This window comes from Sorghum bicolor, chromosome 3, assembly GCF_000003195.3.
Source record: "Sorghum bicolor cultivar BTx623 chromosome 3, Sorghum_bicolor_NCBIv3, whole genome shotgun sequence".
Taxonomy (NCBI): Eukaryota; Viridiplantae; Streptophyta; class Magnoliopsida; order Poales; family Poaceae; genus Sorghum; species Sorghum bicolor.
Window position 1 is genome coordinate 54,684,437 of NC_012872.2, and position 133,889 is coordinate 54,818,325.

General features: G+C 44.1%; 16 protein-coding genes across 21 annotated transcripts; 9 read left to right on the forward strand and 7 right to left on the reverse strand.

Moving 5' to 3' along the window:
* Positions 23,573 to 25,441, forward strand: LOC8082216 (AAA-ATPase At3g50940). Its single transcript, XM_002455869.2, has 2 exons — positions 23,573 to 24,768; positions 24,872 to 25,441. The coding sequence occupies exons 1-2, from the start codon at positions 23,746 to 23,748 to the stop codon at positions 25,340 to 25,342; spliced, it is 1,494 nt and encodes a 497-aa protein (XP_002455914.1). The 5' UTR covers positions 23,573 to 23,745; the 3' UTR covers positions 25,343 to 25,441.
* On the reverse strand, positions 25,388 to 27,232 carry LOC8082217 (uncharacterized protein C24H6.02c). The gene is made up of 4 exons (XM_002458076.2): positions 27,032 to 27,232; positions 26,872 to 26,959; positions 25,938 to 26,066; positions 25,388 to 25,771 (listed from the first exon to the last, which is right to left on the reverse strand). Exons 1-4 carry the CDS (start codon positions 27,181 to 27,183, stop codon positions 25,649 to 25,651), a joined length of 492 nt encoding a protein of 163 aa, XP_002458121.1. The 5' UTR covers positions 27,184 to 27,232; the 3' UTR covers positions 25,388 to 25,648.
* Positions 27,446 to 30,705, reverse strand: LOC8082512 (iron-sulfur cluster co-chaperone protein HscB, mitochondrial). Its single transcript, XM_002458077.2, has 6 exons — positions 30,325 to 30,705; positions 28,871 to 28,967; positions 28,690 to 28,779; positions 28,329 to 28,394; positions 28,010 to 28,078; positions 27,446 to 27,915 (listed from the first exon to the last, which is right to left on the reverse strand). The coding sequence occupies exons 1-6, from the start codon at positions 30,657 to 30,659 to the stop codon at positions 27,778 to 27,780; spliced, it is 795 nt and encodes a 264-aa protein (XP_002458122.1). The 5' UTR covers positions 30,660 to 30,705; the 3' UTR covers positions 27,446 to 27,777.
* LOC8082513 (probable ubiquitin-conjugating enzyme E2 37) lies at positions 32,970 to 36,243 on the forward strand. Of its 3 annotated transcripts, none has more exons than XM_021455576.1 (7): positions 32,970 to 33,170; positions 33,399 to 33,554; positions 33,650 to 33,719; positions 33,841 to 33,946; positions 34,080 to 34,178; positions 34,278 to 34,400; positions 34,749 to 36,243. In XM_021455576.1, exons 2-7 carry the CDS (start codon positions 33,419 to 33,421, stop codon positions 35,922 to 35,924), a joined length of 1,710 nt encoding a protein of 569 aa, XP_021311251.1. In that variant the 5' UTR covers positions 32,970 to 33,170; positions 33,399 to 33,418; the 3' UTR covers positions 35,925 to 36,243. The 3 variants fall into 3 exon arrangements, with proteins under 3 accessions (XP_021311251.1, XP_021311252.1, XP_002455915.1); XM_002455870.2 differs by having other exon boundaries at positions 32,971 to 33,170; positions 33,394 to 33,554; XM_021455577.1 differs by lacking the exons at positions 34,080 to 34,178; positions 34,278 to 34,400 and having other exon boundaries at positions 33,394 to 33,554.
* Positions 36,852 to 40,373, forward strand: LOC8082218 (protein GAMETE EXPRESSED 3). The gene is made up of 11 exons (XM_021456244.1): positions 36,852 to 37,187; positions 37,252 to 37,321; positions 37,393 to 37,574; positions 37,777 to 38,106; positions 38,198 to 38,444; positions 38,681 to 38,965; positions 39,073 to 39,159; positions 39,267 to 39,305; positions 39,374 to 39,433; positions 39,511 to 39,650; positions 39,746 to 40,373. Exons 1-11 carry the CDS (start codon positions 36,852 to 36,854, stop codon positions 40,211 to 40,213), a joined length of 2,244 nt encoding a protein of 747 aa, XP_021311919.1. The 3' UTR covers positions 40,214 to 40,373.
* Positions 40,922 to 45,189, reverse strand: LOC8082219 (kinesin-like protein KIN-8A). The gene is made up of 7 exons (XM_021455459.1): positions 43,988 to 45,189; positions 43,200 to 43,464; positions 42,836 to 42,886; positions 42,646 to 42,738; positions 42,208 to 42,567; positions 41,256 to 41,939; positions 40,922 to 41,145 (listed from the first exon to the last, which is right to left on the reverse strand). Exons 1-7 carry the CDS (start codon positions 44,830 to 44,832, stop codon positions 41,104 to 41,106), a joined length of 2,340 nt encoding a protein of 779 aa, XP_021311134.1. The 5' UTR covers positions 44,833 to 45,189; the 3' UTR covers positions 40,922 to 41,103.
* On the forward strand, positions 49,330 to 54,257 carry LOC8082514. Of its 4 annotated transcripts, none has more exons than XM_021457299.1 (7): positions 49,330 to 49,563; positions 49,670 to 49,865; positions 50,360 to 50,483; positions 50,741 to 51,093; positions 51,746 to 52,757; positions 53,455 to 53,648; positions 53,721 to 54,257. In XM_021457299.1, exons 1-7 carry the CDS (start codon positions 49,415 to 49,417, stop codon positions 53,805 to 53,807), a joined length of 2,115 nt encoding a protein of 704 aa, XP_021312974.1. In that variant the 5' UTR covers positions 49,330 to 49,414; the 3' UTR covers positions 53,808 to 54,257. The 4 variants fall into 4 exon arrangements, with proteins under 4 accessions (XP_021312974.1, XP_021312975.1, XP_021312976.1 ...); XM_021457300.1 differs by having other exon boundaries at positions 51,746 to 52,739; XM_021457301.1 differs by having other exon boundaries at positions 51,749 to 52,739.
* LOC8082221 (bidirectional sugar transporter SWEET6a) lies at positions 56,330 to 59,599 on the forward strand. Its single transcript, XM_002455874.2, has 6 exons — positions 56,330 to 56,625; positions 56,752 to 56,788; positions 56,934 to 57,150; positions 57,252 to 57,413; positions 58,943 to 59,062; positions 59,187 to 59,599. The coding sequence occupies exons 1-6, from the start codon at positions 56,583 to 56,585 to the stop codon at positions 59,340 to 59,342; spliced, it is 735 nt and encodes a 244-aa protein (XP_002455919.1). The 5' UTR covers positions 56,330 to 56,582; the 3' UTR covers positions 59,343 to 59,599.
* Positions 62,032 to 67,987, reverse strand: LOC8082222 (peroxisomal biogenesis factor 6). Its single transcript, XM_021456003.1, is given in 15 exon segments — positions 62,032 to 62,306; positions 62,434 to 62,628; positions 62,844 to 62,912; positions 62,984 to 63,119; positions 63,212 to 63,777; positions 63,914 to 63,989; positions 64,074 to 64,570; positions 64,654 to 64,712; positions 66,144 to 66,265; positions 66,346 to 66,388; positions 66,561 to 66,654; positions 67,037 to 67,072; positions 67,157 to 67,245; positions 67,317 to 67,438; positions 67,648 to 67,987. Coding segments are annotated over 15 exon segments (2,355 nt in total). The 5' UTR covers positions 67,785 to 67,987; the 3' UTR covers positions 62,032 to 62,192.
* On the forward strand, positions 81,220 to 82,459 carry LOC110433724. Its single transcript, XM_021456245.1, has 2 exons — positions 81,220 to 81,232; positions 82,119 to 82,459. Exons 1-2 carry the CDS (start codon positions 81,220 to 81,222, stop codon positions 82,457 to 82,459), a joined length of 354 nt encoding a protein of 117 aa, XP_021311920.1.
* Positions 88,481 to 89,231, reverse strand: LOC8082516. The gene has a single exon (XM_002458081.2). It carries the CDS (start codon positions 89,153 to 89,155, stop codon positions 88,697 to 88,699), a length of 459 nt encoding a protein of 152 aa, XP_002458126.1. The 5' UTR covers positions 89,156 to 89,231; the 3' UTR covers positions 88,481 to 88,696.
* On the forward strand, positions 91,953 to 94,240 carry LOC8082517. The gene is made up of 6 exons (XM_021455591.1): positions 91,953 to 92,072; positions 92,131 to 92,258; positions 93,148 to 93,276; positions 93,390 to 93,471; positions 93,604 to 93,720; positions 93,891 to 94,240. The coding sequence occupies exons 3-6, from the start codon at positions 93,158 to 93,160 to the stop codon at positions 93,939 to 93,941; spliced, it is 369 nt and encodes a 122-aa protein (XP_021311266.1). The 5' UTR covers positions 91,953 to 92,072; positions 92,131 to 92,258; positions 93,148 to 93,157; the 3' UTR covers positions 93,942 to 94,240.
* On the forward strand, positions 102,374 to 103,292 carry LOC110433311. Its single transcript, XM_021455146.1, has one exon. It carries the CDS (start codon positions 102,571 to 102,573, stop codon positions 103,012 to 103,014), a length of 444 nt encoding a protein of 147 aa, XP_021310821.1. The 5' UTR covers positions 102,374 to 102,570; the 3' UTR covers positions 103,015 to 103,292.
* Positions 103,989 to 105,614, reverse strand: LOC8082223 (pre-mRNA-splicing factor CWC21). The gene is made up of 2 exons (XM_021455147.1): positions 105,198 to 105,614; positions 103,989 to 104,805 (listed from the first exon to the last, which is right to left on the reverse strand). Exons 1-2 carry the CDS (start codon positions 105,506 to 105,508, stop codon positions 104,691 to 104,693), a joined length of 426 nt encoding a protein of 141 aa, XP_021310822.1. The 5' UTR covers positions 105,509 to 105,614; the 3' UTR covers positions 103,989 to 104,690.
* Positions 105,737 to 109,367, forward strand: LOC8082518 (1,4-alpha-glucan-branching enzyme 3, chloroplastic/amyloplastic). Its single transcript, XM_021457403.1, has 2 exons — positions 105,737 to 108,717; positions 108,812 to 109,367. Exon 1 carries the CDS (start codon positions 105,878 to 105,880, stop codon positions 108,596 to 108,598), a length of 2,721 nt encoding a protein of 906 aa, XP_021313078.1. The 5' UTR covers positions 105,737 to 105,877; the 3' UTR covers positions 108,599 to 108,717; positions 108,812 to 109,367.
* Positions 110,237 to 111,658, reverse strand: LOC8082224. The gene has a single exon (XM_002458083.2). The coding sequence runs from the start codon at positions 111,497 to 111,499 to the stop codon at positions 110,510 to 110,512; it is 990 nt and encodes a 329-aa protein (XP_002458128.1). The 5' UTR covers positions 111,500 to 111,658; the 3' UTR covers positions 110,237 to 110,509.

Here is a 133,889-nt window from a genome sequence, read left to right on the forward strand (position 1 = left end):
GGAAGCTCCGCCTCATCGTCAAAAAAGGCGGCCAAGGCGTCTCCAGGGACAGTCGCGGCGTCGTCGAGCCTCTGCACCTCCTCCTGGGCTTCTGTTTCGTCGTCAGGGAGAACGTAGCCCTCACAAACCGCCGGCAAATCAATGCCGGCATAGTGAGAGCTCACCACCGCCAGGGCCTTCTTCACCCCGGTGTGGAGCGCCTCCCTCATCCTCTCCCCGGCCCGGGAGTAAAGGGCCTCGACCCGACTGCGCAGCGACGACCCCGACACCGATACCCCGAGCCCCTCACACGCCGAGGTGACCACGGCTTCAAGAGCCGAGCGGTCCGAAGCCTCAGCGTCGAGGGACTTTTGTAGGGCCTCGGCAGTAGAGGCCGTCTCGACCACCTTCACCTCCAATTCTGATTAAAAAATACGACAAGAAAAAAGGAATCAGGAAAGACCAATTCAAAAGTACAAAGGCGTCTGAGGTAAAGGGCGCAAGTCCTACCCTTGGCGCGCTTCTCGTACTCCGCCGAGCTCTGATGCCAGCGGGCCACCTGGCTCAGAGCCCCGGCCAGGTCGGTCTGAGCTTGGTTCAAGGCAAGGTCTTTCTCGACGAGCAAAGCTTCAAGCCGAGCGACCTCACCCTTGTACCCCTCAGCCGCCGCCTTCTGCGCCTCAGACTCTTGGGTGAGGACCCCAATCCTCTCCTCCAGGGGGGCAACCTTATCCCGGGCCTCCCGAGCCTCGGTGGCCAGTGCCGAGCACTTCTGCCGAAGCTCGGCAGAAATCTCGCACTCCTTCGCGAGCTCCCCCTCGGCCGCCTCCCTGGCAGCCCTCTCGTTCTCAAAGGACGCCCAAGCATCCCTCTCCCGACGGAGAAATACCGACTTCTCCTGGGAGGTGGCCTTGAGCGCCTGCAAGATCAGAGGTCACACAGGGAGTTAATACCGCAAAAGCAAGAACAAAACTACTTTACAACATGGGTAAAAATCTTACCTGAGCCAAATTAAACATGTCACGACCCACGAGCTGGGTAGCTCGATTGAGGGCCTCGACACCGGCGCGCCCACACGCATCCAGACCCTGCCAGAGGTAATTCTCTGACGGGTCATCCAGGACAAATCTGGCTCCCCCCTCGGCATCGCCGAGGTTGGGCCAGATTACGGGACTCTTGCCCCATCCGGCTTCCTCCTCCCTTCTCGCCGCGGGGGCCTCGGGCGCCGCGCTGGACGCCACGATGGCTCGGCCTTCCTCAGCGCGCGCAGGCCGGGCCGCACCTCCGAGGTCAGCGTCCTCCGGTCCTTGGGGCTTCGGCGCCCCCGTGTCTTGCCCCTGGTGGCGCCCTGCCTCCTCGTAGCCTGGAGGCGGCGGCGACGCGGGCCTAGCCGACCCGGGAGTCGACTGAGCCCCCCTCTTCACAGCCTTCAGGGGGGCCAGCGCCACCGAAGGCGCTTTTTGCTTACGGCTGGGGGAACAACATCATGTCAGAAGAAAGAGAAAAACAAAAAATCGGCAGAAGGATCAGGAATCCTATCTTTACCTCGCCCGGGGAGCAGATTTCTTATGGGAGCCCGGGGCTCCTTGGGGGTCTCCCGCGGCGCCAAGGGCCGACGGTCGGACACCCGCCTCGCCTGCCGACGGCGCAGGGGGCACCATGATGGCCTCGGCCTGCGACACCTCCACGGGGGCACCAGCTCCAGTCCCGGACGCTGGGGTAGGCTCGGCCGGACCCTCCGGCGCTACCGATTGAGGGGCCTCCTCGGGCTCGGCCTCCGACGCCTTCTCCCCCTCTTGGAGGCCCACGGGGGCTGAATCTTCACGAGGGGCGCTGTCCTCGTCGTCCACAACGATGTGGGGGACGGGCTGCCCGCCCCCCGGCGCCTGGGTCCCCTCGGGGGTCTCCGACCCACCTTGGGCCTTTGACCTCTCCGGGGCCTCGATCCCCCCGGTAGGAGGGACTGCGTCGTCCTCCTCCATCAGCTCGTCGAGCCAGTCGACGTCGCCGCCCCCGCCCCCGCCCTCTGTCTCCGAGACTGAAGTCTCAGGAGACGGAGGCGGGGCGACCCCCGCCTTCTCGGCTTCACGGCGGTTCTTGGAGGCGATCTCCCGCCTCTCCGCCCTTCGCGCCGCCTTGGCTTTCTTGCCTTCCTTGACCTTCTTTTGCTCCTCGTTCCGGGCCCGATTCTTGGCCCGGATCCCTTTGTCCTCCGGGACAGGGGGTGGGGAGTCCTTGACGGCCCCGATCCCCTGAGCAAACGGATCAACAGGGAATCAGGCGAAAGAAAGAATGAGGGCAAGAAATCGAAATAAAGGACACCTTCTTACCAGGGAAATGTAGCCCTTTTCAGGGCGCATCGGCACCACCCGAGAATTCTTCATCTCCGGGGTCGTTGTCTTCTCGACCCGGGCGGTGATGTCCGAGGCCGATATCGACTCAGCTAACATCTTTGTCCCTGCCCAAGGGACGTCCCGGGTCATCTCGAACATGGGCACCCGGCGCTGCGCCAGCGGAAGCAGGCTCCTCTTATGGAACGCTATCGCCACCGTGGCCGCAGTGACTCGGGCCTCTCGCAGCTTCTGAAGCCCCGCAAGAAGCGGGGCGAGCCTCTTCTGCTCCTCGGCCGGAGCACCCCACACCCACTTCTGGGGGGCCTCTGTCACCATCTTCCCGGTATACTTCGGCAGAAGACCACCGTCATTCCAGAGGTAGAACCACGCGCTCTGCCACCCCCGGTTTGACGACGGCATCGTGCTCCAGATGTACAATCCGGACCGTTGCTGGCGAAGCTGCAGCGTACAGCCGCCGGCGCGCAGGGGGATCTTCTCCTTCCCCACGTAACGGGCCGACATGTCCGCCTTGAAGAGGTGAAGCCAGAGGTTCCAGTTGACAGGAACCCCCAGGAACCCCTCGCAGACCGTGGCGAAGACGGCGGCCTGCATCACCGAATTGGGATTCAGGTTGTGCAGCTCCACCTCGTAGTAGTGGAGGATCGCCCGGATGAGACGACCAGCTGGGACCCCGAACCCCCGGTCTAAGAACGACAGGAAGCAAACCACATAGCCCGGCGGCGGGTTTGGCTCCCTCTCGTTCGCCGAAGGAACGATCCATTCCGGGAAACCGACGTCCTTGAGAGGGCGGAGAATACCGGCCCCCACGCGCGCCTCCAGCGCGGACTTGGTTACATTGCTGGGCGGCCACGCCTCAACGCCGGCTATGGCTTTGCGAGGAAGAGGTGTGTCTGCGCGGCGGAAGTGGAGGAGATGGAGGCAGAAGAAAGAGCAGGAGGCAAGGGCTTTGTGGCGCAGAGGAAAGAAACCAAGCCACCGGCGGCCGCTTTTATAGGAGAGTCAAGCCACGACCACGCCCCTGCGAGGAAGGCCAAACGGGAGAGAGTGCAACCGTCGCCCACTCAGGTGAAAAACTCGAAGCGCCAACTTCCTCCGATTCCCGCGCCCGCCGCACGCGCGCATTAATTTTGTAGGCGAAACGTCCCATCCAACCGGGGCGAAACGGCACGGCCGTTTCGAGTCCCCACGCGCCGCGCCTCAAAAGGAGTGCCCTAAAAAGTTATGTCAGGGCAGTTCCTTCCAGGGGACGCGGCGCCCGACCCCCCGCGGACCAAGCGTCGCGGGGAGGTCTCCGTCGAGCGCAAGATTCTGTCTCGCCCGACCCCATCAAGACCCCGAGCTAAAGTTGCGAGGCGGTTTCCCGTCGGGCGCAGATCCCGTCTCGCCCGACCCCGACACTAAAGAACGAGTCTGAAAAAAGCCTTTCGAGGCCCAAAAATCCCCAGGCCGTGGCCACCTACGTTCCAGAGGTTGCAAGACTGACCTGCGACACAGGTTCGAACAGTCGCCTCAGGATAACTGAGCGAGGGATGACTGGAGATGAGCACAATAGAGGCCAAGGTCCGAACCCTACAGGGAGTCGGCGCATCTTTACAAGTCATATCCGAGACCCATGCGGGTGTCACGAGAGTGGGATCCCATCGAGGGAGGCATCGAGCCCTCGGGACCTAACGAACGGTTCCGACATCCACCGTGACTGCCCTCGGGTACTTTTTGAGATGTGCCCATAAGGCCACTAGCCGACCCCTATCGAACGGGACTCGGACATCCACTTGGATCTACCTGCCTGCAGCTCCCGGGAAGCGTCGTCACTCGCCCACCGAGGGTAGTACGGCACAACCCACCCCTCCTCCGAGCGAAAGGAAGACTGAGGGATGAAATCACAAGACGAGAAAGAACCTGATCGACCCTTACGGGGAAAGGGCTCGGGGGCTTCCTCGCAACATGGGAACACACACTACGTGTAAGGAACACGCAACCTATCCCTGAAAACACTCCAGAATATAGCTGTCAAAAGGTGAAAGCCTTTGAAGGAATAACACCATTCCTCCAAAAGGCTCGGGGGCTACACCCGGCGGGTGCGCTCGCGCGCACCCCCCGGAGAAAGGTAAAAGCTCCTAGTCAACTACAGTCCCTGGGGAAAGAACCTCTAAAGAGGTGACTTCACCCCTTCAGAGGCTCGGGGGCTACTGTTGGGTACCATAATAAGGGATACCCAAATCAGAGCAATAAAAAACGCAAAGAAACACACTAACCACAATCATCAGGGCCTCGGACGCGAGTTCCGACTCGCCCGACCCCTCAGGGCCTCGGACGCAAGTTCCGACTTGCCCGACCCCTCAGGGCATCGGACGCGAGTTCCGACTCGCCCGACCCCTCAGGGCATCGGACGCAAGTTCCGACTCGCCCGACCCCGTCCAGGCTCGGGCGCCGGACCCCACTCCGCCTGGGCAGCAAGACTTCTACCGCACGGCGCCCGTACCCACGACATGACAGACGCGACGGCTTCCATACCGCGGCAGGGCAAGGCGATAACTATTCCAACCACCCTGGTCACTGTGCCCTTACCTCTTTCACTGTAACGTACTGCCTCACAGTAGGAAGGGAATGGGGGAGGTTAATCAGCACCACTATTTGAGGTCACTTCCCACTATTGACAGCATGTGCAGCAGTGCCGGCGACCCGACCCCCGCGACTCCTACAAGGCTCGGTAACACTCTACAGGAACAGCCATACTGCCGACCATCCCCCAAGGACGAGATGGACCAGCTTCAACAGGGTCGGGACTGAGGTTTCACCATTCAACAGAAGAAATCTACTCTTGTAAAAACCTGTCTTCCCCTTGAGACTATAAAAGGGGAGCCAGGGTTCACAACTAAGGATAGGTCCAGAAGGCCAAGTTCACACACACAACACTCTTTCTCAGAGCAGCAACCCGCACTCTGTCCACTACCAAGCCGAGACCTGGGACTTAGCCCTCTCTCGCAACCTGCTTGTACCCCCTACAACAAGCACCTTTGGGTGCAAGGTTATACAGAAATTCCGACCACACTGGACGTAGTGCATTCTTGGCCCGAACCAGTATAAACCCTCTGTGTCCCACTTGCATCACCATCCAAGCTTGGTTAGTCGCGCAGACTTATACTTGTTAGTGCCTAGACCGCGAGTCTAGACGCCGACACTACCACTAAAAATTAGATTTTTTAATAACGGTTTCTTAAGAAAATAGTCTTAAAATAGTTTGAATTGATTTTTTTGAGTTTTTAGCAAAATTTTTCTGGAATCAAACGAAGAGCTTATCTGGTGTCAAAATTCCGCCTTTGCACCCACTTACCTGGGCTCGGGATTTGATTGATCCAGGATGTGTTTCTCCAAAAGATGCAGCGGTGATCTTATGTGGAATGTGGGCATTGTGGATGGCGCGAAATAGCAGGCGTCATGGTGAGGAGCCGCGACCAGTGAAAGTAGCAGCAGAATGGGCTATTGACACCGCCTTTGATCTCTGGCAGACTATCTGCATGTAAGCTGAAGTCCTGGGAACAGCCGGCTGCTGGCTGGGTAAAGTGCAATTTTGATGCAGCCTTCTATGACGGCACCCGGTCAGCGGCTTCTGGCGCGGTTCTTCGTGACCAAGATGGAAGGACGTGTGGTGGCACAGCTAAATGGTATGAATATTGTCTGAATGTGTTGACTGCTGAGGCCTTAGCGTGTTGTGACGGAATGACTCTGGCTCGGGACAGAGGTGTGCGACGCCTGATTCTTGAGACTGATTGTCAGGTGCTTGTTAGCTTATGGGAGAACCGTTCGCACCAGCGCTCTGAGATTTCAGCCCTCCTCACACAGATGGAGGATTTTAGTCAGAGCTTTGAAGAATTTAGTTTTAGTTCTATTAGCAGCTGCAATATGTTAGCACATGCCTGTACTCGGTTGGTATCCCGTGACTATCAAGTGGCGGAGTGGCCGTTAACCTCATCTGGTCTCATGGATATCATAAACCGTGAATGTAATCCTGTCATTGATTAATGAAGCTCCGGTTTCTCTCAAAAAAAATGACTTCAAATGAAAAAAAAAACACCAAAATATATACTCAGAATTCTATGTATAATATTTTATGGAAGATAGATTATTACTACTTTTAATCATATCTTTTTTCAATATATTTTTATATTACTTTATAGATGACCCACCGTGATATTTTAAATCCAACTTTTGTTCACGACGATTAGCACCCACAACGTAGTGAAAAATGATGTTTTTTTTTTCTCCCCACTAACGAAGCTATCGATTTTACCACCATGACTGTTGATGCTCGGTTGAAGATTCTAGCATCGAGCTTATATAGCCATCGTTGCTCCAAGCAAAAATATTATATTTGGCGGAGACGTGCCTGAATTTATGGATCAATGATACTTCACTGAGAACAATAAATTTATGAATAACATAACTTATATATCTATATACATATTTGTTGTTCTACATCTTTCGAGAAAAGTCTATACAATTTATTCCGAACAACTTTTTTTGCATAATTTATTTTAAATGAACCTTTAGACTTAAAAAATATTTATGTATTTAGGAAAAATATGTAAAGCAGCTTATATGTATCTATCATAACCTTTTTACATGTTTTGTTTCGGATAAGCTTCTTAACATGTTTACATATTTTGTTTCGGATAAGCTTCTTAACATGTTTTGGTACCTATTACACAATCCGAAACATCAAGCCAAGTCTCATCTTGATCTTCGCCAAAGCCTCTCCAAAATTTTTTGCCATGACTATAGGTGTAGGTTTCATCCTGATTGACCAAGGTGGAGAAGATCAAGATGAGGCTTGGCTTGATGGACCGGTTGCAAGAGTGAAGGGCAAGTCGGAGGCTTTGAAGCGAGGGACCACGTGTGACGGTGAAGCTTGAGCAAGACTTGGCGCCGATGGACCGAGGCAACGGTAAAGAGCAAGTGAGGTCAAGATCGATGAACCAATACGGTCACGTGATGATATGAAGTGGATCATATCATTTGGTGATTGGTTGGTGCATGTGTTGCATCAACATTGAAGGAGATGGAATGGAAAGTGCAAGGCAAAGGTATAACCTAGGGCCTTTCCATTTCACCGGTCATAGGTGTGTAGAGAAGTTTATGACCGGATTTAGGATAGATGGCCGTACTATCAAGAGGGGCAAACTTGTTTGCATATCGGTCATCTAGTGCCACTTGAGTGATTTAACTTTACATACGTGTTAGGATCGAGTGGCGTGGCAAGTTTGAGAGGCTAACTCCTTTGAAAAAATATTTGTGAAAATGCTAACACACATGCACATGGTGGTGTACACTTGGTGGTGTTGGCACATTTGCAAAGGAGAAGGTGTTGGAGTTGATTTTGATCAACTTGGAGAAGAGAGAGAAGTCTTTCGGTGTTCTCCGGACATTAGGATGGCTTTTAGATTGGAATACTGCTTTAATCCATTTTGATTTGGATTGAGTATTCATATAGATTGGATAGCACTCTAAGTAAGCTTTCCAAAATATCCAAGATCATCGAATTCGAAGTTCGGAGCTAGAAGTTAGCAACCTAACAAGTTGAACTGCAGGCATAGGACGCTGTGAGTCCGGTGCGCACAGGACGAGTCCGGTGTGCACAGGACACTGAGAGTCCGGTGCTGCTGCAAGTTTGTGTTGCTCTCTCCGTACGGGTCCAGTGCGCACAGGACGAGTCCGGTGTGCACAGGACGCTGAGAGTCCGGTGTGCACAGGACGCTGAGAGTCCGGTGCTGCTGCAAGTTTGTGTTGCTCTCTGCGTATGCGTCCGGTGCGCACAGGACGCGTCCGGTGTGAAGCAGCAGAGTGTCCGGTGATACTGTTCCAGACGCGCGTGTGTGTGCTAGCCGTTGGCGGCAATGGTCGAGTTCAAACGGCTAGTGACACGTGGCTGTTTCTAGAGCACCGGACGCACTGTTCCAGCGTCCGGTCCTACCTGCAGTGAGTCCGGTGCCCTCGTGTTTTGCCCAGTGAAGGGGCAACGGCTAGTTTAGCCCTTGGGGCTATAAATAGAAGTGGTGGCCGGCCTTGGCTGGTGCTGAGCACCCTTGGGACTTAGTGTCCATGCTTGGAAAGTGCTAGAAAAGCCTCTAACTCACTTGTGCTTGCAAGAGTGCGAATCAATAGCGAGTGAGTGATTCTAGTGCGTTGCATTGAGAGATTGCATCGAGTGGCACTAGGTGTTTGTGTTGCAAGCCGGTGGTGCTTGTTACTCTAGGAGGTTGCCACCTCCTAGACGGCTTGGTGGCTTGTGACTCCGTCGAAGCACGCAAGGAGATTGTGCGGTGCTCCGGAGAAGAGATTGTGAGGGGTACGGTGCTCACCTCGCGGGGATCGCAAAGAGCAACTCTAGTTGAGCGAGACGTGAAGAGCGACAAGTGGTCCGGCCGGGTCAAGTGCTAGAGCTTGTGGTAAGCACTCCACGTGGGAGAGTGTGACTTGCGGGTCACCACTAGCAAGAGGACCGGTGGCAATCTTGGAGCTTGTCTCAACGGGGACGTAGCTTGGTGGCAACCAAGTGAACCTCGGGAGAAAATCATCGTGTCAACATTGTTCTTTCCATTGGTTTGCAAGTCCCTAACACAAGTTTATTCTTACATTCTTATACTTGTGCTTGTGTAGTTGCTCTTGAAATTAGTTAGCTTGTGTAGCTTGCTAGTTACCTTCTTGCTTGTGTAGCTAGAAGTAGTTTCCTTGCGTGACTAATTTGGTTTGTGTAACCTTGTTAGTCACATTGCTTAGTTTGTGTAGCTAAGTAAGTTGCGCTCTCTAATTTGGCATTAGTTGCCTTGTTATTGAGCTTGCTAGTGAGCTTAGGCTTTGCGCGCTTTGCCTCACTAGTTTGTGTAGGAGCTCCCCCGGTTTGCAAAGTACTAGTTGCATAGGTTTGTGTGACCTTGCTTCTAGATTTGGTTAGGTGAGCTCTTGCTAAGGTAGCACATTGCTTGCTTGTTTAGGATCTTTTCAAGGTGCTAGAGAACTTAAATAGTGGGGTGTAGTCTTGGCTAGACCGATAGTTTTAATTCCGCACTTGTTTCGGTTAGCTGGCGTGTTAAAGTTTTAGAAAGGACTATTCACCCCCTCTCTAGTCCGCCATCTCGACCCTTCAACTTGCTCTAAGGGGCTCCATAGGATCTGTGGTAGTAAAGGAGGCTTGAGACCCCCCCCCTCCTCGCCCCACTGCTAGATCTACCCTTGGGTTATAGATCATGTCATGGCTTGGGCCTTGTTTAGTTCCTGAGATGTTTTGCAAAAACATTTAGAGTCAAATCGAATCTTATGGCACATGCATAGAGCATTAAATATATATTAAAAATAACTAATTATACATTTTGCATGTAATTTGTGAGATGAATCTTTTGAGTCTGGTTAGTCTATGATTAGACAATATTTGTCAAATACAAATGAAATTGCTACCATATCCATTTTGCAAAAATAATTGCAACTAAATAAGGCCTTGATTTCACAAAACACCACCAATCCTTGTACCTACCACATATGGATAAAGAGTTTTGAATATCCAAATTAACTTTGCTTAAATAAAGGTCTAATTGCAGATTTGTATCAACCAGATATATAGCGCTGACAAGGTGAGAGCAGCATTTTTTAATTTAATAAAAAAAAGGGCAAGGCAGAAAAACTGCCAACTACTGTATATATACTGTAGAAAAAACAAAAACTACCCAGAGTCCCAGACTATCCTTCTTCTAAAGTACTCATCTGTCATTATTGACTTTTAGAGTTTTGATCGTTCGTTTATTCGATTTTTTATACAAATAGTAAAATAAATAAATCATTATAAAGTATTTTTATTGCCAAAACAAGTCATAAAAAATAAATAATATTTATATAAAAATTTAAATAAGACGAACAGTCAAATAAGAAGTCTGAAAATAAAAAAAACAACATTTTTAATGAGATGGAGAGAATACTGCAAGGTGAAGCATATACATTCAGAGACCCTTCTTCTTTATGTATCAGCAGCTTTTGAATTTTCCTGAAGAAACAGCTTTGAAATTATTCTTATCACCGCAATGCAAGAAGTCACTCAGAGCAACCCCACCGAGGCGTATATAGCAGCACCTAGTGGTGTCAAACAAAAGCATCGCCTTATTTGTTCGGCTCATAAGCCATGACAGAAAATACTGTTGGCTAATTTATTATAAGAAAAAAATACTACTGAATAAAACTGGTAAATTCTGAATGACTGGTAAATTCGATTGATAAACTCAAGCAAACAAAAAAAATTATATTGGTGAGGCTATCCTAGACAATTGATTATTCCAACGCAAGCACAATGCCTATCCTTTCATGGTCCCATTGTTTATGCTTTTGGGAGGAAGCTTTTGTCGAGTTTTTATGTGCTTGCACGGTCCTCTCTCACAACATGCTCCAAATCATGGTAAAGTAAAATTTACCTTTAAGGTCACATACCTTTGCAATGTAGACCACAGAATTTGCTATGAGATTCGTACCCGCCAGGAGAGAGATAATAAAAAATTGTCTCTCTCTTGCTAGCCACGAATCTTAGAGCAAATCCTGTAGTTCACAATACAAGATCATATGCCCTTAAGGACAAAGAAACTGTGTTCATCATGTGCTCCGGGCTTTTGTTAAACGAAGCTATCGTGGCCTCTGCAGGATCCTTTGACCCGTCTACGAAGCCTACCCCAGTTATGATTTAGGCTGTCTCCAACAGAAGACTCACTTAGGAACCCAAACCTAAAATGGTTCTCTAACACAATACCTATAGCCTCTAATAGAGTACCCATACAGAAGACCCATTTTGGGTATCAGGAGAGACATAACCTAAATTTGGGTATCCTCTCTCCTCGAGACCCATTTGCAGAGAGTGTTGTCTTTTAGGTCTTGTTGTTGGAGAAGACTAAAAATAGGTATGAAATCTTTTACCTGTAGCGCTACCCAAAGGACAAATAGGTCTTATATTTTAGGTGACGATTGTTGGAGATACTCTATAGCATTGGCGGATCCAGGCCTAAGGCCACTAGGGCCTTGGCCCTAGTCATGATCTATGTAATCTGGGTACACTTTAATAATAGTTATCATTTGTTTTCCAAAAAATAGTTATCATTTTATCAGAGTTTATTCTAACAACTTTTAAAATAGCAACTAGCCCACATAGATAAGGAAATGACGCCTCTCTTATTGTTTCGTTCTAGTCTTAATCTCAACCCTCTCACTCTGATGCTCGCTCACTCACGTCGCCGCTCGTAGCAGGTGCCCGTTGCCTGCTAGTGCCTTATTGTGTCGTTGTCCTATGAGTAGGCGACCACCAATGCCTATCAGCTGATGAACCCATTCCTATGCCATGGCCACAAGATGTTTGCCTCATCTGATGGTGTATTGTCATCGTTAGACAAAGAAATGAGCGTGAAATACTAGGATTCATCTATGCGCAGGCCGTAAGACCACACATATATTATGATTACGGTATACTCCCTCTAACCCATTGAAAGTATCGTTTTTTTATTTTGAGACTTCTTATTTGACCGTTCGTCTTATTTAAAATTTTTATATAATATTATTTATTTTATTATGAATTGTTTTGTCAATAAAAATATTTTAACAATATTTATTTATTTTACTATTTGTATAAAAAAATTAAATAAGAGGAGCGGCCAAATAAGAATTCTAGAGAATCCTGGGTCCGCCAATAGATAGCAGATTTGCAGATAGCGTTTGGGTTGGCCTCGTGATCGAGCCCATGACTCAAGTCCTATGACGTGTCATGAGCTCTATGGACTCATATACGGGGCCGCACGGCCACGGACGAACAAGTGCAAAGTCGCCTGTGTGTGCCTGTGTCCTTTTGTCACCACAACTTTCACAGAATGGAGAATATGATATGTGCGACAACAACTTTTCACATCAGCCGACCAAACCAGCTTTTTGAATTTTGATACATGCATGCATATGGATGCACTCCATATCTCCTTTTTCGTCGATCAGAAACTCGAAAAGTGTTTACCGGATAGGCGTCGCCGCATTACATGATCATCGAAGACATGGACGACCATATATAGATGGCCCTAATCATGGTGGTCCTCCAATTTTTATGTCCCCATCCAACTAATAAATCACAGATCAGTAGTGTTGGTTACTCAAATAGGAGCAGTTGTTAGTTTAATTTGCCATCCTCAATCTCTAATGAAAAAGGCAGCATAATAAAATTAAGTACCGATTGAGCGACGTTAATTGCCAGCCGCGCGCCCACGAGACACCATGCATGCATCATCATCAGATTCTCTCCACTACTCTTTGCCACAACACATCATGGTCCTGGCCTTCCATATATGAGTAAACGATGCGATTAGTTGAGCACCATTTATAATATTGTAGTGTGCATGTTAGCTATCTTTTTCTTTTATCTTTTTGCGATAGGCCGGCACAATCTCATGTCCGAGTTCCAGTATATATTCTAGCATACTCCCTCCATTCTATATTGTAAGTCATTACAAGAATCTTGAAAGAGTCAAACTATTCTAAATTTAACTAAATTTATATAATAAAAATAATTATTATTATGATATTAACTAAGTATCATTAGATTTTTTTTCTTAATTATATTTTCATAGTATAATCACTTTATGTTATAAATCTTAGTGTTTCTCTTTATAATTTTGGTCAAACTTAAAAATGTTTTGACACTCTAATATTTTTGGAATGATTTATAATTTGGAATTGAAAAAATATATACTACGGGCATGTTTTTTATGTGAATTGAGGTAGACACGTGAGCATCCAAACAAGATGTACCTAATAATTTGTTAAAACCAGCGGTGTGCATGTTACTGTAGTTTACAAACACACCAGCACACGGAAAGGTTGGAGTTGCTTTTGGTAGGCTGCAACTGCAACTCGATCGCAGGCGAGCGAGCCGGAGGCGGCGGAAAGAACTCGATCAGCAGATGGAAATGTTACGAGTAGAATGCGAGAGTACGAGAACAGAGAGGAATAGAATGAACTCGGGTGTTTGTTTATTCATTGATCACGGGTATTTATACAGTCGGGGGGGAGAGGAAACTCTCGCCCCAAGTAAACTCGTGCCCACGATGAGTCGTGGGTGATATCACGGAGGTGGAACCGGTCTCCACGGATACGTGCGTAGTCGTGGGTGATATCCCGTAGGCCGTCGTGGGGGAAGTCGTAGTTAGGATAGATCTCCCGTAAAGGGAATCCGAGGAGATGAGATCACCCCGGAAAATATCCGTAACACTCCCCCTTGATCGAATCACTTGTTGAGATCAATGAATTGTATTGCTCCTCCAAAAATTCCTGTAGGATAAAAACGAGGAAAAATACTTGTGTATATGTGCTATGGTAAAACTCCTTAAAACCGCTTGGGAAAAGAAGGAGAAAGTTATAGCACTTAATGATTGCCTCATTGTAAACTAATATGAGAAAACCTTTGCAGGAGAAAACTCATATTGTAGTTTAGAGGACAATATGTGTCTTTGATACTCCTTTAAAAACCCCTGTGGGGAAAACAAGGAATATGACACTCTTGTGTTAATATTATCTCATTAAAAACTCCTTATGAGAAACCTTGTGAGGAAAAACTCATAGAGAGAAAAGAGTATAATATGATGGTGTAGACAGGCCAATGTCTAGGAGATTTCTCCCCCTGAACTTTGTAAATCCCTAAGTCGTCGCATACCAATTCCTTTGACACATTTTTCAAATGAGGAAGCTGGTAGGGACTTAGTGAATAGATCAGCGAGATTGTCGCATGATTTGGTTTTCAAGATATCAATCTCTCCTTTTTGTTGTAATTCATGACGATAGAACAACTTTGGAGAGATGTGTTTGTTGATATTGCTCTTGATATAGCCTGTCTCCATCTGTGTAACACAAGCAGCATTATCTTCATAGATAATGGTTGGAGCTATGATAGCTTTAAGACCACACGACTGCTGTATGTGGTTGATCATTCTGCGAAGCCAAACGCATTCACGTGAGGCCTCATATAATGCGACTATTTCAGAATGATTCGTGGACGTTGTTGCCAAGGTTTGCTTGGATGATGTCCATGATATGGCGGTTCCGTTTTGTAAGAATACGAAACCGGTTTGTGATCTGCCATTATGGGGGTCTGATTGATATCCAGCATCGGTATATCCTATCATCTCGGAATTTGTTCCTATTTGGAAGAATAATCCGAGATCCCTTGTGCCATTAACATATCTGAGGATCTGTTTTACTCCTGTCCAATGTCTCTTGGTAGGAGCGGCACTGTGCCTTGCTAGCAAATTCACTGCGAAAGCGATGTCAGGCCTGGTGCTATTGGCAAGGTACATCAGTGCTCCGACGGCACTAAGGTATGGGACATGAGGTCCTAGGATTTCCTCCCCCTCATCTTGTGGTCTGAATGGATCAGTGTTTAGTCCCAAAGACCGAACAACCATAGGGGTTTTGGAAGGATATGCTTTGTCCATATTGAATCTCTCCAATACTTTCTGGACATATGCAGATTGATGCACAAAGATTCCAGTTGAAAGATGCTCAAGCTGTAGGCTTAAGCAGAATTTGGTTTTACCCAAATCCTTCAACTCGAACTCCGTCTTAAGATGTTTGCATGCCTCATCAATATCTTGTTTGTGGCCGATGATATTTAAATCATCAACATACACCGATATGATGCAGAATCCCGTTTGGGATTTCTTGATGAAGACACATGGGCAATCATCACTGTTGGAGTAGCCCTTCTGCAGAAGGTACTCGCTGAGTCGGTTATACCACATTCTTCCCGACTGTTTTAAGCCATAGAGTGATTTCTATAGCTTTACACAATACATGTTGCGATTTGCGTTTTGATTCAGTATTGGGATTCCGTCGGGAACCTTCATGTATATATCCGAATCGAGTGACCCATAGAGATATGCAGTCACTACGTCCATCAACTGCATAGATAGACGATTTTGTACAGCCAGAGAGATTAAGTATCGGAATGTTATTCCACCCATGACTGGAGAGTATGTTTCATTGAAGTCAATGTCGGGTCTCTGCGTGAACCCTTGTGCTACAAGCCTCGCTTTGTGTCTCACCACCTCATTGTTCTCGTTCCGCTTTCGGACGAAAACCCACTTGAATCCCACAGGGAATACTTGTGGAGGTGTAGGTATTACTTGTGAGAATACCTGTCTTTTTGTGAGCGAGGATATTTCTGCTTGGATTGCATCCTTCCATTGGTTCCAGTCCGAGCGCGTTTTGCACTCTGCCATGGTCTTAGGATCTGGATCATTTTCAAGGATTTCGGCAATCATTGCGGAGAAATATGAGTCGACAATTGTAGTCTTTCTATCAAATGACTCTCCAGTTTCTGCATAGTTGATGGAAATTTCGTGGACCCTTTCCGATGCATCATCATTTCCCAAGATGGTCGCATCAGGGTATTCCGATGTCCCAGCATCAGTAATTGAGTGCACTGTTGATGTGGGATGTGAAGGTTGAACCTCCACTGGGTGTTTCTCAACATGAGGTTGAGCTACATTTACTGGATCAGAAGATTTTGTCTTCCGTTTCCTTTGCTTGCTAGAAGCTGTATCCGTGGAGATAGCCGTACTTCTCCCCCTCTTACTAGGGAGTTGAGTAGTTTTGTTTGGTACCTCTACTCTTTCCGGTACATCTCTCGCTGGATTATAGGATTTTGTAACACCCTTATAATCAGTAAATGCGTCTGGCACGTTGTTTGCAATGTGTTGCAAATTTATGATTTTCTGAACTTGGAGTTCAGATTCTGAAGTACGTGGATCTGAGTTGGGTATGCATGGGGCATCCCAATTGATTTCCTGGCATTGTTTGTGATGTGGTAAGTCTCCCCCTAATGCCGGAAAATGATCTTCATTGAAGATACAATCAGCGTACCGGGCCGTAAAGAGGTCCCCTGTGGTGGGCTCCAGATACTTTATAATCGACGGAGATTTGTATCCCACATAGATCCCCAATTTTCTATGGGGGCCCATTGTTGTACGCTTCGGTGGTGAGATCGGTACGTATGTAGCGCAACCGAACTTTCGCAGATGGGAAATGCTTGGGGGGTTTCCATGTACTAGTTGCAACGGAGACGTCGCATGGTATGCAGTTGGTCGCAATTGAATCAGTTCAGCAGCGTGTAAGACTGCATGACCCCAACATGAGGTTGGTAGATTGCAATTCTGCAATAGCGGTCTAGCAATGAGCTTGATTCTCTTGATGAGAGACTCGGCTAACCCATTTTGTGTGTGGACATATGGGACAGAATGCTGTACTTGTATTCCTAAGGCCATGCAATAGTCATTGAAGGCTCGAGAGGAAAATTCAGCAGCGTTATCCATCCTAATGGATTTTATTTGATGTTCAGGATGTTGCGCTTTGAGTTTGATAACTTGCGCAATTATTTTGGCAAAAGCATGGTTTCGTGTCGATAGAAGAGACACATGAGACCATCGTGTGGATGCGTCTATTAGAACCATGAAGTACCTGAACGGTCCCGATAAAGGATTTATCGGGCCACATATGTCCCCTTGAATGCGTTCAAGGAAGTTGAGTGGTTCAACTTTGATTTTGAGGGAAGAGGGCCTCAAAATTAATTTCCCTGTTGCACATGCAGTGCAAGTATAATCTGAGGATTGGGGAAACTTTGCATTGGTTAGCGAGTGACCAACAGAATTGCTAGTAATTTTTCTCATCATCCCTATGCCAGGGTGACCAAGGCGATCATGCCAAGTTTGGAATGCATTGACATTCTGAAAAATTACTTTGTACGCAACATGTTGTACGGGTTTTATGTATGAATAGTACAATCCAGACGAAGTTGAGGGAATTCTTTCGAGAGTATCTCTGCCATATCCGTTATCCTTTGTAATGAGGAGGAACTCCTCATTATTTTGGTGATGGGTTTCAATATGATACCCATTTTTGCGGATATCTCTATAACTCAATAAGGTACGAGTTGAATCAGGATACAGCAGTGCATCCTCGATTGTAATCGTTGTACCCATAGGGAGCGTAATAATGGCTCTACCAGAGCCTGCTATTACTGCATCGCGTCCAGCGGTGGTGGCGGTGGTGGTGGTGCAGCGAGCGCCTGATCGACGATGTAAGCCGGCAGACGAGTCGGTGCCGACATCCGCGCTGCGATGGTCGGTGGAGACGGACGGCGCGGAGGCGGGCTATGCGCAGCCTGCTCGGAAGACGGCGTCGGCGTCGGGTACCGAATTGGCGACTGCGGCTCTATGCCCAGTGACAGCCATTGGCTGGCCACCATGGATGGTGGCGGTGGTGGGCACGGGCCGTCGCCGTGGAGCGGGCACCGAGGCCGGGGTGGAGCCGGCAAGGCGAGGACCGGCGCTGGAGGCACCGGTGGAGTTGGTGCCCTCGATGGTGGCGCCGCGGGCGGAGCCGCGGATGGCGCCGCGGGCGAAGCCGTGGACGACACCACCGAACGCCGTGACGGAGGGCCGACGTTTGCATGTCGGTTTCCCCCGAAACGACGTCGTACAGGAAAACGCCCGGGGTTCCTGTTGAGATCACGGCGTTCGCCACGATAGCGATAGCCGCGAGCCTCGCCAAGGAGTTCCCGGATGTCCTCCAGTAGTTCCGCCTGAAGGCGGTTGTTGCCGAAGTGTGTGCCCAATGTCCGGGCACGGTTCATCGCCATCCAGACGATTTGGAGGATGAGGGAAGCCATTGAGGCAGGATTATGGCGAGGGAAAGGCATGATTCTACCTTGGGGTGATGCCCTAGGCGAAGGTCGATCCCTCGACGATGTTCTATCCAACCGAGCTATTCCCCTCTGGGGCAGGGGAGAGCATCGTGCTGATAACGTGTTACGAGTAGAATGCGAGAGTACGAGAACAGAGAGGAATAGAATGAACTCGGGTGTTTGTTTATTCATTGATCACGGGTATTTATACAGTCGGGGGGGAGAGGAAACTCTCGCCCCAAGTAAACTCGTGCCCACGATGAGTCGTGGGTGATATCACGGAGGTGGAACCGGTCTCCACGGATACGTGCGTAGTCGTGGGTGATATCCCGTAGGCCGTCGTGGGGGAAGTCGTAGTTAGGATAGATCTCCCGTAAAGGGAATCCGAGGAGATGAGATCACCCCGGAAAATATCCGTAACAGGAAAGAAGGTTTGCAGGGCGGCGGGCCATGCGCGCGGTGACACACCCAACCGAGAACCCACCGGTGGCGCGCTGATTCGCTTCGGGAAAATTAATAAAGCCGCGACCGCGAGCAACTGGAGGCCACCGCGGACGGACCGATAGCATATGGCCCGGCCAGCTCGCGCGTGCGCATGCAGTGCATGTGCAATTGTGCGTTGCATCCTCGTCGTCGTGTAACGTCTCCCGTGCCTGCTGCTGGGCAAAAGATTTCGTTCTCTCACCAACCGGCCAGCAGGAGGCACAGGGAGCTTTGCACGATGGACAGCAAGGCAAGTGGACAAGTGGTCAAAGCACATCAGTGTCGTCGCAGCTATAGCTAGGTATATATACGATCGACTCCATTCTCGTCCAACTGCACGCGCGGGTCCTCCCGGCCCGTGGCTCACTTTTTTTTCTCCCCACCAATGCAAACTACTACCGATGACTCCTCGTCGTCGAGTCGTGAGTCATCGCTCTATTATATTATTATAGCCTAAGTATAGGCCAATGCCTCTTTATACAGGCCGACAGCCCGACACGGCTCACTGTGCTAGCTAAAAGAAGACAACGTGTGCATATTATTGTAAACAACAACGGACCATCTGTATGTCTTCTTTTTTTTTATCGAAAAGCATATAATATATGGTAGCTGCTATTTTACATGCGCTCGAAAATAGGCATTCTTTCAAGCGACGAATCTCGGCCATCCGAACCAAATCAAAATGCTCTCTTCTTTCATTTTACTTAGGTCATTCTTCCTTCTCTCTTTCTTTCTTCTACGTCATGTTGCTCGCTCGCCTGATCTCGCCACCACCACCACCCACCACTTGGCCGGTCTTCCTCCCCCCGGAAACCCTCATTTTTCTAAGGTCCCCAGAGTTGGGGAAGCAAAGACGAAAATAGAGAAAAGATTGTCTAAGTTGGAAAAGATGCTAGGCAGACGCAGTGGACGCGGGGCACGGGCTGACGTCGTGCAAATATATTAATCTTCAATCTCTTATTTTTTTTATTATAACCAACAACGTACCATCCTTTTCGCCCATTTCACGCACGAACGTAATTATATAAGGTTAGGGCATGTTTGGTTTTATAGGTCCAAAGTCTAGTTCTCCTATGTTAGTCTCTTTTATAGTCCATAAATTGCCAAACAAGGTGAGTAAAATAGGAACTAAATGTTTTAGTCCTTTAGTCCCTTATATAGGATGACTAAAATGGACTGAAGGCCCAAAAGGACAACCCATGCCCCTCACTATTGCCCTGTTCCCCACCTCTGCTCAAGATTTTGTGCATTGATTAGAGGTGTTTTAGCCTTTGTTTATCTGCTTTAATGACCTTTAGTCCCTGGACTCAACTTTAGTTCAGAGACTAAAAGAACCAAACTGAAGAAAATAGAGAGGAAATGAGCACACGTGCCTCTATACCATAAACCCTCCACCTAGTGATGATGCTAATTGATTGAATCTATAGAGTGTATGTCCTACTCGTTGACGAAAAATCGACGAGCACCACTTTAACCAAGTGGAGTGGTACAAAAAAATCTAGCATCATACTCTCCTCATCCTAAAATCGTTTAGTAAACTTGTTAACTAACTAAAGAAGAAATATATGCAAGTCGTATCTTCGTAGAGAGATACATTGGGCGGAAGAACCAATTTCGAAACCCACATAATTATCATTGAACAAATCATAAAACTCCTTTACTCCCTCCCGTCAACTTCTAGAATTATTAATTAATTAACTCAAACAATTCTAAATTTTATCACGTTTATAGAAGAAACAATATATTCAAGACATCAAATTATGAAAAGAATATCTAATGCTACATCTTATTGTATTAATTTAGTGTCATATATAGTGATACCTTTTCTATAAATTTGGTTAAACTAAAGGGAATTTAGACAAGTTTGAAAGTTGTTGTTTTTTTTTAAAGACTGAGACAGTACTATCTATAAAAACACCATCACGTACTATTCATCATAGAATTGTTGCGTCATCTGTCTTCGTGCTGTAAGCCTATAAGAGCATGATGAGGAAATGGGTTAGTAATAGCCAGAAATGGATTAGTAATAGCCTAATCGATCATAGTGATTCAAAGGTGGGTCCTCTAGGCCCCTTTTTTTCTAACCCCGGCGACAATCCAGCTCGGATGTCAACCATTCAGTTGTCACCAATGACCAACCGAACGTTATACAGATACAAGCGTGTGGAATCAGACCAACACGCAGACCGTGGAAATGCGACACCGATCAACGGCTGGGCTGTCACTGTGCCGCTCTAGTGCTGCCACCATGCAAGCAGAGCCACAGATTTTTCCCATGGAAACTTGCAGGCAACTGCAGAGTCATAGGCGCGCGGCAGCTCTGCTGAAAGTGAAAACAGCCCAGGGAGACTAACCATTCAGCGGAACCTTGTTTGTTTGAGCTTATCAGCCGAATCTGCCGGTCATTTAGCAGCATTTTTCTCTCACAACAAATCAGTCAACCCACTATAGGTACCAAGCATTGAAGAGAAAATATATGAAATATTACTACTGCCTTTTCAATAACCAGAAGGGGACGTTTCTGAAATTTATAATAATTCTGAAAATACTCACATGCATTTTTGCTGGTGTGAGTTACTGTTTCTTTTAGAAAAAAGAGTCTTTACATATAGAACTAAGTGATTCAAGTAGTCTAGTCACTCCTGCAATGTGGTGGTCTCTAAAATCACATAAATTTACAAGTGAGAACAAATCATGTGATTTGTATGTTTGTTAAAATCACATGGTTTAGATGATTGGAGTAAAACATGTGACTTCAAAGGACTCCATCACATGAATAGACATAGGCCAATTAATCTTTAGTTATACGAATTCTACCTAGGAATTACACCAAAATAATCAACATGACTTTAATGCAAGTATAGTGTAAATTCAGTATAAATTGATAGTAACTAAAATTGAAGGTGTGGGAGGGTAGAATTCCACCTGAATCTTAGTTCCTTTCATGCATGCAATTTAGGAAGAAGAAAGACGAGAAAGAAAATGAAAGAAAAAAATAACATCAACCGAGATTGATGCATATATAGCAAAAATAAATAGATTTTATATACTGAGACAATGCAAAACATATGTAGATGACAAATAATCAAAGTAACAAAAATATAGAATTATTTTATGGATTGCAAAATATCAGAATTACTTAGCCCTTCAATTAGCCAAACATATCAACATAGAAAAACAATCTCCTTAACAGCGGATAATGGTCATGTTGTTAGCAATAGCATATGTAACATTGATACTCGCCAAGTGTGGTGGTCCTGGAGCTCCACACGACATTGACTTAGGCTTTGTTTAGTTCACCCCAAAACCTAAAAACTTTTCAAAATTCTTCGTCACATCAATATATTGGGGCACATGCATCGAGCATTATATATATTACAGTTTGCTCGTAATTCGCGAGATGAATCTTTTGGACCTAGTTAGTTCATGGTTGGTCAATAATTGTCATGGAAAAAATAGCCCGCTATTTTTGCCGCTATAGCCCGAAATAGCTTGAAAAAATTGTGCCGCTATTTGCGTTCATGCACAATTTTGCCGCTAAAGTGCGCTAATTACGGTTTATAAAACGCTAAACACCTTGGCCTTAGCTCGCTATATATTTAAATCATGGATAATTGTCAAATAAAAACGAAAGTGCTACAATACCAAAAAAAACTTTTCACCTTCTCATCAACTAAACAAGGCCTTAATTTGCTTGTTGATCTAAGTTGGAGCTTGTTTGTTTACTGACCTAAAATATGTCTGGCCCAAGCAGCATTCTCAGGCATTGAACCAATGCCTAGGGGATGGATCGAGCTACCTGGCCAGCAGCCCCAGGCTAGGGCAGCAACCAAATACCCCCTTGGTGCTGAGCCGCCGGCGAGCAAAGGAACAAAAAATCGTGTGGCCGAAACAAATAAATTACTCAAGAAAATGTATAGCTTTAGTGTAAAAGGATTGTTCCCTATATGAGCGAAAATCTGCAGGTTTTCAAGGTCAATTCATATAACTTCTTGGGTTTGCTCCGTGTATTCTTTTTTTTTTTTAAAAAAAGAAACAAACATGCATGTTTGGTAGCTTATAAAGCTACTTATATGACCAAAACAAGCTTAAACCAACAGCCAAACAAACACGGTTTTTTGTATGCTTATTTCAGCCATGCTTATTTCCGTTGCTCTTATTTGCACTAAAAAGCAAAAGCTAGATGAGAGTAACTTACTTTAACTATGCTTTTATCTTATTTATGTAGCTTATCTGGAAACACTACTTCAGCAGTGTTTTTCAACGAAAAAATAGCGTTTTTCTCTCATAATATTTTAACATCAGCATCAACATAAGCCATGTTTCAACCAAACGGCAGACAATGCATCCACGAAAAGCTGCAGACTAAAATTATACTAACCGAGCACCATCAATTCCATAACCATAAGTGGATTCCTTAGCCCTGGCACTCTCAGCAGGTCAACATCTGTGGGAGTCTAAAGTGACGACAGTATACAAACATCCGAAAGTGAGTTGGCCAGCGAGGCCTCGCCAGTTCGGTTTCTGTTTTCTACTCGGGCCCTGTTTAGTTCTAAAAAAATTATAAAATACACACTCTAGCACTTTTATTTATATTTAACAAATATTTATCCAATCATAGATTAACTAGGCTCAAAAAATTTATATTTAATGCTCTATACATTTGGCGTAAGATTTTGTGACGAGAAATTTGAAAAAAAAATTGTAATTTTTTTTGAAAACTAAATAAGGTCTAATAATAATGCACTTTGGCTACCCAACACGCTTTGTCTTTAGCCTGTTCATTCTGCCCTTCCCCGCTGGCCGCCACCCAAAAGAAACCATGTCCGTACGCAGGGAAATTGCTTGAAAACTCCGGGAGACTATTCGCCAAGCCAAGGCGGGCCTCCCTCCCCTTTTGTGGACAACGCATAGGCTAACCACAATTTTTTAGTACTAATTTGACTGACTCATCAATCACTTCACAACCAACCAACCAACCCAACTAGTCCTGGCAACTCGCGTCCATAAAAACCCCAGCCCCGCACCGAGCACAAGATCCTCCCGGCGGCATTTCCAGCAAGACAACTGTTTGTGTGGAACTTGAGCGAGAGAGAAAGAGAGGGTGATCTGAGCAGCCATCGACGAGCGAGCGAGAGCTACACGGTTGTGTTGTGCGCGGTCACCGGCCGGGCAGCCAGCCAGCCAGCCATGGCGACCTACGACAAGGCGATGGAGTCGTACAAGAAGGCGGTGACGACGGTGGCGTCGCTGGCGGCGTCGGCGATGCTGGTGCGCGGCGTGGTGAACGAGCTGGTCCCCTACGAGGTGCGGGAGTTCCTCTTCTCCGGCCTGGGCTACCTCCGGTCGCGCATGTCGTCGCAGCACACGGTGGTGATCGAGGAGACGGAAGGGTGGGCGAGCAACCAGCTGTACGACGCGGCGCGCACGTACCTGGCGACGCGGATCAACACCGACATGCAGCGCCTCCGCGTGAGCCGCGTCGACGAGGGCAAGAGCCTCATGTTCAGCATGGAGGAAGGCGAGGAGATGGCCGACGTCCACGCCGGCGCCGAGTTCAGGTGGCGCCTCGTCTGCCGCGACGGCGGCGGCGCCGGCGCCGGCAACGGCGGCCACGCCCACGCCCACGCCCGCGGCGGCGGCGGCGGCGGCAGCTACCGCTTCGAGGTCCGCTCCTTCGAGATGAGCTTCCACAGGCGGCACAAGGACAAGGCCATCGCCTCCTACCTCCCGCACATCCTCGCCGAGGCCAAGAAGATCAAGGACCAGGACAGGACGCTCAAGATCTACATGAACGAAGGCGAGTCCTGGTTCGCCATCGACCTCCACCACCCTTCCACCTTCACCACGCTCGCCATGGACCGCGACATGAAGCGCTCCGTCATGGACGACCTCGAGAGGTTCGTCAGGAGGAAAGAGTACTACAAGAGGATCGGCAAGGCCTGGAAGCGAGGGTACCTGCTCCACGGCCCGCCTGGGACCGGCAAGTCCAGCCTCATTGCCGCCATGGCCAACTACCTCAAGTTCGACGTCTACGATCTCGAGCTCACAGAGGTGAACTGGAATTCCACGCTGAGGAGGCTGCTCATCGGGATGACCAACAGGTCCATCCTCGTCATCGAGGACATCGACTGCTCCGTCGATCTGCAGCAGCGTGCAGAGGAAGGTCAGGATGGTGGTACAAAATCCAGTCCTCCTCCTTCAGAGGACAAGGTAATTAACCAACACATGTAACCCTGCTGCCTGGCCTGTCTGTCTTTTTTGGCGTGCTCATGTACTCATGTGGCTTTTAATTTTGGGCAATTTGCCAAAACAGGTGACATTATCTGGGCTACTCAACTTCGTGGATGGTCTGTGGTCAACAAGTGGGGAGGAGAGGATCATCATCTTCACGACGAACTACAAGGAGCGGCTCGACCCGGCGCTGCTTCGGCCAGGCAGGATGGACATGCACATCCACATGGGTTACTGCTGCCCGGAGTCATTCAGAATCCTGGCCTCCAACTACCACTCCATCACTGACCACGACACATACCCTGAGATAGAAGCACTGATCAAGGAGGCGATGGTGACTCCAGCAGAGGTCGCGGAGGTGCTCATGAGGAACGACGACACCGACATCGCGCTCCAGGGCCTTATTCGGTTCCTCAAGGGAAAGAAGGGTGATGCCAAGAACAGCCAAGGCGAAAACGTGGAGCACGTGACCAAAGAGGAGGAGAAAGAGATGATGCCGACAAAAAAAGATGACCCAGTCGATCAAAATCTCAATGATGCAGGCAAGCAATGATGCCAAAGTAGTGTGCATATCAAATGTTGTAGTGCCAGAATAACCTGCTGAAAATGTATCGTTTTGGTATTAATAAGAGGTCTTTTTTTTCGAGCTGCAGAGTACTCTGGTATTATGATCCTTTGTCTCCTTCATATAAAATCATATGTATCACACTGTATGTAAAGTACATATAGGCCCTGTTGCATTCAGATGAGTATATGCAGCAGCTTTAACGTGCCATTCTACACATAATAAACAATCAATGTTGTCAAAACCTACAGACTACAGGGCGTTTTGCATACCGACACTGCTTCCCACAACAGATCAATCTTCAGAATTGGTGCTCACCACATTTTCTCCTTGTAGCTCATTTTCTTCTCGTAGATCATACTCAACAACTAGACCAAGATTATCAACAAACTTGTGGTACACCTGGCACCCTGCACACTGTTTGTGCAGTGTATGTTAGTAGAACATAAATTTACAGCATGCGCAAGAAAACATCAATCATACCAATGTGGGGAGTATGTCTCATACAGTGATCCAAAATGAGCAAAGCAGTAGGTCTGGAGTTTGCAGTTGCATATAAACAAAGGCACAGAACAAAGTCTACCTGAAGAAAAACTGTCCCTCTTTCATAGGCTACTCTGTTTATCAAGCGCTTGGTCCTTTCACCACATGCATTGCATGTAAATTGAACAAGCAAGCTTCTTCTAGGAAGCTTTATATCAATAGTGGCTTCCTGAAATATCACACAAATATTTTATATCAATAGTGGCTTCCTGAAGAAACAAAAGTTACATTTACGGCATTCTGGTCTACAAACTAGTCTTCTGCTGTTTGCCACTTCACTATTCAATCTGCCATTGAATTGAACAGCACTTACACTCATTTTCTGAACCTAGTTTGTTCCTCAATCAGAAAGCAATATGTTACGTTGTTTGCCATGCAATAAACCGATGAATTATATATAAACTGCAGGACCTTATCATTATTTCTTTTTCATATTTTCACACATCACATATGTGCTATCAAGCTATCAAATTTACAATTTACAAAATGTGTTGTCTTTTGAATGCCAAAGTATGCAAGAAACCCAAGCAATGAAAAGGCCTACAAGAAATGTACACAAAGCACAATCTCAGTAAACAATCAGCAATTTCAAATGAACAACATCATGGGCGTGTTCATATATACAGTTTACTAAAGCCAATCAGCCAATGGACAAAGAAGACATGGTGCTAGAAACCCACAATTATTCTGACAATATGAATCATTAAAGTTGATATAGAATAGCTAGCACCCTACATCAACAGTATCAGGCTGAATCTCATCAGCTATCCAATTTCAATAAAGAGTGGTCTGTGGTCCAAATGCCCAAGCAATTACTGTTTCCCCATTGCTGGTGGCTACCCGATCCAATCCACTCCCTAATCGCCTCCACTAAATAATTCCAAGTAACATGGAGCATTCATAACCCAAACCAATTTTCACCCTCACAATCTGAAACATCGTAGAGAGGAAGGGGAGAGAGAGAGAGCGCTAACCGTTGGCGACGGCACCGCGTCCGAATTGGCCTCGCCGGAGGAGGAAGCAGAGACAACGAACCTCCTTGGACGGTACGAAACTCTCAACCTGCGCAAAGAGAGACGAGCTTAGACACCCGCGAGCCGATGCGACACGAGAAGAACGAGGAACGGAGCGCACCGCGGTGCCGACGCCCTGAGCTTCGAGGAGGAGGCGGCAAGGGACACCCGAGGAGGAGGAGGTTCCAGGCGGGTCGAGAGGATCCCCGACCACAACGCGAAGGGCCGCAGCCCCGCCGAGCAGCAGCCGTACCCCGCGGCCGTCGTCGCCATAGCCGCCTACTCGGCTACTCCTGTCAGCGAGGACCGAGGGGAAAGGAAGAGAGGAGAAAGAGGGTGAACCAGTAACTGGGCCGCCCACCGTAGCCCAGGAAAGGCCCGTTTGACACACTTCCCCCGCACCTGTTGGCTACTCGGCTGTTGCCGCAGCCCACGGCGGCCCGAGATCAACTTTCGAATTGTTTCTGCGTAATATAATATGCATCTGATTCACGTAACCAGCAGTGCTGCATTTCTAGTCCAACAAACCACAACAGAAAAACCAAGTTTTGTTGTACTCTATAAAATTATGGCATCAAAGCCTTATTCTGAATCACTGTTTACTATTTTACTCTTTTAGTTTATATGGACAGCCCTGGATGAATTTGGAATTGTGGGAAGTACCGAGTCAAAAAAAAAAAAAACCCCTACTCTGTACCAGGCTACCAGCCATGGATACATTTGGAATTTAGCATTACAACGTATGCTCTTCTGTAGTCCTCACTAACAAACACTGTTGCAATGTAGCAGCGTGAGCACAGGGGGAGCGGCAAGGAACGTACGAAAAAATTCCCAAGCCTCACCACCTTTGACAGCTGTAACTGAAAATCAGAGCTTCTTCACGGTTTCTTCTACTGCACGTTCATAGTACCTCATTCTCTGTGTAGCTTCCACTGCACGGTCAAAATCCTTCTTGTCAAATGCCTCCTGGAAGGAACCGGACCAGGTTTCAAGCTTTTCCTTAATCTGGAAAAAGGAATTAAAAAAACTATGAACCCAGAAATCATTTGAAACACTATCATGCTCCCTGGTTATGGTGACTTTAGTCAGAGATCAGAACCTGAGATTGGATCTTCTCCAGAGTTTGAGAATCACTGGCATCGCTGACAGCTTCCCGTATCTCCATCATCTGCAAATGATTTGTTATTGATTTATAGAGAACATTCTCATCTTCATTTCGTGCAAGTTAATGGGAAAAGATGTATAAAAAGAAACCATTTGTGTTGTTGTATTCATCTCAATTCAGAGTTCATTCGTTTTTGTACTTCTGTAGGGATGTTTAACACATCGAGGGTGTGTTCCAACTTGTGATGATGTTCACAGTTATCGAAAGATACTCTTTTCTTCATCGACATGTATTCCACGATGAATGAAATTACCTCCATAAGAAGTTCTGGATCATTGATAGTCTTTTCTTCATCGACATGTATCCCTTCGAGTTTCAACTGCCAAAAAATTAGTACAGATGAGATGCTTCCAAAGATGAGTATAATACTTGTGTTTATTCATAGTGGAGAAACTTCCGACAGAGAAAATCAAAGGGTGTAATTACCACATCACTACAAGCAACACATCCAGCACAAAGTTGTGATTATTTATTACTCCGTATTTCTTTTCATGTACATATAGGTGAAGGGTCAACCAGACAACTTCAAAATACATTAAAACGAGATGAATCTAAGCATATGTGTTTCATCATTACACATCACTGAAACTTTAAGCATTGCTGGATAAACTCACCAAGTACAGTGCCCTTGGTAAAGGTTTGCTGAGTGTGCGGTATGCATCAATCACAAGTGCTGACTGCTCCGCAGCATAGCCCCTCTCTTTCTAAATAAAAAAAATATAAGCCATTCAGAAGTGATTTAGAGAGGTTAACATTAAATATGGGCATTTCTATGAATGCCAGATGGACAGAAACCTCAGATTTCGAGTGAACTAGGTCAGGATGTAACTTCTTCTGCCAGTCCTTGTACTTCCCTTCCAAGTTATTATCCTTTATATTATATTCTCTTTTTCTGAAGAAACCAACAAGAAAAAACATCAGCATCATATGTTCAGTGGCACAGAAACATTACAAGAAGGCAAAAATGGCAGAATCTTAAAACATGTTGAAGTTTCATTAGCTTTTAATAAGCGTATGGGACTATTCTACATCATAAACAAACATAATTTTATGAACAAATCTCCAGATAAGTTAATCAATAACTAACTAACTATGGTAGGAGTATGGAAAAGATCATATTAATACTTAGTAGCATGGAACTGACAAGGATAGAAACAATTGTGTCTAATTGCAACAATGTTTTCTCCAGATAAGTTAATCAATAACTAACTAACTACGGTAGGAATATGGAAAAGATCATATTAATACTTAGTAGCATGGAACTGACAAGGATAGAAACAATTGTGTCTAATTGCAAAAATGTTTGGCAAACCGATATTAATTGTGTCACAAAAGTACACATTAGAGGCAAAAGTGCATACTCTGTGTTTAACTCAGTAAAAGTAGACATGGATTGTCGAGTATATACGTCCAGATAATGGCCCAATTCCACACTTACAACACCCTTTTGTTTTGGAAACAAACAGAATGCACATAAACTAAAAAGAATTGTCTTATCAAGGTCCTATAACTTAATAACATCACTTTCCAGATGATTCACAAGAGCTACATCACAAATCACCCTGCCAAGAATGCCATATGGAGTATACAGAAACAGACAGAGGTGTCATATTCGTAAGTAGACCCTATGGTAACTGATACTCCCCTCTGATTGAAAAAAAAAAATATCCTTGACAGTTGAACGTTTACGCAATCAATAAATAAGAAATCGCGTGGATTGATGGCATAAGGTTAATGCTATTAAATTTATCATGGAAAATAACTGCATAGCTTTATTTAAAATGACATGCTCAGGGATGTTATCAAAGTATCGTCTTCTTATAGAGCATGTTAATATCATATACAACTTATATTTGGATTAGAGCGAGTAGTTGATCAATCCTAGCCACACATGAGTACAAGTTCTAAGCATCCATGTAATGAAACACTAATAAGACGCGTCTTTATCCTTCTTGTTTTTGGGTGTGAGCGGGTGTGTGTTTTATGCGGGTTTTTTAAGAGGTGTTTATGGGGTTCTGGCCTTCTGGATCCTTTCTTCAACAGGGCACACAAAAAAAAACATAGAACAATAAGCTACAATTCTGCAGGGCAAACACTACAGCAAGTTCTCATTAATCAGCAAACAGAGACTCAAATTGCGAAGGCATCGCATCATTCAGCATCAAACCCAGAATTCGGAGTAAACCTATGAGCACCGAATCCGCCGCCGCAACGTAATTCAAAGGCTCGAGATTCCCGGAGCTACTCACAGGCCAAATATTTGGAAGTAGTCGACGGCGGGGTCGACGGGCTGCACGCTCCCGCAGGACCCGCAGGAGAGGAACGCGCCTGTCGCACCGCAGCTCCAGCACGCGCCGCCGCCGCCGCTTGACTGGTTCGACAGGCTCCGGAAGGGAGCCCCGACAGAAGAGGAACCCCACAAGATTCCAAGATTGTGCTGGGACAGGGTAGAGCAAGAGGCGGGGGAGGATGCGGCGGTGGTTATAGGAGGCAGCGGGCGTCGATTAACTCGGCGGCCGGCGGCGGCGGCGGCGGCTGCAGCGAGGTGGTGGCGGAGCGGCCCGGCTCCAGCGCGCCGCCACATGGTCTCTGACGGTGCGGGTGCGGCGCAGCTGATGCCCACGTGTCTTTTCTAAAATGGTACTCCCTCCATCCAAATCGTAAATCATTCCAAAAATCTTAAACAGTCAAACTTTTTAAAGTTTGACTAAATTTATATGATAAAATAATAATTATTATGATACCAATTAAATATCATTAGATTCTTCCTTAATTATATTTTCATAGTACACTCACTTTACGTTACAAATCTTAGTATTTCACTTTATAATTTTGGTCAAACGTGAAAATGCTTTGACTCTCTATTCTTAGAATGACTTACAATTTAGGATGGAGGGAGTAACTATAATATTTTAGAAGGGCAAATGCTCTCAAATTGTTAAGGCCTTGTTTAGATCAATTTTTTTAGATTTTAATATAGTAAAATTTTTATTTTTATTTAACAATTATTATCTAAACATAGACTAAATAGACTTAAAATATTTATCTCACAAATTACAGGTGAAGTGTACAATTAGTTATTTTTAATCTATATTTAATGCTTTATGCATGTCATGAGGAATCTTGAAAGGTTTTTTGATTTTAAATGGAACTAAATAAAGCCTGAAATATTATCCAATTACGGAGTAACTAGCCTTAAAAGATCCGTCTCGCGATTTACAGACAAATTCCGCAATTAGTTTTTGTTTTCATCTATATTTATTGCATGCAGGGGTGGACCCACAGGGTATGTCAGGTGGGCCACGGTATACCCTGTGGGGCATGCCTTGTACTTAAAATTGTATTATCATCTGTTATATAGATAATTAGCAACATGATAACTAATGTGTCTTGTTGGTCTGGAGGTCCCTGGTTCAAACCCTTCCTGCCTCATTTTTGTATTTATTTTCTATTTTTGTGCCTCTTTTAAAAAATAACTATAAATAATATGATTTTTTCTTTAAGTCTTATTATTTTTCATCCCATCTTCTTGTGTCTCGTGAAACCTTAGTTTCAAGCTATGTATAATATTGTTTTAAAATTTAATTTCTATTTAATTTCGTCTCCTTTAAAAATAACTATATATAATGTATTTCATCCTTTAGTTTTCTATTTTCATCTCCTCTTGATTTGTCCCACAAGACCTTACATGTTTCTTTGTTTTTGTTTTTTTTTTATCCCCTATAGATATTATAACTATAAATAATTTGTTTTGTCATTTATTTTGAATGTTTTCATCATATCTTTGTTGTGTCATGTGAGATACTCCATGAAATGGGATGGAAATCTATAGCTATACATAGAGCATGTTTGCTTCCCCTTGCTAAATTTTAGCTAACTAAAACTTATTTTAGCTACTCTTGGGTGACTAATAGAACTAAACTATTTTAGCTTTTTTTAGTCAATATATTTGGAACTTTAGCTACTACAATGACTAAAGTTTAGCTAACTAAAATTTAGCAAGCGGAAACAAACAGAGCCATAATGTCTTGTTCCCTTTACAAAGTATGAACTCCAACATTAGTTGTCTAGTCACATTTATTAAGCATGATATTTTTGTTCTAAGTAGATGAAGATGATTTAATCAACACATTCATGTCATCGGAAAGCGATGGGTAAATAAGTCATATATGAATATTATAATTCTATTTTATTGGATATATTTTTATATTCCTTTTTTACTATTTATATCATCATAATATGTCATAGTTTCTAGCTTAATGTATGTGGTTTTTACTGAATTAGAATATGGTTTTAAAATTAGAAATGATATTATTAAATTGCATAAGAAAAATTTTATATGGCATACCCTAAGTTAAAATCCTAGGTCCGCCACTAATTGCATGTGCTGCAAGATTTGATGTGATGGGGAATCTTGAAAAAAATTTTGTTTTTGGAGTGAACGAAACAAAGCTTACATTTAATACTTCATGCATATGCCGCAAGATTTGATGTGACCGAGAATCTTGAAAAGTTTTTAGATTTTGAAGTGAACTAAGGCCTTGTTTACTTGCAAAAAATTTTACAAAATATGAATAGTAACACTTTCGTTTGTATTTGACAAATATTGTCTAATCATAGGTTAACTAGACTCAAAATATTCGTCTCTCAAATTACATGTAAACTATGTAAGTAGTTACTTTTTTACCCATATTTAATGTTTCATACATGTGTCGCAAAATTTGATGTGACGAAAAATTTAGAATATTTTGATGTGACGGAGAATCGAATATTTTGTAAAATATTCGGGGAAGTAAACAAGGCGCCTATACCTTTGATTTGATGATTGATGATACTCTGGCACTCTGCCGCTCTGCGTTCACCGCGGGCTTTTCACTTTTGATCTCCCATTCAACGCGCGCGCTCCCTTCCCCTTTTCGAAGAACCCGCGCTCTCTCTCTCTCTCTCCCAGCCTCTTTCCCGTCATCCCGTGGCCTTTCTTCCGGCCTCCCAGTCCCAGCCGCTGGGACTAAGGACTGGCCGAGCGCCGACGCCGTCCTACGCCAGGTGCCCAGGTCTTCGTCGGGCCCTTCGCCAGGGACGAGCACCCAACCAGGTATGGTCACCCCTTCCATTCTCTTCCTGCTGTGGGAAACCGAGCACCCCAAACCCTAATTTAACTTATTTCTGTTCGGATCTGATCTAATTTACAAGTGTATACATGTAATGTACTGGAAGAGAAAACCCTGAATTTTTATCTTGTATGAGTATGACGCTGTTGCGCTAGCCACCCAAAAGTCATTCTTACACTGAAAAGTAATCCGTATGTTTTGGTCCAGGGTAGAATTTTCTGTAAACCACGAAATGGCTCAGGCCAAAAGGCTGAATCTGAGAATGCAGAAAGAGATTAAGCTTCTACTGGATGATCCACCCCATGGGGTTTCTCTTAATCTCTCTGAAGATGAAAATGTCTTATCATCATTATCAAGTATTGAAGCCAGTATGTCCTTTATATTCTACTTTTTTTGATGTACTTTTAATCATCTCTAAATTTTCACTGCAACTTTGTATGCTGATCCCTACTCTTTAAATAAGGAATTGAGGGTCCTGAGGGGACGGTTTATGCTAATGGAGTTTTCATTCTGAAGATACAAATTCCTGAAAGGTGCATCCTCTTTAGACATCAAAACCAAACTCCTATGCCTCACTGAAAAACGAGAAGAGAACCTCATCTGTATCCCCCTATAAATATCATTTCTGATATTCAAACTTTTGTTGAGACGCAGGTATCCTTTTCAACCACCCAATATGACTTTTGTTACTCCCATTTATCATCCCAATATTGATAATGGAGGACGCATTTGCCTTGATATTCTGAATTTACCGCCCAAGGTAATCAATAGGAATTTCACACATGCTCAATGGTAGCTTAGAAATCTCAGAAATTCATATTCAGTTAAAATTTCAGAAACTCTTATTCATAACCACAGCAGTCTTTGTCATTGATGATGATGTTGTTGCACAGGGAGCCTGGCAACCATCACTCAATATTTCTACTGTTTTGACAAGTATTGGCTTGCTGCTAAGTGATCCAAACCCGGATGATGGGTTGATGGCTGAAATAGTAAGAAATTTCAGTGACAGTTGCAGTATGATAGTGGTATACTGATACATAATGCACTTTAAGCTCATCATCCAATTATGTTTTTTTTTTCTGAGACAGAGTCGAGAATACAAATACAACAAACAAGTTTTTGACATAAATGCTCGGTTATGGACAGAGAAGTATGCTAGTCCTGCTGCTGTTGGTGCTAGCGGTTGGGGTTCTGTAGATGCTGGTGTCCTGGTAAACAAGCATTGAAGTTTCATTTTGCAGGCTTTGTTTAGTTCCCAAAAAATTTTACAAAATTTTTCAGATTCCCCGTCACATCAAATCTTTAGACGTATGCATGAAGTATTAAATGTAGACGAAAATAAAAACTAATTGCACAATTTAGTCGGAATTGATGAGACAAATCTTTTGAGTCTAGTTAGTACATGATTGGATAATATTTGTCAAATACAAACGAAAGTGGTACTATTCCTATTTTGCAAAAAATTTTGGAACTAAACAAGGCCTAACTTTGTGTTCCAACATTATAATATGACTCTTGATATTTTATTGAGGGTTTGTTTTTTCTTTCTGAAATTTTAGGCACAGAATACTCAAATGGAGGGCACAGATAGCCTGGGATCATTGCCAAATACTTCTCAAAAAGTTTGTGAAGGGAGTCAAAGGAAGATGCGGTTACTGGGACAAAAGTTATCACTAAAGCCTGAAAGATCTGAAGAGAGTATGAAAACTGTCAAGCAAGATCCAGTTGCTAGCCACTTACCATCCATGGCAGGATCCACCTATCCTAATGTTTGTTTTTCTGATGCTTCAGGCAGACAGAATGATACATCAGAGAACATGTCTGTCAGTACTGCTAGTGTAGTGGTTTCAAAGAAAGGTCACCAAGGCAATAAAAAGGATTTGCAGTTACCTGGCCAGAGTCTTTCTGTTACCTCAGAAGGCCCTTGCAAAAGCAGTGATGGCAGTGATATGTTACCTAATCATCTTCCAACATATGCATCTGGTGCTAAAGATCACGCCATGCAATCTTCTGATGGCATTTTAGAGAATAGTTTGGCAAGGAGAATTGGTGGATCAGCAGCTAGTGCGTATAAAGTGCCAGAAGGAAACCGAAGGAATATCAGAGCACTGAAGTTGTCACTGAAATCAGTAAATCCTGAAAAGAAAAGTGACAATCAAAATGAAAATATGGCTCCAAACCATCTGTCTTCACAGTCAGGATTCAGCAATTTGCAGAAAAGACCCTTAGATGCTGTTTCAAGGAAAAAGTTCAGCGGAGGTCCTGCACTGGCTCAACAGAATCCTAACACTGAACAGCAACCGTCAAACACTAACATAGTATCAAATGAAGACTGCAATCAAGGTCTAAAGATGCAACGTAGGAGGCTGTCACTGAAATCTGAGCTGCCTAGAGTGGACAATGCCTGTGAAAAGGATTCTAAGCCACCCAATCATCCCCTAAGCGATAAGAAACTCAATGAGCTGCCATCATCAGCAGCAATCCCCAAAGGTGAGCTCATGGCACCCAATGAACTCCCATTGTCGGCACCAGCAGTCCTTAAAAGTCAATCCAAGGCTCTTGGCTTCGCTGGTGGACAGAAAGACTCCAGCTCAGACAATTGCTCCACCAAAGAAACCACGGTTGCCATCGAGAAGGTCATCGTTTCAGACAGTGAAGACAGCGCAGACGAACGTGAAAGGCCCCCAAGATCAAGGCTGTCATTGATGCGGAGACGATTGGCTGGAAAGTTTTGAACTTAGTGTCACCGCAGAACTATTTCTATACTGCGTTGTAAATTTTTGGAAGACGAGTATTCAAATTTGCTCAAGTAAATTGTGCCTGTGTTTGTGGTAGATCATGCCCTATATATGTTATATATGTGTTAGAGAACTCTGTCGCCCTAGGTGGGGGATGATGCTCTGTTGTGGTGTCATTCCTTGTGTTGTTAAAAAAATTTGAAGACTAGATTTTTGCCTATGCGGTTCAGTTTTAGCAGCTGTGCATGTAATCTATAATGCATTCGACCAGTGTTGGTGGTTCTATTTTTTTTTAATCAGATGTCTCCGAAGGGCATGCACGGTATAATGGTTTGGCTTGCATTATAAATATAATAGATTCAACTAGATTTACCTAGTGTTTGTCCGAAAGGCATGCACGGTATAATGGTTTGGCTTGCATTATAAATATAATAGATTCAACTAGATTTACCTAGTGTTTGTCTAAACGCCCGTTTAAATAGCCGTTTAGTCTGTTTAATATCGTTTATAACCATTCCGTTTAAACCATTTAGACCTTTTTCTTGTTTTTTGACCATTTAAACGGTCAACTATTTAATTTTCCATTCACCGTTTACCGTTTAATGGCCATTTAATTGGCTGTTTAGACCGTTTAGGCGAACATTGTCATGTATGGAGTAGCTAACTTTTTACGCTAATATAATCTCGGCCTTGTTTAGTTTCCAAAAATTTTTAAGATTCTCCGTCACATCGAATCTTGTGGAACATGCATAAAACATTAAATATAAATAAAAAAACTAATTATACAATTTACCTATAATTTACGAGATAAATCTTTTAATCCTAATTAGTTTATAATTGAATAATAATTACCAAATAAAACCGAAAGTGCTACATTTCGCTGTGAGTTTGGCGCAGAAAAAAGCGCTCGGCTAGTAGTACTACATGACCGAAGAGCGCAACTTTACCCGGGCACCAGTTACCGAAGAGACGGCGGTTCTGTATGTCCGTAAACTGCCGCACGGCGCCGCTCGTGGGTCTATTCCCTGCCTGCGCAACCACCTCCACCGGCGCCGTGCTCTCCGTCCCGCCACTGCCAGCCGCCCCCGGTCGACCGCCACCCTCTCGGCCTCCGCCCCTGGCCGCCGCCCCCCTCACTTGCGCATTTGCATCGTGCGTGCGCCTCTCTCCGGCCCTCCGCCGTCCAGGACTCACCGCTCCGGCCCGTCACAGCAGCAGACCAAAGCAACTGCCCCGTCCGTTCTTCCATCTCCGGGCGCAGTACGCTCTCTAAGCCATGGCCACCGGAGTGATGTGGTCCTTGTGCCTGCTTGCGTGCTTCCAGTTCGGTGCGGCACGCTCGGAGTCGCGGGCGCTTCAGAAGCTCGACACCGGCAGCGGCGGCGCCGAGAACGGTAAGGCGGCCTCATGGCTTGAATGATTCTGCGTTCCTACCGTGCCCGTACGCTGACAGTTTCCCTTGCAGCTCGCGCGCCGCCGGGGCCTGCCCGTGCCCTCTCGGCCCCTTCCATCGCCCACGACGGCCGCCTCGTCGCTTGCTCCGGGAAGGACCTCCTCGGGTTCGAACCCAACGGGTCCTTCGCCTGGATCGTTCCCCTCGGCCACATGTGCAACGACAGCATCAGCCCTGTATTCGAGGGAGAGCAGGTAACCCATCATTCAAAATCAGAAACTCTGCATGATCTGATGAGTATATATGATAACACATTTTGTTACTTTGTTAGCATATATATGAAATGCTAAGCCTGGTATATATCTTCTCCTTCATTTTAATGAGGAAACATGTGATGCCTGATGGATGGTAAATTGTGTTTGTTGGCTGTTCAAATTATTTCTGTGGGTTGTGCAGGTGTATCTGGTGGCAGAGGACAAGGTCATAAAGGTCACGCCACGGAAAGTGCGCACTGCCGAGCCAGCATTGGAGGTTTTCTTCAGCCACAACACGACGTCAGGGAGGTCCGAGGAGATCATTGGCCTGGCCATCAGTGGCAGATACTCGTCTCTCTTCCTCACCATCAGAAACCGGGGACTCTTCGCCTTCTCGCTCCGAGGCGAGCTCCAATGGAGCATTGGGCCTGCACTTAATTTGTTCGATTACCGTCTTGGCTGCAAGAGAAACGTCTCCGGCTGCTATTTCGATTCAGCTCCTGTTCTTGATCAGTGCGAGGGGGCACTTTATGTAAGGCCCATACCATTATGGTTGTTTACACTTGCCATAGTTTTTTCCACTGTCTGTACTAGCTCATTGTGCAACAACCATGTTCTTACAGATATCGAACACTGAAGGCCAGCTCTATTCCCTGTACATTGACAACCGTGGGATCAGATGGATCCAAGACTTGAGTTCACATGGCAAAGTGATGACAGTTGCACCGGGAAACAGTGGGCGCCTATACATTGTCTTTCCACGGAAGTCTATCATGGTGGGGATTGATGTTTCGACAGGAAACATTTCTTGGACGCAGAATATTGGTCCAATCAGTAATGAGAAAAACTTTCCAACTGTCGATTCCAATGGTAAAGAAATATCTTATATCATTATAAACGGGGCCATATTCATGTTCTAATCATTTTCAATGATTTTCACTGCATCAATTGTATTTTCCTATTCCACTATTCTCTTAGAAGAATTAGTTTAGTCGGTTATCCATTCTTCTTGTTTGCTATGAAGTCATCAATTTTCTATCACAAACAGTTTTGACCACACCTATGTACTACTTCAGTAATGGTAATATTTTCAATTTATGTAATAGGTTGGATGTCAATTGGTTCGCTAGATGGGACCCTCTACTCGATTTCTCCTGATGGTGACATGAGAAAGTTTCTTGCAAAAACAGCAAATGATTCAGTGATCCATGTAGGTCCAGTCCTTGACTGCTCAGGATTTTCCATGTATGTCGCTAAGACCATAGTGGAAGGAAAATTAATCCAGACGACTGGTGATTATACCTATGTATCGGCAAAGAAGCCATCATTCATTTCGTTCACATTGTTGGCTCCGGCAACTGGAACTATTTACTGGACTGGGGAGTATCCTGGTTTGTTCCTTTTTATGCTTATATAAGTCATTTTGAAATGGCAATGCCATTCTTTCTTTTTTTTTGAAAGTTATATTGAATATCACGAGATATTGATTGTCTTCCAGGGGAATTATCAAATTTGCTGTCCAGTAGTGATATGAATGACTTTACCATAGATGAGACTGTTGTTCTGACTCTTCTATCTGCAACAAGTAAGTCCTTGTATATATAGTTCTGGAATTACACATCTCAAGTTAATTAACAGTACAATATTCCAAATCAACTAATCTGCAATGACTTGCTCTCCTGAAATTTCTAGAGACAGGGATCAGCAACACCACGCAGTGCTATACAAGAAGTATGTTTATCTTAAGCATCACATTTGTTTGTCGTCATAATGTGGTCCTGACATCCTTGTGTGGCTAGGGCAAAAGATTGCTTGGACTTGCGGGCAAGCCAAAGCCAAGTTTGTTCAGGCCGATCCAGGTGAAGTTCAACTGCTTCCTCTTCTGCTTTTGTGTCAAAATTACGCCATTACTGACTGGATATTTTCTGTCGATTAGGAGAACCTAGCTATGTTCTATTGTTGATCTTCCTACTTGTAGTAATCGTACTACAAGCTGTAGCCATTTTGTTTTGCTGCATCTTTTGGAGGAAGAAAAGGCTCCAAAACAATGGATTGCAGAAGTTCCTGGAGAAGAGGGTATGCAAACTGCAACCTGTGCTTATCTTCCAATTTCATATTGTTCAGACTTCATAGCTTCTCCTACGCCTCACCTCCATCTCCTGAAAATGCAGCGCTCACTTCACAGCAAGAGGAGAATCTTAGGAAAGAAGATATTGGAGCTCGAGCAGAAGGCATCTGAAGATGCCTCGTCAAATGAAGCTTTGGGACAGCTGGGTGAAATGGTGAAAGCCAAGGAAGGCGTGGAGAGAAAGCTGTACGGATCATACAGCCTTGGCAGGGATGAGCCCAGCTTGGAGCCGCAAGGCTCCTCCTCCTTGCCACTGTACCATGGCAAATACAGGAGTTATTCGTTCCACAGCTCACAGAAAGAGAGCATTACGATTTTCCACAGTTCAGAGGATAGTACTACCAGTAGCTGCTCTGATGATAGCGAGAGTTGCAGTGGTACGAGTTCTGGAGAAATGGAACTGGATGAGTCTAAGTTAGCAGAAGAAGCTGGGCCCTCCAACACTGCAAATGTTGAGGAGGGAGTTCAACATGAACTAGAAAAACAGCACCAGCATTGCAGCGCCCCATAACCCTTGGTTGCTGGAAGGATCAGAGCTAGAATTGATTGCAATTCGTAGCATGTCTGGAAGGACAATATACTGTTTGTTGAAGACATTGGGAGTTGCTTGTAGTTTCAAATATTGGTGCAGCATTAGTTAATGATATGAAGCATATGGTTATCACAAAGAAGCAACATGCAAACCCCTAAAAGTTCATAATATAAACTTTTTAACATATAAGCTATGAGGTCTGCTACTACCCCCAACATAAAATTAAACTTGTCCATGGAGAAAAAAGAAATTGTATATGGAACAATTGAAATAATCTTATTTTTAACTTTTGCTTCATTTTATTATCTTGGTCACTTGAGTGTACAGGTTGATACAGAAAATATTATGATCTCCACTTGGACAACCTTCAGAAATGATAAGAATGGGCACTGCACACATAGAAAACACCAATTCCCTAAGCTGCACAAATTATTGCTGCCTCTCTGATTTCACTAGCAGTGAGATGGAAAACAATATAAGCTTAAGCAGGAGAGAATGCCTGAAGTTAATTTAAAAATCAGTTCATGTATCTCCCGTGAGCAAATGTTTACGGTTCCAATAACTTAATATGGATAAAAAAAACTAAGAAAAAACATTAGGATGGATTTCGACTAAACTCCGATTAATATATGAGATCTGTCCGTTGTAGGTAGTATTAAGATGGGGGAAAAAAGCTTAAGCAAGACAGAAGAAAGGAGAACTGTGTCTCGATTTAAAAATCAGCTCATGTACCTCCCGTGACCAAATGTTTACCGCTCCAATAATTCAATATGAATAAAGAATGAAAATAAAAATTAGGATGGATTTCGATTAAACTGCAATTAATATGAGCATCTCTATCCACTGTAGGCAGTCCTCTCCTGTGCATCTTAAATGTTTCGATGGCTCGATATTTGCCGTGCAAATCCTGGCTGCAGGGAATTGAAATGCAACGAGAGGCGTCAATAAAAACTAATACAAGCACTCAAAAGCCTCCATTAATCTTGTGTGAAGCAAGAACTAAAGAGTTGTATGCATATACCTGAAGCAGCTTGGAAGAACCTTTCTTCGGTGTCTCTGTTGCTACATGGCTTCGAGTCTTTCTTCCATTGGCAGCAAGAACTGAAGGGCTGTTGCCTCCGATGTCCCAGAAAGTACGCTTCTTTGCCGTTGGTGCTGGTGATGTAAACCGGTGGCTGGGGCTTTTCAGCTCGCCTGTAGCTGATGCATCTCTCTGTGCCTTTCGCAGGCTCGCCCTCGTGACAACTCTTCTATCAACTGTTGCCTCTTCACAGTTGTTAGGAGCCTTCCTGTTGATCAAGCCACGGATGAACTCGTCCTTCTGCTTTAGCTGCAATATGTGCTCCTTTTTCATCTTATCCATCTCAGACTCCAATGTCTTCACTTTCCTCTGTAACTCCCTGACCTGTGCGTTGTCGGTTGTAGGCCTCTTGGAGTCTGTAGTGTTGAAGTAGTTCCCAGCCACGATAGATCGTCTGGTCTTTCTTTGAGTTGAGCCTGGAGTTGAAACATGAGAAGAGCGAGCAGGAGATTGTTGTGGCAAGGTTTTTGAAGCAAGTAACTGAGCCTCGGCAATCAGTAATTTCTGTTGTTGCTTCGCCAGCTGCTCCCTCAGCACACAGTTTTCCCTCTGAAGCTCCAGTACAAGCACAGCAGTTTCAGAATCTGGTTGATCCAGAACCTCCTCGTTTGCAGTAGTTTGGGTCTGCAAAACAATAAGATGATTCCACTTTGTCATGAGTTGTACTTAGGCCCCGTTTGGTTCTCCTTGCTAAATTTTAGCTAGCTAAAATTATTTTAGCTACTCTTGGGTGACTAATGGAACTAAACTATTTTAGCTCTTTTAGTCAATGTGTTTGGAACTTTAGCTACTAAAGTGACTAAAGTTTAGCTAGCTAAAATTTAGCAAGGAGAACCAAACAGGGCCTTAGTAAAATGTACAATGTTTTATTCACAAATTAACAGTCACAAACCTTTGTTTTTATTTCCTTGGCACGATCAGCCCAATGAAGCGTGTTCTGTGTCTCGCCAAAGGAAAGATGAGAGGGGCTAATGTTGGCAATCATGACGGTGTTGCAGGATCCTCCAAGTGAGTCCTTAAGGAGTTGGGTTAGCTTGGAATTGCGATATGGTATGTGCTTCTTACCCTCCACAAGGGCATTGATGCAACTGCTGAGTGCAAGAAGAGAGCGGTTAATGTTTGCTCCTTCAATCGACCTCAGTGTGCGTTGATCTGTTGCCAGGGCTCTTTCAGATCCAGCAAGATCAATGAGAGATAGTTTTCCGACTCGTTTTAGGTTAGTTCCATCCAAGGATCTGTATTCTACAACAACCTGTAAATTTCCAAAGGTGGTGAGAGGTTTTACTATAGAAATTATTCTCCATAGGTCAAGTATGTGTATGGATTTTACCTGCAGTACCGCATGAGAACGTGATGAGGTCTCGTTTACTCGAGTTGGTTCAGTTGTTCGATTCTTGTTGCCTTTCTGAAGTAATTCCATAACCTGGAAAACAAGCATATATAATCAACTATAAGAAGGTACCTCTCATTTTTGCTTGAAAGCCATTGCAAGCTAATCATGCCCAAGAAACAACTCATACCTCGTCTGTGGAGTATACACTTCTTTGGGTAAGACCAGCTGCAACAGTTCCCTGAAAGGCCGCAAACAATTTTTTTTGTTAGAATAGCATTATTAAGGAGACTTATCAAAACATGTGGAGAAAATGCACAAAAAGGGCATGTGTTCAGAACTGATGCATTTGACTACTCAATCCACTGCTAATAATTAAATTTTAGTACATGCATATCATTATCTGAACTGAGGATATTATACAATGGTTAACCTTTTACCATATCTAGTACCTACATCTAGCTACTATCTAGGAATCACAATAGTAATTAAATTCACTGAACACAACTTGCTTTCAATAGTTACAACATGGTCAAGCATCTCAGTTCATGTACCTGCTGCTTATCTTCTCTCAGGTTAAGGGGGCTACCAGGAGACAGCAAATCCCTCACTGTCTCATTGTATATTTCGAGGTATGACAACTTAATTGAATAGTTCCGCTGCGTCACCTTGGAGAACAGATCATTTATTGCAAGCACCATTACGCCAGGGTTTTCCATTGTCCCAAGCATGGTGTAGGTCTTACCAGCCCCTGTAGCTCCATAGCAGAACACTGTCCCATTCCTACCTTGCAGAACACCCTCCACAAGGTCTGCTGTTCTGCAGGACCAGAAATAGAGAAATGAATTATAGGCATATATTATCTAGTGTATGATCTCATAAACTTGTACACTTTCATCAGTAAATTTCATTGTCCATCATAAGATAACTAAGGAAAAAATAATATGAAAATTGGATGGTACATTTGAATGAAATTTGTTTCCTGAGTTTTTTTACATCAAATAAGCAAACAATAGTATAAATCTGTCATGAAGTAGGACATGATTTTTTTTCATGGAGTTTTCTTCATCAGGTACGCAAAGCACTACTAGTGTACTATAGTTGCCATGACATGAAAATCCAACATAATCTTATCAACTTGTGTTCATCTAGTCTGAATTTTGCTTGTTATCTTCCATAGCAGATTGTTATCTTCACATATAAGAAAAATAGTAGTAGTCTGAATTTTTTGTCTTATCTGTATCGAGATGAGTAGGCAATATAATATGGAATGTGTGCATCTAGTCGAAAATTGGGCGCTCCCTTTGCATGTAATGTAAGCGTAGGATTTTTGTGCTCTTACGATGTGCTGTAGACTTCTGCCTGCGTCGTCGAATCAGGGAAAACCGAATCGAAGCAGAATTGGGAATCGCGCACACGCTTCAACCGGAGATAGTCGTTCTCTGAGGCGAACTCCGTGAGGGACACCTCCTTCCTGTTGACGATCTTGACGCAACTCCTCGACCCGGCCTCCTTCTCCTTCCTCGACATCGGACGCAGCCTCACGAACACGAGGATCCGGCTCTCCACGGTCTCGGCAGTGCCGGCCCCGACCTCCCCGGCGGCCTTCAGCTTGCCGCCCACAGCCCCTCCCAGAGAGAGTTTCCTCGCCGTTGGCACCGGAAGCACCGGGAGCGCCGGCACCGTCTTCTTGGTGGGGCAGGACATGGCGTTGGCGCCGCGGCCCACCACGTTGTCCTTCGCCTGCCGCGCGAGCACGACAGCGTGGCTGTCGTTGGACGGCGCTCGCGCCTGCGGAGGCGCCACGTTCTCCCTCAGCACCGCGGCCTCGGGGACCAGACCGAAGGCGTCGTAGCGGCGCTTGGCCACCCTGCCGCCGTCCTCCTCGTCTTCCTCCTCGGCGTTCTCGTCGTTGGCCACCTGGGCCGCGTTGAGGCACCGGATGCTTTGGCGGAGCTGCCGCGCGGCGGCCCCTCCGCCCTGCGACGCGGCGAGCAGCTGCTTCTGCTTCTGCTGCTCGTAGTCCTGGGTGAGCGCGCGCAGCTTCTCCTTGAGCCCGTGGTGGTTGTGGTGGCTCTGGCTCGCGACGTGCCTCGGAGCCGGCGCCGCCGACGCCGAGCCCCACGGCAGCGCGCCCGCGCCGTCGCCGCGGGCAGCGGAAACCCGCGACCGTGTCACGACCGGCATCTGATATCCCCTCCTCACACTAGATCTGAGTGTCACAAGCCGCTGCTCCGCCTCAGCATCGAAACCGCGCACCCTTCCTCGAGACAGGAGATCCAAGAAACGAACTTTCTCGGAAAATCCTCCTCGAATCACAGACAAGATGCTCGAAAGAGCGCCCCGAATCGACGATTGAGTTCCTCGACGCTGAGGAGCGGAATAGACCCTCGAATTTCGCCAAATCTTCGGGCTCGATGGGGTTTCTGGGGTTCTTGATCTGGGAGGGAATCCGGGAGAGGCTTTCGTCTCTTCGCAGATGGAGTGGTGATAATCGTGGAGCTGGGGATCTAGAAGGAAGGCTCCAGGACCGTCGGATCAGTACTCGTGCTGGGACGGACGGCCGGTTTGAAATCCCAGGGAGGGATCGGGCTCCAACGGTCGGGTCCGTGGTCCGTGGACCTGGTCCTGCCCAGGCTGGAACGGTCGACAAGCGCTCGCTGGCAAGCGGGGCCCGCAGGGCAGTGGGCCATGGTGTGCTCATGTACGTTTGACTAGGAATGGCGGTCTTAATAATTTCATGATGGTGCGGCGGATTAGCAGCCGGTGACTATCGACGTGTGATTTAGCAATGCAGCATCGAAATGTACTTCTACTCCCTTTCAGATTTGATGTCAACGAAATGACTCGCTGACTTTAGTACCTATTTTCGTCCAAAATCTAAATTTTTTTTAAGATTTCTCGTCATATCGATTTTTATGACATATGTATAAGGCATTAAATATAAATAAAAAATAATTAGTTACATAATTTATCTGTGATTTGCATGACAAATTTTTTGAGCCTAGTTAGTTCATAGTTGAACAATAATTACTAAATATAAACGAAAATGTCACAATATCCCAAAAAAATTTCAGGAGAGAACTAAATAAGGTCTCGGATTTAGTAAGGACTTGTTTAGTTTGCAAATTTTTTTGGTTCGGACACTGTAGTATTTTCGTTTATTTGTGGCAAATATTGTCCAATTGTGAATTAATTAGGCTTAAAAGATTCATCCCGCGATTTACAGACAAACTGTGTAATTAGTTTTTGTTTTTTACTATATTTAATGTTTCATGCATGTGCCGCAATATTCGATGTGACGGAGAATCTTGAAAAATTTTGAGTTTTGGATGAACTAAACAAGGCGAATTTTGCTTCAGCAAATCACGTTGTAACTTTCCCATCATCTCGTCCGTAGTGATGGCTGTCCATTCTTTCCTCCCTCGTTTACTTCCACGCTGGACAACCTGCTCGCCATGCCGCGGCTGAGCAGTGAGCACGCCAGGCGCCACCTCCTCTGCTCTATGAGCCCGACGCCTGCTCGTACATTGGAGATTGAGCGAAAGTTACGTCGTGACTCCTAAGTAAGGAGTGAAGTTTCCGGTTGCTCTGCTAACAGGGATATACTATTACCTTTGTCTCAAAATATAATTTTAGATCTTATTAGAATCAAAGTATTTTAAATTTGTAGAAATATTATCAACGTACATGACTCCAAATCATAAGAGTAATATTTTATAGCGAATCAAATGTCACTTGTTTTAGCTAAAGACGTCAGTATATATTTTATATAAATTTATTTATATTTTAATATTTGACTGAACATTATTTTTAAAAATTATATATTTTTTGGATGGAGGAATATGGGGCATTATACCTGGGCAACGGGCCAGCCCGGCCCGGCCCGGCCCGGCACGTTGCCTAACGGGCCGAGGGGGCACGTCATGCCCTGCGGGCCGTGCCTTACCGGCCTGACCTCAGGCCCAGGCACGGGCCCGTGGGCCTTTTTGCGTACCGGGCGGACCCGTCAGGCTGGGCCAGCCCATAGCCCGTTGAACAATAAAATATCAATAAACACAGATTTAAAAGCATATTTCAAACACATTCATCAATTCATCACTTCATCAATATAAAGAACACATTCAAATACATATGACACATGTAGAGAATAGATTTAGATATCAAAATGAGTTATTTTATACAATGTTGTTATTTAGCGGGCCGGGCCGGGCCGGCCCACGGGCCTGAAGTGCGGCCCAAGCACAGCCTACAGCCCCGTGCTGTGACAGTCCGGGCCCAATGACCTTCGGGCTGGACCGGGCCAAAATGACGGGCTTCGGGCTGCATGCCCAGGTATATGGGGCATCAAGTCATGCCATTGTACAGATCGATGTTCACTTGAAAAGGGAAGCTTATTTGCGAGTCATGTACAAAAATCAGTGGTGCTGGCCAAATTAAATATTTAATTGTCTCACAGCCCCTGCTGAATATGTTGTGTCCTAATGCACTATTTGAAACAAAGCGTATGCAAGTGCCCTCATCGTTGGGCAACGCTTCGTCGTCCAAATGTGAAAGGCGCGCGTTGTGGCCGGCATGGATGGTGCTGTGTGTGGCTGGCATGCGCTTCGGCCTGCATGCATGGCGTTGTTTGTGTCTCGCTAATCTCACGCGGATGTCATGCGTGCGTGTGGTTTCCTTGGGCGAGGTAGATGGCAGGAGCCTGAAGAGGACCATACACGTGATCTGAACGTCGGATTTGAGTGAGTAAGGATAGAAGATTGTGAAGTAATTTGGATCGTTAATTTGTATGGAGTTATTTTTCTGGGTATATTTTTTAGGGCACATGAAGGGAGGCTATCTCAGCGGAGGAGGTTATATGGGGTAGACCAAGCAATGAATAGGACGGTGCATTAGTAGAGTAGATGAATAGGACGGTGCATTAGTAGAGTAGAGTAGATTTTTGGATACATGAAGGGAGGCTATCTCAGCGGAGGAGGTTATATGAGGTAGACTAAGCAATGAATAGGATGGTGCATTAGTAGAGTAGTATAGATAGATAGAAGATAGATAAATAGATTAGTAGAGTAGACTAAGAACTCTGACATAGGCCCTATCATGATGTCCAAGCTATCAGCCTCACCATGAAATTGATATATGCTTAAACTATGTTTGGATCCGAGGCTAGGTTCCTAAAATGTTGCGCTCCATGTTTTTTACAGACGGAATAATCATGGATGAGCCAATTTTTTTGTTTGTTTAGATGGATGAGAATACCCTAAGAAAAGATGGATCAGAACAAATGAGACGACAATTGTCAACTACTTATATCCATTAACTTCAAATAATGACAAGTAATGAAAATCAATGGGCAACAAATGTTGGCCTTATCATGTTAATTATCATTAATATTACACTAGTAAGCACTAATTAACAACAAAATAGGCTAATTATCCATAATCAACACTAATATTGATATGGTGATTGCTAATTAACAATAAAATAAATTGTCGTCTCATGAATAAGTTACTAATCAATAAAAATAGACTAAATCATGTCATTGATAAGTTACTAACTAATAACAAATAGACTGAATATCTTCATATGATCTCATTCAAATGTGCTAGTCCCTTAATGGCAGTTGTCATTAAATCCATCAAAACTCACTTAAGGCCTAGATGAGTGAGGATGTGTCTTGATGAACAATTTGCCTAGAAAAATTAATACATGGTTGATTGCACTATTGCATTTCACCAACATAAAGATTTTTATGCTATTGTATATTGATGCCTATAGCATCCTCCATGTACATCATATGGCTTCCCCCTCCTCTTTGCACATGTCATCTTCCTCATCGTACTAACATATCTATGAAGCTATGTCAAGGACCTCATCATGACACCCCCACCTTCTCTCTGCCCTCTAGCATTCCTACACTACCCATGCGCTGGTGCTTATCATCCTAAACTACCCATAACTCGTTTCCATGGTTGATGACAACCGCCCAATCTCGAGCCTAGCTCCCTCGCTAGAGGAAAGGTTCATGCAACAATTTTGAACCTTACTGGTGAGGTGTGGAAGAAGAGTGAGAATGAAAAAGGGCCCACTTGTTAAAAGATTGCTAGAGCCAAAGAGCAATGCTAATTTTATGTTTTTTTCGCTTTTATGCGTGCAAGTTTTCCTTTGGTTCCTGCAACGATATAGTTTAAAAAGTCTCATCCTTTGTATTGTTGGCATTTCTAATTGATCAACAACATCAATGGCAAAGGACATGTTTACGAGGGCATAAAGAATACATCTTCTTCTGGTGGGATTCAATTAAAATATTGTTGACATGTTTAAACAGTAACATTCGTAGACCTGTGGTAGAAAAACACTTGGTTTGGTGTGTAAATGTGGCTTAGTTTGTGTAGTGAACGGGGAAAAGGGGAAGTGTGGAACCAACCAACCTAAAACATGTGCGTCGACTCTCATTTATCAAACTAGTTTTTTTTTTTTTTTTGCAAAATTTCTCAAACTAGTTTTTATTTTGAGAAAATTTTGTGGGAACACAAAGCCCAACTAAAACTACGACGCGAAAACGGCCCAACAACTTCAAAGCCCAAGAGCAGGTGGTACGTCACCGTTCGTCTGGCCCGGATGCGGCCCTCTTCCCGTGTACCCCCTCCTGCGTGTAATGGCAGGCACCAGGCAGCATTCAGCTGCAGCAGCAGCTTGGAAGCACGCATCGCCACCCCACCCCCATCGCCGTCTCCCCTCCCCCGCCGATCCCCCGCCCCGCGCCACCTCTATGGCCGCCGGCGGAGGCGGAGGTGGGGACATCAGCGCCGACTCGGAGCGGCGCCTCAAGAAGGCCATGGACAAGCTCTACCACTTCCCCAAGCCCAAGTCGAGTAGCACCGGCGGCTCCAAGCCCTCTTCGTCGGCCTCGGCTGCAAGGTTCTGCCCTAATCTTTTTTTGCTCGCGCCCTCTTGTGTGCTTCTCCCTCTCGTATTTATTATGCGCTTTGATTTGACGTGCGTTTGATCTGATCTGACGCGGCAGCTCCGGGAGAGCGGTGGGGAAAGCAGCGGCCGAGGCGGCGAGAAGGCTCGGGGTGGTGCGCGGGTCGCGGCTCCCGCCTCAGGTGTCGGCCATGTCAGCGATCTCGCCGCCACCGCCGTGCCGCCCCTGGGACCGCGCCGACCTCATGCGTCGGCTCGGGTCATTCAAGGCCATGACCTGGTTCGCCAAGCCCAAGGTACATTTTAGGCATGCCTACATTTTACTTACACATTTTTACCCTTATATAATGTTGCTTGTTGGATTGGTGGCATTCATGTGGGCACTGGCCATTGATTTTGAGAAACTTTTTAAGCCCTCTCTGGAGAATGTTTGGGGCACTTAATGTTGTTTTTGGTTAAAGCACGTGAAAATGCAATTTAAAGTCTGGTAGCAGGGCGGAACTAGAGCGTATTTGAGGGGTGTGTGCTTGCCTTGTGAGTGCATAGATTTTTACCATGGGTGTATATGGTGAAATTTTGATGATAATCACTTTTTTGTTTTCGTGTGGGTGCGCCTGCACCTGCTGCTATCTATAATTCCACCTCTGTCTGGTAGTTCTGGAATTTTGTTGATGGTCGAGTTTGTGATGATGTATTATGCGTACGGGTTTAGTTGAGAACTGGTGATTGTGTGTTCAGGTGAAGTATCTGTGGTCTGAATTGGTGGTTGATAACTACTTGCTTTCTTCAGGTTATTAGTCCTGTTAACTGCGCAAGAAGAGGATGGACTAACATTGAGCCAGATGTTATAACATGTGAAGCTTGTGGGGCACGACTCCTGTTCTCCACTCCTTCCTCATGGACAACACAGCAAGGTGTGCATTTTATACTGTGTTAACCTGTGCATTTCATCTCAAATGATGACTTGATGAGTCTATGATTGAAGAAAATGTTCTTGTGTGCTCTTGTTGTTAGTACACATTACACATAACTTCTGTGCAGTGATGGTTTATGAACGATTATAAAACATCCCATTTTTATCTGTAAGAGCATATAGGCTTCATTTACCTGCTTGATGTGATATTCCTGTTCATAGTTTATTTTTATTTATTGAGAACTGTGTTTTGTGCAGTTGAAAAGGCTGCTGCTGTTTTCAGCCTGAAGCTGGACACTGGGCACAAACTACTGTGCCCGTGGATTGATAATATATGTGATGAATCACTTGCTTTATTTCCACCAACGCCACCTCCTGTTTTAGTTGGGAACTACTATGAACTTTTAGCCTCTCTGATGCGACTTTTAGCACTCCCAAGAATTTCCTGCTCTTCTCTTGAGACCATGAAAAAGCGGAGTCCACAGCTAGAGCAGTTTCTATCAGAACCATTCTCTTCATCAGTTGTTCTCAAAGGGAGATTTATGCTTACTGAGGACTCTACAATTAAGGATTTGGATGATGCTTTTCAAGATGCTGACACATATTATCAGGTAATTCTCTTCATCTATTGTGGAGTTGTTGACTTGCTGTGAGATTTTTCTTGATATGTTCACAGGAACCACATGCTGAATCATATGACTTTTAGCCTTTTAGGTGATATAAGTATCTGATATTAACCACAGACAATGTTCATATGCAACTTTCTATTGTGGAGTTGTGGTATTACACTAACTGAATAAATTGTGCTTAGTTAAAACATATTAATGGCTGTTACTCTATCATGTTAAAACCTTGTGTGTCATATGCAATGAAATATGTTTCATAGTTCTTTTCTCATTTGTTGGCTGTATGTCTGATTTGAAATAATATTGTGCAGTTGTGCTATTAGGGAAATTTTACAATACTCTCATGAAGCAAGTTTCGACCTATAAATATCTGGTGTTGCTTCAAAATAGTAATGGCAATATGCTATTTGTTAAGTTCTAAATGAAATAGTCAAAGATATTGAGTCCAACTGTATCTTTAAGAACTTGATTCTGTCTGTAGAAAGCTTCTTTGCTGTGTTCATTGGAATTAGATCTTTGTATCTGGATTGACATTCCATATTAGTACATGAAGATATGCTTGCAATATATTCCCTTTCCTTTTTGTAATTTCACTGTGCATTTCTCCATCTTTCCAATTTAACACTTTACTCTGTAGCAGGCACTTAAGATAATAAGTTTGTGTGGATGGGAACCCCGCCTACTTCCTTATGCTATTGACTGTGGAACTGAGTTTCATTCAGATGCAAACTCTACCTCTAAATTGGCTCAACCAGAGCAAACAAGTAAGACGATGGAGGATCGGGTCATACTTTACTCACCTGATGATGCTAATGGTGCTCGACCATCTGCTGATGTTAATCAAGAAGATCAGCATTATGATCCATTATCAGTTGTTTTAGATTGCCAATTTTGTGGTGCATGTGTTGCCTTGTGGCCTTTTTCTCTTGTACAACGACCTCTTCAACTCTTTAAGCTGATTTCAGATTCTAATAGACAAGATGATCAGGATAATGGACATGACAACGTAATCGGTGGAGTAGGACATTCAAAGGATGCTAACATTGGTTTTAATTTCACCATTGCTGGGGGTCCACCGCCAACCAGACAAAGTTTCCGACCAAAAGTTTCATTTCCTGTTGTTAGTCGACATTTGAAAGCTGACTTGAATTCCCGTGTGAATTTGCTTTCCTCCGGAAGTGACAGCCACATGGTTCCTGTTGCTTCGCATGCTTCAGGTTCCATGAAACGCAAAAGAAGCACAGATCAGCCTCATTTGTTGGAAGGTGATACCGATGATGCTAATACACCCACCATAGGGGCAAAGCATGACCAGCCAGGAGAAAATTCTGAAAAGAGTATACCAAACTCGGTAGTGAGCACTGAACAGAAACAAGGTGGTTCACATTCCAGTACAGATAAGGATACCAAATTGGATGAAGCTTCCAATAAAGAACAATCAGAAACAGGTTCTCCTTCAAGAAAAAGTATAACAAGCACAGATGCAGCTGTTGATCAACATGGATTGGAATCTAGATTTTGCTCAGTTCAAGAACTTTCTAATGGAGTGAACCTGACAGAGATGCACACAAACAATTCCAGGCCAACTGAGGTCAGCACAATGACAAAATCATTAGTCAACAGGGAAAAAGGTGTGTACAGACCTCCAGGTAAAGAACTCATTTCTGTGTAGTTGTTACACTTGAAAGGATTGAAGTCACTATACAAGTACTCCCTCCATTCCAAATTATAAGTCATCCCAAGAATCTTGGAGAGTCAAAGTATTTTCAAGTTTGACCAAAATTATAGAGAGAAATACTAAGATTTGTAACATGAAATGGATATACTATGAAAATATAATTAAGGAAGAATCCAATGTACTTAGTTGACATCATAATTGTTATTATCTTATCACATAAATTTGGTCAAACTTGAGATATTGACTCTCCAAGATTCTTAGAATGACTTATAATTTGGGATGGAGGGAGTATTTCTGTGTAGCTTGTTATCTATCTGTCTGTCTAAGTTTCTTGTCGCTGTAATAAGGCTGTAACAGGTTGGAAACTTCTTCTGACTATAATTAGCTCATCAAAGTAATAGCTGTTTAGCACAAATTGTTCTGCTACAACAGTGCTGAGTTTTCTTTCTATCTTGTGGCAGCAAAAAGTTATTTATCTCACTACTGTAGACTGAAGACTATATGCATGCATACTATGTTTCCCATTCTTTTTTGCGTTTCTTATTTGTTAGTCTAGTTGAGTAATGTGCTTTAAATTCTTCATCGTGTCCTCAGTTCTAGGGTCATCAGTGTCCATCACAGTTAGCTCTCCTTAAACCCTAACTGTGAGTTTATGCTTTCTGTGACAGAAAAACAAGGTCTGTATGACAGAATGAATGAGTTTGATCCTATCAAGCAGCACCGGACATTCTGCCCTTGGATTTCCCCTGATTACGGCGAACCCTTGCCTGGATGGAGGCTAACTCTTTCAGCATTACTTGCTCGGGACAAAAGATCTGATGGGGACTTGCAAGTGGAGGTTCAGACCAGCCTTCTCGATGAGGTAGGTGCTTTCATTTAACCATGCCTTGTATCTCTAGAATGCAGCCTCACCAGTTGGTTTTCTATGATTCAGGAGGATGACCCTCTTACCTCTGTTAGAAAGCTTTTCATGACACCACCTCCAAAAAGGCGGAGGATACATCAATCCGAAGAGAGCTGAGAAGTGAACTGTATCCACTTGTTGGGAAAGCTGGGGTCAAACTCATACGGTTAGAATAGAAATATCAAGGGGCAGAACCAGAATGGCATATGAATTGAATATTGGAATTGGAAATGTTTTGCTTGGGGCCAGCAGCAGGGAAAATGATTTATGACTTGGCTTATTGTTCCAGGACGAGACCTCCATCGTAGAAACCATTGTTGTGGTTGTAGAAGTTGCTTACCCTTTCCCCGTTTGAAACCACCTGGGCATATATACACCATGGTTTCGTAGCTTAGTAATGTTGTTACTAACTTGTTATATTGCGTTCTTTATATTGCTGTACGAGCAGCTGTTATTAACTGTTATAAACCCTCTGGGGAATTTTGATTGGCGAAAGCGAAATTGTTTGACGCCTTTGCTGGTTGATTGACCTGGAACTGCTTAATGATCTTATCGGCTTGAACGAGAGATTATGCCATTCAATAGCCTACAACGAATCGGTTTGTAACGGTTTGGAAACAGCTCTGCCGTGCATGTGTCTTTCAGAAAAATAAAAAAAACAAATGCATGTGCCGTGCTGCATCACTGCATGCCTTCTTCACGCCACTAGCGTGCAGCTGCAGAAACGATACTCGGCGACATGCAAATCGCATTGGGGTGATTGGTGTCCGCCTCGTGTTTTGCTTGTATTCTCTCGTAACCAATGACGGCTGAGACAGTTCGAGGACGACCAGCTTCTTGTTCGATTCGACCATGCTGAAACGATCGACGCCAAGTTTTAAGCCGGTTTCAGCGACAGAAATTGTCATACAAGACCAGATCTAGGTTGGCTCTGAATGTTGGGCCAGCAGGCTGCCGGGCTGAGCGAAACAGGCTGTCTGGACCGGTCTTGCTAGAACTAGCCCAACCTCGCCAAAAACGAGCAAGCTTTTTCGTTATGTTGCCGATAACGATGGATTGGTTACCGCAGATTTGTTCTGAATTGAAATAACACACACACACAAAAAAAGATTTGTTTTGAATTGCGATATACAAGAGGAGAACAGAAAGGATCGTCGTTCCGGGAGTAAGAGTGGCAGGAAAACTGGAAATCGGATGGGATGTGTAGCCTATTTTGGTAGTCTCGCAGACAGATATATATATCAAAAAGATAACGTACGTTAGATAATGAGATTGCTGATCAAGAATAATCCCAACGGCTGCATGCATGCTCACACGTACGTGGTCACAACTCAAAAGACCTCGGCGTGTGAATAGCTCTATCTAGATCCAGGGGTTCAAATTAGGATTGAATCCTCGCACAAGACACAAAATTATTACCGTGACAAGAAAGATACAACATGGCGGATGGATTAGTACACAAAGCCAGCTAAAAAAGAAATATTTACTGGGCTCACAGTCTTGGATGGAGAAAGATAAGATAAAAATGATTTATTATTATTGGTTAGTGTGTTTACCCTAAAATAAAACTACTGCCCACTATACCGTGGATAGGAATAGGGATAGGATGTAGTAGGGGACATCGGCAGGGTAGACGATCACGGCCGGGGGATAACCACATTTATGCACCAATGCAAATGTAACGTAACTGTAACCATATACGCCAATCCTAGATTGAGCATCTCGAACAGTTATGCAATTGGACTATGCATTCTAGAAATTTACCAAAAACCTTAAAAATTGCTATTTGACTTATGCATTTTGGCAAACTTGGCATTTGATGGACCAAACTTGGCATTTTTGCACAAGCACAATGGCTTGGCAATTTTGATATCCCGAGTTTCCTAGACTCCTTGTCGTGCGCGATCTCCCCACGCGCTGCGGTAGTTTCCCGCGAGGACTCCTCCTCCCCGTGCGAACTCTTCTTTCACCGTGCCGCCGCCTTCTTTCTTTCCCCGCGCACAACTAGGAGATACGATCCATCGCTGCGCAACTAGGCCGCGATTCACAGAAATGGTGGTGACTTGCGACTTCGTGGACTGGCGGCGACGGGCGACGGAAATTCCCGTGCAGAGGAAAAATCTCGCGCGAAGCGTGCCAAACAAAAAAAAGATCTCTGACAAAAATAGTTGGGTCCACTATTTTGGGAAATGCCAAGTCAAAAATGCCAAACACTTGGAGATGAACTTATTTTTTCTTTGGCAAAACGTTTAGAGACTTGGCAAATTCTAACAAATGGCAAATTTCAATTGCATAACTGTTGGAGATGCTTCTTTTCTTGCTGATCAAGTCGTAGCAGCTTGTAACGGTTTTTACTCGCAGAAAACCCTTCCCGACGTCTGAATAGTTCTCTGGATATCTATCCTCAAAGGCTCCAGCGCATTCACCCGGCCACGCACACCAAAACGGCTCCCTGGACCTCCCGTTCAGAGCCACTGCCGCATGGGCCCCCCCACACATCCGGTCCCACGCGCCAGCTTCTATCCCACGCCGTATGATACGATCAGACGGGTAAGACGGGAGAATAACCGCACCACACGGGGGGTGGGGTATCCGGATGGATAAGCACACACGCGCCGCCGCCAGCGCGAGCGCCGCGACCAGGGACTCGCGGTCCGGTGCGGCGCGGCGGCCCTGGCCAGCCCCGCCTCGCCACGCCCCGGGCTCCTCACGCCTATAAAGTGCGGGCGTACCCGCTTGGCCCGAGAGCCGCAACCACCTTCCCAAATCCCAGTGCTCGCCTCTCGTCGTCGTCTACTAGCCGCCCCGGCCCCGTTTCCGAAAGCCCCGCCCGCAGCTCGCGCATCTCATCAGCGCGGCGCGCGCCGCCACCACCACCTCAGGCGACCGAAGATGATCTCCCCGGACGCAGCCCGCAACGTCGTCGGCATCATCGGTACGTTGTTTGTCCACTCGATCGGCGCCGCCTGGAACGAACTCACTCTCTGAAGTCTGGATCGGTCGATTTCGCTGGGTCTCGGGTGCTCACGCGTGGTTAATTTCGTTCTCGCTTTGGTTGCAGGCAATGTCATCTCCTTCGGCCTCTTCCTCTCCCCAGCGTAAGCACACCCATCGATCTCTCTCTTTCTCTGTCCGCGTTCAGAGCTTGGTGTTGGTGGTGGTTTTTAATTTGGTTAGGGTTTAGTTTGTGTTTGTACTGACGGAGAGGCCGCCGCCTGCATTTGTGTTCGGGTGCCTGTACAGGCCGACGTTCTGGCGGATCTACAAGGCCAGGGACGTGGAGGAGTTCAAGCCGGACCCTTACCTGGCGACGCTGCTCAACTGTGCGCTCTGGGTGTTCTATGGCATCCCCGTCGTCCACCCAAACAGCATCCTCGTCGTCACCATCAACGGCATCGGGCTCGTCATCGAGGGCATCTACCTCACCATCTTCTTCATCTACGCCGACGCCAAGAAGCGCGTGAGTGCCACGGCCCTGCTGTTTTGGTTCCCCCCCGCGGCCGCGCCTCCATCTGATCTGGTGGTTGGTGGTTTTGAGCTTGATCCCTTTCTGCTTTGCAGAAGAAGGCGTTCGCAATCCTGTTCGTGGAGATTCTGTTCATGGTCGCCGTGGTGCTCGGCGTGATCCTGGGCGCGCACACCCACGAGAAGCGCTCCATGATCGTCGGCATCCTCTGCGTCATCTTCGGCTCGGTGATGTACGCCTCCCCACTCACCATCATGGTACGTGATCCATCATCTATCCGGTCTTTCTCAGCTCCCTTTCGTTGCGCGGCGCAGTGGTACGTGTTTGAATCCGACGCGCCTGCCTGATTTTTACTGTTAATTGCGTGGATAATGTTTGCTGTCGTGGAGGAGATCAGGTTGCCATAATTAGGCAAGCGTTTATCTGCATGGGTTTAATTTTGGGACCCACGTATCGGTTGGTGGTTGTGCTAATTTTTTAATCGTTACTAATCTAGTATGGATATACAGTTCCGAGTTCTGGCACAGTGTGGGGGAGAGACCGAGGCATGCGCGCCTAATTTGGTTGGCGGTCGCGGCGGCGTCGATGATGGTGTTGTGGAGTAATGGGTGTATGATGCGTTCCTGACAGGTTAATCTAGTACTATACCATATGCGGTGGGCTGGGAAAAGATTTAATCTGGTATACCATAGGGGAAATATTGCTGTGGGCTGGGGAAAGATTTAATCTGGTAATACCATATCCGGTGGGTTTGGGAAAGATTCGGTGGATGATCACTGATTGGGGCTGGGGAGGATTTGTTTCTGGTTCTGTTTGCATGCTCAGGTGTTTCACTGTTTATATTTTGAACTTCTGGAACATGCGAGAGGATTAGACATCTTCTGCAGGTCATGTGTACAATGCTAACTTATTAGCTTTAATTTATTGCTAACTGGTCAAGAGTTCCAATCACCTTTTAGAACTTGTTGCATGATCTAGACACACGAGTGGATCTGTTACGGATTTTGCAGTGTTCACAGGGCATCCACCCTAGTGTGACTCATCAGTTTTATTTCTATTGGATGACAACAGATAGGAAAGCCAATTTCGTTACTACTAGTCTCTAAAAGTTGCATTGAATGTCCACGTTTAGAGTCTGTATAAATCATCTGTCAAATATTTGCTCCGGTACAAAACAACGTGCCCCTGCTTAGCCAAATTGTCTTTGTATAATTCCTGTCCCTGCTGGACACCTCTTGATCTTTGAGTACATGTTTTACATGTTTTCCTCCTTTATTTCTGTTAAAAGGCTTACTGTATTATTTACTTTTCTTGGATTACCAAATCCAAACCAAACTTGTCCAGTTGCGCTCACCAAACTCTGCTGGAACGCAAGGGAATCTGTTGGCGTTTACATTTCTTGCAAACGTGTGCTGTTAATGGTTCTATGGCGGGTTAATCTTGTGCCAATTTTCGGTGTGATAGATTTGGAACTGGGAAGGAGAGTACAGGTGTCCCATGTACGTGTCTGTGCTATATTCCCTCCCATGTACGAGTCTGTGCTATTCCCTTTTTCGTTGTCCTTCTTCAGTGAATGCCGTCACATTGAAGATGAAAGGGGAAGGTACAGTGAAGTCCACTAATGCTGTTGTGGTGGTACCTTGTCCTCTACTCTGGTCGTGGTTTAGAGTTGTGCTATTTGTTTCGCACTCCAATATGACTCATAGTGAAATGTTTCTATTGTTGAATGCATCCATCTATTTGGCGGTCAGATGTGAACTGTGATCTTTTCTTTGTTTTTTTTCAGGGTAAAGTGATCAAGACGAAGAGCGTTGAGTACATGCCCTTCCTCCTGTCGCTGGTGAACTTCCTCAATGGCTGCTGCTGGACGGCCTACGCGCTCATCCGCTTCGACCTCTACGTCACGGTCAGTATCAATCGCCCATAAGTTGCATGCTTCCCTCTCTCCTCAAAAAGTGAACAAAAGCGTTACAACAGCCTCCAAGTTAAGTAAATCTCAGTTATTAAAATACCTGTACCCTGCAATGCAGATCCCCAACGCCCTGGGCGCCTTCTTCGGCCTCATCCAGCTGATCCTCTACTTTTGGTACTACAAGTCGACACCTAAGAAGGAGAAGAACGTGGAGCTGCCCACCGTCTCCAGGAACGTTGGTGGTGGCAACGTCACTGTCAGCGTCGAGAGATAGACGACGTAGCTGCAGCGGCACTGCCGCCGCCCGTCGAGAAAGAGCTCGACGAGACGTACTTTTACCCACAGTAGTTTTGCCATCGCTCTTATCGGATGATTGTCTTAAGTGAGTGCGTGCTAGCTAGTTTTGCCCGGTGTGTCATGTTAGTTTTGCCCGGTGTGTCATGTCAAGAGAACAATTAATCTATCCATTCATGTGGCTGTTTGCTACCTCTCATGGAGATATAATCAATCATGTCTGATTGCTACCTCTCATCCCTTCCTGCATTGTTATCCTAGAGTGATAATGGATTTAGATATTGCATTGCTAATTTTTGGATCGCCCATCTTTGGTGTGGAGACTTGCCAGAGCTAGCTGACGGAAAGGAACAACCACCTGTATATTGAATGAGTAGCGCTTGGAGTGGCGCTTAATAGCACTTAGCAATTTTTGTCACTGTGTACATATGTCAGGCGCTTGGCACAGACCGTTGCTGCTCACATAAGCAGCCGGCGCTAGAAGGCTCTATAGTTCAAAAAGGGTCACGGTTTCAAAGATAGATAAGTAGATTAGCAGTTAAAATTAGTGTTTCCCATTGTAGTTTAGGGCTCTTATATATTTGTTTGATTATTCTCTTTCCTTAAGAGTATATGGGGGTTGTACGACTGATTATTCTCTTTCCTTAAGAGTATATGGGGGTTGTACGACTCGTTTATCTTATAAACCGTATTTTTTTACTAGCTAGCCAGCAGTGTTTTTCTTCATAATAAAATAGTGAATAGTATTTTTAGACAAGCAAACAGGCTCTATATACCCTTACCTTTCCAAGAAGATGGTCAATTACTTATCTCGCAAAGAAGTGAATCATCTCAATATGACAGACACGTTGTTGGAAAAAGAAAAAGAAACAAGTCAATCTGGTGCAATGGCGGGCGAGGAAGACATGTCGCTACTGAAAGAGAGATATGAGGCAATATGGGACGTTGGGCCTCGATAGAAAATGACTGGTGCAGAGGAGCCAATGTGCTTGGCTCCCCACTTACGTGCACTACTGCAATCGTGCAAGTGTCACCTTCTTATATCTGCCATACGCATTACCGATGCCTATACTTACTTAGAATGGTTTTCTAGTTGATACTTGAATGCATTTAACTTTTCCCATAGTGCAGAAAGTTTCTTGAAAAAGGATCAGACGACGAAAAAATCAGACTGAACTTTTCGATGAATATATGAGAGTAACAGCGCTGCAGCTTCGAACTAAATACACCGATCGACATGGTGTGTACTCATTCTCAAAAGCATTGTCTGATCTAGTTACACAAGGCACACACATGGTGTGCAGCTGCTTCATACTGATTTTATACAAAATCATTGTCTCTTGATAACGTACACAAGTTCCTGAACAAAAGCAAAGCAAAGCTCACATGCAGCATGATACTGGTAGGTATAACACACCAATCTAATGTTGGAACGCAAAATTGGCTCAACCTTGCACGGACATTGCCAAAGAAAAGGAAACGGACTTGTTCAGTCTTGCACGGCTCATACAGAATCTGGCTACTAATAAAATTGTTTAGTTGTACTCCTACAGTCCTACTCGATCCTACATCGAACGCACTACTTCAGTAGCACCTGATGGGCAATCATGCGTCCTTTGCACACTTTCGGGACACACGTTCAGCCCACAGGTTTCATGATTTCCTTGTCACTGGTCAATTTTTTCTCTCAATGCCATTCCTTTTTTTTTTTCTTGTCTTCTTGTTTCCCTCCAAAGTTCAGAATATATCAAACCATGAGTGTCCGTATCTACAAGCCTGCTAAAATATCCAAAGAAACTACAACGTCGTACCACAGAGGATCATGCTTGAGAAGTGCTTGATTGCGCAATCAGTTACCAACTGATGTTCATCCATACCTTTTCGATCCTACATTGTTCTTCTCAAGATCCAGTCACCATTTTTGGGTGCGATGAATTTTGTTTTCGCCTGATTTTTGCATTAACTGATTTTTTTTTCATGCGGGGTCTAAGTTTTAAAATAAGAGGTATGTAGAAAATTAAATGCTACTTCAACACTACTATTGCTATACTAGATTACTAGTCTGACAAAATGTGGGAACGTCTTTTGTGCCTCATTCGATATTTTTACCCAAAAAACCAACAAACAACGACAGCCGAAGGCACAAAAATGGCCCATATACTAAGCATACCTTAATTCATATCGACATGGGCCTGGGCCTGGTCCAACTTCTTCCCACCTTGCTAAATCTTTGACACTTCTTGTTCTTTCCTGACAGTATTGCCTCTTTGAGATTATTATAGGACAAGGGTTGGGATTTCAAGAGCTGACCATTATTACTGACTGACACTGATTGTTTGTGTCACGTCAAAGCTTGAAGAGCCATGGAGACCTAGGAAGGTTTTTGTAGAATAGAATGTGATGTGCAATGGCCCCATCATCATCATCAACTAGAAATATTGTACCGACGACAACTATCCCCATAAAGCTTATTGGTGTTTCCAAGAAATAAGTGGCTTGACGAGCTATAAGAATTCAGCTATATGCTGATATGTTGAAGCTTGAGCACTTCATAGTAGAAGACCCATCGACTGCACAACTTTAGGCTAACCTAAGTGCCTAAAATCAATACAGTTCCAACAACAAAGTGAAAACAAACCTTTTTTATGGGAACACTAGCATACATAACATTTAGATTTTAGTTGGCAATAAAACAGTTACACATAATATCTTCACTTGTAGAAAAAAAACAATCTACATATGCCAACTTGAATGGCAACCACAAACATTGTGTTATTTCCATACAAATCAAAGGCATAACAAGGGTGACAACATAACTCATAACCATTTACTACATGAAGTATGTTAGCTTTTGCCTATTCCTTGACCCACCTCTACCATATAGCTCATTCCATTGCTTGATCTCATTCATGACTGCACCATCAATAGCAAAGCTTGCAGAGACCTGTGTAGTGTTAGATGCACAATAGTTTAGCAGTTAGTCCCCTTGGTAATACAGTCTACCCAATAATAATAATATAAAATCATAAGTTGTAGGCTATAAAACAGGCAAATTGGTTTATAACACTTACTTCATCTTTGGCCTGCTTCAAGTCCTCCATGATTAATGGCCTGAGGGTGATTACCTCATCGATTTCATCCTCATCGTCCTCCTCTGAAATAGCTTTCATGTCTTTGTTGATTTTTGACTTTTCCATCTTGCTTTTTTCTTTTTGTGAGTTCTCAACATGCACATTCTTCCCTTGTACTTCCTTTTCCTTCTTGTCCTAAGAAATAAACATAATCATATCATGTAACATGATGTGACTCTAGCATCAAATGTATATCTATATTGATATCTTGATTACCCTATTTTAGTGACATGTTATATTTCTACATGTTTCAATCAACAAATTGTGTGCCTCCTTAACTATGAAAAATAATAATCCTAGGTACAATTCATTAAAATTTAACAAGGGGTTTTGTTTGTCCTTTGCCTTACCTTCTTCATTTGTTTTTCTTTCTGAAGTAGCTCTCGAACAGGACGATAAGCGGCCGCCACACAAAGACTCTAGAGAAATAGAGCTTTAGTAAAACAAAGAATGACCATAGACTAGTGAAAATTAAGATTAAGATGCGAACCTTTAGATCACTACCACTGTATCCCTCAGTCATTTTGCCAAGTTCCTTGAAGTCTATATTTTCAATGTTCTCTTTGGATAACAACTTATGGAAAATTAGCTCTCTACTCTCAAGAGTAGGGAGACCAACCATTATCCTATTTGACGCCACGTGACACATCAGTGAATAGTAGATGATGTAATTTCATCTAAATCATAATGTTTAGAAAGAATAGAGTTTTAAACACACCTGTGCTCGTACCGCCTTATGATTGCGTCGTCAAGGTCAAAAGGCCGGTTTGTCGCACCAAGGACAAGAATCTTTTCACTTGGTTTGGACAAGATTCCATCCCAATGTGTCATGAATTCACTCTTGATCCTCCTTGACACCTCATTTTCATTTGAACGTTCACGTGTCCCTAGCATGCTATCTACCTCGTCCATGAAAATGATGGATGGTGCAATTTTGGTAGCTAGACTGAACAATGCTTGGATGCTCTTCTCGGCCTCTCCAAACCATTTTGACATGATAGTAGACATTGATATGTTCATGAAGCTAGCACCAACTTCATTGGCTATAGCTTTGGCAAGCATAGTTTTACCTGTTCCAGGTGGTCCAAACAATAGAATTCCCCTACATGGTTTTAATAGACCACCATTGAAGAGATCAGGTCGTTGAAGTGGAAGCATAACAAGCTCTCGAATTGATTCTTTGATATCAGCTAGTGCTCCAATGTCATCAAATGTCACTCCGGTTTCACTAGCAGGGATCACTAATTCTCTTATCCGCTTTTCATATTCATTGTATTTAGTGACCTATAAGGTGATAGGAAAATATGTTGGTAAATACATCATCTTCTACTATTTCTATGAATAGAAGGTTATATTGTTTTCTTTACATTAGAAAATGAGTAAAGCAAAAAATTATTGCTTAATGAAAAATATGGGATACCTTTGAGTCATCTTTTGTTTCAACTGAATCTTTCTCAAGGTTACTTTCTTGAAAAATTCTTAATCCATAACATAAGCTGCTCAAGAATGATGTTATTAGCAAAAGTATGTTAAAAGAACTAAACAGATGGTCCATTATGAATCAGGATCAATTAACTAACCTCGTTGAAGATAGAATAAGCCTTCCATTTCTGTACTTAGGGTCCTGGTTATTCATGAAATGATATGCGACAGCTGGGGCTAAAATATCTTCTAGGTAACTTGCAATTTCTACATAATCATCTAGGGAGATAGAACTCAAATCATCACACTCCAAATTGTATCATGACAAACCACTTGCAACGTGATGTGCAAGGATTTCATCCCGAGCTTTTATCATATCAATTCGCATTTGTCTTGTCCATCTCTGGAGATGAGCCTCTTCGTTGGGAGGCCTAGTCTCCAAGATGTATGGGAATAGATCAGTTAGATCCTTATTAATGTCGTCAATATCTTGATTAGCATCAAGAAAGTGCGAACCGATTATCAAAACTTTTCCAAATTGTTTGTTCAACATCTTTTGGAACATACAAAGTACTCTCGGTGAACTACGAAGGATAATATCAACGTCCCTGATATAAAGAACAACTGGGCTACATGCAGAAGCCGAAACAATGATCTGCAAATTTTTTAATATACCAATTCATAATACAAGTACTACATTCAATCATCAATTATGCATGCATGTGAATCTTGATTTACCTTGTAAAGGGACTGCAGGAGAGTTTTCACATCCAAGTTCCAGAATGGAACACCAAAACCTGCATTACAAAAAGGAATCTAAGTAACTCATGCATTCATATTGTTCCTTTCTATCAACAGTATACCACATCCAGAAAATGAAACACAATTTATTGATAATGTAGAAAAGCCTTAATCTTAAAATTTTAAGTTGGACAAATCAATATAAATTGACCATTTTAATTTACCAAGTTATAGTTTCTTAGAAATTGATGGAAACTAGTGACAAGATCTTAACATAGGGGTATGTTAACTGCCAAGGTAATAGGTTTTTGACCGAAGGCCCCCTGACCAATCCCTTTGGGATTACTCGGGGCCTCAGGGACAACACTCCTCCGATGCGCTTGCACGCACCTTCCGACTAAGCACTAGGCCGAGCCCAAGCATGCCCTCTTCCTCTGCTCAGGGTTTAGAGGCTCGCCCCAACCCTCAACTCCCGATCGACAAGAGCCTAAGCCTAATTCTTGGCCCCAGCCTCTAGCCCAAGCCAAGTCCATGCAGGAAAGAAAGTGTCTCGAGTGCCCAAGGCTTAGGGGCTCTCTGGCGTTGCATAGCAAGTGCAACGCTATCAATCACTTCTTCGATAGGGTCACGCATGGCTGCCGCATGGGGCATGACACAAGAGGGGAAAACCCATCTGACAGCTTTAGGGGCTTGAGGACTCAAGGGCCCACTCATCAGCCCCTCATGCCAAATGCCTTCGCCACTAAAAAGCCTCCAGAAGGTGCACTTGGTGGAGGCTAGTCCAAGCCGACAAGGCTTGATGGTTAGAGCATCAGAACAAAGGAGCTGAACGATGCCCATGACTTATTTAGCTCTATGTCAACATCAAGGTCCATTTGTGCTATTACAAGGCCCTCCTAGACTCCAGTGCAAGTAGACCATAGACTAAACTCCCCCAAACCGCCATGCACCTGATCTACCTCGGTATATAAGAGGAGGTCAGATCCTAGGAAGGGGGATGGTGAAAGGAGAAATATATCAGATCACTCACGTCCTCATGATTGAACAGCTCAAGCTCTGCACTGAGAGTAGAGCCACCTTGAGAGGAGTACCAAGAGATCCTCTCCTCTGCTATCGTATCTTTCCTCTCCGATAAGGAGGATACATCACCATCAATGAGCTTAGGACTAGCACCGAGCGATCCCCTACCAAACCTCTCTTACACTCTATTGTAACCCACTAATTTTGGGTTCTCTTGAGTACAAGGATCATCTGCTACTGGATGTAGGGACCTAATAGCTCAAACTAGGATAAACCTATGCATCCTCTTTGTGTTCTTGAGTCCACTTGAGCCACTGGAGATACACACTTAGTGAAACTCGATGAACAAACAATGCTTGTAGCGGTTTCAACCCCACAACAACTAACAATCATGCTTTTATTAATTTGTCTCATGCATACAAATAGTTATGGCAAAAACAAGTTAGTAAACATGAACTTTGACTCACCACCACTACCATCACCATCATCATCGTCATCATCATCACTAGATTCAGAGTCTTTGTTCTTTTCATCTAATACTGAGGACGTGTATTTCCCAACTGACTGCATGTTCTTACAATGAACACATCTATTGACAAATACTAAAAATGGTAAATAGGGATAAACTATTATCAAAGCTCAAGTTTAATTGCACCACATATGTGTTACCTTGTCTTTAAGTCAAGATTATCCTTTTCATGGTCCACTGATCCTGCAACAATATTTCATGACAACTAATACCATGCTTGGTTGTGACTTACAAGACTCATGTAATGAGCAAGGAAGTTAATAGGAAAAGTTGTGTGAAAAACAAAGGTTGCATACATCACATCATAAATATTGGTCTACAAGATGTCAAAAATTAACTGGTAATAATTTGATACCTTTTGATTCATCATTCTTGCAAAATATGCTTAAAGATCCAACAAAATCATACACTTTTTCCAAAGCTAACATAGTTTTGGATCTTATAGGAACCTAGATAAAGAATGGACAACAACCGGTTAGTTAAATCATCAAAAGTTGGCGCATTGCTAGAATTAAAAAATATATACATAAATGTCTCTAAGTGTTATATGTGGACAAACTACTATTGACCTTTTCCAAGGACCCCATGGTTCATGTGAAGCATGAAGCCAAGTTACTTCTGATTATGTTTTGTAATGGGGAAAATGTCCAACAATCTAACAAAAAGGGGTGATGATTTTGACATCCATCAATCAAATATATGAAAAGAGTATGTAGAACTATCCAATCAACTAAAACACTATACTCAAAATCATCAACAAAATATACCATACAAACTAAAGTTATCATTTATGTAAATCAATAAGAAGGTGAAAAAAGAACCAACTTCAACCTGTGCATTGCTTGAGCCACCATATTTGTGTTGGATCTGCATTCAATGATAAGAAGAGGTTTATGGTAATATTAGGGAAAGAGGAAAGCAAACCTACCATCCAAATAGTATCAAGCTAACCTGATGTAAGAACTCAAAGATATCCAATTCTAACAAGCGTGCATTGAATTGGTTGGCAATGGCCTTCGCAAGTGACCGCAGACATGTCTCTATAGCAAGACATCAGGTCATCAAAACATGATCCATCCCAAAAAGAGCATTCATTTATGCATAAGCAAACCTGATTGACCACAAAGTAGTATGGTGTGGCTTGAGTCCTTGAATACTTTGATGTGCTTTGGCAGAATAGTTTGACTTAGGTAGGGGAATGATGCACACATGAGCGCTAGCCTCATTTCCTCGCTAAGAAACAGGGGGACAAAATCCTAATCATTCACGGTTCATCAAACATGATTCTAGTTTATTTTGACCCAAATTGATATGATCCCTAAAGTATCCACCCTAATTTTACCAATCATAATCCAATAGAACTATAGACTAATTAGATTGGTAGTTATTTTCCTAATCAAAACAAGGTAGGTCGAAAAAGGATGTAAAAACCACACACGCACCTGAGATAATATGGAAATTTGGCAAAGGTGATGTTGGTCTCTTGCCCGTCAACAAGGAGGCGTCGGAGCTCTAATTCTATATCTGCAGCTGTTGCGCCGCCACCCAAGGTCCCATCCCCTCCTAGGGAAGATGCCATTAGATGTGTTGACACCAAGCCAAGCCCAACACCCAATCCTATGCCATGCCTATTGCAGACATGAACAAGCTATTGTTGCTACTAGTGTTCTCCATGGGTGCTTGACACTAGGACACCACAACAGAAGTTCTTGGTTTGCATAAGGGCATGCGACTGGTGGTAGGATAGGGATGGGCTAGTAGGTGATAGAACATCTAGCACCACATGGGGTTGTTGTTGGTTCTCTATGGCCAAGGAGAGGTCTAGTATTTATAGAAGGAGACAAGGGTTGTGGTAGGGATCGACTTTGTCAAGTCTCTGAGATTCTACGCCAAGTAGGTCAGTAGGTGTTATGATCCACATAGGTGTAGGCTTTAGGGAAATCAGGGTAGAGTAGTGAGTGTTTGACATGGATTTGGGAAGGAGGGTAAACTAAGGGAGGTGGTTTTGCTAGGCTAAATAAAGTAGTTCCCATCGGTTGTATTGTCCTATTAATGTAAAAACTATTGCTATAGCATCAAAATGGTAAAAGTTGTAAGGGTAATTCTAGGAGATTTCGAGTGTGAGAGAAGTAATGTGGGCAATGATGCTACACAAATTTCAAATGGTAGACTTAAGGGAAAGTGGGTAAGGATCAGTTATCAAACAGGCTGGATGCCACAATAGAAAGTTAACAAAGACCCGTTATCAAATATTATGCGTGTCGTGAGAAATATGTAGAGCACTTATAAAGCATGATGATAGTGAGAACAAACACGCCACTACAACCTACATGAGCAAGAACAAATGGCAGTTCCAAAGTGATGAGTGTGAACAAGTGTGATGTGTCTGGGTCTGGGTATTGGGACCACTATTGTACCCACCATGCTGATACCACTTCACACATCATTTCGTTAGCAAAAGCTCCTCAAATACTAGATTGTAAATAATTAGAAGACATTGTCGTTTGTTTTCAAGAGCTCTAGGACACATGGGGATGATGTAATAGCCATTTCAAATCTATACTACTAGGAGGATTCTCCACGCATTGCCACAGGTATGAAGGAGGAATCTATATATATAGTGTTGGTAATGTAGTAACATGATATAATATATGTATAGATTTATTAGCATAATTGTGGAAATTGTATCCATAGTGGATGTTATGTCTCGCTAATGTGAATATCATAACTATTGTGCTAGTGAACTTTAATTACAAATGATAGTGGACCGCTGAGGTGGATACCTTGAATGTCAAGAGATATTGCTAGTGGCAAATAATAGTGGACTACTGAGGTGGACACCTTACATGTCAAGACAAATAGATAATAGGGTTTTGCTTTACAAGAGTTATAGATTGGTTACAACAATTGGTTTTCATAGCATGCATGCTTGCCACCATACTTTTCAAAGCTTACATGGTGGATATTTATTGTATCCATCACTGTATGGTATCCATGAATCATATTATCTCAATATATTGGGCTAGCACATAGAAATACTAGTCACATTCTAAATGTTTGGTTGTCATACATTGGGTTATGGTACTCATGTAAAATATAAGTATTTGTTTATGGTAAAAGTTGTAAGTAGGGTTATCCGAGAGCTTTGAGTGTGTAGAAAGTTAACATAGAGTTGTTATCAAACAAGATAGATGTCGTGACATAAAGTTAATGGAGTTACCATGTAATATTGTAAGGATCCTTGGTAGCCTAGAGGGGGGGTGAATAGGCTTATCCAAAAACCTGAAACTCAAAAACTCAAGTTGCAGAAGTTAAATGCTTGTCGGTACCACCGACAGTTTGGGCCGGTACTACTGGTGTAAGACAGCCGGTACTACCGACGCAAACTGCTGGTACTACCGGCCTCCTAAGAGAGCTACGAAATCAGAGTATAATGAGTTTTGATTTCAGATCTGGAAGTTACCCCACTCTCCTAGATGTAGTTGAGGATGATGTTGAAGTTCCCTTGACTCGGTTCTTCTCCAAAACGTAGATCGGCCCTTGTTCTCCTATGAAAAGGGGTAGAGAGGAAGAACACGAAGAACACAAGAACAAGGATAGTCGAAGCTACCTCCACAGCAAGACAAGATATTTATCCCGAGGTTCGGCAATCCCCACTAAGGAGTTCCTACGTCCTCGTTGTTGAGGTGACCACAAAGGTCCGACCACTTAGGTCTCCTCCCTCAAGTAACCACGAAGGTTAGCTAGAGATTTCCACTAAGAATCAAAGGGTAATACAAACACTTCGGGGTGCCCTCACAAGTGAAACAACACGGGCAACCACGAAGAACGCCTAGCCGGCTAGGGTTCCAAGAACCCAAGAGTAACAAATGCAAACCAACCGGCAAGACGAAGAAACCAAGTGCTCAAGTCACGAATCGAAGCTCCCAACTCTCTAATCTCACTTCTCTAGCTCGAATCTCTCAAGGATTGAAGCCTAGGAGCAAAGAGGGAGAGAGAGTGGGTGAGTCAAAGCTTGGAGACTATTTTCTCAGATGTGGATTCGAAGGAATGGAAGAGCCAACGGTCAGAAATGAGGGAAGAGCTATTTATACAAAGGTCCTGAACAACTGCCGGTACTACCGGGGCAACCACCGGTACCACCGGCTACCTCAGATCTAACGGTAAGAAGTCTCTATGATTTGCGAGAAATAAGCCTACCGGTACCACCGGGCTTTTGTCGGTACTACCGACCATTGCCGGTACCACCGGTGGAAGGCCGGTACCACCGGCAGTTCAAATCTCCGCAACCAAAGTCAGCGCAGATTTGGCCTGCCGGTACTACCGGCGTTTCACACCGGTACTACTGGTGCTGGCCGGTACCACCGGCCCGAGCCCGGTACTACCGGTAGTTCATTTTCTCGCAAAACTCAGGAGAAGGGCTGGCACTGCCGGTACCACCGGCCCTGAGGGTTGGTACTACCGGGTCACCCTGGCAGAGAAGAAATTTCCTGAGTGCCTGTGAGTGCAAGTGTGTCTCTCAAGCGCATTAAGTAAATTGACTTGAGCACCCCTATCCTCATCTTACCAACTTAATTTGCATCCCTCTTGATAGTGCGGCGTTTCCTAAAACTCAACAAAAGATAAAAACTTTGTAGCCACTTGAGTCGAAACGCCATTCATCTAATGAAAACTTGGGGTGCTATGATTCACCGAATGTTTTCGTTCAACTCCATCAAAGGACCAACACATTTTGGTAAATTGGGCTTTTTCCATCTCACATCTCATGTGTTATCCTCATTCTTATTTTACCTGCTTGTCATCTCAACAAATCTCATTAGTCCTCTAATTGTGTGGTCATTAACACCAAAACCCACTAGGGCTTGATTGCACTTACAATCTCCCCCTTTTTGGTGATTGATGACAACACAACTAGAGCTTACAAAAATATTCAAAGTATAACTGAGATTTTGAAGTCATGGGTGTAGAGACTCCCCCTAAATATGTGAATGGAGAATTGAATTCTCAAAATGGCATAAGAGGCCAAAATTCACGTTTCACATATAAAGTTAAGTGATGGGGCTCCCCCTACATCCATGCTTCTGTGGGGTGCTGCACATAGTGTCACAAGAATATATGTGATGCGTATGACAAGTATGCACACAATCAATTAAGGCCAGGAAAAAAAATTGTACCCCCCTCTCATTCTCCCCCTTTGGCAACAAGCACCAAAAAGTGAGAAAGGACGAAGGAGGGATACAACACACTTAACAAGTTATGGTCAGCAACAGATAAACAAGAACAAGTAATGACCATAAAATGCAAGTTCTCTTTTGATAAAGCATTTTGAACCATATTATGAACCTTTTTGCAAACCTTTTGCCTAGATACTAGTTGATCAATCAAAGGTGTGCTAAATTTCAAACCACGTTACGAGAATCAAGTATATTTAGCTCACTACGCAAAGCACAAAACCTTGTCTCGTCAAGAGGCTTAGTGAAGATATCGGCTAGTTGCTTTTCGGTGCTCACATGGCGAATTTCGATATCTCCTTTGGCTTCGTGGTCTCTCAAGAAGTGATGTCGGACGTCAATGTGCTTAGTTCTTGAATGGCTTACGGGATTGTTTGCAAGCTTTATGGCACTTTCATTGTCACACAATAATGGGATTTTGGTAAAACGACATCCGAAATCACGAAGGGTTTGCCTCATCCAAAGTAGTTGAGCACAACATGCACCGGCTGCAACATACTCGGCCTCGGCGGTGGAAAGGGCTACACAATTTTGCTTTTTAGAACTCCAAGACACTAGGGACCGTCCAAGGAATTGACATGTCCCCGAAGTGCTTTTTCGATCCACTTTGCAACCGGCGTAATCGGAGTCCGAATACCCAAGTAGATCAAACTTGGAGCCCTTAGGATACCACAAGCCAAGGTTAGGAGTGTGTACTAAATATCTCAAAATTCTCTTAACAGCCACTAAGTGGCACTCTTTTGGGTTAGCTTGAAATCTAGCACACATGCACACACTAAGCATAATATCAGGCCTAGATGCACACAAATAGAGTAGAGAGCCGATCATGGAGCGATATACCTTTTGCTCGATGGCTTTCCCTTCCTCATTAAGATCAAGATGTCCATTGGTTGGCATGGGAGTTTTTATGGGCTTTGCATTCGCCATGTCAAACTTCTTTAACATATCATGGGTGTACTTAGTTTGGCTAATGAAAGTTCCATCCTTTAATTGCTTGATTTGAAAACCAAGAAAGAACTTCAATTCACCCACCATAGACATCTCAAATCTCTTGGTCATGATCCTACTAAATTCCTCACAAAATTCTTGGTTAGTACTACCAAATATTATGTCATCGACATATATTTGGCACACAAATATATCTTTATTGACTTTGCGAGTGAAAAGGGTAGGATCAGCTTTGCCTATTTCAAAGCCTTGTTTGAGCAAGAACTCCTTAAGGCATTCATACCATGCTCTTGGTGCTTGCTTAAGCCCATAGAGCGCCTTTTGGAGTTTGTAGACGTGGTTGGGGAACTTGGGATCTTCAAAACCCGGTGGTTGCTCAACATAGACAAGCTCTTGGATAGGGCCATTGAGAAATGCACTTTTGACATCCATTTGATATAGCTTGAAGTCATGATGGGCAGCAAAGGCTAAAAGCATTCGGATTGCCTCAAGCCTTGCCACTGGTGCATATGTTTCTTCAAAGTCCAAGCCCTCTACTTGAGTGTAGCCTTGAGCAACCAATCTTGCTTTGTTCCTAGTCACCACACCATTTTCATCCTGCTTGTTGCGGAAGACCCACTTGGTGCCAATCACGTTCGTCTTGGGTCTTTCCACCAATGTCCAAACTTGATTTCTTTCAAAGTTATTCAACTCTTCTTGCATGGCCATCACCCAGTCATCATCTTCAAGAGCCTTTTCAACCTTGACTGGTTCCACAGGAGAAACAAAAGAGTAATATTGACAAAAATTTGCTAAATGAGAACGTGTCAATACCCCCTTTCGAAGACTCCCAAGGATGTTGTCGACGGGGTGATCTCGTTGAATGATTTGCTTGAGTCTTGGATGCTCGATGGCCTCTTGATCACTTTCTAGATCTTCAGCTTCTTCTTCTTCTTCAAATATGGGTTGTAGGTTTTGTCCTCGAATTTGAGTTGGACTTGCTGCTGTTGTTGAAGGGGGTGCGGCATTACCACTCTTAGGTGTGGCACAACTGCTCTGTTGTGCTGCAGCAGGGGTTTGCTCCCCCTCAATATCAGGTACATCAGCGGAAACTTGTTCACCAGCAGCTTGGGAAACCACCACATCAGTGACTTCATCTTCTTGTGGCCTAATATCGCCAATAGCCAATTGTTTGATTGCATCACAAGGTGGATCCTCCTTTCCTACAACACTTGAATCAACTTGCTCTACTTGAGAGGATTCATCAAATGTCACATCTACCGCTATTTCAACTCTCCCAGAGGTTTTGTTGAAAACACGATAGGCATGCTCATTTGATCCATAACCAAGAAGAAAACCTTCATCAACTTTAGGTGCAAACTTAGATGTTTTGGGTTTCTTGTTAAGTATGAAACACTTACACCCAAACACTCTAAAGTAAGACACCTTTGGTTTGTTACCGGTTAGAAGCTCATATGAAGTTTTCTTCAATTTCTTGTGTAGGTAGAGGCGATTGATGGCATGGCAAGCGGTGTTGACAGCGTCACACCAAAACAAATCTGAAGTCTTGTACTCATCTAGCATTGTCCTTGCCATATCAATGAGTGTTCGGTTCTTCCTCTCTACTACACCATTTTGTTGAGGGGTGTATGGACTTGAGAACTCATGCTTGATGCCCTCTTCATCAAGGAACTCCTCAACTTGAGTGTTCTTGAATTCGGTCCCATTATCACTTCTCATCTTCTTGATGGGGAGACCAAACTCCTTTTGAGCTCTTCTAACAAATGTCTTCACTTTGTCCCTAACTTGACACTTATCAAACAAGAAAAATACCCAAGTGAAACGGGAATAGTCATCAACAATAACAAGACCATATTTGTTACCCCCGATACTTAGATAGGCGACCGGTCCAAAGAGATCTATGTGGATGAGCTCCAATGGTTGTGTGGTGGTCATGATGCTCTTTGGTGGGTGAGGTACGCCAACTTGCTTTCCGGCTTGACAAGCTCTACATATCCTATCTTTCTCAAAGTGAACATTTGTTAGTCCAAGAATGTGTTCATCCTTTTGAAGTTTGGCCAAGTTCCTCATCCCAACATGGGCTAGTCGGCGATGCCAAAGCCAACCCATGCTAGATTTTGCCACTAAACAGGTCTCAAGATTAGCTTTACTTTTGTTGAAATCAACTAGGTAAAGCTTATTCTTTAAATGACCTGTAAAGACAATAGAGGAATCCTCCCTTCTAAAGACTTCCACACCCTTATCCGTAAAGAGACAATTGTAACCCATCTCACACAATTGAGAAACGGATAACAAATTGTAGCTCAACGAATCAACATGCAAAACATTTGTAATTGAATGCTCAAGGGTTATGGCAACTTTACCGAGACCATGCACATCCCCCTTAGAATTGTCTCCAAAGACAATATTCTCATTTGAGTCCACCTTTGGGGTATATGATTGGAACATACTCCTTTCTCCGGTCATATGATTTGTACATCCACTATCAAGCACCCAACTTGATCCACCGGAGGAGTATGCCTGCAAAACAAGTTTAGTTGCTAGATTTAGGTCCCCAAATAGACTTGGGGCCTTGCATGTTAGTCACAAGTATCTTAGGAACCCAAATGGAAGTATTCTTGTAGACATTGGTCTCCTTGCCAACATACTTAGCAACAACTTCACCACGGTTGTTACTATTCAACACAAAGCATGATGACAAGCTTTGTCGAGGTGCATGGACCTTTGGTTGATAAGCATACTTGTTTGGAGTTCCCCATATTAATTCCTTTGGCTTCTGGGAAATCTTCTTTTCCTTGTATGTCACTTTCTTTTTGGGCTTAGTTTGATTAGGAACAAAATTGGTAGCCTTCCCATTTTTGCGGGGTGTGACATTACCGCCCTTCATCAAGGTGTTGCCACTGTGTGGCACTACCGCTCGGGGACGTTGTACAGTCACAATCTGTGCAGGCCGCTCTACACCAATTTTGCCCTTCCTTTCAAACCTGACACACTCATAGCCATTGATTATCTTTCTTCCATTTGTCTTGGCTCCTATTATGTGTCCAAGCCCATGCTTGATTGAGGGATGTCTCCCTTGCTTGAATTGAGGCCCTTTTGGATCATTTTCCCTTTTATCACTCACTTGAGCCTTACCACCCAAGCAATTCTTACTAATGATCTCATTGAGCCTTACAATCTCCTTTCGCATAGTTTCTAAGTTTACAAGGTTAGTAGAATGAGCATTCAAATCAAGATTATAACATTTTCCACAACCTTGACTAGTGGAGGGAGTAGAGGCATCCTTTGCCTTAGAGGGATGTGAGTTGCTATCCCAAAGAATGCTATATTGTTCCTCAAGTTGCTTGTACTTTCCATCTAAGTCACAATACTTTTGCTTGAGGGCAATATTTGCTTTCTTTGTGATAGCATGGGCCTCTTGCTCTTTGGCCAAAGCCTTGCGCAAGGATTCCACCTCACTTCTCTCTAATGCAAGAGCTTCCTTGCTAGCAATGTAAAGGTTCTCTTATTTGATAAGAGTCTCTTCACTAGATTCTAACTCAGCTTGAACACTCTCTAAATCCTCCATTAGCTTAGTGATGAACAGTTTGGTCTTGCTATCTAAATTTTTAGTTATGTTATCAATTTCTTCATCACTAGACACATCATCACTAGAGTAATCACTTATATCACTACTAGATGTGTCACTAGGGGGAGAAGGATTGGATTTGGATTTTACCTTCTCACCCTTTGCCATAAGACAAATGTGAGGGGAGTAGTAGTCATCATCAAACATGTTGTTGAAGAGCCTTGGTGTGAAGGATGGCTTGTGAATAGCCACGGTTGCAATCTTTTCATCCTCCTCACTTGAGCTATCTTTTGTTGAGTCCCATTCATGTCCAATGTGAGCTTCTCCCATGTGTCTTTTGCTCTTTTTGTAGTCGGTCTTGCTCTCTTTCTTGTCTCTCTTGTAATTGTTGTCTTCGATTTCATGAGGACAATGAGCAATGAGATGTTCAGTGCTTCCACAATTGTAGCATAGCCTCTTCTTCTTGTTTGGGAACTTCCTCTTCACTACCTTGTAGCCTTGCTTTTTGAGTCCCTTTTGATATCTTCTCAAAAAGAGAGCAATATCTTGCACTTTCTCATATTGTTCACTATCACTTTTATCTTCACTTGATGATGATGTTGTCTCTACTTCTTTGACTTGCTTTGGTGCTTTGGTCTTGCTAGTTGATGCTTGCTTGTTGGACTTAGACTTGCTTGTAGAGGATCGATTGGTTGACTTGTTGGCTTTGAGAGCTACATCATCATTGATCTTGATGCCTTCTAACTTTGCTTGCAGCTCACCAAGCTTCTTTCTTTCATTGGCTTCTTCTCTTTGCATATCAAATGTCAAAATCCTCCCAAGTACATCATTTGGTGTGAAGTACTCAAACTTCTTCTTGTCTCTAATTAGAGTGACTACGGTCTCATTTCTTGGTGAATAAGCTTCCAACATAATCTTGACAACTTTATGATCATCTAACTCATCACAACCATAGCCTCTAATCTTGCCCACCAAGGACATCAACCTATCAAACATCTCTTGTGGCCCTTCTCCGTCCAAGATAACAAACCGGTTGAGCTTGGCCATCATCAAATCAATTCTTGCCTTCCTTACTTTGTCAACTCCTTCATGTGCAAGGTGCAAAGTATCCCATATTTGCTTGGCAATGTCAACACCAATCACTCTATTGTACCCATCACCATCCAAAGCACTAAGCAACACACTTGTGGCTTGACCATTGAGGTGAATGATTCTCATCTCTTCTAATGTTGGGTTCTTGGGATCAACTGGTGACTCAAACCCATTGCAAACAACCTCCCAAATGCCGGGGTGGAGACCTATAAGATAAGCTCTCATCAAGTGCTTCCACTTGGCAAAGTTTGTCCCATCAAAATGAGGTAACTTCCCTGCGGGCACATTAATAAAAGACTTGCGATCATGGTTAGTCATAGACATAGAAGAATAGTTAAAGGATACGGCGGCATATTTGTCGTTGTCGTTCTTCTTGCCCTTTCCTTTCTTGTCCTTCTTGCTATGCACTTGATAAGACTCATCATCATCACCATCTTCGGAGCTGCTAGAAAGCTCACTAGAAGATGTATTGAGAGCTTTGGCTTCTTCTTTCTTCTTCCTAGCTTCCCTTCTCTTTCTTCTTTCTTCTCTTTTGAGCCTTCTAGCTTCTTTTCTTGCCTTCTTCTCATCTAATTGTTGTCGCTCTTTCTTCTTTTCTCTTGCTTCTCTTTTGAGCTTTCTTGCTTCTTTCCTCTTTCTCTTCTCTTCTTCATTGAGAGCCCTTTCACCATCGGTAGGCTCGAGATGAGGAAGTGTGGTATTACTTGCTGTCGACACACTGAGTTGGCTGCTATCAGTGCCAGTGTCATGCAAGCCCATTTCCTCCAGACGGACTTCCGTAGACTTTGCACCGCCCGATCCTCCTCCGGGCTCCATACCTCACGCGGTGAAGCGCACACGAGGTAACCGGCTCCGGTACCACTTGTAAGGATCCTTGGTAGCCTAGAGGGGGGGGGTGAATAGGCTTATCCAAAAACCTGAAACTCAAAAACTCAAGTTGCAGAAGTTAAATGCCTGTCGGTACCACCGACAGTTTGGGCCGGTACTACTGGTGTAAGACAGTCGGTACTACCGACGCAAACTGCTGGTACTACCGGCCTCCTAAGAGAGCTACGAAATCAGAGTATAATGAGTTTTCATTTCAGATCTGGAAGTTAACCCACTCTCCTATATGTAGTTGAGGATGATGTTGAAGTTCCCTTGACTCGGTTCTTCTCCAAAACGTAGATCGGCCCTTGTTCTCCTATGAAAAGGGGTAGAGAGGAAGAACACGAAGAACACAAGAACAAGGATAGTCGAAGCTACCTCCACAGCAAGACAAGATATTTATCCCGAGGTTCGGCAATCCCCACTAAGGAGTTCCTACGTCCTCGTTGTTGAGGTGACCACAAAGGTCCGACCACTTAGGTCTCCTCCCTCAAGTAACCACGAAGGTTAGCTAGAGATTTCCACTAAGAATCAAAGGGTAATACAAACACTTCGGGGTGCCCTCACAAGTGAAACAACACAGGCAACTACGAAGAACGCCTAGCCGGCTAGGGTTCCAAGAACCCAAGAGTAACAAATGCAAACCAACCGGCAAGACGAAGAAACCAAGTGCTCAAGTCACGAATCGAAGCTCCCAACTCTCTAATCTCACTTCTCTAGCTCGAATCTCTCAAGGATTGAAGCCTAGGAGCAAAGAGGGAGAGAGAGTGGGTGAGTCAAAGCTTGGAGACTATTTTCTCAGATGTGGATTCGAAGGAATGGAAGAGCCAACGGTCAGAAATGAGGGAAGAGCTATTTATACAAAGGTCCTGAACAACTGCCGGTCCTACCGGGGCAACCACCGGTACCACCGGCTACCTCAGATCTAACGGTAATAAGTCTCTATGATTTGTGAGAAATAAGCCTACCGGTACCACCGGGCTTTTGTCGGTACTACCGACCATTGCCGGTACCACCGGTGGAAGGCCGGTACCACCGGCAGTTCAAATCTCCGCAACCAAAGTCAGCGCAGATTTGGCCTGCCGGTACTACCGGCGTTTCACACCGGTACTACTGGTGCTGGCCGGTACCACCGGCCCGAGCCCGGTACTACCGGTAGTTCATTTTCTCGCAAAACTCAGGAGAAGGGCTGGCACTGCCGGTACCACCGGCCCTGAGGGTTGGTACTACCGGGTCACCCTGGCAGAGAAGAAATTTCCTGAGTGCCTGTGAGTGCAAGTGTGTCTCTCAAGCGCATTAAGTAAATTGACTTGAGCACCCCTATCCTCATCTTACCAACTTAATTTGCATCCCTCTTGATAGTGCGGCGTTTCCTAAAACTCAACAAAAGATAAAAACTTTGTAGCCACTTGAGTCGAAACGCCATTCATCTAATGAAAACTTGGGGTGCTATGATTCACCGAATGTTTTCGTTCAACTCCATCAAAGGACCAACACATTTTGGTAAATTGGGCTTTTTCCATCTCACATCTCATGTGTTATCCTCATTCTTATTTTACCTGCTTGTCATCTCAACAAATCTCATTAGTCCTCTAATTGTGTGGTCATTAACACCAAAACCCACTAGGGCTTGATTGCACTTACAATCTCCCCCTTTTTGGTGATTGATGACAACACAACTAGAGCTTACAAAAATATTCAAAGTATAACTGAGATTTTGAAGTCATGGGTGTAGAGACTCCCCCTAAATATGTGAATGGAGAATTGAATTCTCAAAATGGCATAAGAGGCCAAAATTCACGTTTCACATATAAAGTTAAGTGATGGGGCTCCCCCTACATCCATGCTTCTGTGGGGTGCTGCACATAGTGTCACAAGAATATATGTGATGCGTATGACAAGTATGCACACAATCAATTAAGGCCAGGAAAAAAAATTGTACCCCCCTCTCATTCTCCCCCTTTGGCAACAAGCACCAAAAAGTGAGAAAGGACGAAGGAGGGATACAACACACTTAACAAGTTATGGTCAGCAACAGATAAACAAGAACAAGTAATGACCATAAAATGCAAGTTCTCTTTTGATAAAGCATTTTGAACCATATTATGAACCTTTTTGCAAACCTTTTGCCTAGATACTAGTTGATCAATCAAAGGTGTGCTAAATTTCAAACCACGTTACGAGAATCAAGTATATTTAGCTCACTACGCAAAGCACAAAACCTTGTCTCGTCAAGAGGCTTAGTGAAGATATCGGCTAGTTGCTTTTCGGTGCTCACATGGCGAATTTCGATATCTCCTTTGGCTTCGTGGTCTCTCAAGAAGTGATGTCGGACGTCAATGTGCTTAGTTCTTGAATGGCTTACGGGATTGTTTGCAAGCTTTATGGCACTTTCATTGTCACACAATAATGGGATTTTGGTAAAACGACATCCGAAATCACGAAGGGTTTGCCTCATCCAAAGTAGTTGAGCACAACATGCACCGGCTGCAACATACTCGGCCTCGGCGGTGGAAAGGGCTACACAATTTTGCTTTTTAGAACTCCAAGACACTAGGGACCGTCCAAGGAATTGACATGTCCCCGAAGTGCTTTTTCGATCCACTTTGCAACCGGCGTAATCGGAGTCCGAATACCCAAGTAGATCAAACTTGGAGCCCTTAGGATACCACAAGCCAAGGTTAGGAGTGTGTACTAAATATCTCAAAATTCTCTTAACAGCCACTAAGTGGCACTCTTTTGGGTTAGCTTGAAATCTAGCACACATGCACACACTAAGCATAATATCAGGCCTAGATGCACACAAATAGAGTAGAGAGCCGATCATGGAGCGATATACCTTTTGCTCGATGGCTTTCCCTTCCTCATTAAGATCAAGACATAAGATTTACTAAGAGGAATCAGATGGTAGCACACAAGACATAAGATTTATATAGGTTTAGACTGCGGTGTCATGTAAAACCCTAGTCTAATCAGGGCAACGCTTCTTCTTCTTCTTCTTGTATTTGTATGCTCGGTTACACGAGTTGTTGCTCCTATAGCTATGTAGTAGATGAAAGGGAATGACATGGATCCTGATCATGAGGTCCCTACCCCCCTTTATATAGGCAGAGGTGGTAGGGTTACAACGAGGGTGATCGGCTAACAGATGGGTTTTCTAGTTTGTTACATGGAATGCATAATAGATTAATCCTCTATTATCTCCTAGATATGCCTATCTTCGGATGTGCCTTGATCTTTACATTGATCTTTTTATCCAGCCCTCTTGGGGCTCCTTCATCATAGCTTCTGGCCCAATAGTCGAATATATGGGCAATGCGGGTACTGACTCCTGGCCCATATATCTGATAGCAACCCCATAGAACTTAATGACAGGCCAGTCGAATGTCTCAGCCCTTGAGTGTCATAGTTCCCCTATAACTTTAGATACTATGGCTACCAATTAAGCTTCTTCTCAGGTAAAGAGGTCTTGAGCAATGAAGTTTGGTGCCTTCCAGTGTTGAGGGTTTATGAATATTCTACTCAAGTGCAGAGGCTCCATCTTGGGTACCGAGAAGTTTTATTTGGGTGGTAACGCCATATGCCTAGAAACTTAGGTTCTAGGGCATTAAAACACCTTGCTCGGGTGGTGACACTATGCTCTTTAAAACATTCTAATGTTTCGTAAAAGCTCTAGTTGATGCATGCCATTGAGTCCTATTCAATGAAAGGATTGACAAGATTGGGTAGCCTGTTTCCTGCCTCGGCTTCTTGACCATCGCCGTCGTTGATGTCAATGGGAGCATCAGCGCGATAGCCGAACACACTACTACAGAAATGAACTTCCGTGACGTTGCTACTGTTTACTCCGTGGCGGACATTTTTTTTACCCGCTGCTGTAAATCGTGCGATTTACCGCAACGGACACTTTTAATTAACCGCGACGGACACTTTTGCCCGCTGTGGTAAATCGATTTACCGCAGCGGGTATCTTAATACGTCCGCCGTGAAAAATATACCCACGGTAAATCAATTTACCGCAGCGGACATCTTAATACGTCCGCTATAGAAAATATATATTTTCCGTGATGGACATATTAAGATGCCCGCTTCGGTAAATCGATTTACCGTAGTGGGCAACCTATCATGCCCATCACAGTAAATTTTGAAGCCCAAATATATAAGGTCTCTACCTGCTGCTCCTGCTAGCGGTGATTATTCAATTTAGTGCCTCACAGCCTGCTGCTGGCGGTGGTGGTGGCGGCCCCGCTGTTCTTAGGCGACGGCGGTGAGGCACTGACGGAGGCCGTGGCGGAGCTGCTGAGCCCCGTGGGTCTGCTCCTCCTCTCCGTCTTCGACAGGTCCCCCGACGCCGTCCACCGTGTGGGAGGCTCCCCCGTCGGCGTCTCCTTCATGCTCCTCCTCATCCTCGCCTTGCTCTACTACCACTCCTCGCTCTGCCCACCTCCTCGGGCGGCGCGGACGGAGCACGGCGGCGCGGATGGAGCTCGAATCCACGACGGAGAAGGCGCCAAGACGTGGATCCCCCTTTGTGTCGACATGAGGTAGGCCGCTCCTCCTCCTCTTCCTCCCGTGTTCCTATCTTTTTTCACTCATCTCACTGTTCTTCCTTCTCTCTTTCCAGATCCGGTGAAGGAGCCGCCACGAGCCAAATTTGAGAAGGTGGATTTGAGTAGATCCATGGACGACGACCGCGACAACCCTGGACCAGCGGCGCTAGGGTTTCCCTGGCGGCGGCAACAGCCTGGATGGGCTCCAGGGCCCCTGGATGGGCTCGACGGGCCTGTCCAGGTTTTTTTGTTTTTTTAAATCGTTAACCGCGACGGGCAACATAAGGTGCCCGCTGCGGTTAATGGGATTAACCACAGCGGACACCTTATGTTGCCCGCTGCGGTAAATCCATTTTTCGCAGCGGGCACAAGCGCCCGCCATGGTGAGGCCACAATTAACCGTGACCTTTCATTCGTGGCGGACGCCAATGCCCACTGCAGTAAACGTAAAGTGCCCGTCACAGTTAAACAGTTGTGTAGTAGTGATAGCTCCTTAGTGTTCTCACGTAGATCGTCTTCGTCGTCATCTCCGGCCAACCCACATAGTCGTCTCTCTTCGTTGGCATCAACCTCAACCGTGTCCTCTTCGTAGCCCGACATTGTCACAGCACGACGTCCTGGTCCCTCCACAACTATGCAAGAATAGGGGAAGAACAGAGGAAGAACAAGTTAGTACGGATGAGGAGGAAGAACCAGTTAGTACAGATCTAGGGTTAGGGAAGCAGGTTAGGGTTAGGGTTAGGGTTTGCTTACCTTCCCAGTTGGAGCACTAGAAATGTCAGCGACGTCGACAACCCTGGTTCCTCAACGACAACCCTGGTTCCTCAACGGAGTCGAATCCGGAGCACCAGAGAAGCCGGTATGTTCTGGTGAGGTCGACGGAGCAGACGAGGATGACAACGAGAGGACGATGCTACATCAATGTTGTGAGATCAAGAAGCATGGTGTACTACGCCGTGCCGTCTGCCAGTGCCGGTCACCGGTGGTGATCCACCGGAAGGGGAGAAGAAGAGAGAGTGGAGAGTCTGGAGTCTAGCGTAGTCGCTATTGATGAAAACGGATCGGATCGGAGCGGATAATGACTTCCCCATATCCTAATCCTTTTTGTTTGATTGGATTCGGAGCGGATCGGATATCATGTGGATTCGGATGCGAATACGGATTTTTCAGGATGTCGGAAATGGTACGGATTCGGGCCGGTGTCGGAGCGGAAGCGGACTTTTTTAAGTCGGATAATACATGCTTCAATATTGTTTTTTGTGATGAAAAACAATTCATTAACCAAAGTCATAAAACGACAGTACAACTCGAAATAATTACCATCAATCCACAACTTAAATTTAGGAGATCATAAAATTAATATAAGTCCTCAGTTTGGATTTAAGAGTATAAAAAAGCATGTAAAGTAAAAGAAATAAATATTCTTAACTAAGCAAAACATCGGCTTCACTCTTTATCGTGTATTAATCCTCCATTTTGGTAGATGATAATTATTTTGTTGCCTGCAATTTCAATGTACAGACTTAAAATATGCAATAAAGACATAAAGTGGTGCTAGGAGGCACAGGCTTGCATATACATAAAAATTTAGAAGAAAAATTAAAAGCTTTACCTCAAACTATCTTATTACTGCTAGCGCTAGGAGGTTTAGCAATTCTTATTCCTCAATTCCACGTCTTCATCATCGCTAGACATTTGTTTCTCCTGTGAATTTTGGTAGATAGCAAATTTTCACAAGAGTAACCAACAAAAGTGTTTTCAAATTCCTCCCAATATATGTAAAACTACCATACCTGATCCTCAAGATCCTCGAGTGTCAAATTAGCAATAAGAGTCTGTGCAACCTCTAGATCGTTAAGGATGGATGCAACCCCTTTGTTATGATCTGCAAATTATGAAGAAATATATTTTATTGGATAGCCAAAATTCTGTCATAATTCAACAGCCTTAATAAAGAGTAAAGAATGAGAAGACAGTGATCACCTCTTCTAGATGCTGCTACCCAGTCTTTGGCGCAGACCAATGCTTCGACCATCTCAGGTTCAAGGCGACTGCAGAATGGATCAATGACACGTCCCCCAGCACTAAAAGCAGACTCCGAAGCAACAGTGGATGCTTGGATAGCTAAGACATCACGAGCAAGTACAGCTAGAATTGGATATACCTCTTGATGTGTCTTCCACCATGATAAGATCTCAAATTTATCATAACAAGCTTTAGGAACCTTTATTGGTGGCTCTGCCATGTATTTGTCCAAGTCACTTGCCTCGCCTTCATCAGCCCCACAGTGTGTGTCATACAGGTAGTTCTGAAAATCATCATCATCATCTTCTTCTTCTTCCATAAAGCTACGGTTTTCAGCATTGGCATTAGAGTTTGGTCCAACAGGGCTTTGTGAGGAAGAAGCATATTCTTGATACATTTGCTTGACAACAGCAATGAACTCCTCTACTTTACCATAGTACAATACTGGGCCATAAATCTTTCTCATGTAAAACTCTATTGCCTTTCGCTTGTACCTTGGGTCAAGAAAGAAAGCCACAGCAAGGGCTACATTTGACTTGTTCCAGTACTTTTCAAATTTAGTGTTCATAGACTTTGCCATTTCTCTAACTGTACCATTTGGACTAGCACACCACTCTGAAATTAAAGCCTTAATTTCACAAAAGCTTTGGTAAAACAGATTTGCTGTTGGATATGCAGTACCTGACAATAATTCGGTGATATCATTGAACCTTTTCAAGCATTTACAAAGTGTTTGTGCCTGATCCCATTCTTCATCAGACACCTTTACCCCTTCATACCTTTTTTTGTCAGTTTCATGAAGCATATCAAAAGCATCTCTATAATATATGGCGTCCTTCAACAAATGATAAGTTGAATTCCATCTTGTTTGAACATCCAGTGACAGACCCCTAGTTGTGTTCAATCCACATTCTGTTGCACACTTAATAAAATCCTCCCACTGTAAAGGAGAGCACTTCACAGCCAGTACAAATGTCCGAATACCCCAAATTGCATTTCCAATATGCTTCAAACCATCTCTGGTGACCAAATTCAGTATGTGATTTGCACATCTCACATGAAAGAACAAACCATCACAAACTAGAGGAGACTTCTTTCCAAGTACTTTAATCACATCCTTCACAGCAACTTCATTTGAAGCGGCATTATCCAAGGTAAGAGAGAACATTTTCTTTTCAATAAACCATTTGAAAACACTTTCAGTGAATGCTTGAGACAAGTTAGCACCAGTATGCCTCCCTTCTACATGCATGAATTTGATAATCCTTTTCTGAATATTCCAATTATCATCTACCCAGTGTACAGTAACACACATATATCCTTTGTTTTGATTTGATGTCCACATGTCCATTGTTGCACTAAAGCGACAATTAACAGTTTTAAAATAAAGCTTTTTCTGTTCTTCCACAAATATGCCCATTAGTTCCTTCCTAACAGTGACGCGACTCTTGATAGGAAAACTTGGACGCAATGACTTGATGAAGTCAACAAAATATTCATGTTCAACAATATTGAAAGGGTACTCATGCATGATTATTGCCAAATAAAATTTTCTCAATGAGGCCTCTGGATCATACCTGTAAGTTTCCACAGAACTGATACATGAACCATTCTTCTCAAGTTTAATCAATGTCTGACCTCCCACTTTGGAATGCTGCGACTTAATGTGTGACAAATAGACAGATGTACCATTTCTGCTATTAAGCTGACTTTCATAAGAGCAGTAGTTGCACTTGGCCCACACTTGCTCGACCATCTTGCCATCCACCTTAACTAGCTTCTTATACTTAGTGAAGTGATCCCATGCTGCTGATGTGGTCTTCTTCTGTTTCTTTGCGTCACCACCATCTTCTGTCTCGTCTTCTCTATCTCTTTTACTGTTCGTCTCAAGATCAATAACCTCTGTATGATTAGCTTGAGTATTGTTGCCAGCAGCTGGTGTTGCCTGAATTATAGGCAAAACTGGGGAAGATGAAGCCACACTTTGGCTCCCTGCTACTATTGTACTTGCATCTCCATCCTTAGACGCCATTTATATATATATATATATATATATATATATATATATATATATATATATATATATATATATATATATATATATATATATATATATATATATATATATATATATATATATATACACACACTACTGCGCTTCAGCACTTGTAAGTTGTATCAGGTACATCACCGGCGTTTTAAAAAAATACTACAATATACGTATTCACCAACTAGTCTACGAACATCATTCACATGACAGAATAATTCGTACGTGCATGCATACGAAGATCAAGATGGGATCGAAGTGCTAGATCATTCGTATTCACTAATAAAATACTTCTTGTGCTAGATGTCTAAAACACGACTGATGAGTAATATAGCTAATCACGGGGTAGATCACAGATCAAGGTAATACAAAAATACAGAATACTACCGGACGGAGTGGAGCTTGCGAGCTGTGATACGAGGATGCGAGCGGAACTTGCACCGACAAGGCAAGGGCGCAGATGCGCCAATGGCGGTGCGTGGGCGTGGTTGCCCGGCCGGCCGCCGGCGTGACTTGTGACTTCGTGATCGTGAGGCTTCAAGCACAGCACAGGAGGCAGAACGACTGCGTCCCTCTTAATGATAGCCACCAATCAAGCGATAGTGAAATAGGCAATCAGCCAATCATAGGATTACCATTCCATCTTTGGCTACATATTGCCACTTTAGGCTCTTTGGGCTCCTTAAAATATTCGGATTATCCTATTATAAGTGTCGGATAATCCACGTTTAATTATCGGATAATCCATATCCGACGGATATCGCTAATCCCATATCCTATACCGTATCCGCATACAATCGAATTCGGATTATCCGTATCCGCTCGGATATTAGAAATACTTTTCCATACCCTTAAAATTCAGATTCGGAGCGGATCGGAGCGGAGGATTATCCGTACCACTTTCATCCCTAGTAGTCGCAACAAAGAGGAGAGAGCGAGCCAGAGCCGCGGCTGGTGGGGAGGAAATGAATTAGGTTTAGGGTTGGGAGGGGGACGCCGGGTGTCGTGGCTTATATATGGTGGAATCGCAAGATGGAAATGAACGGTCGGATGGAAAGGGGATGGGAGATTAACGACCAGGAGCTGAGGAGCTGTGCCGCTGCCGTGTCGGCCTGTTAAGGCATGCCGTGCCTAGGCCGACACTGTGGACCAACTTTTAGGCCCAGGCACGGCACTACGGCCGGGCTAGGCCAGGCACGAGCACGATGCTAGGCATGTCGTGCCTAGGCCGGGCCGTGCTTGGGTCGTGCTTCGCCGTGCCATGCTCGGGTCGGCCCATTGTGTTTGGGCCAAATGGGAAACTATAGCATGCATGCCTGCGAGTTTAAATGGATGCCTGACCTGACCACAAGTCCACACAGTTTGCCTGGGGATGAGTTCAGATGGAATGTTTGACCACAGCTACTTGATCCATGACATTACTCCCAAACGTTGGATTTGCCATGCCTGGTTTGGCTCAGGGGCCCAACCAAAACAGCCTCATATTGTGCAGGCAGGCAGGAAACTACACGTGCATATTTGGTCACAAGGTGGAATGATGGACTGTAGAATTAATCCCTTAGGGCACTCCCAATGCTAGAAACTACATATAGTTTCTATACATATTAATTTCTATAGACACTATGTATAGAAACTATGCTTCCAATGGGGATAGTTTCTATACAATAATTTGTTATTCAATTATATTCATTCTCTCTCCATTCTCAACCAATCATATCACTTTATGTCTTGGATTTCGCGTAGACGTGGTTTCTAAGTTAGACCCAGTTTCTATGATTTTTGCTCTCTCTTCAATAACTACATTGCCACATCAGCAAAATGCTTAGGTGACATCATAATTAATGTCTATAGAAACTATGGTGATTTCTGCATTGGGAGTGCCTTATGATGATTAGTGGTACGCCCTTAATTTATCACACACAAAATTATTTCCAACAAACAACGAGGGACAGCAAACTCGCTTTAAGTTCATTCATTGGATAAATTCAGGTGATTTCCTTGTACATTTTAGTTTTTACTGAGCGATTTACTGCAAATCCAAACGACATCCATTCGTTAAGTTCAGAACGCAACAAGCAACCATCACAACTCCATATGCGAGTCGAAGGAGCACGGAGAGATGGCAGCCATTAACGCCGATGATCGGGAGCGGAGCGGCTACACCTACACGTGCTTAGCCTTAGCCAGCCTAGCCTTGCTGGGTGCCGTCGCGGCCTCGTCGACGTCGCGCGCCGAGCGGCACAACAGCGCTCCCGCCGCCTTGCCGCCGGCGCCGCTGCGGGGCGAGGGCGCCGCCGGGAGCAGCCGGCCGGAGCTGTCGTAGTGGATGGCGCCTGGGAAGTCCAGCGGCTTGCACCGCTCCCCCATCAGAACGGCCCGGCGCCACAGGCCGCCGCCGCCTTCTTCCTCTTCCCTGCCGCCCTCCTCCTCGCCGGCGCCGTCGCTGGCCTCCTTCTGATGGTGATCGTCGTCGGTCGGCACGAGCTGGCTGAAGTCCCGGCGCGGCCGCCGTGCGCGTTGGAGGAGGCGGCGCGCCGTGCGCGGGAGGCGTCGCGTCGCGCGCGAGACGCGGCGTGCGCAGGCGGCCGCGGCGCTGGACACCTTGCTGAGGAGACTCTCCATGGACGACGGCGCGTGCGGTGCGGTGGACGGTGACGTACGGTGGTGTGGGAACTCGCCCCCGCGCACACGAGGCAGAGATGATCGATCGGGACGGGCGATTGGAAATTTGTATATTGGTGTTATCTTATTTATATATCGATAATAAAAAAAGTAGTAGGCATGGAATTAATTGGATGTCCCATAGGAAAATGAGAATCTAAAATCTTGACATTATATAAATGACCAGTATTATTTAATAAGTTCATACTTAATAATTAATGTTGTAGATAGACTAGCAGATAGATCCTGATAAAGGCCTGCATAAAAGATAAAAGGCATGCAGAAAATAAAAGATAAAAAGAAGGCCTGCAAAAAACACGAGCCAGCAAACACAATGCTAGCTAGCTGCAACATATTTATACTGGGAAGGGATCTCATATATATATCCAATAAATTGATACTCAAAATGACGTATACTATACCCGTATAATTGCCTTCAGATAGCATCTCAATTTGTTACTATTATTTTAAGTACTATCTCAAATATTGTTAGTGCTATTTGGTTGTGTCAATACTCTAAGGCTATAGTCCGTCGCAAAAAAAAAATGCTCTAAGGCTATGTCTTTGATAGTCTCTCTTCTATTGTGTCATTTCAAAAAAAAAAAAGTCAAGTCGGTAGCTTATAGATCCATGAAAGATGAAACCTTTATGATCTTAGGGCGTCTCCAACAAGCTATCAAATAGCTACCTGATATTATTTTTTAGATGGCGAGGAAGAGAAAGAATGTAAAAAATGAAGTTGCTAGTGACGAGTGAATAGATAGAATTATATAGCTTTTGATAACATCTCTTTCTATATCTCTTTTCTTCAGAACTCCATCACATATTCATGTCAGCTGGCGATTTTGCACATCTCGGTGGTACTATTTTTAGTTCCATCACGTATTCATGTCAGCTGGCAATTTTGCTAGTACTGTGGACGCTCTTAGTGGGGTGTTTTACTCTCATTTAAAACTATGACACATCGGTAATTTTGCTTGGTTGCCATGTTGTTTGAGGGAAGAGAAAAATAGAGTTTCATTAAGATGAAACTCATCTATCACGTTTATCAGCACAATAAAATGCAAAGAAACATAAACCGAGATCAATTTGTTTCATTTTGAGGATCTTCTTCACGAGATAAGCAAAGAATTATATGCAATTGCAAGGCTCTATGTTTCATATGCCACAATTGATCATAAGAGCATATCACAATTAAATGATGTAGCTAGCCTATATGAAACTGTGTGCTGAGATAGATTATTTCATCACTTGTAAAACTGATTCAGCAGTCTTGATAACTTTTTTTTACATTAATAGTCTTGGCAACTGACTATCTGTGCATTGAAATTCTGCACAAAAATATATAAGTCCATAATGATTAACAAAAATGAGTCCATAAATATTCAAAATAAACACCATAAGATAGAGCATGGTTTTAGAAAACAATAGTTTCATAATTTTCCGAGGCAAACCAAATTTTAGGATCTTAATTGCATCACTTTTATTATATAAATATTTAGATAAAGTGATGAGTAATTATTTTATGATTTATTGGATATTTTTTAAAATATCTGTAGCTTGACTTATCTCCCTGAACTTTTAACTTAGTCCTTATCCTCTTATGATGCGATGTCATATAAAAAACCATCATCCAAAATCATCTAAGATAAATAAAGGCCATGTTTGGTTCGCTTTGCTAAACTTTAGCCAACTAAAATTATTTTAGCTACTCTTGAGTGACTAATAAAACTAAACTATTTTAGCTCTTTTTTTAGTGTGTCTGGAAGTTTAGCTACTAATAAATTGACTAAAGTTTAGCTAGCTAAAATTCAATAAGTGAACCAAATAGGGCAAAAAATAAACAGTTTTAGAAGTTGATGGAAGTAAAAAAAACTAACATTTATAGTTCAAGAAGAAAATTGGACTTTTGTCCTCAAGGGCTCCACATTCGTCCATCTACTTATAAATAGGCCTGCACCATGTCCAATTCACACTGAAAAAGGAGCCGAGCTGGCCGGCGAGTGGTGGTAGGGGCAAGGTCTTCCCTCTCTCTGCCCCACGTCTAAAACCCTGCTTCTTCTGCATCTGCCTCGACTCCTGCAGCTGCCATCCGCAGCTCCTTCACCAGTTGCGGCGATTGTCGTCCAAGGTGTCCCATGCATCTCTCCGTCGTGCGTACATACTAGTGCAAACATAATTAGAAAAGAATGCCCATTTAAAAGTTTAGCCACTCAAAAAAAAGTGTTTTGATTTTTTTTGTTTTACGTCAGACTAGGGCCTTCTTTAGTTTTAATTTTTTTTTTTGCAAAAATTGACACTGTAGCACTTTCGTTTATATTTGACAAATATTATCCAATCATAGACTAATTTAGACTTAAAAGATTCGTCTCTTAAATTACAAATAACTGTGCAATTAATTATTTTTTATTTATATTTAATGTAAAAATTTGATGTGATGAGGAATGTGAAAAATTTTGTAATTTTTTTTAGCTAAGGCCTTGTTTAGTTCCCAGAAAATTTTGCAAAATTTCTCACATTTCCCGTCACATCGAATCTTTAGACGCATGTATAGAGTATTAAATATATACGAAAATAAAAACTAATTGCACAGTTTGGTCGAAATTGACGAGACGAATCTTTTGAGCCTAGTTAGTACATGATTGGACAATATTTGTCAAATACAAACGAAAGTGCTACAGTATCGATTTTTCAAATTTTTTTGAACTAAACAAGGCCTAAACAAGACGTAGCTGGGCCTCGGGCATGCCTGTGGCTGGGGCAGCATCGTGTGTGTGAGACTCGGAATTGCGCGCACGGATCGGGGGTCGCGCGCTACGCCCCTTGCGCGACCGCGGGCTATCCCCGCCCCCTCCATCTTCCTCGCAGCGCCGCTCAGGCTCGGTCCGGCGGTCCCTTAGCGCAGATCTTCTGCTCCTTCCCCCACTCGCGCTCAGGCTCGGTCCCTCAGCGACGGAGGGACAGTCCCAGGCTCGGCGGCGGCGTCGGCGGCTCCCCCTCCCGCCTCTCGCCAGTCGCCTCGCGCCCTCGCCTCCGTCCTGCGCGCACCGGCCGTCGACCCTGCGTACGCACCTCCGTCTCCCCTCCCGCCTCTGCTGTACCGTGTGAGCCGGCCAGCTGCCCGGGGTGGCTGGGCCTTGGCTCCGCCGGTGTGCACGGAAGGTGTTTGTTGAAATTGCCCAGAGAAATGTGCTTGCAGCTTTTACCGTTTGTCCCGTTCCATCTGTGCTTTAGAGCTGGATCACGGATCACCTCGCCTGATGTGTTCAGTAAAAAATGACTCTGTTCCGAGTCCAGTGAGTATACTGAATATTTAGCTATTGACAGCCACCGTGATCTCTCAGACATATTGCTATGACAGCACAATTTACATTTGATGTGGGATGCATAGTTTAGTACGTTTATTATTTGATAAAATTCTTCTTGTTGGTTATAAGATAAGAGAACAGACAATTTTTAAAATTGGAATTCTATCCTTCACGAGGTTCTGCAGATTGATTTAGTTTGACAGAGCTTCTCTGGGGCTCATCACCAGTTGAATGTGTATGCCGCTGTTGGTTTTGTAGCAAAATTCTTAGCGAAAATCAATGTAACATGTAGGAACATGAAACTTTGTAAAGTCCCCTGTAAGTATCCGTTCTCTTGGCTATGTGTTACTTTGGTTTTTTTTTTTTTTTTGGGTATGCCTATTTAGTATTTTGTGACCTTCCCAAGAAACTATGCTCAGATTGTTACTAGCCAAGCTTTTTTGCGGTGCAAATGTTTTGCCTTCCTTCAGTTTGATTTCATGTTATTGGGATTCAGTGCAGTAGTTTAATACATAACCTTTTTCTGATTTGTTGCAATGATTTCAAGTACTATTAAACTACACGCAGTTTCTTATCACCTGACTATTCTTTAGTGCCAAGTTTGTGTCTAACTGATGTTCTTTTCCCCCTAAAATCAACATTCAGGTGTAGTAAGATGGATATCCTTTATCAGTGTAAGGAGGTTTTGAAGATCCAGAAGTTTCGGCGTATGGTGTCGTATGCTGGATTCTACTGCTTCACTGCCCTCATTACTTATGCTTACACAAGCAATACGTATGTGGCCACTGAACCAGAATTATCTCTTTTATTACAGGTCCATAACTTCATTACTTGTTCAGTTGTTCATGTTCTCACCTGCCAATACTCTTCGATTGGGATTTTTGCAGGACAAGGGCTGGGATCTCAAGGGCTGACCAGTATTATGCTTCCTACCCTGCTGGTACTGAGCTACTGACTGACACTGCAAAGGTGTGGAAACTGAATATACGATATTTTTTTTAATAAATACATGTGGAGGAGCTTTTGTTACTGTCAATGATATGCAGATTTAAAGTTGCTATTTGTTTATTTCCTTTGCCAACTTCATTTGGTGGTTTGCAGCTTTACAAGGCTGCATTAGGCAATTGTTTTGAAATAGACGAATGGGGCCCAATAGAGTTCTCCATCATGGCGAAGCATTTTGACCGGCAAGGGAAACCACCATATGCCTACCATGCAGTAAGGACATTACACGCTTGTCTATCATTCACTGCTGGCTACACATGCTTACCACTCAGAAATTCATATTTTGTCAGAAGAAAACACCCAATTTCATATGTTCTTGTTCTGGATATATTCTTGCTGCCTGATATGCGAGTTTGATGTATGCTTTCTCTTTTTTTTTTCAGCAATATCTGGCGCACCTCCTCTCCCATGGGCAGCTCGACGGAAGCGGTTAAATGCAGGATGTGTTGTTCATAGCATGCATCAATGCGATTAGAATGCCACTAGATCTTGTACAAAAATGTTGCCTTGCTAGAACACTGAGGCCAGACTGTATCAGACTAGAGATTGCAGAACTGGCATCAGAAACAGGTTCTGAATTTTCGGCCATCAGCTGGTACGATATCGGTGCCGAATTTGTAGGTTCGCGCAACAATTTCTGAAAAAACATGACATTGTCCTGTTGGAGCATTTACGGTGTCCTTTTATTGTTGAATAATAAAACTCTGAATGTTAGGGCATGCATTAATTCGTCCGTTCTTGTGTGAAGAAATAGCCTTTCGCACCCGTACTGATAATTTGGTGTTGCAAAGACTGTTCTTGGAGGTGTACCGTAGATCTCTAACAGACCAACTGGTTCTCCGGTTTGGCTTCTCAAACTTTTTTGAGCCTATATCAAATACAAATATGACCTACGATTTAGCATGTTTTTTGTATTTCTTTCCTCAAAATTGAATTAGCATGGTAGAGCATCTCCAATTGCCATCCTTGATTATTTGGCAAAACAAGAAATTTTAGTCTCCAACAGATTGGCAAATGAGGTTGGCAATTTTAGCCACTTGCTATGTGCGGCCTCCGCACGCGCATATATGCGCGCGTATCCCCGCGTATCGGCCTCCCGCGCGCCGCAGCGAATTGACGCGCTGCACCAAAGTTCGTCTGTTTCCTGCGTGATGCCTGCTTGCTATAGGTTCGGGTGTCAGATTGGATGCTGCCGGCCACCAACAGGTGCAACCGTGCAGGTGTCAGTTGAATTGACGTGCATGCTGCAGACTCCTTGTCGTCCATCATATTTAAATATAAATTGATTTATTTAAATCACAATGGCACAATGAAAAGGTTCTCTGAAACATGTAAACAAAAGGTTCTTTAAATTACAGTTGAAAGCTATATAAATCTGCACGATGGTCGGGTTGCGACGAGTCTCGCGTCGCCAGGCAGGAAGAGTGTTGCGGTTGAAAAACATTGACAGTTGAAAACAGTTGCATCCGATCATGTTGTGGGTCTATTTTTTTAATTTTACCAAATCCAAATAGCAAACTATTGGCCTTGTTTAGTTCCCAAAAAATTTTGCAAAATTTTTCAGATTTCCCGTCATATCGAATCTTTAGACACATGCATGAAGTATTAAATATAGACAAAAATAAAAACTAATTGCACAGTTTGGTCGAAATTGACAAGACAAATCTTTTGAGTCTAGTTAGTCCATGATTGGACAATATTTGTCAAATACAAACGAAAAAGCTACAGTGTCGATTTTGCAAAATATTTTGGAACTAAACAAGGCCTTGTCATATATTTTAGGGAGTTGTTAAATCATAAGATTTGTCAAGTGAATTTTAACAAACTCTTGGAGATGCTTTGTACAGCTATCGACCAATGTCTTGCATTGTTTTGCAGAAAAAGGTTGAAAGAATTAATTACACAAGCAACACATGCACGCAAGGATCGGCCGGGTCAAGAATGCAGCCATGCAAACACATGCATGGCATCCTATAAACATCATCAGTGCTGCTCAGTAGCCAGGTAGGCGTATCATGCTTCCTTGGCTGCCATGACGGTTGACAGCGTCGTCGACGGCGTCCGACGAGCGGCAGAACAGCGCGCCCGCCGCCTTCCTGTGGCTGCCGCAGCGGGGCGACTGGACCCGCCGGCCGAAGCTGTCGTAGTGGATGGCGCCGGGAAAGTCGAGTGGCTCGCAGCGCTGCCCCATCAGGATCGCCCGGCGCCACAGGGCAACTTGTCCTTGGCCATCCTCCTCGCGACGATGGCCGCCGGTGCCAGCGGCGGCGGCGTCGTTGCCACCACCGTCAGCTAGCACGAGCTGCCTTCCGAGGCAGACACTGCTGCTGCCGCTCCGCTGGAGCTGGAGGAGCCCTCGCGCGCGGAGGAGACGGCGCCTGAGGCGGCGCGCGCAGGCGGCCACGGCGCTCGACGCTTTGCTCACCAGGCTGGCCATGGTTCGCCTTCGTGGATCGTCGTCGTAGTCGTAGCCAGTCGTGTAACGGGAAGTGTAGCGAGAAATATCTAGGAGTATGTATACTTGTAGTTTCTTTGGGAGGTTCTCGTCTGCTGGATATGGACTACGGGCCGGATACGAACTCAATCAATTCTTTCCTGCAAAAATGTATCCAAATTCCAATATTTCTGCACAGCGGATGCTCTCTCTCTCTCTGTTTTAATGCAGTTGATGAATTGAAATTTGCAAAAGATTTGGTATCTAGCCGTACGCGGAAGAAACTTCTCGTGATATACGGCATATAGGATACAAATTGGCACCAACAAAATGTTGGGCGTAGTAGTATCTCAGCGACTTCTCAAAAAGAAAAAAAAAAGTAGTATCTCAGCTGGCTGTTGTGGAACGCATTTGTACTCACTCTATCCACAAAATAATACAATTCTCACGTTTAAGAAAATCAAACAGTTTAAATTTTGATTAAAATTATTTTAAAAAGTATTAACATCCATGATCTTACTAGAATATGTTTTTATAGTAAATTTATTAAGAGATATAAATACAAATATGATTTATTAAAAACTGATCAAAGTTGAACTTGGACCGGCACGTTTTTCATAAGAGCAGAGCTAATGGATATATTCGCCGACTCCAAGAAGCTCCAGGTCACCCGAGCTACCAAGCAGTGGTGGCGGATTTCGTCGATCTTTAATGCTTAGCTGCAATGTAGAAGAACTAGTGATTTGCGTGCGCCCATGTGCGCGAGTCATGACGGTAGCTCTATATGGGAAGTGGAATAACGTTGACAAATAATGAAGATGACACACAAGATTTTCATACACTACATATGTATTACATGAGGCATATATAAAAGGTATCCAGTAACCTACATGAAACAGTCTCGCCCAGGGACAGTGGATGACCAAATACGTAGTACATAATTTTATAACAAAGCAGTCTTAGAACACTAAGGAGGTGGTCTCGTTTTTTTGTTGCATCACAAAGGCTCGACATCCGCACATAGCAAAATTCATAGCAACAGATAATTAGACATAGCTCTTAAGAAAAGTGGCATCAGCTTTTGAGGTTCCTTTGATCTCTAGGGCCACTAATGAAGTTTCCAGCTTTGATATGACTGGGGACAATAGCCTCTAGCTTTGCTGTCGGTGCTTGAACACCTGTTGATGGTGACGGCATTATCTCTTTGTCAGTCATATGCTCCATTGGCTGTGTATAAGAGAAGAAGGTGGCTATGATATGTCATGGCACATGAGAATATAAAACAGCAGACTAACACTCAATTGTTTTTGTCGATGAGTAACCTATAAATTAAGCACCAAAATAGAAATAGATCACCAAGATACAAACCAAAACATCTGATTCTAAGCACACAGCTTATCCAATTTAGTGTGATTCACAAAAATCAGTCAACATGGATTCATATCGTAGAAGGAATGCAAAAACAAAATCATGAGAAATAGTTATAGAGAAAGTTACCTGGTTTCTCAGCTTGAAGCCACCGATCTGATACAACAGTCAGTGACTCAGTGTCCAAATACGTACAAAAAATCTGAATCTGCACATGTATAGAGGCTGGGATGTTATTCTCATGACCTTATCACTGTAGCCACTATAAAAGGGAGGTTACTTTTTGTTACCTCTGAGCTTGAGAACTCATCTGCTAAGGTAATAATCTTGTTATAGTAGCTCTTCATGCTATTACCAAGCTCAGCTACTGCATTATCTAAGTAGTTGATACTCTCAATGCTATGAGATGCCACATTGTACTCTTTTAGTAATCGATTGAAACCTTTACAGGCCTCATCTAAGTCTGTTGTGACATACGATGCACAACTTTGTAATAGACCGATGTGCAGACTGAGGTTGTTCAGGGAAGTTACCACCTGTGCCAAGATTGGGTAGTTGAGGTCAACTATTTGATATCCAAGCGCATTTGAAATTTTTTTAGGGAGCAGTAAATGGCAAGCGCTTCAATTGATGCTGCAGTTTTTTGAGGAACCTCGTTGAATCTGTGTGTGGATCCCTGTATGGTTACGGAAGCTTCAAAATGGCATGTGGATGTTTCTGTGGTTGTAATGATGCCTTCTGCTCCATATACCGCCTTGGTGACTGCAGCATATATAGCTTTTAGTCGGGTGACATACCTTGCTGGGACCGGAACCTACATTGGTAACGTCTATGTTAGTTTCTAATATCTGATGTAATTCATCCACAAAGGTAACAGTGTTTCAGAAATATATGGTTCCTTTATATAGGGAGACCATACCTGATGAAACGGTGAAATTCTTTTGAAACCATTCAGGTTGATAGGCTCTTCAGACTGTGCTTGAATTAGATGTATGTGCTGACCTATAATGGTATGTTTCATACAAGCATGGTTTGCATCACAACCCAAATGACCAGCAAAATCACAAAGGCATCTGTACCTATCATCCATGACATTGTTTGCAAGAGCTTGAATGGTGTCATGAATGGTGGTAGCTTGGTTCTGGAATTGCCGTAGACACCCTTGCAGCAGGTGCTGCATCTGGATGGTTTTACTCTTGCATGTTCTGAAAATTTCAAACTTTTGGTGGTAGAAGTCTCGTAATTCCACAATCACCAGGTAGCTGTAGTCAGGTGCTGTGAGGTCATAATCGACGCCTATCATACTGGCATAGGTATCCTTGAGAGCTTTGTTGCCTAAATGGACTGTCAGAGTAAGGTTTGAAGTTCGCAGTATCTAGCTGAGGAAAAGAGGTGATGCATTGATTACCTGTCTGTGTTTGCAACTGGGATGGCACCGGTAGTATCGTCAGTGGGTCAATACTAATCTTTAGATCACCCGTTGGATCAGCTGTGTGTTTAGAGCAAATAAGAGTTTTAGAGTTCAGCACAGTAATTTACAAACGGTTTGGTAGTAGCAAATCATGTCATATACTTATTTTACCTACAATCCAAGGTAGTTTAGCTAATTCATGTTTCTTTGACCATGGCACTAATTCTAGGCAAAAGCTTCTTGTCCATAGAGTCGAAGATAACAATGCCTGTCTCTGTAAGTGATGGTTGTGCAGATTGATGATGAAGTTTGGTGATTTGTATATTACATCAGAGGCAGTGATATATGTGCCTAGCTGATTTGCTATTGTGTCAGCAATTTCTTTTGAGATCCGGTGAAGTGGTGCTCTGTATGTATGTGTTGGCTTTGCGATAACAGCATACCGCCAACGTGTTTCTGAAACATTGAATGCAGATATATTTGTACCAAAAAATGTAGGTGCTAAGATGATAATTATTGAGAATGAGAATCTGTACCTCGACTATTTTCTGGTATCTCCATGACTGTTGCTAACACATGGTTAGGCATCCTGAAGTGGTATGGAGAAATAAGACAGAACTAAACAGGCGGTCAGTGTGAAGATATAAAATGAAAATCTATATGAAACTACTGCCTATACTCAACCAACACCTCAACCACTACATATGTGATATATCGTGATTTCTTAGCAACATAAAGAAGCCAAATAGGCAATGTAAAAAAAACTATTCCAGTTTTTGACACGACATGAGCCTTAACCAAGCCAACCAGATCATCAACCTTGAGTATTAATGTTTTTTAGTAAAGTCCTATAGGAATTGTAAACTAAACAAATCTGTGAAATCCTACAGAACTGTAGTGTCACAATGTGCTAAAGCCAAATTTCTCCTATCTTCCATTGAGAGACGCCAAAAGAAATAGTGTCCTTTCATTATTGTTCAGTTTTGGGAAGAATGGACATCCATTCAGATAAATAAGATATGAACAACCTATTTTCTGTTGACTGCAGTTTTTCTAGCCTTCAAACTCTAATGTGTAAATAGTATATCAACAATGACATATTAATATAGAGGTTACATCCTATTCTGTGCTATCTTCTAATTTGTATAGAGAGTCCAGGTAAGTCATTTTTACGATGTCATACATAGTACATCTGCTTAAAATGGTCCAGACCCTGAAACAAGAGTGACTAAAATATCCCAGCTACAAGCACTGTTTCCACTCAATTCCTGACTTGATATGCTCCTAGGCAAAATGCCTGATTCTAGGACTTTCAAAATTGTTGATTCTAAGACTTTCAAAAAGCAGTGAAGTGATAACTAAATTACCTAGGTAAGCCTCTGCCAGGCTCCAAACAATAACAAAAATTAATTTAGTTTCAGCTTCAATATACACCTGGAAAGCGACAAAACAAAAATAGAAAGCAAATCAATTTGTGGAGCATATTCATAGGACAATACCAAAATGGTAGCAAAACCTATAGGAATACAGGTTACTGGTTGCCTAATTGTTCTCAAATTTGAACCTCGCACAATAGAAAAGGACATACTCAAAGGATCGGATAATTCAGTGTCAAAAGCTACAGAGGCGAACATATATTGCTTTTCCTATGCAATAATAACTGTATGACCAGAGTGTAGTTAACAGCAAAAAATAGCTGATAAGAAACATCATTCGTGCTTTCAGTTCTAGACCTTCCTGAACACCAGGCAACATTTAACCCAATCATCCAATAGTTTTAATAAATTTTCCAGTGTGTTGACATACATTTAACCCAACATGCTTATACACAACACATCAGTTGACTGTGACAAGGAAAAAAATATAGCCAGTGAACGAAACATCATGCCTCAACTAATCTGGTTGTGATGGAACCATCCAACGGACATCCAACCAGACAAATCAGTTAACTGTGACAAGGAAAAAATATAGCCAGTGAACGAAACATAGATTTATGGAGCAATCTGATAGAATATGAGTGGAAGAACTGAACTGCAACAAACCAAAATTAACCTGAATTCAGTTCACAGTACCTAACCAGTAGAAGCAATCTATCCCAAGCAATAAACCTGCACCTAACTTTACTAATTTTTTAGACACCAGGTACAATCATAATGCTGCAAATCGAGCAACATCTTAAAAAATGAACTAAAATCTTAATTTCTATGGAATCCAAGCAAACAAAGCAAGCCAAACAGGTCAGCTAAACCATAAAACTTTGTCATCTTTACTAAGTAAATAAGGCAAGAAAAAAAAACTAGGACAATAAAGCAAAACAGAACCCATCAAGATGTGAGGCACGTCTACGAGGCGATCTCATCATGAGCTACCAAGATCCCCATCTGTGAGCCACATTCCATGGACATTGTCGAGAGCAGGCATCATGAGGGACATAGTGCAGCACTGCTACACACCATAGATCTACCGCACCCTTTGAAGCACATTCAACACCTACAAATCACACACAGCGAGCCACGCGGAGAGGCAAGCCATGAAGCACAACAAATAGATGGAAAAAAATGAAGAAAAATCAAGGATGACGATAAGCCAGGGCAACTCACCTCGCACAGCCGGCAGGACGAAGCCCGGACGCCGCACCCACCGACAGGACCTGCCCTCGCCCCACCGCTGCGCCGTGCTCGCACTCACCGTGAAGAAAAAGCGAGGATGACGATAAGCCAGGGCGACTCATCTCGCACAACCAACAGGACGAAGCCCGGACGCCGTGGCCACCGACAGGACCTGCCCTCGCCCTGCCGCTGCGCCGCACTCGCACTCACCGTCGGGGCCCATCTGTGCGTCACGTCGACGGGCGCCCTTCCCCTGGTCAGCCCGCACCAGTGCCGCTGCTGCGCGGCGCCGCGTGAGGCTCAGAATGGCCCGACACCCACGCCGGTGTGCCGCCGCCACGCACCACTCGCCACGGAGAAGCAAACGATGAGGCGCGACCGATGGACGGTGAAACAAAGGAAAATGGAAAATGGGGAGAATTGGGTGTCCTACCTAGCGCAGCCGTCAGGAAGAGGATTGGGAGACGAAGGAAGGCATGGGCTGCTGCCCAAGTATTGCAAGGTAGAGCACCCCACAGCCACCGGAAGACACTGAGCAATGGGCCCTTCTACGCCTGCAGCAGCATGACCCCATGGGCAGCCTAGCGTGGCTAGACACTATTCGTGCCGCGAGCATGGACGCGAGGCCGCTGGAGCCACCCAAAAAGCCTACAGAATGCCATGCTTTGGATGAGACAATGACTATTGGGCCCGTTGTGCTGCACCCAATCGTGGTTCGACAACAAATGTACATAGCCAACGGGCAGACGACAACGCACGGATGCTCTGACCAACCACAACTCTACTCCCTGGGTCAACACCATCACAACCGTCCAAGGGACATCCAACCACCTGCATTCATTTCACTGACGTGGCCTAGGCCTTCTGCCGCCGGCGCCGGTGGTTCTCTTGTCTTTAGATTAGAGTGGCAGAGCGGTAGCCACAGTGGCAGAGTCGCCGCTTGTTTCTCTCTCCTGTTTCTCTCCCACAAGTTGGATCTCATTAAACACGTGTTTATTTGAAGCATAAAATATGAGTGAAAATATATAAATTAAGATGGTGGAATATTTGTTTTAAACAAAGTTGCTTGATGCTGTGATTACATCATTTTGAGTAAAACATGCCGTTTATTTTTTGGGTTTTGTTTCTGTACCTACAGGGCTACAGTCCTACTCCAATTCGGAGCCAACGCGAGTCTTGTGATTCCCCGCCCTGCCCAAGGCCCAAACTGCTCAAGCCTCTCGTCACAGCCGCCGCGAGACATGCTCCGCCGCGCCGCCGCTACGACGGCTACGCTCAATGGCCGCGCGGCGGAGTGGTTCCGTCGCCTCACCCAAGGACCGGTGACGCTTCCGCCCGCGCATCTCGGGCGCCAGCGCCACCATCCGCAAGCCCAACTCCGACCCCCACGCGCCGTGGTGTCGGCGCCGCCGCTCCTGCCGCGTCTGTGTGGCGCGCGGGGCTACAGCTACAGGCGCATGGCGCGGCGCATCCCGATGGCGAGGCCCGACGGGTACTCCAGCTCCGACGGCGAGGCGGAGGATCCCGACGCGCGCGAGGCCGGGGAGATCACGGAGCCCGTCGGCGGCGCGGGCGCGGAGGGCGACGACGACTCGGAGGGCAGCGAGGTGGAGGGGTTCATGCTGGACTTGAGCTCCTTCCCCGGCTCCGGCGACGAGGAGGGCACAGAAGAGGGAGGGAAGTAGCGAGGCGGGATTTCGCTGTGGGAAGCTTCGCCTCGGGGGGAAGGGACGTTCGCCAGATGCTCGTAGAAATGCCGGTATAGCGCCGCGTCTAGTTACGATGATTGTGTATTTTTTTTAATTGATATTGATTTTACCAACGATTTCAACTGGTATTCGATGAAATAGCATTTCCTTTGTTTTCACTAGTGCTATCCGGTGCACCAATGCCATGTTGCGGTGCATCACATTGATGCCATGGTGACGGCTAGGGAAGCGCTGCTTTTCTCAATTGCTTTCAACACTGGAAGTGTTCCATCTGACATCTGTAGGAGTATGATGGAAGATGTATTCCAGTTGAATTCACTGCGTTTAATTGCCAGAATTCTGCGGTCCGCAGACTAGCCTGAACTATGGGCATATTTGGTTCCCCTTGCTAAATTTTAGATAGCTAAAATTATTTTAGTTATTTTTGGGTGACTAATGAAACTAAATTATTTTAGCTCCTTTTAGTCAATGTGTTTGAAACTTTAGCTACTAAAGTGACTAAAATTTAGCTAGCTAAAATTTAGTTGGTGGACCAAACAGAGCCTAAGCTTCAATGAGCTCTGTTAACAGTCGATGAGTATCTAATTTTATGCCCCCATTGTGCTCTTCGAGCTTGTTAACTGATGAATGTCAATGTGTGTACTCTAGCCCGAAAGCTTCCTATTTAAAGCTGCTTCTCCTTTCATTCCGCAGCATGGTGCCTCTGTGTGTGACTCTGTGTCCGTGAAACAAGAATCACCATATTGTGAGAAACAAATTGCAGCACCACATTCCAAACATAACAACGTACAAGTGAATTAAAACGTAAAGTGAAAAATAAAGTGTGTGCCATCTAGTCAGAAGCTACTAATTTTTTTTTTTCAACACAGACAACAAACGAACTATTCTGCCTCACCATTTTCAACACAGACAACCAACGATCCAAAGGGCAAACAGGAAAACAATTTCACGGTATTCAACTAAGCACCGTTTCACAATAGCTTTCAACACCGGAAGGTTTCCATCTGCATATGACTGAAGATTATTCAGTTCGCTGAAAAGAGAACTTTGAGAACAGGCTTACTTTCACACGAGTCACACGAGTCTACATGATGAAGATTTATATCCTTCCAGCTGAATGCATTGTGTTTCTTTACCAGAAATCTGCATTCCGCAGATTAGTCTGATCCAAGCCTAAATATTGTGCTGTTCCATTGCATTGTGCCTTTTTCGCCAGAATTCTGCGCTCCGTAGATTAGTCTGATCCAAGCTTAAATGTCGTGCTTTTCCTTCTCCCCTGAAAGGATGTTATCAATCAATGCCCTTGGGGCCTTCTCATGGTGCATGGCATTTACAAGATTTATATACTACAGAGCTCCAGAATGTGATGTCAGGAACCAAACCATATCATCACATTTCAAATTCTTCTGATACTTCATATGATCTACTTGACTACTTATGTCTGAAATTTATCTTAAGTTCACCTCTTCTCACAAGATTCAGAACAATTTCATATTACTGACAACCTTGGTTTCAGATTACATTAGCATACTTTTGGTGTCTTCTAGGTCTCATTTAAGCACACTAATTAGGACGAAACTCTTCTACATCTTTATCGCCTTGTGTGTGATCATAGTCTGCTTCTGAATACGCCCATCTCTCCACATCAATTTCTACAGCCCACCTTTCTTGTGCACATTCTCGCCTTCGAGCCCAAAAGCAGTCCTCATAGTCTGAAGCTGCCTCTCCTTCTGTTCCGCGGCATGGTGGCTCTGTGTGTCCGTGAACCTGAGAGGAATCACCATCTTGTGACAAACAAATTGCAGCAGGCCAGCAGTATATTCTTAAACAGAACAACAATCGAATGAAACATGTAAAGTGCAAACTACGGTGTGCCACCTAGTCTTAAACTACTACCACTGCACATCATTTCATCAAAGACAACAAAGGAATGAGCATCTCTAATGCAGACAGGACAACAATTTCACTTCGATGATACACAATAGAAAAACGAAACCCCAACATGAAAGTGCAGATGTTGCTACAGATACCTGCCATCTGCCATCCTCTGCAGGACTTACGCAATCGCACACGAAATGAGATAACTAGTGCAGAAAATAAAAGCAGGGAGACGCATCAATGAGAAACAGGAACTAGAAGTAGTCAATATGCCCCCATACCCTTGGCGCTCCTCCGCTGCCGCCTCGGCCTCGGCAGCCTTGCGCGCCTCGTCAACGCGTGCCTCGATCTCGGCCTCCGTGTACCCTTGCTCCTCGAGCGCGTCCCTCAGCACGAGCAGCCGCAGCTCCACCTGCCGCTTCCGGTCGTGCTCGAGGATGTCCTTGTTCGGCTTCCGCATCCCGCCGGCCTCAGAGGGGGAGGGGGAGGGGGAGGAGGGAGAGGGCCGAGGCTTGGCTAGGAACTTGCTTGCCTGGACGTGCCCGGTCGTGCCGGACCCCCGCGGGGTCTGCAGCCCCACGCCGTTGTACATGCCGGAGAGCGGCCGCCGTCGCCGCCGCCGCCGCGGTCCGACGGGGGTGAAGAAGGCCTTGTGGCGGAGGAGCCCTAGCTTGGGCCCTAGCTGGGGGCGTGTTCGAGCGAGTCCGGATCTCGTTGGGCCGCTTATGGGCTTATCGCCGTCGGGTTGCGATCGGCCCGCTTGCCATTTGCATCGTATTGCAAATTGCTTTACCCCAAAAGAAAAAAAAAACATCATCAGTCATCACACTCGTAACTCGTTTCTGTCAGCCCAAGCTTATCCCTCTGCAAACCCCTTTGCCGTCGCCGGCAGTTCTTGCTCACGGCCTCCCTCCGGCGCTCCTCCCTCCCCTTCCTCAGCCACGGCACCAACCTCAAAAGTATGACCTCGTGCCCTCTGTTCCTGCTTGTCCCGCGGCCCCCTCCTCCCCTTGTCGGCGCCGACGGCTGCCCAACCTCCGCAGGCCGCGCACATCTCCCACCAAGCTGTCGCCCTCATCCCGGACGCCGGCATGGCTACCCATTCCGCTGCGACTCGTCTTCTTCCTCTCCCGCGCCTCGCGAGCGCCCGCCCAGGTCGCGGCAGCAGAGGCAGCAGCGGCCTGGTGGCCGTGGCGACGCCGTCGACCCCGTGGGCTTCCTCGCCAAGCTCGGCGTCTCGGACCGCGCCTTCGCCCAGTTCCTCCGCGACCGGCACAAGGCCTTGAAGGACCGCAGGTGGGAGGTGTGTTCTCGGTTTATTGATCTGAAAGAGGCATCTTCTGGGTTTGAGTTATTGGGCATGCACCGGCATCGACAGCACCGCATCGATTTCATGGAGTGGGCACCAGGTGCTCGCTATTGTTCTTTGGTTGGTGATTTTAATCAGTGGTCGCCCACTGAGAACTGTGCCAGGGAAGGTCATTTAGGACATGATGATTTTGGATATTGGTTTATCATACTTGAAGATAAGCTCAGGGAAGGGCAAGAACAAGATGAATATTTTTTCCAGGAATACAACTATGTGGACGATTATGATAAAGGTGACAATGGCGTTGATGCTGAAGAAATAATGAGTAGGATGAAAGAAGAGTACTGGGAACCTGGAGAAATCAGGTCACGGCAGTCTCAGCTAGAGATGGTTGTTAAGCTGTATGAGCAAATGTTTGGCCCGAATGGTCCACAAACAGAGGAGGAGCTAGGTGAAATTCCTGATGCCCAAACAAGATACAATGAGTTTAAAGCATCGGAGAAGGCTGACTCCTTAAGCATGTGGCCTTCCTATGATATCATTGACAATGGCCAGCCATTTGACATTTTCAATGTTGTGACGGATCGTGCATCATTTGAAAAGTTTCAAGCAAAGAAACCCCCCCTTGCTTACTGGGTTGAAATGAGGAAAGGTCGAATAGCATGGCTTGAGAAATATGTCCCAACGATTTCTCATAAGGACAAGTACAGGGTTTATTTTAATACTCCTGATGGTGCTTTAGAACGTGTTCCTGCTTGGGCTACATATGTTCTTCCAGATGCTGAAGGGAAGCAATCCTATGCAGTACATTGGGAACCTCCTCCTGAAGAAATTTACAAATGGAGATTTGGACGGCCAAAGGTGAAGGGTTCACTTAGAATATATGAATGCCATGTTGGCATAAGTGGATCAGAGCAAAAGGTTTCATCGTTTCAGGAGTTCACATCCAAAGTCCTACCTCATATAAAAAAGGCTGGATATAATGCTGTTCAGCTGATTGGTGTTGTGGAGCACAAGGATTACTCCTCCATTGGCTATAAGGTCACTAATTATTTTGCAGTCAGCAGCAGATTTGGCACCCCAGATGACTTTAAGAAATTAGTTGATGAGGCGCATGGCCTTGGATTAGTGGTGCTTCTGGATATTGTCCACTCGTATGCATCTTCAGATGAACTGGTTGGCTTATCACTTTATGATGGTTCTAATGACTGCTACTTCCACAGCGGTAAAAGAGGACATCACAAGTATTGGGGCACCAGGATGTTTAAATATGATGATGTGGATGTTCTGCACTTCTTGTTGTCCAATTTGAATTGGTGGGTCACTGAATACCGGATTGATGGATTCCAGTTTCACTCTTTGTCTTCTATGTTATATACACATAATGGGTTTTCTACTTTTACTGGTGCCATGGAAGAGTATTGCAATCAGTATGTTGACAAGGATGCACTGATATATCTCATTCTAGCAAATGAAATGTTACATCAGCTTCATCCAGATATTATAACAATTGCTGAAGATGCAACATTTTATCCTGGATTGTGTGAGCCAACCACTCAAGGTGGATTAGGATTCGACTACTGGGTCAATCTTTCTGTTCCAGAAATGTGGTTGTGGCATCTTGAAAATGTTCCTGAACGAGAATGGAGCATGAATAAGATTATTAAAGTGTTAGTAAGCAGTAACCAGAATATGCTCTCGTATGCCGAAAATCATAACCAGTCCATATCAGGACGCAAGTCTTTCGCTGAGATAATTCTTAATTCAGGAGAGTGCTCTGTTGGTTCTGTTGATGATAATTTGATCAGAGCTTCTTCGTTGTTGAAAATTATCAAACTAATTACTTTCACAACAAGTGGAGGCGCTTATCTCAACTTCATGGGCAATGAGTTTGCACATCCAGAAAGAGTTGAATTTCCTATGCCAAGCAATGATTATTCCTTCCAGTTTGCTAATCGGCAATGGGAACTATTGGACAAAGGTTTTCATAAACATGTATTTAACTTTGACAAGGATGTCATGAGCTTGGATGAAAATGAAAGGATAATTTCTAGAGGTTCACCCAACATTCTTCACTGTGATGACACAAGCATGGTCATATCTTTCACAAGAGGTCCTTTCCTTTTCGTATTTAACTTCAATCCTGAAGTTTCCCATCAGTCATATCATGTTGGTGTGGAAGAAGCTGGGGAATACCAACTCATCTTCAACACGGATGAAACTAAATATGGTGGATGTGGAACCCTCAAAAGTAGTCAGTATATGCGGAGGACTTGTGACAAAAGAGCTGATGGTTGTCGCAACTCCTTGGAATTGGCATTGCCATCTAGAAGTGCTCAGGTTTACAAGTTGGTGCGAATTTTGAGGATTTAGCATGTCAAAATATAAGTATTGTAATGAAACCATGGAACTGCGTAGAGTATGGGGCTTTGCAGTCCTTTTGGCATTTGGTGATAAGATGGCAAAACAGAGGGATTGTAGCAACCTTGCAGGTATAGCTTCAGGACATCTGTTGACATTGAGGACCCTTCAGTTTTGCCCTCTGGTGCAGTGCAAGTTCTCTAAAATTTGTACATGTTGTGACAGTTATGACTACTGAGGCTCATTAGCTTGGAACTGACTTGAAGGAGGAGCTCAGCAAGGTTTGATGACCAACAGGACAGTGGAGAAGGAGCATCCACATGCGCTCCTCATTTTGACAAATTGTTTCATCCGAGTTGTTAGCTTCGCTATCCAACCACCAACAAGGTTTACTGCAGTTAAAAGGGCCAATTGTAAAAAAGTGCTTCCGACTCCACACCCGTCGATGAGGAGCATCATGTTGCACTTAGCCATTAAAGCCTACAACGATTGTCTTTCATGTCGTGCTTCACAGTTGTATCCGGCTCTGCACTTTCTCGAGAAAAGATGGTGGCTCTTCACCCATCAGAATTTTACCAAGACGGTTAATAACATGTTTATCTGTAACTCACTAGAAGTATGCATATGCATATATTCTAATGGCTTTAATTTTACGAAAAATACTCTTGGTTCATTTACACTCTTATATCTACCAAAGAAAAAGAGGCATATATGAGTTTTTTTGTCTATGCTTCATTTTCCACGGTCAAATATTGGCTATGCATATCACACTTTGTTATCATGCTTCATGTGAGAGTACATTCAATTTCTTTTTCATTGAGACTACGATGATTTCAGGTTATGTTACAGGGTTTGCATCGGGTTAATCTTTCAATTGAGGTTGATATAAAACCCCCTAGTTTTGGATTCCTGGGTGAAAATAGTTGAAAACTACACTTTTTACTGGCATGGAATTCAACTCTCTTTTATTTCCACAAAATTCATGTGCCCTCTGGGTTAGAGTGCCATTTTGAAAAAAACTGAATTATTTATTGGTCTCAAGAATATTGCAACAAAACATGCGTTTTGAAGACATCCCATCAAAATAACACTTCTTTAACCGAATGAAGTACATTTCAAACAGTCAAATATTATCTGGGTGTCAGGAATATTTGTTGTAACAATGGACATCACGGCTTTTGTCAATACCATTAAATATCCAGTGTACTTCAAAACCACCGAATTTTGCTACCATTACCTCATTAGTTTCAATATCATTCCATTAGGTATTCCTCCATTTGTATCATTGCATATAACAGCAGGAAAATGACTGCAAGACACTTGTGACCTTGAGCCAACCGCACATGCTGAACATCTTGGTAGGTCCAACGTAGAATTGCCCTGCCCCGCATAGGAGACCAGATGCGTTTCTACATCACAACTGAGCATATGGGAATTTGCCTAACTGTCACTGACTAGGCCTGATTTTGATTATAAACTACAGAAACAGAAGCCCTCTCTATTAGAAGTGAGAAACCAGAGTATTAGGCTGGGCAGCTATATATATACAATCTGCCAGGTATGTCAATAACTGCCCAGTTTGTACATGTCAGCAGATTCTGGCCTGATGCAAGGCCACAATGGAAAATTGTGCAAATAAAAAACTGCATATGTTTGAACAGAACAATGAAATAATCAAACCGATATCCGTTTACTGAATCACAAGTGCAATTCACCATCATTACAAATCTACCTTTTCCATTACAATGTGGAAATTTGCAGGTACAGTGGCTAACTAGGAAGATTGGTTCCTATCAAATAAAAAGATCACAGAAGTAACGTGTCTAATCCACAAGTATCTAGCTACACCAACTACGGCATAACAAAGGCAATTGACTATAGATTCTTCAAAATCAAAGGAGTGAAGGAGACATTGCATTGGTACTATCTGATCTTCTTGTTCATGTTGCCGGCGAGCTGGCGCATCTGGAACCTCCAGAACATGAAGATGGCGAGGGCGACACCAACGAAGAGAAGCACCACCACCATCTCCCCCTCCGACTCCGATTTCCACGAGGTCTCCTCGATCCGCCACTTGTTGCCCCCGTCCGTCGCCCCCGCCTCCACCAGCGCGTAAACCCGTCGCCGCTCCCGTACCGCCACCGCGGCCACGGGGCCGTCGGGCGCGGGCGCAGCCTCGTCCCGGACCCCGCACGACACCCACCCGTCGTTGCTCACGACGAGGCGCAGCCCCGCGGCCCCACCCACCGCCACCGCCCCATCGGTCCGGACCGCCACCGCGGTCGGCGTGGGGGGCGTGAGGGGGCAGGACACGGTCCTCGTGGCGCCGTCCTCCATGTCGACGCGGAGGATGCGGCCCGTGCTGGGCTGGCCCACGAGCAGGAAGCCTCGGCTCACGTGCGCGGTGAGCGAGGCTAGGGGATCGGAGCCGAGCGCCGGCGCGGAGGCGAGCGCGGCGAGGTCGCCTTCTACGGACAGCTTGTAGATTCGGGCGCCCACGGTGAGGAAGGCGTTCCCGGTGTGAGGGTCCACAGCGATGCCACCCGGAGGGGCGGGGTCCGGAACCGGCGTGGAGAAGATGAGGCTGTGCGGGCGCGGGGATCGGAGATCGAAGGCGGAGACGGACCCCGGGGAAGCGACGAGGAGGCGGCGTCGGCGGTCGTCGATGGCGACGGAGGAGGCGCCAGTGGATACGATCGACTCGGTTACCCCAGCGTCGGAGACGGAAAGGACGGCATCGCCGCCGCCGGCGACGACGAAGTGCTGCGCCGTGGGGTCCCAAGCGAGGGACGAGGGGTTGACCGCGCGGGAAGGGGCGAAGGTGATGATGTGGCGCGCGCTGGAGGGCCTCGGCGCGATGGCGGCGAGGACGAGGAGGAGGAGGAGTAGCGTGGGTGGGTGGGAGGCGGCCATTGGTGGGGGAGATCCGACCGTTCGGCCAGAACCGGAGGAAGACGAGTCTTCGTCTAGAGTCTAGACCACCCGCAGCGAAGGCAAAAGAAAGAAAAAAGAAGCAGAAGATAGAAAACACGCCGAATTGGAATTTGGGATCGTCCTCCAGCAGGCCGAGGCCCCTAGTAGGCTGACTCGGTCTGAGGCCAGGCCTGAATCTAAAAAAAAGTGTTAGGCCCTGTTTAGTTACTCGCCCATAAAATTTTCATCCATCCCATCGAATCTTTGGACACATGCATGGAATATTAAATATAGATAAAAAATAAACTAATTACACAGTTTGGTTGAAAATCGCGAGACGAACCTTTTAAGCCTAGTTACTCCATGATTAGCCTTAAGTGCTACAGTAACACACATGTGCTAATGATAGATTAATTATACTTAATAGATTTGTCTTGCAGTTTTCTGACGAGCTATGTAATTTGTTTTTTATTAGTTTCTAAAAACCCTTCCCGACATCCTTCCGACACATCTGATGTGACACCCAAAAAATTTTCATCCTTAATCTAAACAAGGCCTTGCTGGAGAATGATTCTTTTTTTTAACAATAATGCAACAAGATCCATTTTGTACCGTGTAGGAGTAAGTATTTTTTTAAAAAACACAAACAGGCATGCTGGTTGGGTCAACAAAAAATCAAGTCTACTAAGAGCATATCAAAGAGATTAGCCAAAAACACTAGCCAAATTTACTGATTTAGCTACTCTTTAAAATAGATTTGACAAAAAATATTAGAGTACTCCAACAGACTCTGTAAAAGGATGGCTAGTGAGGTAGGCTATCCAAAAGTAGAGAGCAAATAAGATGGGATGGAGAGCTACTAAATTTGAGGAGTCATTCTGTTGGAAACGTTTTTCCTTCAACAATAGCTAAATTTACCTTTAGAAAATGATTTAGCTAATCTCTTGGAGATGTTTTGTCTTATTTGGCATGGCTTCTCCAGTAGCTTCAGAAGCTATTTAGAACCTTTTTTGCCGAATGGCATAAAATAGAATGGCTCTACCAATGAAACCCCTAAAAACATGCTCTCACATAGCTTTGAGATCTGAAAGAGCAAAAAATGGTGGCTTCACCTCATCCTACGCTCGTTTTATGAGAGCGGAAATAGCTGTTTTGCTAAACGGTTTACCAAGATGACTCCAGCTCCACCGATAAAGTTGTTCATAGAGCTAAAGCCTCAAAAACAGCTATTGATATGGAGCCATGCCAAATAGGGAATCTCAAAAAAAAAGTTTATGCCGGTAAGGCCTTGTTTAATTCCCAAAATTTTTCAAGATTCTCCGTCACATCGAATCTTGCAGCACATGCATGAAGCATCAAATATAGACAAAAATAAAAACTAATTATACAGTTTGCCTGTAAATCGCGAGACAAATCTTTTGATCCTAGTTAGTCTATGATTAGATAATATTTACCATAAACAAATGAAAGTGCTACAGTAGCAAAATCTAAAAACTTTCGCGAACTGAACCAGACCTAACATCCCATACGCTGCTTTGGGCCGATAAAACTTTTTTAGGTTCATGTTTTGTCGTCTTAACCATGTCAATAAGATGGACACGCTAGCCAATCCTACTTTGCTCAAGTCTGCATGCACACCTACGTATAAATGCATACAAGCACATTCTACTTTTATTAGCATTTTTTGAGAGACTGAATCATAAATTATGACATTCTCAAAATCACGATATGTATACACACACACTAAAAGCACCGATAAATACATAAGCATATCCGAGAGACTAGAACGACAGTTTATAAAATTGACCAAGTTACCATACATGTTTTATTATCTCGTATTACTAAAAGTGCCTATAAATGCATAAGCATCTTCATGAGACTGTGATGATAGATTATGAGATTGAATAAGTCATCATAAATGTCTTATTATCATGTATTACCTAAGCAATATTACTACTTGATTCTGAAATAAATAGAGAAAAATATGAATAACTAGTAGGTGCCCCTCGCACGGGGCAGTAAGCGGGGTTTTTTAACCCGTTATGTTTGGAACCTGTAAATATTTAGTAACGGGTGTAACTGTTTCTAAACGGGGTTTATTGTTTCTTATCGGGTAGTACTATTTCTTAACGGATTGTACTGTTCCTTAATGGATTTATACTGTTCTATTAACATGTTTACTGTTCCTTAACGGACTCTGACTGTTCTTTAACGGGTTTACTGTTACCAGAACCGTGTTTTGTGAGGGGGAACTGTTCATGAACAATGATCTGTGAGAGGGGGTGAAGCGCCCCTGGTAAACCAGGAACTCAAATGTGATACAATACTAGTCTCAGGAGGCTAGTAACACATTTATTACATCAGATAAGTTTCAGCGCAGTAGTCTTGGAAAGCGTGGACAAGGAAGGCACGCTATAATAATAAGACACCAAAATACAACACAGGTCCAAAGGACCCAGAAACAAACGATATCGCCATCGAACATCTGACGAGTCCCAATGCCACAGGCTTAGTTGGGTGCAGACACGACCTTACTCGAACGCCACTTCGGGATCGAAGTCCGGATCTTCCTCTGTTTAATAAAGCAAGGGTGAGTACAAAGTACTCAGCAAATCCAACCTTACCCTACGGAAGGGGATAACAGTATATATGCATATGGATAAATCAAGGATGAGGCTTAGTTATATTTGCATAAAGCTATCTTTTTACACATGCAAGGTTTAATTTCACAAATACTGTTGTAAAAGAACTCTTTTTCCACATATGATAGTATTTCTAAAAAAATGGGGGTTTGATCACAATTTTAAGTGTTGTTGAACCCTTGTTCCCACAACACAATGGCAGTCAACCATTTACTTCCAAAATCACACTCTCTCACATACTTTCACTCATACCAACCCATCTAGTTGTTGAAACCAAACCATAACCCGTCCGAGACCGCGGACACGGCTATCCAGATAGATTTACACTCTGCAGAGGTTGTACACTTTTTCCACAAGTAGGATACCATAACTTACACCGTCGTGCAAGCACAGATCCATCAAAGTCATTATCCTCCATAGCTAAGTAATGGCGCTCACCACGGGAACACTAAGGCCACATCTCATGATACCACAATAATTCACAAAGCACTTTTCATATATTTCCACAATTTCACATACATCACTTAGTGTCCCGTTGCACACCTGCCTCCAGGTGATTGCCATACTAACTAGAGGGATTTAGACTAAGCCTTTCCCATGCAAGGCGAGTGGTTGTACGATAAATGAGTTAGGCAAGATGAATCATCAACTCAGTCCTTAATCGAGACAAGGCGGATATCTTCACGCTTAACCCCGCAAGGTATAAGCCACAACACCAGGGCATCTCCAAAAGAGATCTCATCCGCCCCATCTCTATAGTAATCACATCTATAACTTGTTCATTAACCCTTTCACAATACCCACAATTTATTTTCACCACTCACACCTTTTACTTTTTAAATCATTATATTTGAAAAATATAGCGATGAGTATCCAGGATGAGTAACAAGTCCTAAGCATACTAAATAATAATATTTCTGTCATAGCATATTATTTGTTTCTAGGTTTGAACAAGACAATTACCGGGTAATATCAATTCAAGGATGGCTATTCAACAGGTTTTAACTAAGCAGCGAAAATACTTCGTACATATATCGTACATGCAATATTTAAAACGGCTTCTACGGGTTGTGTTTAAAAATAGGATCAATATACATCAAAGGGGATCGGTTGGACTTGCCTCCGTCGGCGTCCTCAGCAAACTCCTGCTGACAGTCCGGGTCCTCGGCGTCAAACTCGCGGTACTCGTTTCCAACGTTCTCGTTTTCTGGCTCGTTCACTCCGTCAGCTAAAATACGCGACGAACGACACAGACAACAGGCACAGATAAATAATCATATAAATTCAAATGAGCTCCAAAAATCATGAAATTAATATGGGAGGTAGATCATGATTTTAGATTAATTTAGGAAAAAGAATTATTGAAATCAGAGTTAGCATGTGGTATTTGTGAAATGGCCGGACTTTAATCATGCGAAAAAGGCTAACGATGATTAAGAAATACATGCTTCACGTGGGCATTTGTTTGGCTGGTAGTGCATGGTGCATGCATGTACTATTTGGAGTTAATGCTTATGGCCCACGCATGCATGGTTAGAGAGAAATTAGCAGGAGTCATTAGAGCTCTTCTGTATGTCATGGTTTTATTCGTGGAGTTCTTGGCAGTGAATCGATACAGACAAATACAAGGAAAAATACAGAAAAATACTGCAGAAAGACAGAGAAGAGCAAGGAGATGCTCATGAGCTGCTCACCTCGTCTTGCGACGACAGTCGAGCTCAGCTTGTGCGTATGGCCGTATACGGTATACGCGAAGTGAGAGTGAGTGAGCGAGTGAGTGAACGTGTTTCTCGGGTGGTGAGAGTGAGCACCCGAGGCTGGCTTTTTATAGGCCAAAGCGCTCAGCTGCGTGCCATTAAAAATGCTACTATAGCGCATGGTCGGTGCCTAATTTGCATGCACGATGCATGCAAATGGACGGTGCCTAATCACCGTGTCCTTGCATGCAGGTGCATGCAAATGGACGGTGGCATGTCCTGCATGCATGCATGCATGAGATATCTATTCGTGTAGGTGCACTGCTATGTTTTCTTGCATGTAAGCTTGCTGGTACTCGCTGTTATTTGTGCGCGAAAAAAAATATGGATGGATTAGATGGAGATACTATAGAGCTCAAATTATTTTATAGTTTTTGAAATATATTTTGAAAATAATTTTTAATGCGAGTGATTTTTGAATGTGAATTTTTGGGATGTTACAAACCTACCCCACTTAAAAGGAATCTCGTCCTCGAGATTCGGCTGGGTCCTAAATAGATGGGGAAACTCTTTTCTCAGGGCATCTTCTCTTTCCCATGTTGCTTCTGCTTCAGTGTGTCTACTCCACTGAACACGACAAATTCGGACTGTTGTCATTCGAGTTTGCTTGGTGACTGTATCTAGGATTTTTATTGGCACTTCTTGATATCTTAGGTCGTCTTGTAAATCAACTGTGTCTGGCGATATTTGTTCCTCTGGTATTCTGAGACATTTCTTCAATTGGAAGACATGAAACACATTGTGTATATCTGACATTTCTTCAGGTAGCCGAACACGATAGGCTACAGCTCCAATCCTCTGTAATACTTGATATGGTCCAATATACCGTGGTGCTAGCTTGCCTCTAACTTGGAACCTTCGAGTTCCTCGAATAGGAGAGACTTTGACATACACAAAATCTCCAACTGCAAAACTTAACTCTCTCCTTCTTTTATCAGAATAGCTCTTTTGACGTGATTGTGCCTCTTTCAGTTTTTCTCTGATTTCAGCTACACGATCTTCTGCTTCTTTTATAAGGGCTGGTCCAAGCAAGGTTCGTTCTCCAACTTCTGACCACATCAATGGGGTTCTACATTTTCTTCCATACAGGGCCTCAAAAGGTGACATGCCCAAACTAGCTTGGTAACTGTTATTATAGGAGAACTCTGCATAAGTTAGACTTTTCTCCCAATCTTTACCATATGTGAGCACACATGCTCTTAGCATATCTTCCATAATCTGATTTATTCTTTCAGTCTGACCATCTGTTTGAGGATGATAAGCTGAGCTAAAATCTAGCTTGGTTCCCATAGCTTCATGCAAACTTTTCCAGAACTTAGAGGTAAATTGGGTACCTCGGTCAGATACAATCCTACTTGGCACACCATGCAATTTGACTATGTTATCCACATATAACTGGGCCAATTTGTCTCCACTATACTTGGTGCGCACAGGTATGAAGTGAGCAACCTTGGTAAGGCGGTCCACTATTACCCATATTGAATCATTTCCTTTCAGAGTTTTGGGTAATCCATTCACAAAATCCATGCCTATCTCATCCCATTTCCAAACAGGAATAGGCAATGGCTGGAGCAAGCCTGCTGGTTTCTGATGCTCTGCTTTAACCCTTTGGCATACATCACATTGTGCAACAAATCGTGCCACATCAGCTTTCATGCCATTCCACCAATATCTTTCTTTTAAGTCCATATACATCTTGGTGGCACCAGGGTGGATAGAATAAGCTGAGTTATGGGCTTCATCAAGGATTAATTCTTGAAACTTTCCCTCCTTGGGCACACAAATCCTGTTTTTATACCACAATACTCCTTTGTTATCCACTCTAAAGTATGGAGCTTTATTTTCTCCAGTTTGCTCACGAATCTTCATTAGATCCTTATCCTTATGTTGTGTCTGCTTGATTTCTTCCACAAGAGTTGGCTGCACCATCAGACTGCCATTTTGAGGTTGGCGTACTATATGCATGTTCAACCGTGCTATCTCTTCTTGTAGGTGAGTGTTCTTAGGCACCAACTGCTGACCATATGACCTTCTGCTTAGGGCATCTGCTACCACGTTGGCCTTTCCTGGGTGGTAATGAATCTCAAGGTTATAGTCCTTGATTAATTCTAACCATCTTCTTTGCCTTAGGTTCAAGTCTGACTGTGTGAAGATGTACTTCAAACTCTTGTGATCAGTGTAGATTTCACACTTGTTTCCAATGAGGTAGTGCCTCCAAATCTTGAGAGCATGTACTATTGCTGCTAACTCCAAATCATGGGTAGGGTAATTTTGCTCATGAGGTCTAAGCTGACGGGATGCATAAGCAACCACTTTTCCTCCTTGCATGAGAACACATCCTAAACCTTGTCTTGATGCATCACAGTATATGATGAAATCTTGGTGAATGTCTGGCAAAGTTAACACTGGTGCTGTTGTCAGTCTCTTCTTCAACTCTTGGAAACTCTTCTCACATGATTCTATCCAAGTGAATTTCTTATCCTTCCTAAGAAGCTCTGTCATGGGTCTGGCTATCTTGGAAAATCCTTCTATAAACCTTCGATAATATCCAGCTAATCCAAGAAAACTTCTAACCTCACTCACATTGGTGGGTTGCTGCCAATGGGAGACAGCTTCTACTTTCTCAGGGTCGACTGCAACTCCTTCAGCTGTCAAGATGTGGCCTAGAAATGCAACCTTCTCAAGCCAAAATTCACACTTGCTGAATTTAGCATACAACTTGTGTCTTCTTAGCTTTTCCAACACTACTCTCAAGTGTTGCCCATGTTCTTCAGCACTCTTAGAGTAGATAAGTATGTCATCAATGAAGACTACAACAAACTTATCTAACTCTTCCATGAATACCTTATTCATGAGGTTCATGAAATAGGCAGGGGCATTGGTTAACCCAAAGGACATCACTGTAAACTCATATTGTCCATATCTGGTTACAAAAGCTGTCTTGGGAACATCACTATTCTTGATCTTGAGCTGGTGATAACCCGATCTCAAATCAATCTTAGAGAAATACTTGGCTCCTTTAAGCTGATCAAAAAGGTCATCTATCCTTGGCAGGGGATACTTATTCTTGATGGTGACTTCATTTAGGGACCTATAATCCACACACATCCTCATACTTCCATCTTTCTTCTTCACAAACAAAACTGGGGCTCCCCATGGTGAAGAACTAGGTCTAATATAGCCTTTCTGCTGCAATTCTCTTAGCTGCTCTTTCAGTTCAGCTAACTCTGCTGGAGCCATTCTGTAAGGTCTCTTGGCTATGGGGGCAGTCCCGGGGATAAGATCAATGATGAACTCTATATCCCTGTCTGGTGGCATTCCAGATAGTTCCTCAGGGAATACATCAGGGTATTCTTGCACTATTGGTACTTCCTCTATGGTCCTTGCATCCAAGTTGAAGACCATTGGATTAACTTTAGACCCTCGGGTTTGGCATTTCACTTTAATCCCTTCATGGTCAACTAATGATACTTCCTTGGTTGCACAACTAATAATTCCATTATGTCTGGTTAACCAATCCATTCCAAGGATAACATCTATTCCTTTAGACTTGAGCACTACTAAGTCTGCTAAGAAAACTACCCCACTTAGAATGATCCTTACATTTGAACAACCTAGACGACATTTGATGTCAGACCCAGGTGTTCGGGTTATTAGGGGTAACTTTAGTAGTACTGTGGGTATTTGATGCTTCTCAACAAAACTTGATGATATGAATGAATGTGATGCTCCAGAATCAAATAATACTGTTGCAAGTACTGAATCGACTAAGAACTCACCAAGTACCACTCCTGAAGCAGTCTGAGCATCCTGAGCATGAATATGGTTGACACGGGCTCTACCATAGGATTGTTGAGGTTGCTTCATCATCTGGCTATTATTGTTGGTGTTGCTATTGTTGCGAGGGAAACCACGGTTGACTCCAGACACTGCAGGTCTTGGTCCATTAACAGTGTGGGACTGAGTGGACACTGCTGGTGGGTTGTTCTTGTAGGGACAGTTGGCGATGTAGTGTCCAGTCTCATGGCAATTAAAGCAAGTCCTAACATTGTTTGTGACTTGACCAGTGCTGTTCTGTTGAGTCTTGCCATAAGTTTGATTCTGATAGGTTGTCTTAGGCTGATATGATGACTGCATTTGGTTATTGGAGACACTAGCAGGAGAGCGAAACTGCATTGGGGCTTGAGTCCGCTGGCTTGGTTGGCTAAAAGTTTTCAGCCTCTGGGATCTAGCACCATCTTGAACCTTGCGCTCTAGAAACTTGCGCTTGTTCTCTTTCCTTTCTTCAGTCTTGGCCACATCAGTCAGAATGGTCCTGTTCATCAAAGTGTTGAAGTCTGGATAGATCTGTGGGGTCATGAGGGTTCTGAGCTCACAGGTCAATCCTTCTATGAACTTTGTCTGTTTCTTGGCATCAGTGTTGACCAATTCTGGGGCATAGCGAGACAACTCAGTGAATTGAAAGATGTATTCACTCAGAGTTTTATTTCCTTGCTTCAAGTTGCGAAATTCATCAGCCTTCAGCTTCATGATCCCATCGGGAATGTGGTACCGGCGGAATTCGTCCACAAATTCTTCCCATGTGATCGTGTTGGCATTGTCCACAGCTCCACTATAGGCTTCCCACCAAGAAAGGGCAATTCCTGTCAGCTGATGAGATGCTAGCAGAACTCTATCCCTTCCATCACAGTGGATTGTGTCCAACTTTCTTTCAATCACCTTAAGCCAATCATCTGCTTCCATGGGGTTGTCAGATCCAGTAAAGGTGGGTGGCTTAAGCCTCATGAACTCAGTCATCTTGTCTTGGACTCCGGCTCCACGGTTGTTCCTAGGGCGGTTCATGCCTTGAGCCAAGGTCTCCAGAAGGCGAGTCTGAGTTGCCATGACTTGTGCCAAGTCAATTACTGGAGGAGGGGGCAAGTCATCTCCTTCATTATGGTTCCTAGTCTGACTCACTTCATCTTCATGAATACCATCCACATTTGCATTGGCTTGACTTCCATTTGGATTTTGGCTTTGTCTACTAGCTGCACGACCACTTGGTTGAGAGCGGGTAGCTGGTTTGGGAGGCATCTGTTGGTTAAGATGAGAAAGCATTAGATAAGGGTTAGATCTATTGAGTGATGTTGTTTTTTTTTGTTACGGCGTTATATTTTAAAAAGGTGCAAGTTTTAACACTTGCTATCCCATAGGGGAACAACATAGAGCACTCAATTATTTAGCACAACCAACAAGCACAAATATATATTTTGAATAAGAGGGTGGTTTACAACATAGTAATGGAGGAAATAAGCGTACTACAATACAGTTCATCTACTTTGGGGGGGTTGAACAAAAGTGAAGTAAACTTCACTTCCCCTAGACATAAGGAGGAACTAGGTGCTACTATTCTTCAACTTCTTCGGACAGAACGGCTTCATTCCCTTGGTGTTGAGGAGGATCATGCTTCCGGCATTTGTGGTTCTTCTTTTGGACTAAGAGGTGGGTCACCGTCTTCCTTTGGTGGTGGCTGGGTGAGGAGGGGAAATCCTTCTTCCTTACTGGGCTCCAACTCTAAAGCTTCATGAGAGGCTTCTGTGGGTGGGGGAGCTGATGGCCCTTCTATGTCCATCTTGCTTTTGGTTTTTAGGGACATGATTGGGATACCTTTTAGGACTATGGGCTCTTGGTCTTCCTCTGCTAACATCCTTCTTTTGATCCTAGTGATAAGGTAGGCATCCTTCAACTCCTGAGCATGGCGGTCTTCAGCTGCCTTCAAGACTTCAGCAATGGCAGTTTCACGACTCTCGGCTGCAGCTGCTTGGGCCTGAGCTTCCGCAAGCTGCACATGGAGCTTTCTAACTATGATCTCGGCTTCCTCCGCACGATGGATGCACTTCCTTAACTCTGAGGCCTGCTCATCGTATTGCTTATCTAGAGCAAGTAGGTATGTGGTCATGAATACCAAAGTTGGGTCATCTTCAAGTGAGTAACGTCCTTGCAAGAGCTCCATGCGGGTCCTCCAAACTGGTCGATCTTTTTCGTCGGGTGGAAAGAACCTCATGGATGTACGGGTGATGGGCTTCTCGTAGATCTGGCATAGGTACCTCAAGGCTTTGCGGGCGACGGCTTGATATGTATCTGCAAACCGAAATCCGGTCGCAGTCATACTCCAAGCTTCAGCTATGTTAGGGAAGTCCTCACTTTTCCCAATATAGACGGTAACTTCACACCGCTCGGTCTCATGCTCTTCATATTCTCTGCCTTCATATTCTGGGCGATCCTTGATTCCAAGTTTCTGCATGGTAGCATACAAGAGCTTGGGAAAGCATTCTACACTTAGACAGTAACTGCTAGTCCAAACACCTTCTGCCATCTGAGAGAAATAGATGAGAGTAAATATTTTTTTTCAAATAGAGGGAAGAGGGTAAGAACTTTTGTAAAATATGTTTCTTTAGTAAAATACTAGTCCAGAAAAGCCTAAGGTCGCGTCCTACAGCCAACTACGGCTCTGATACCACCTGAAGCGCCCCTGGTAAACCAGGAACTCAAATGTGATACAATACTAGTCCCAGGAGGCTAGTAACACATTTATTACATCAAATAAGTTTCAGCGCAGTAGTCTCGATAAGCGTGGACAATGAAGGCACGCTATAATAATAAGACACCAAAATACAACATAGGTCCAAAGGACCCAGAAACAAACGATATCGCCATCGAACATCTGACGAGTCCCAATGCCACAGGCTTAGTTGGGTGCAGACACGACCTTACTCGAACGCCACTTCGGGATCGAAGTCCGGATCTTTCTCTGTTTAATAAAGCAAGGGTGAGTACAAAGTACTCAGCAAATCCAACCTTACCCTACGGAAGGGGATAACAGTATATATGCATATGGATAAATCAAGGATGAGGCTTAGTTCTATTTGCATAAAGCTATCTTTTTACACATGCAAGGTTTTATTTCACAAATACTGTTGTAAAAGACCTCTTTTTCCACATATGATAGTATTTCTAAAAAAATGGGGGTTTGATCACAATTTTAAGTGTTGTTGAACCCTTGTTCCCACAACACAATGGCAGTCAACCATTTATTTCCAAAATCACACTCACTCTCATGTTTTCACTCATCCCAATCCATCTAGTTGTTGAAACCGAACCATAACCCGTCCGAGACCGCGGACACGGCTATCCAGATAGATTTACACTCTGCAGAGGTTGTACACTTTTCCCACAAGTAGGATACCATAACTTACACCGTCGTGCAAGCACAGATCCATCAAAGTCATTACCCTCCATAGCTAAGTAATGGCGCTCACCACGGGAATACTAAGGCCACATCTCATGATACCACAATAATTCACAAAGCTCTTTTCATATATTTCCACAATTTCACATACATCACTTAGTGTCCCGTTGCACACCTGCCTCCAGGTGATAGCCATACTAACTAGAGGGATTTAGACTAAGCCTTTCCCATGCAAGGCGAGTGGTTGTACGATAAATGAGTTAGGCAAGATGAATCATCAACTCAGTCCTTAATCGAGACAAGGCGGATATCTTCACGCTTAACCCCGCAAGGTATAAGCCACAACACCAGGGCATCCCAAAAGAGATCCCATCCGCCCCATCTTCATAGAAATCACATCTATAACTTGTTCATTAACCCTTTCACAATACCCACAATTTATTTTCACCACTCACACCTTTTACTTTTAAAATCATTATATTTGAAAAATATAGCGATGAGTATACAGGATGAGTAACAAGTCCTAAGCATACTAAATAATAATATTTCTGTCATAGCATATTATTTGTTCCTAGGTTCGAACAAGACAATTACCGGGTAATATCAATTCAAGGATGGCTATTCAACAGGTTTTAACTAAGCAGCAAAAATACTTCGTACATATATCGTACATGCAATATTTAAAACGGCTTCTACGGGTGTGTTTAAAAATAGGATCAATATGCATTAAAGGGGATCGGTTGGACTTGCCTCCGTCGGCGTCCTCAGCAAACTCTTGCTGACAGTCCGAGTCCTCGGCGTCAAACTCGCGGTACTCGTCTCCAACGTTCTCGTTTTCCGGCTCGTTCACTCCGTCAGCTAAAATACGTGACGAACGACACAGACAACAGGCACAGATAAATAATCATATAAATTCAAATGAGCTCCAAAAATCTTGAAATTAATATGGGAGGTAGATCATGATTTTAGATGAATTTAGGAAAAAGAATTATTAAAATCAGAGTTAGCATGTGGCATTTGTGAAATGGTCGTAATTTAATCATGCGAAAAAGGCTAACGATGATTAAGAAATGGATGCTTCACGTGGGCATTTGTTTGGCTGGTAGTGCATGTTACATGCATGCATGTACTATTTGGAGTTAATGCTTGGCCCACACATGCATGGTTAGAGAGAAATTAGCAGGGGTCATTAGAACTCTTCTGTATGTCATGGTTCTATTCGTGGAGTTCTTGGCAGTGAATCGGTACAGACAAATACAAGGAAAATACAGAAAAAATACTACAGAAAGACAGAGAAGAGCAAGGAGATGCTCATGAGCTGCTCACCTCGTCTTGCGACGACAGTCGAGCTCGGCTTGTGCGTATGGCCGTATACGGTATACGCGAAGTGAGAGCGAGTGAGCGAGTGAGTGAACGTGTGTTCTCGGGTGGTGAGAGTGAGCACCCGAGAGTGCCTTTTCATAGGCCAGAGTGCTCAGCTCGTGGCCATTAGAATTGCTACTGTAGTGCATGGCTACACAGGACGACAGGACGGTGGACGGTGCCTAATTTTCATGCAAAGGACGATGTCCCATTTGCATGCACGTTGCATGCAAATAGACGGTGCCTAATCACCGTGTCCTTGCATGCAGGTGCATGCAAATGGTCGGTGGCATGTTCTGCATGCATGCATGAGATATATATTCGTGTAGGTGCACTGCTATGTTTTCTCGCATGTAAGCTTGCTGGTACTTGCTATTATTTGTGCGCGAAAAATAAATATGGATGGATTAGATGGAGATACTATAGAGCTCAAATTATTTTATAGTTTCTGAAATATATTTTGAAAATAATTTTTAATGCGAGTGATTTTTGAATGCGAATTTTTGGGATGTTACACTTCATCAAGGATTAATTCTTGAAACTTTCCCTCCTTGGGCACAAAAATCCTGTTTTTATACCATAATACTCCTTTGTTATCCACTCTAAAGTATGGAGCTTTATTTTCTCCAGTTTGCTCACGAATCTTCATCAGATCCTTATCCTTATGTTGTGTCTGTTTGATTTCTTCCACAAAAGTTGGCTGCACCATCAGACTGCCATTTTGAGGTTGACGTACTATATGCATGTTCAACTGTGCTATCTCTTCTTGTAGGTGAGTGTTCTTAGGCACCAACTGCTGACCATATGACCTTCTGCTTAGGGCATCTGCTACAACGTTGGCCTTTCCTGGGTGGTAATGAATCTCAAGGTTATAGTCCTTGATTAATTCTAACCATCTTCTTTGCCTTAGGTTCAAGTCTGACTGTGTGAAGATGTACTTCAAACTCTTGTGATCAGTGTAGATTTCACACTTATTTCCAATGAGGTAGTGTCTCCAAATCTTGAGAGCATGTACTATCGCTGCTAACTCCAAATCATGGGTAGGGTAATTTTGCTCATGAGGTCTAAGCTGACGGGATGCATAAGCAACCACTTTTCCTCCTTGCATGAGAACACATCCTAAACCTTGTCTTGATGCATCACAGTATATGATGAAATCTTGGTGAATGTCTGGCAAAGTTAACACTGGTGCTGTTGTCAGTCTCTTCTTCAACTCTTGGAAACTCTTCTCATATGATTCTGTCCAAGTGAATTTCTTATCCTTCCTAAGAAGCTCTGTCATGGGTCTGGCTATCTTGGAAAATCCTTCTATAAACCTTCGATAATATCCAGCTAATCCAAGAAAACTTCTAACCTCACTCACATTGGTGGGTTGCTGCCAATGGGAGACAGCTTCTACTTTCTCAGGGTCAACTGCAACTCCTTCAGCTGTCAAGATGTGGCCTAGAAATGCAACCTTCTCAAGCCAAAATTCACACTTGCTGAATTTAGCATACAACTTGTGTCTTCTTAGCTTTTCCAACACTACTCTCAAGTGTTGCCCATGTTCCTCCGCACTCTTAGAGTAGATAAGTATGTCATCAATGAAGACTACAACAAACTTATCTAACTCTTCCATGAATACCTTATTCATGAGGTTCATGAAATAGGCAGGGGCATTGGTTAATCCAAAAGACATCACTGTAAACTCGTATTGTCCATATCTGGTTACAAAGGCTGTCTTGGGGACATCACTATTCTTGATCTTGAGTTGGTGATAACCTGATCTCAAATCAATCTTAGAGAAATACTTGGCTCCTTTAAGCTGATCAAAAAGGTCATCTATCCTTGGCAGGGGATACTTATTCTTGATGGTGACTTCATTTAGGGACCTATAATCCACACACATCCTCATACTGCCATCTTTCTTATTCACAAACAAGACTGGGGCTCCCTGTGGTGAAGAACTAGGTCTAATATAACCTTTCTGCTGCAATTCTCTTAGCTGCTCTTTCAGTTCAGCTAACTCTGCCGGAGCCATTCTGTAAGGTCTCTTGGCTATGGGGGCAGTCCCGGGGATAAGATCAATGATGAACTCTATATCCCTTTCTGGTGGCATTCCTGGTAGTTCCTCAGGGAATACATCAGGGTATTCTTGCACTATTGGTACTTCCTCTATGGTCCTTGCATCCAAGTTGAAGACCATTGGACTAACTTTAGACCCTCGGGTTTGGCATTTCGCTTTAATCCCTTCATGGTTAACTAATGATACTTCCTTGGTTGCACAACTAATAATTCCATTGTGTCTGGTTAACCAATCCATTCCAAGGATAACATCTATTCCTTTGGACTTGAGCACTACTAAGTCTGCTAAGAAAACTACCCCACTTAGAATGATCCTTACATTTGAACAACCTAGATGACATTTGATGTCAGACCCAGGTGTTCGGGTTATTAGGGGTAACTTTAGTAGTACTGTGGGTATTTGATGCTTCTCAACAAAACTTAATGATATGAATGAATGTGATGCTCCAGAATCAAATAATACTGTTGCAAGTACTGAATCGACTAAGAACTCACCAAGTACCACTCCTGAAGCAGTCTGAGCATCCTGAGCATGAATATGGTTGACACGGGCTCTACCATAGGATTGTTGAGGTTGTTTCATCATCTGGCTATTATTGTTGGTGTTGCTATTGTTGCGAGGGAAACCACGGTTGACTCCAGACACTGCAGGTCTTGGTCCATTAACAGTGTGGGACTGAGTGGACACTGCTGGTGGGTTGTTCTTGTAGGGACAGTTGGCGATGTAGTGTCCAGTCTCATGGCAATTAAAGCAAGTCCTAACATTGTTTGTGACTTGACCAGTGCTGTTCTGTTGAGTCTTGCCATAAGTTTGATTCTGATAGGTTGTCTTAGGCTGATATGATGACTGCATTTGGTTATTGGAGACACTAGCAGGAGAGCGAAACTGCATTGGGGCTTGAGTCCGCTGGCTTGGTTGGCTAAAAGTTTTCAGCCTCTGGGATCTAGCACCATCTTGAACCTTGCGCTCTAGAAACTTGCGCTTGTTCTCTTTCCTTTCTTCAGTCTTGGCCACATCAGTCAGAATGGTCCTGTTCATCAAAGTGTTGAAGTCTGGATAGATCTGTGGGGTCATGAGGGTTCTGAGCTCACAGGTCAATCCTTCTATGAACTTTGTCTGTTTCTTGGCATCAGTGTTGACCAATTCTGGGGCATAGCGAGACAACTCAGTGAATTGAAAGATGTATTCACTCAGAGTTTTATTTCCTTGCTTCAAGTTGCGAAATTCATCAGCCTTCAGCTTCATGATCCCATCGGGAATGTGGTACCGGCGGAATTCGTCCACAAATTCTTCCCATGTGATCGTGTTGGCATTGTCCACAGCTCCACTATAGGCTTCCCACCAAGAAAGGGCAATTCCTGTCAGCTGATGAGATGCTAGCAGAACTCTATCCCTTCCATCACAGTGGATTGTGTCCAACTTTCTTTCAATCACCTTAAGCCAATCATCTGCTTCCATGGGGTTGTCAGATCCAGTAAAGGTGGGTGGCTTAAGCCTCATGAACTCAGTCATCTTGTCTTGGACTCCGGCTCCACGGTTGTTCCTAGGGCGGTTCATGCCTTGAGCCAAGGTCTCCAGAAGGCGAGTCTGAGTTGCCATGACTTGTGCCAAGTCAATTACTGGAGGAGGGGGCAAGTCATCTCCTTCATTATGGTTCCTAGTCTGACTCACTTCATCTTCATGAATACCATCCACATTTGCATTGGCTTGACTTCCATTTGGATTTTGGCTTTGTCTACTAGCTGCACGACCACTTGGTTGAGAGCGGGTAGCTGGTTTGGGAGGCATCTGTTGGTTAAGATGAGAAAGCATTAGATAAGGGTTAGATCTATTGAGTGATGTTGTTTTTTTTGTTAAGGCGTTATATTTTAAAAAGGTGCAAGTTTTAAGACTTGCTATCCTGTAAGGGAACAACATAGAGCACTCAATTATTTAGCACAACCAACAAGCACAAATATATATTTTGAATAAGAGGGCGGTTTACAACATAGTAATGGAGGAAATAAGCATACTACAATACGGTTCATCTACTTTGGGGGTTGAACAAAGTGAAGTAAACTTCACTTCCCCAAGACATAAGGAGGAACTAGGTGCTACTATTCTTCAACTTCTTCGGACAGAACAGCTTCATTCCCTTGGTGTTGAGGAGGATCATGCTTCCAGCATTTGTGGTTCTTCTTTTGGACTAAGAGGTGGGTCACTGTCTTCTTTTGGTGCTGGCTGGGTGAGGAGGGGAAATCCTTCTTTCTTACTGGGCTCCAACTCTAAAGCTTCATGAGAGGCTTCTGTGGGTGGTGGAGCTGATGGCCCTTCTATGTCCATCTTTCTTTTGGTTTTTAGGGACATGATTGGGATACCTTTTAGGACTATGGGCTCTTGGTCTTCCTCTGCTAACATCCTTCTTTTGATCCTGGTGATAAGGTAGGCATCCTTCAACTCCTGAGCATGGCAGTCTTCAGCTGCCTTCAAGATTTCAGCAATGGCAGTTTCACGACCCTCGGCTGCAGCTGCTTGGGCCTGAGCTTCCGCGAGCTGCACATGGAGCTTTCTAACTATGATCTCGGCTTCCTCTGCACGATGGATGCACTTCTTTAACTCTGACGCCTGCTCATCGTATTGCTTATCTAGAGCAAGTAGGTATGTGGTCATGAATACCACAGTTGGGTCATCTTCAAGTGAGTAACGTCCTTGCAAGAGCTCCATGCGGGTCCTCCAAACTGGTCGGTCTTTTTCGTCGGGTGGAAAGAACCTCATAGGTGTACGGGTGATGGGCTTCTCGTAGATCTGGCATAGGTACCTCAAGGCTTTGCGGGCGACGGCTTGATATGTATCTCCAAACTAAAATCCGGTCGCAGTCATACTCCAAGCTTCAGCTATGTTAGGGAAGTCCTCACTTTTTCCAATATAAACGGTAACTTCACACCGCTCGGTCTCATGCTCTTCATATTCTCTGCCTTCATATTCTGGGCGATCCTTGATTCCAAGTTTCTGTATGGTAGCATACAAGAGCTTGGGAAAGCCTTCTACACTTAGACAATAACTGCTGGTCCAAACTCCTTCTGCCATCTGAGAGATATAGATGAGAGTAAATATTTTTTTTCAAATAGAGGGAAGAGGGTAAGAACTTTTGTAAAATATGTTTCTTTAGTAAAATACTGGTCCAGAAAAGCCTAAGGTCGCGTCCAAACTCCAACTACGGCTTTGATACCACCTGAAGCGCCCCTGGTAAACCAGGAACTCAAATGTGATACAATACTAGTCCCAGGAGGCTAGTAACACATTTATTACATCAGATAAGTTTCAGCGCAGTAGTCTTGGAAAGCGTGGACAAGGAAGGCACGCTATAATAATAAGACACCAAAATACAACACAGGTCCAAAGGACCTAGAAACAAACGATATCGCCATCGAACATCTGACGAGTCCCAATGCCACAGGCTTAGTTGGGTGCAGACATGACCTTACTCGAACGCCACTTCGGGATCAAAGTCCGGATCTTCCTCTGTTTAATAAAGCAAGGGTGAGTACAAAGTACTCAGCAAATCCAACCTTACCCTACGAAAGGGGATAACAGTATATATGCATATGGATAAATCAAGGATGAGGCTTAGTTATATTTGCATAAAGCTATCTTTTTACACATGCAAGGTTTCATTTCACAAATACTGTTGTAAAAGAACTCTTTTTTCACATATGATAGTATTTCTAAAAAAATGGGGGTTTGATCACAATTTTAAGTGTTGTTGAACCCTTGTTCCCACAACACAATGGCAGTCAACCATTTACTTCCAAAATCACACTCTCTCACATACTTTCACTCATACCAACCCATCTAGTTGTTGAAACCAAACCATAACCCGTCCGAGACCGCAGACACGGCTATCCAGATAGATTTACACTCTGCAGAGGTTGTACACTTTTCCCACAAGTAGGATACCATAACTTACACCGTCGTGCAAGCACAGATCCATCAAAGTCATTACCCTCCATAGCTAAGTAATGGCGCTCACCACGGGAACATTAAGGCCACATCTCATGATACCACAATAATTCACAAAGCTCTTTTCATATATTTCCACAATTTCACATACATCACTTAGTGTCCCGTTGCACACCTGCCTCCAGGTGATTGCCATACTAACTAGAGGGATTTAGACTAAGCCTTTCCCATGCAAGGCGAGTGGTTGTACGATAAATGAGTTAGGCAAGATGAATCATCAACTCAGTCCTTAATCGAGACAAGGCGGATATCTTCACGCTTAACCCCGCAAGGTATAAGCCACAACACCAGGGCATCTCCAAAAGAGATCTCATCCGCCCCATCTTCATAGTAATCACATCTATAACTTGTTCATTAACCCTTTCACAATACCCACAATTTATTTTCACCACTCACACCTTTTACTTTTTAAATCATTATATTTGAAAAATATAGCGATGAGTATCCAGGATGAGTAACAAGTCCTAAGCATACTAAATAATAATATTTCTGTCATAGCATATTATTTGTTTATAGGTTTGAACAAGACAATTACCGGGTAATATCAATTCAAGGATGGCTATTCAACAGGTTTTAACTAAGCAGCGAAAATACTTCGTACATATATCGTACATGCAATATTTAAAACGGCTTCTACGGGTTGTGTTTAAAAATATGATCAATATGCATCAAAGGGGATCGGTTGGACTTGCCTCCGTCGGCGTCCTCAGCAAACTCCTGCTGACAGTCCGGGTCCTCGGCGTCAACCTCGCGGTACTCGTTTCCAACGTTCCCGTTTTCTGGCTCGTTCACTCCGTCAGCTAAAATACGCGATGAACGACACAGACAACAGGCACAGATAAATAATCATATAAATTCAAATGAGCTCCAAAAATCATGAAATTAATATGGGAGGTAGATCATGATTTTAGATTAATTTAGGAAAAAGAATTATTGAAATCAGAGTTAGCATGTGGTATTTGTGAAATGGCCGGACTTTAATCATGCGAAAAAGGGTAACGATGATTAAGAAATACATGCTTCACGTGGGCATTTGTTTGGCTGGTAGTGCATGGTGCATGCATGTACTATTTGGAGTTAATGCTTATGGCCCACGCATGCATGGTTAGAGAGAAATTAGCAGGAGTCATTAGAGCTCTTCTGCATGTCATGGTTTTATTCGTGGAGTTCTTGGCAGTGAATCGATACAGACAAATACAAGGAAAAATACAGAAAAATACTGCAGAAAGACAGAGAAGAGCAAGGAGATGCTCATGAGCTGCTCACCTCGTCTTGCGACGACAGTCGAGCTCAGCTTGTGCGTATGGCCGTATACGGTATACGCGAAGTGAGAGTGAGTGAGCGAGTGAGTGAACGTGTTTCTCGGGTGGTGAGAGTGAGCACCCGAGGCTGGCTTTTTATAGGCCAAAGCGCTCAGCTGCGTGCCATTAAAAATGCTATTGTAGCGCATGGTCGGTGCCTAATTTGCATGCACGATGCATGCAAATGGACGGTGCCTAATCACCGTGTCCTTGCATGCAGGTGCATGCAAATGGACGGTGGCATGTCCTGCATGCATGCATGCATGAGATATCTATTCGTGTAGGTGCACTGCTATGTTTTCTTGCATGTAAGCTTGCTGGTACTCGCTGTTATTTGTGCGCGAAAAAAAATATGGATGGATTAGATGGAGATACTATAGAGCTCAAATTATTTTATAGTTTTTGAAATATATTTTGAAAATAATTTTTAATGTGAGTGATTTTTGAATGTGAATTTTTGGGATGTTACAGGGGCTCCTTGTCTAGCTTTAGGAGTATAGTATAGATATATATGATTTAATTGACAACACAAGGGAGTTATGGTAAAATATCTCAAAACTCTAGGTTTATAAAGCTTTGCCGTTTTTTTGTGAAAATATAAACTTTTGTCATCCTTACTGGGTACCATCCAAAACACACTTTATCTTGGTCACGATTTCACGAAGCAACCACTATTCATTAAACTCTTGCGAGTCATTAGACTTCACTTATTAAAGTTTTAATCACTTTAGCTATTAAAGTTTCAAACAAAAGGTCAAAAGTGTCATCTAATTAGGCCACCTCAAAAAAATTCAAAACCATATAAGTAAGTGATCTAAAGTTTTAGTCCTCAACTTTGGACAACTATAGTTTAGGATGTGTTTAGTTTCCTGTGTAATGCAAAATATCAATTACTTTGGAATGATAAAATACAAAATACTAAATTTTTTAGGGTTATGTTTAGTTTCAAAATGCAGTGTCATTAAGGCATCTTGAGGCTTTTTTGGGTTTTTTCCCTCTTGAGACCGAAATTCAAAATGAAGAATAGACACTTTTTGTAATAAATTCTACATAGTATTTAATTCCATTATACAAAACGATAGACCAAAATCTAAATTTTGTAGAATAAAAGAGAAACTAAACACCCCCTTAATCTAGAGAATCCAAATAAGCCCTTAATTGCTTATAGTTGCGTTGCGAATAAACTTGTGAGGCCAAAACCAAACCATGACTCGCTTGTTGTCAAAAAAGGGGAAAAAAAACACGAGTCGCTGGATGCGTCCGTATGCAATTGGGAATACGTGGTTTCAAACGTCACGAATGGCTTTGCTCTAAAAAAAATGGCTTTGCGGTGTCCAATATAATGACGTACTGTGCCTGTGCGTAGGTTCCATTCGAACAGCAAAAGGCGGCACTCGTACACGTATCGCGGCTTCCATCAATAATTTCAAGTTTAAAGAGCGCTGAAGCAAAAGAGTCGTGATTCGTGAACATTTTTGTCTGGAATATGTACTGCTCCTGTTCTGACTTTGCCACCAGCACCAGCACTGGTACTCGTACCCCACATGTGCGTAGCGTCGCCGTCGGAGCCCCAATCCAGCGGTGCAGTGACCGCCGGAGATTCCAGCCCAGCAACCCCCTGATATTTTTTGGCCTGCTGCCAGTGCCAGCCCCGTATCACCCCTATCGAGATGAGAAGCGCCCAGATGATTCGGGCAAAACTATCAATAAAGTGGTTCGTTGGTCCGGGACTCGGCTTGGCTCCCCTGCCGTCGTCGCCGTTCCCATTATTCTGAACCCGTGTAGTAGCCGCGTGTCAGCCGGGAGGGGTATCCCCGCACAGGAGGAGGTGCCGTGCCGCGGACACGTACGCGTCGCCCTGCCGCGGCGGACTACGGCCACACTCCTCCATGATTGCGCACACCACGCGCTCATCGTCATCCCCCAATTCGCCCCGCAACAACAAGCTCTCTGGTCTCTGCCTCTCTGGCCACCCAGACCGGCCGGCCAGGCAGGCAGAGCGAGACCCGCCTGGAGAACGTGGAAAAGCGAAGATG

Coding starts and splice junctions, on each gene's coding strand:
- LOC8082223 (XM_021455147.1), bottom strand. CDS start 105,508: ATGTACAACGGCGTGGGGCTGCAGACCCCGCGGGGGTCCGGCACGACC. Junction 104,806..105,197: donor GCAGCGGAGGAGCGCCAAGG/GTATGGGGGCAT, acceptor GATTCCTCTCAG/GTTCACGGACACACAGAGCC.
- LOC8082514 (XM_021457299.1), top strand. CDS start 49,415: ATGGCCGCCGGCGGAGGCGGAGGTGGGGACATCAGCGCCGACTCGGAG. Junction 49,564..49,669: donor TCGTCGGCCTCGGCTGCAAG/GTTCTGCCCTAA, acceptor CTGACGCGGCAG/CTCCGGGAGAGCGGTGGGGA. Junction 51,094..51,745: donor ATGCTGACACATATTATCAG/GTAATTCTCTTC, acceptor TTTACTCTGTAG/CAGGCACTTAAGATAATAAG.
- LOC8082218 (XM_021456244.1), top strand. CDS start 36,852: ATGACCGAAGAGCGCAACTTTACCCGGGCACCAGTTACCGAAGAGACG. Junction 37,188..37,251: donor TTCTTCCATCTCCGGGCGCA/GTACGCTCTCTA, acceptor GCGTGCTTCCAG/TTCGGTGCGGCACGCTCGGA. Junction 37,575..37,776: donor CTGTATTCGAGGGAGAGCAG/GTAACCCATCAT, acceptor TGGGTTGTGCAG/GTGTATCTGGTGGCAGAGGA.
- LOC8082219 (XM_021455459.1), bottom strand. CDS start 44,832: ATGCCGGTCGTGACACGGTCGCGGGTTTCCGCTGCCCGCGGCGACGGC. Junction 43,465..43,987: donor GCAGAAGTCTACAGCACATC/GTAAGAGCACAA, acceptor CTGGTCCTGCAG/AACAGCAGACCTTGTGGAGG. Junction 41,146..41,255: donor GTTCTTCCAAGCTGCTTCAG/GTATATGCATAC, acceptor AATTCCCTGCAG/CCAGGATTTGCACGGCAAAT.
- LOC8082221 (XM_002455874.2), top strand. CDS start 56,583: ATGATCTCCCCGGACGCAGCCCGCAACGTCGTCGGCATCATCG. Junction 56,789..56,933: donor GGCCTCTTCCTCTCCCCAGC/GTAAGCACACCC, acceptor GTGCCTGTACAG/GCCGACGTTCTGGCGGATCT. Junction 57,151..57,251: donor ACGCCGACGCCAAGAAGCGC/GTGAGTGCCACG, acceptor TCTGCTTTGCAG/AAGAAGGCGTTCGCAATCCT.
- LOC8082518 (XM_021457403.1), top strand. CDS start 105,878: ATGACCTCGTGCCCTCTGTTCCTGCTTGTCCCGCGGCCCCCTCCTCCC.
- LOC110433311 (XM_021455146.1), top strand. CDS start 102,571: ATGCTCCGCCGCGCCGCCGCTACGACGGCTACGCTCAATGGCCGCGCG.
- LOC8082513 (XM_021455576.1), top strand. CDS start 33,419: ATGGCTCAGGCCAAAAGGCTGAATCTGAGAATGCAGAAAGAGATTAAG. Junction 33,720..33,840: donor AAGATACAAATTCCTGAAAG/GTGCATCCTCTT, acceptor GTTGAGACGCAG/GTATCCTTTTCAACCACCCA. Junction 34,179..34,277: donor ATGGGTTGATGGCTGAAATA/GTAAGAAATTTC, acceptor TTTCTGAGACAG/AGTCGAGAATACAAATACAA.
- LOC8082517 (XM_021455591.1), top strand. CDS start 93,158: ATGGATATCCTTTATCAGTGTAAGGAGGTTTTGAAGATCCAGAAGTTT. Junction 93,277..93,389: donor TATGCTTACACAAGCAATAC/GTATGTGGCCAC, acceptor GGATTTTTGCAG/GACAAGGGCTGGGATCTCAA. Junction 93,721..93,890: donor CACCATATGCCTACCATGCA/GTAAGGACATTA, acceptor TTTTTTTTTCAG/CAATATCTGGCGCACCTCCT.
- LOC8082216 (XM_002455869.2), top strand. CDS start 23,746: ATGGCGACCTACGACAAGGCGATGGAGTCGTACAAGAAGGCGGTGACG. Junction 24,769..24,871: donor CTCCTCCTTCAGAGGACAAG/GTAATTAACCAA, acceptor TTGCCAAAACAG/GTGACATTATCTGGGCTACT.
- LOC8082224 (XM_002458083.2), bottom strand. CDS start 111,499: ATGGCCGCCTCCCACCCACCCACGCTACTCCTCCTCCTCCTCGTCCTC.
- LOC8082516 (XM_002458081.2), bottom strand. CDS start 89,155: ATGGAGAGTCTCCTCAGCAAGGTGTCCAGCGCCGCGGCCGCCTGCGCA.
- LOC8082512 (XM_002458077.2), bottom strand. CDS start 30,659: ATGTGGCGGCGCGCTGGAGCCGGGCCGCTCCGCCACCACCTCGCTGCA. Junction 28,395..28,689: donor TACCAAGGGCACTGTACTTG/GTGAGTTTATCC, acceptor ATTTTTTGGCAG/TTGAAACTCGAAGGGATACA. Junction 27,916..28,009: donor TGGAGAAGATCCAATCTCAG/GTTCTGATCTCT, acceptor TCCTTTTTCCAG/ATTAAGGAAAAGCTTGAAAC.
- LOC8082217 (XM_002458076.2), bottom strand. CDS start 27,183: ATGGCGACGACGGCCGCGGGGTACGGCTGCTGCTCGGCGGGGCTGCGG. Junction 26,960..27,031: donor CTCAGGGCGTCGGCACCGCG/GTGCGCTCCGTT, acceptor CTCTTTGCGCAG/GTTGAGAGTTTCGTACCGTC. Junction 25,772..25,937: donor GAGGGACAGTTTTTCTTCAG/GTAGACTTTGTT, acceptor CTGCACAAACAG/TGTGCAGGGTGCCAGGTGTA.